This window comes from Histomonas meleagridis (genome assembly GCF_020186115.1).
Source record: "Histomonas meleagridis strain 2922-C6/04-10x chromosome Unknown contig_34, whole genome shotgun sequence".
Taxonomy (NCBI): Eukaryota; Parabasalia; order Tritrichomonadida; family Dientamoebidae; genus Histomonas; species Histomonas meleagridis.
Genome location: NW_027150875.1, coordinates 1 through 127,805, shown reverse-complemented (window position 1 = coordinate 127,805; position 127,805 = coordinate 1). Strand labels below are relative to the sequence as shown.

The window sequence follows — 127,805 nt, the reverse complement described above, 5'->3', positions numbered from 1 at the left end:
GATTGGAGAAAACACGCTCCAAGAAGCAATAAACTACTCAAAAGATAATTCAAACGAATATTCAGAAATTCTTCGGTTATCAATTCAAAAAAGCAACGATAAAAATATCAATAAGAATAAACCATTGTAATTTCTTCAAAACAGAAAATTCAATAGTTTATCAGGGAAATTGACTGGATCCAGTCAAAAAAAACGTTTTTTTGTATTGAAATTTTTTTCGAATTTTCCTTCTGATTTGATATCAAAAAATTTTAAATGCCAACATCTTTTCCTGAAATAGTTGTAACCTCTGATGCTTTGGTTCTTAATATTTTTCGATTTGAAATCTAAACATAAGCGATGTCTGAAAAGTGATGAAGTGCGAATTAAAATTTAAAGCAAACAAAAGATAAATCAAATCAATTTTAGGTATTCTTGCAACTAAAGGAAATACACAAATCAAAGAAAGTGATGTAAAGTTTATACTTGGTGATCTTAACCTTAAACCAGTTGAAACATTTCCAGTATGTTCGTTATTGTTTTTCAAGATGAAGGAGATTTAAGACTGCTGCCTTCTGTATACAGAAATAACATAATATATTAATTGGTGAATAGCGGCTGACGAATATCCAGCTCCTCGACAATGATAATGATTATGGATATAATAGGTATAATAACTGTGGAGATAATCATAGCAGAGATAGTTATGGATGAATACCAGTAAAGTAATTTTTTATTTTTTAAAATTCTATCCTAATCAAAGGAAGATTATTGTTTTTCTTATGATTGTAATTCTCATTTCCTACTTGATGATATACTAAATTTTATGTTTTATTATTAGTAATTAAATTATCTTAATAATTTTAAAAATTATCAAAAAGATTTATAAAGATTTTTGAATAAAGCTACATCACTTTTTTTGACTGTTTAAAGTACGTTAAAGACCGTTTAGATCCATTTTTTTCCAAAAAAATGAAGCGTACAAACGGAAGACCATTACCAGGAATGACCAAAATGGAACTACAATAGACCCTATCAGAGTATTTATCAGAAACAGATTCTCGAGCAATTTTACGAGAATTTTCCGAATAAGATTTCGATAATTCATTGGTTAACCAGGCAGTGAAAATCTATCGAAACTGGTTATTCCGACACAATGGACATTACAATCAGTTCATTAGCTAAATTATTAAATATTGACAGGGATAATTTAAATCGAAAGATAAATAAAAAAGTACAAAATATAAACCAGTTCACCCATCTTATTTAACACAAGACCAGAAAGAAGAACTAGTTTTATATTTACAATTCTCTCTCTCTCAGATGAGAAGTCCACAAACCCATGACATCTAAAGATATAGATGATTATATTTCAAATAATTTATACACCGATGTTAGTCCATCATGGCACAATCATTCCATAAAACGAAACAGTGATATGATTTGTATGACAACTACATACCCACAGGAGTAAGGACGAATGTATCTAATCAAACAAGATGGAGAAACTCACATCGATAATTTAAAAAAGTATGTTGAAGGGGTCCCAACTGAATTGATTTTTTATATCTATGAGGTGGGATTCCAAAAATTTGTCAGATAAAAAAAATAAAAAAGTAATTGCCCCTATTACTCCTAAGAATTCTCTGATCGAATATCCTGTTGAAAGGTCAGAAAAACGAATTAGTATTATATGTGCAATTTCTATGGCAGGTGACACATTGACACAAATGTTTATCACCCACAGAAAGACAATTTACAAAGAAATTCAGGGTATCGGTATAAGAGATGGTGATGATCTTATTCTTGAATATCAACCAAAATCTTATGTCAATGGAAGTTTATTTTCTAAATACATTGATCAAGCTATACTGAAGTACGTTAAAGAAATCAGAAAAAATGAATTACATGAAAATGAACCTGCAGTTATACTTTATGACAATTGCACATCACAACTTGATGACAAGTTGCTTCAAAAGCTCGCAGAAAATAATATTAAAAATTATTAGACTGATTACTATGCCTCCACATTCATCACACATCTTTCAACCGTTAGATTTTGTTACGTTCGGAGTCTTCAAAAAAGAGATGCTGAGAGTAACATCAAAATATAATAAAGGAACAATTATAGATCGAATTGCAAGGGCATTGAAGTCAATTGAAAAAGCAACGATTTCAGAAAACAATCGTTCAGCATTTGAAATTGCTGGTTTTAATATTGATTTCTCCACAGACCCAGAACGAGCAATAATCAACGAAGAATTTATGAGATAAAAAATGAGTATGGGTTCATTGATAATCCTGAATATGAAAGTTCAGGGGAATTTGGATTTGTCAATATAGACAAATTTAATTAATTCTTTATTTTAACTTTTTTAACTCGAATAATCAGATATTATTGACAATTTTCATAATTTATAAAGAAAATACATAATTATTTCATATAAAAATAGAAAATAAGAAAATAATTTAATTCACTTTTTGTAAATAGGTAGGTGTAGGTTTTTTCAAAAATCTTTGGTGTTCTACTACCTTATACTTATGTTTTAGAAATGATATTAGTGAATATTATTATGTTTATATGAATTCAAAAATATAAATGATATTTAAAACAAAAACAATATTAGCAAAGAAGAAATACTTAAAACAAAAGCAAGTGCTATAGTTTTTGAACTCGATATTGATGGAAATGAATTTGATGAAATATTTGAATTCGTGATTGAATTAGAATTTGTATAAGATACAGAAGATGTATTCGATTGAGTAAATGAGGGTGCTTTTGTGGGTATATATGATTGTGTTTATGTATTCGATTGTGTAAATGTATTCGATTGTGTAAATGTATTCAATTGTGTAAATGTATTAGATTGTGTAAAAGAGTTCGATTGTGTAAATGTATGTGTTGACCATGGGTTACAATTTTCGATTGTTGTTCCTTTTGTTACATTAAATTTACCAAATTTTGTTGAATTATAAGAACCTAATGTCATTACATATTTGATAGGAGAATCCATAAAAGCATCATCACTAACATTATGTTCTGAGTGACCATAATAATAAAGGCAATTTAGATTTGTGCATTCACTAAATGCTTTCTTAGCAATTGAAACCACACTTTCACTTAAAATAACTACAGATAATATATAGCAATAAATAAAAGCTTCTTCATCGATATATTTTACTGAATTTGGAATTTCGATCTTTTTAAGTTAATAACAATAGCTAAAGGTTTGACAATCAATTTTCGTTAATTTATTTCCAAAAATTACTTCTGTTAATTTCGTGCAAAAAGAAAAATGGCAAATTTCATTAAAGAAAGTGAATTTGGTAATTTGATTTTTTCAAGTGATTTACATGAAGCAAATGAAAATCGGTCAATTTCAATTAAATTTTCATTAAAAATAATCTCTGTTAAACTTTTGCATTTATAAAATGCTTGAGTGCAAATTGTAGTTATATTTTTCCCCAAAATAACGTGTGAAAGTTTATCACATGCATAAAATGCATATCCTCCAATAGTAGTTGTCGAATTTGATAAACTAATACTATTTAGTGACGAACATTGATAAAATGAGCGATTACTGATTGTAATCAGGTTTTCATTAAAAATAACATTTGATAATTTAGTACAATTAGAAAAAACATCTTATTCAATTATCCTAACATTTTCACCAAAAGTAACATTTAGTAAATTTTCGCAATTAGCAAATGCGGACTTACCAATTAAAGTTACTAAGTTTCCAATTTTAACAGACGCTAAATTAATCCAAATTGAAAATGTATACTCTGGTATTGTCGTAATTTCACCCTCTATAATCAAAAATATTGTTACATTTTCATATTCTTTTAAATTACCAAATTCTTCTGGTTTTTGTAATGTAAGTGTTTTTGTTTCATCATCAAATATTTCAAATGTAAAAAGAGAAAATATCAAAAAAATCATACTAATTCGTTGAATATAAAATAATAATGATTGTTACATGTGTATGAAAAAACAAGACACAAAACTAAGTTAAATGTTGCAAAACTTGTCTTGCACAAATGTTTGTGTGCTCCAAAAGAAATTGATCGTATCGGATTTTTATATTTTGTAAACCAATTTTTCAATGCAATATTCAATTTCCTCAAAACATGGATTCAAGAAAAACAATGACTTATATATTTAGTTCAATACAACGAAATGATCAAATCAATTTCGATTTCCGAATGGCTTAAAATATTTAATAAACAAAATGCACTACAAATCGATGAGTTTAATCCATACTTTCCCAAATTTATTAGACGGATGTATGAAATACTTCAGCTTCAACAAAAGAAAGAATTCAAGAATACGATCAAAGACAGAATTTCAGTCATTCGTTTTGGTTTAAACACAACAAAAAAAACAAAAAATTTGAGAGTGCTTATAGAAAAATTTAAAAGAAAAATAACACTTCACTTTCATCAGATGAAAATTATAAAGAAAACATCAAAAGAATTGTGAAAAAGGAATGTAAGCCCTGTTTGGGTGTTGCCTTAATCTCATTTTTGAGTATAAACAAAAGCCTATGTTTCTTGACTTATTTTTCCCACATCATTACAGGGGCGCCCCAAAATGAAAACTGTGTATGGCACAACGTTTCAGCTGAAACAACCGCATTTTTATTGAAATTTTCAATGGATGACGTTTTTTAATAGCTTTCAGTGTTTTCAGGTTTCTTATGCCATCAATCCAAGCGTCTATCTTTGAAACAATTGACACTCCTGTTCCTTTTAATGTCTCTGATGATGAGTCTAATAGAATTGAAGATAATTTTGTAACTGATCAATTAGGTAATTATCACTTAATACATAGAATCACAACGCAACCACCTGAGAAGGCTGCATGTATATTAGATAAATTCCTCCCAAATATATGGGGAAAAATTGATTCAGAAGGAAAAATTGAAATTAAAGATTACCTAATAAAGAGTATAACTACGAATAATTCAAAGACAATATTGAATATATACTATTTTAACTCATTATATTATATTGCTCTCTATGAAATGCCAGATTGGGTTGAATTTGATCAGATTATTCGTCCACCACATTTGAAACATCCAAACATTCCCATAGATGTATCATTTTCAATATTATCATGCTTTATTAATGTAATTGATAATTCGCCACGCATCACACATACACGTCGATTGGAGCTTAGAAATCATATTCGCAATGGAAATGTTATCCTAAAACAAATTCAGCATTTTCCTGAATTAACCATTTCAACTCTATTCAATAGTATTTCCTTCTATAAATGGTGTAATGAGAACATCATTTTTTATATTTTCTCTAAGTTATGGAAACAATTCATTAATTCGCCTCATTTTCTTCGTTTCGTTTATATAGTATTTTACAAACGATTAGATTCATTAAAATTCTTCAATAAATTTTTCCAAAAGAAATTATGCTTTGTCCTTGATGTTCCATTTATTTCTTCATCTGATATACAATTTTTCCTCGGTAAAATTACAAGTAAACATTTTATGATGATTTTCGAAAGATGGAGTGCAACTCCAAATAAAAGTATAATAAATTATTTGATAAATTATTTCATAAAATTTTTCCCATTATGTTCCGAATTTTGGAAATTTTGGAAGAAAATTGCAAATTTTTTAATAAAACATATTAAAACTTATCAATTTAAGGATTTCATGAATTGTTTTGGTGAAAGAATATATTATTCTTTCATCGAAAAAGTGAATTTGATGAATGCTAATGAATTTCCTATTGAAGAAGTTCGAATGATTTTATTAGAATGGAAAAAGCTTTATGAAATCTTAGAATTAAATGAAAAATTTAATTTGGATATATGTATAGAGAATATTCGTCAACCATTAGTTTTAATTAATTATGAAGTGTTTGTGAGAAAAGCAAGTGAAATAATTCCAGATCAAAATGTTCCAGAAGATCTTGTTAAACTATTTTTGGATTTAAACATGCCTGATATTTCGAACAAAAATTTTGATAGAATATTCAAGTTATTCATTGATAGGAAACAAATATTACCATGTTATTTCACTTTCTTAAGTCGATTACGTGATAATTTCCCACAATGTGAACAATATTGGGATCAAATATTTAATGATTTAATTGTTCCTGCAATACAAATGGATATTCCATTATTAATTAGTGAAGCAATTTTACTTTCTTCACATTTTAATAATGCATTGGGGCGTATTGATTATTTAATGAGTAAATGTATTTCATTTCTTAATAATTATGAAACAATTGAAAACATTAATATCATCAAAGCTATCGAAAGATTCATAATACAAACGAAGTGCAAAATTTTGAAGAAATATGACTTAGATCTTCTGTGTATATTAATTGATTTTATTAAAATGAGAAACAACATTCCGAAAGTTATTATGAAATATTATTGGAAATTACTTATCCACATATTTCAACATAACAAAATGATAGAATCGATTTCCATGTGGCTTCAAATATTTAATCCACAAAATGAACAACAAATCAATAGATTTAATACATATTTTCCCAAGTTCATTAAAAGGTTGTATGAAACACTTCAAAGTCAACAAAAGAAAGACTTCAAGAATGCAATTAAAGACATAATCGCAGTCATTTGTTTTGAATGTAAGCCAGAAGATAATCTCTTTGGATTTGACGATGCTGAATAATGGAATATTAGGGATTACTAAAATGAATAGATTTCAAATAAATAATATATTTAGATTATTTGTTAATAAGGGAATGTAAATCTAATTTTTTCAAAACAGGCTTAAAATCAATTTTTGGGTATGCCAATGCATATAAAAATCAAAAAGATATTGTACACACTAATTCTTTTCGATTTGCATCATATAATTTACTAAAAGAATAAGGTTTATTATATAATGGCAAAAAAAAAAAAATTATTTTTGTGAAGTTTTATAAACTTGATATTGACACTTTCATTGTAACTCTAACAAAAATCGATTCAATAATTAATGCCAATTTGACACCAGAGGTAACGTTCATTTATGACTTCATTATTTAATGAATAAAAAAAATAGGAAATTTGTACTCTGCATTGATTTTGGCACAACATTTATTAGGAGTACTGTATTTAAAAACGGTGATATTGATGTTCTAGCTAGTGGATGTATCAAGATTTAAAGAATCCCTTTTGTATACGTGCGTTATAGAATGCATATGGGAAATGAAACAAATCCATATGAGCTCTCCAAATCGGAATTTAATGTATCATTAGAAGGATCATTGGAAATTTCAAATTTAGATTTGAAATCGTTATACCAACACGAGAAAATCCTCCATCATTGTTACTTACTCAAATAAGCAAACAGCTTGAAGATATTTTATGTAAAATTTTTACTGTTTTTTGATTATTCTCTTATGCCTATATCTAATTTTATTTTTTTCAATCTAAAAAAGCTCTTCATAGAATTATTAAGCACTCCCGTATGTTTCAAGCTTATATATATACCTAACTATACGTTTCAATTACTCACTGAATTATTTTTGTCAAAGAAGCATATGATAATCTATTAGAATATTTTTACGACTTAACCTTAAGGTCATAGAATTTTTCAAAGATGCATCTTTTTGGAGAAATTTTCATTTTTTTACGATAGAATCTTTTTGAATAAATTCACAAATTTTTCTATGCATAATTGTCAATTTCATGCAATTGAACGTTAAGGCCTGTGATATATTATTCTCTGTAGAATTTTTGTAAATTTTTATGAGTTATCACATTATATTGGTATCTGCCAATTGGTAAGTTTAAATTTTTATTGAAATCAATATTTCTTTAAATAATAAAGAAAACCGGATTCGAAGTTTTCAATATGACCGTTTATAATTCATACACTTTTTAATTTGGGGGTACCGAATTAAATGAACGTTAATTTAGGCTCGTATGGACCTTCCTTACGAGTGGGAACTCAGGGAATGCAAAGAATATTCTGGACATATTTACTATTTTAATAAGGTCACAAGTGAGTCAACGTGGATTCGCCCAATGCCTTACCCTGGTATGACTTCAAAATGGCCTCCATTAGTTGCGATAAAAAAAATTTTAATTAAACACAAGTATTCTATTGACCCAACATTACCAAATGGGCAAAAAACAACAATTTCAAGTGAAGAAGCGAAACAAAAAATAGAAACAATATTCGAAAAAATTACAAGAGAGAATCAAAGTTTTGATGAACTTGCTATTGCAAACTCAGAAGATCTTGGTGGGAAACCTAATGAAACGCAATGGATTTCATTGGGATCAATTTCTCAAGAAATCGAAGATATATCATGGAACATATGCATTGGGGAACTTTCAATGCCATTTGAATCGCCTGAAGGGTGGAATATAATCCTTCGAGTTGGTTAATTGTTTTTGTTTTAAATAGTTTCAAATAAATTATAATTTTTTTTAATATTTATAAATAGGGTGATAAACTCTTGAAGCAATAACTAAATTTCGCATGTCCACTGAAAAGCGGTTCTATCATTTTCAATTGGAACACCTTTTTTACAAAGTTGGACAATTTGTAGGTTACCTTTGTAACAAGCACCAAAATGTCTGTTTTGATCTCTTTTTATAAACCCCAAAATGAACCTTAGCCAAAGAAAATAAATTCCAAATCTCAATTCAAGACCAGAAACCCGATGGTAAAATGAATGAAAATGAGTTAACACCAAATGATAAGCACAAGTTCTCTAACAATAATTTTTATTTAATAAAATTAATTTGAGATAGTACATGCAATTATATTATCCAATGTTAAATTAATTAGTGCTATAATTTCTTGGCTTGGATTTAACGTTACCATTTCATCTCTAATTTGGAACAAAGCATTATTTATTTGTTGAACAATTTCCGGGAAGACGTTAAAAATTCGTGTAATAGCCTCCAAAATCATTGAAATGTTGTTTTCATCCACGTTCACAAATTTTGTGATCCTACTCAATATTTCAATGCAGACCTGTCTACTTTTTCTGTTGTTACAATACATCGCTAAATACGACATAAACTCGAAAATAAACGTCTTCTTCTCTTTTGATATGCTTTCGCTTCCCATAAATTGTTTAATATTTGGCCAAAAGAAGTCGAAGAACCGAATATTCTTAGCGAAGAAATTCATTAAACTTCTATCAAACCCTTGAAACAAAATAGTTTCCACCAGAACAGGCGATATCGAAAGGAAATCATATAAAAATTGGCAAACTACGTTATGATCAATTTTATCATTTTTTAAAATATCGAAAACTTTATACAACAAAATTGTCGCAGAAGAATTTGGTTCAATATCATGTAAATTCTTTTTCTCATAAAAACAAGAAATATCAATTATACAATGAAAAATTATACTCAACAAAAATCTATTTTCTAAATATTCATTTGGGAAATCAAAAGCTTCATGAAGTTGATTAACTTCAATTGGACCTTTTAAAGCTTCGAAAGTATCCATTACGAATTGAAATGGTCTCACGAAATGAAACACTTTCCATTCATTATATCTTAATTCATTAATAGCCAAAGGGCTTTCTTTTAACTTTTGTAAATATAATTCATGTGATCCAATATTTAAGAAAAATGTTTTATCCATTGTCATAAACTGAGATTTAACCAAATGATTCGAAGCAAATTTAAAACACAAATTTGAAAAATACAAAAAAATCGATTTCGCTCCTTCGAAATTCAAAGAGGAATAATATATAAAACGTATTGGTACGTCATGAATATGTTTTGTTGATGCCATTCGATTAGCGTTAGTAATTTCTTCGACTTTTAATAGTAATATTGTATAAGCTATTGCAGGCGAAGGATTATTTAATATGGAAATTATATCATCGAAATTAACATTATAAAAACAAATATCTATAGCTCGATAGAACTCATTATAAGTTGTTTGTTTATCAGGAATTATAGTTTTGCCAAGTTTTCCTATGATCGAATTAATCGATTCTATTGTTGGAGGATCTAAATATGTTAATGAGTTAAATATTTGTGGAATATATTCAATGGATTTAAAAGCACCAATATCATCAATCATTGTACCAATTATATATAATGATGAATTACCATCGCCAAATGATGAAATATCAAATTGACTTATATCGAATTGCTTGAAAAAATAATTCGAAAATGTCGATTTAATTTCCCAATTTATATTATTGCCGAAATGTTTTTGGATCTTTTCTAATAAGATTTCGTTGCGATTTAATTTCTTGTCACAAATGGAACATAACATAAATGATGTGGACTCAGATGTCTTCTGAAAGCGTCGAATAAAATCATTAAAAACATTAGAATAGACATTGTCAACTAAAAATGATAAGCAAATTAATAAAATGTCGTCTTTACATTTGGTTAAAACACTTAAATCTTCTTCTGTGATACTACTTAAGATACCACAACACATAGAATATGCTAAATAATATTTGGGCGATAAATTACTTCGTTCTCGAATTAAGTAAAGCTCTTGTTTGATTTCTTCGATTCCCGAATTAGAATGAATTTTCCCTAAATGAGGAATAATTAAAAGAGGACACGTATCAGGAAATAGTTTAATGGATAAAAATGTATAAATTTGATGAAATGATTGGATATAATGAAGAAGGGTTGTTCGATGATTAGGTGAAAGCGAAACTAAGGAAGAAATTAAGGTCGGAGAGGTGTTAAATCGTAATCCCGCTCGGAAAATTGGACATATGAAATTCGGAAAACAAAATGATAAAGATAAAATTGACATGTCACCTACTTGAACAGATGCTGAAATAAAAGTTGCCATTGGGAATTGATCACTAAAGCGTGCATATAAAATTGGAATTGCATCTGAAAAATATTGGTCATATTGATGAAGTCGAAAAACAGATAAATCATGACCGTTTTCAAGACTATTCAGTAGAAAAAGAAGCCTTGTACTTGAGTCACGACATTCTTCGAATGTATTTGGTAAATAAGAATTATCAAGAATAGGTGACTCAAAAAGTTCTCTCATTTGAGTTAAGCGAAAAGAAGTGTACTGAAAAGAGTTGATTTGTGACCTATATAAGCGAAGTAATTGTGGATGGAAAAATAAAAATGGTAAAATTATCTTTAATTCCTCTTCCTTAAAATTTATCGTTTCACTACTCTCGGTATGAAAATGAACAAATAAATCGCTTAGATGCAATGCATCAGCAACTATTCCTGAAAGAGAAAGATTGGTGAAAAAAGGTTCATTCATACTTTTGTTTATCCGACCATAATATTTCATATCAATTTTTCATCAATTGAAAGAAATTAAAAACGTCATATTATTTTTAATTTTTTATAGGAGCGAAATGACATATTTTAACATTAAAAATTATACCGCTCTTTAAAAATTAATGTCTATAAGTATTAAACCCGAAAAACATCAATTTAGAAAGGGTGAAGAAATATATGTTATAGACGAGAATGAAACAGATCTTTGGAAAGCTCAAATCAGAAAAATTAGAGACACAACATATTATATTCATTTCGAAGATAACGATGAAGGAGATAAAAAATATAATAATACAAAAAGCTTTCTTGAAATAAATGAAAGAAACACTAAAATTTATGAGAAACAATTAGAAGAAAGAAAAGAATTATCTAAATATACTAAAAGTCAAAGATCACAAATTAGAAAATCAAAAAGACCAAAAAAGAAAAAGCATCCAATTATTGAAATAGATAAAGTTGTTAAGAATGCGTGGTTAAATGGAATACATGAAGTAAATGATTTTGCAAATATGATGGATGAAAAGAAAGAAATAGCAATATACGAGTTCACTAAATATTTAGAGTTAATGAAAGAACAACCGTTATTTCAAATTGGAGGAATATCAAATGAAGAAACTCAAAAATTTTGGAAGAAATCATATTTAATATGGAAAAAACATTTTCCATATGAATCAACAGTTGACGCGAATAAGTTTATCCACAAAGCAGTTGAAATTTTTAAGTTACCAAATCAAACAACTTCGAATGCAAATGAAACTTTAACTTTCTTTTTCGATCCACAAAAAAACAAACAAATCGATTACATACAATTCTGTGCATTTTTAGCATTGTTTGGACCTGCAAAAACAGCACTTCGTAAAGTTGGTCATTTCTTAAATTGCCCAGAAGAAGCAAAAAATAAACTTTTCTTCTCAGATGTTGCAGAACTTCAAGATTCAGTTATTAAATCACTTGAAATTAATTGTTTTTCATTCGGATCATATCAAAACGAAAAAAATGTATACAATAATGTAAATGAAGACACAAGCAAACCTTATTTAATAGATGATGAAGGAAATGAATATATGTCATGGCAAGAATTTTTTGATCAAAACATACCTCAAAAATAATTAAATAAATTTTAAATCTCGTTTATTTGATTTTGTGGGAAATTAAGATGCAAATATGGATTTGTTATCAATTGATGATTTTTGTAAATTCATTTTTCTGAATTGGACACTGGTATATCACTTTTTACCTTAAGGTATAAGTTACAAAAATCGTATATTTAATATATGATTATTGTTGGTTGGAAATGTATTTGTATTTTTTGAATAAATTTTTTTGAGTTAACTTAGAGATAATTAATCACCAAACATATAATCAACATCTTCATCACCTTCTAGTAAAATATAGACACCGTCATCATTAGAAATTTGTGAAGAAATTGTTTCCTTCATATTTAACATCACGCCATTGTGCTTAACGCCACGGCAATTTAATTTTTCGAATTGATTTCTTTTATACATAAATAAAACAACGTCTGCAAGCCAATCGATGGTTTGTGACCCATCAGCAATATTTACATCAAAAGAGCGATCTCTAATGAAAACACGAATAGTTTTATGCGGGTTATCCTGTTGATCGCTATTTTGAGTATCTTCGATGAACATTTTAAAGATTTTTGTTTTTGCTATGAAATGTCACATGAAAAAACGAGGGTTTTAATTAAATTTACAAAAAATAGTCTATTTCTTTTGTGGAAATGAGGACGTACTGTGAGGTCTCATATAAGCTTGAACATCAAAGCCTTTTGTTAGGTCATCGTGTGCTACTAACTTTGTTCTTGATTTCTCTGTAAACGAAAGAGGAATCGAAACGATGGCAGTATCTTTCTTCGGATCAACTTTAAAGCTTAAGTTCGACAAATCAATTGGTCCTAAATCTGGATCATAATTAATAAAGTGAAAGTTTGTTGTGTCTGGTTGTTGACACTCAGGCTGAATCACCCACTTTTCTCGATCAAGTACTAAATGTTTTTTCTTTCTGTATTGATTAATTTTTATAAGCTCGCTCTCTGTTCTGTCCATTTTTGTTTTTAACGTCCATTTTTTAAAAAGTGCATTCATTAATTAAGTTAGAACAATATCAAATAAAGTTTGTTATTTATTTTCTTCATGTTCAAGAATTAATTTAACAATTTTACTGTGACCCTTTTGTTCTGCATTTGAAATTGCTGTTTTGAATAATTTAATTGATTTCCAAACATTATTTTGAAATCCAAAATTATATAAATTAATGTTAAATCAAATATATGACCATCTTTTGCATTAATATCAATTCCTTTTTGCTCAAGAAGTAACTTTGCTAATTCAAGATGGCCTGTTCGAGCAACTGTTATAAGTGCAGTATTAAAAGTTTTTAATAATTTCCAAATCATATTTTCAATTATTAAATTGTTCAAAAAAATGTTAAATAAAATGTTCAAAAATTTTTTACATTGATATCAATTCCTTTATGTTTAAGGAGCATTTTAACTATTTTTATATGTCCATTTAAAGAAGCACTTATGAGTGCTGTATTAAATAATTTGAATAATTTCCAAATATTAATTTAAAATATTAAATTTTTGAAATAAATGTTAAACAAAATACACAAATCTTTTTGGCATTGATATCAACTTCTTTATGTTCAAGAAGGGCTTTAACAATTTCAAAATGTCCATTTAAAGATGCTTCGATGAGCGCCGTATTAAATATCTTGAATAATTACCAAATATTATTATGAGATATTATTTTATCAAAATATATTTCAAATGTATTAAACAATTATCTTTAGCATTGATATCAATCCCTTTTTTTTCAAGAAGTAACTTAACAATATCAGTGTACCCATTTAAAGATGCAATGATAAGTGGTGTCCATTATACTTTGAAGAGTTTCCAAAAAATATTGAGTAATATTAATTGAAATAATTATATACAAAAAGAAACAAAAAAATTCTTTTGGCATTAAAATCAATTCCTTCTTTTTTAAGAAGCATTTGAACAATTTCAGTATTACCATGTAAAGATTCAAATATAAGTGCTGTATTAAAAATTGTAAATAATTTCCCAATATTATTTTAAAATATTTTATCAATAATAGAAACTTTTTTAAAATAATATTAAATATCTTTTTCATTGAAATCAATTCTTTCTTGGTTAAGAAGTAATTTAACAATATCAGTGTAGTTACTTGATGATGCTAAAATAAGTGCTGAAAAAAATATATAAAATAATTTCCATATATTATTATTTATTATAAAATTATTTTAAAAGAATTTAAATAATACAAAATAATATCTTTAACATTGACATCAATTCGATTTTGCTCAAGAATTAATTCCACAATTTCAGTGTATCCTAAACGAGACGCATTTAAAAATGCATTTTGAAAAATTATTAATATATTTCGAATATTTTTTTAAATCATTAAATTGTTTTAACAAATTTTGAATATGACTAAAAAACATGAGTATAATCAATACATTTATTATTAATAAGGAAGTAAAAAATTTCTTTATTCCCAGAAAATGTTTTAATTTCTGTTAACTTTATGGTGTGTGGATTTTTTGCAAGGAAATATTGTAAGATAAATATATTTCCTGTCTCAATAGATTTAATGATAAGTGATTCATTAATTTTCATTCCTTCTTTTTCTAAATATGAAAGAATTTCATAGTTATGATATAAAACACATTTCTTTCCTAATTCTTCTAAACTATGAATTTTTTCCATGTTATTTTCATAAAGATACTTAAATATATCATTTCTATGAAATCTAATCGCTGCATCATATGAATAATAAAAAGATGAATGATTTTGTTCACATAAATGAATGATTTCTTCGTTTCCACTTGCAACAGCATATTCGCCTGTATATTTAATATTAGCACCATTCATTAATAAATATTTAAAACATTTAATTGATCCAAAAAAAGCTGCATAATCAATTAATGTAACATTTTTATGATTAATAAATGAACAGCTTTCATAAAGCGATTTTGGAATTGTTTGATTAAAATCGAAGTTTGTTTCTGATGATATTTCTTGAAGTTTTTCTATTTCATCCTTTCGAATTATTTTTGCAATTTTTAATGGATTTACTCCTTCCTCAATCAGTTTTTTATGAAGTTCCCAATCATTTTTTGAAAGTTCTTCATAATTATCATTAATTCCATTCATATTAAACAAAAAACGTATATATCTTTCATTTAACATAATATATGGCGCAAAATATGGATTCTTCTGGGTTTGAACAATCTGTGGATCAGTCATATTATTTTCAATCATTACATTGAGAAGATAATATGCTTCTTGGGTTTTTATATTAATTAAAAATTGTGGTAAAATTTTTATGATATTTGGATTGTTATATATTTCGATTTCCTTTGTTTTAAGCTTTTTCAAATACTCAAAGAATAATCTATTACAATGTTTTAATTCAAAACATAAATATAAAATACTACATATAATAAAATTATATGAAAATGGAAACTCTTTAGAATAATAAAATAAAGAAGATTCTACAGATTGATTAATATTTTCATCATTTACATTAGAAATTATTTGTTCAATCTCTTGAAGTGCCTGAAAATTTCCTTTATATTTTGTTGCTGCATAACTTTGATTGCTTCCCATGGGAAAAAACAGCAAAAATTTTCAAATGTCCATATATGCATTTAAAAAGTGAATGCGTTTTCACAACAAAATTTGTATGAAATTAACGTTCTTTCACATTTTCATGGAAATTACTGTAACAACAAACCCAAGCAATTCTAATGAAAACACAAAGCCAAAACTAAATGAATTCGAACTTATTGAATCAATTCAACGCATTATATTTGGGTTAAATAAAGATAACTTTTCGCAATCATTACAATCAATTATTGCCATGTTTGATTACAATTATCCATATTCTTTTAACCAAGTAATAACTCAATTTATCTATTTTTACAGCAGTGTTTCAATTAATGATTTTGATATATGGTTTGATTTTATGAAAGAAATTGATACATTTCAAGAAACTAAAAAGATCAAACCAAAAATTTCTGAAGTTTTTTATGAATTTTTTCGTAATGAAACCCAAGATTCAAATTATCTTTTTCTAAAAATGATTGAAAGAAATATTCTTGATCCAAAAATATTGGAAAACAGTTCAAATCCTTTTTTTGTACATTATATGACCAAAGAAGAAATTGAAAAGCAAAAGAACAAATGTGATTTTCAACAAATATTTAATAACTATGAAGCACTTTCGAAGAATGATTGGGAACTTCATAAACAATATATTAAAGAAGGGCATAACCCAAGTGAAATTGCTAAAATAATTCGTAATGATGAAATCGAAAAACTTCAAGAAATATCATCACAAGCAAATTTTGATTTTAATCAAAAGATTGAACCATCAATTTATGAAAGATGTTTTTTTGTTAATCTAGAAGATGTTTCATTAATTGATTATGCAGCATTTTTTTCTGCAGTTAAATGTTTTAAATATTTACTTATGAATAATGCAAAATTAGAAAACATAGGTAAATATTCGGTTGCAGGTGGAAACTTAGAAATAATTCATTTATGTGTACAAAATCATGCATCATTTGATTATGCATATGAAACAGCAGTGTTACTCCATCGAAATGAGATCTTTCATTATCTTCATGATAATAATATCGTGGAAATGGATCGATTAGAGGATTTGGCATTGATATGCATTTGTGTTTGGAATTTTGAAATTTTTGCGTTTTTATTAGATAACGGATTAAAAATTAATGAATATATTATTAATAAAGCAGCAGAACTTGGAAATCTTTATCTTGTTAAATATTTTCTTAAAGAAAATCCAATTCCGAAAAATATTTTATTATTTTCACTAAAGGTTCAAAATATTGAACTTGTTAAATATATTTTAGATCAAAAAGGAATTGATATTAATGCTAATGATATTTATTTATTTTACTTCAAGTTTATTTAAAAATTAAATTTTTATTTCAAAATAATATTTGGAAATTATTTAAATTATTTCAAACAGCACTTATGATAGCAGCTGAAAAAGGTTATACAGAAATAGTTAAATTGCTTCTTGAACAAGAAGGAATTGATATTAATGCTAAAAATATTTATTTGTTTTATTTAAATTTTATTTTAATATTTTAGAAATTCAAAACAATACTCGCAAATTATTTATGTTATTTAAAACAGCACTTACCTATGCATCAGAGAAAGGCCACACAGAAATAATTGATTTAATTAAAAAGAAACTTGATAAAAATTAACAAACGTTATTTGCGAGGAGATTTCATTAAAAAAAAGAGTTGCATCTCAATAAAAAATCGATTATTGAATTCAAAGAATCTTTTTTTCATTATGTTCAAACAACAACTTACCTACCATCGTATGTTTGGAATAAGAATATTACCAAATCAATACCATATAACTGAATAACATTTTTATGTTTACAAAAACAAGTGTGGTTAAATTTGACGATGAATTTCCATTCAAAAATACTAACAAAATATTTCACAAGGTTTGTTCTGATGATATCATTTACTCAGAAGAGATTCTTGCCTTTGAAGTGGTTCTTGAGTGCTGCAAATGGCCAGATACCAAGCTTACCGTCATTTGAACATGTTGTGAACTGATCTTTAACAACGCGGATTCCAAGAATTATGTTGTTATGAATTCCTTCGCTTTTAGTTACAGCCTTTCCACCGAAAGCAGCAGCCTTTGATGCAAATCCACTTGATGCAGCACCAGATGCCTTTTCACGGATTTCTGGGATATCAATTAATCCAAGATCGGTCCAATCATCTCCTTCCAAAACGAAAAGACGTGGAGCGCAATCGAAGCCACCGCCAACTAAAGCTGTGTTGCTGATGAAGCAAAGTGAAAGTAATGGAAGACCATTGATATTGTGTTGTCTAACAGGAGCATCTTTTTGGTCGATTTCGCTGGCTTTGACGAATCTAATGTATGAATCTTGTGAAGTAAAAGCAATCCATTCACCATCTGGAGATCTTGCTGTTGCGTTGCACCATCCTTGGCATGAGTAAGTTTGAAGTGCATACTCTAATTTCTTTCCGCCGCCGCTTGCCTTCTTAGCTTCTTTGTCATCAGTTGTGAAATATGTCATATGACGATCAGTGCAAGAGCAAATAACATGTTCACCATCTGGCATGAAGTCAACTGTGAGTGATGTTGGGTGCTTGTGATCATATGTTCTTGATTGCCACCAATTTTGTGCTGCATCGTATTGGCAAACACGTAATTTCTTGGATCCTGTGGCACAGACAAACTTTGTACCATCTGGTGACCATCTAACGAATGTTGCAGCTCTATCTAACTTCAAAAGAACCAATTGTTTCTTCCATTCTTTCTTATCATCGGAAAGCTTCCAAACATAAGCATTACGATCATGAGAGCATGTAACAATTGAGTCGTCAACTGGATTCCAGTCGCAGCTGCTGATTAGTTGAGTATGTTCTTTGAGAGTATAAACGAGTTCTGTTGTCTTTCCATTAACCTTATAAATTAAAAGGTCAGAAGTGTTTGGGCAAAGAGCAACCATTGTTCCATCCTTGTTCCAGGCATGGCATGAGATTGGTGCATCGCAGAAATCAAGGGAATAAGCCATTGCAAGTGAAGCAGACGGTTTGCCCACTTTTTCTTATAAATTTGATGTAAATGTCATGTGAAATGGACTTTTGGAGGATGGAAAAGCATTCAATTTTTAATAAGTTAATTTTTATAGCGCAAGAAGCATTTTCTGTCCAATTTAGAAAAATGATCACTCATAAGCTATAAGTATCTTTCGATGATATATTAATGGATTTGATATTTATTAATTAATTATTAAAGGTTATTTAATCTCAATTTCAACATCCACAATTAAAACAAAATGTTCTAAAATATGGAAAATGGTTTAATTTAATATGTACAATCCTACTTTTTTTAATTAATTAATCAATCTAATGCAATTTGTTTCTGCATTTGAAATTTTAAATTATTTAAGTCCAACTTAATATTTTTATCAAAAACATTTTTTGGTATTTAACTAATAAAAAGAACAAATAAAGAATTAAACAATTTAAAATAATGAATTTGATTATCAAGTAAAAGTTATTTTGTTTCTGTTTGTTGTGATGAAATATTATTTGGAGAATTTATATTTAATATAATTGTTGGTTTTTCCATTGCGGGATTTGATTTTAAATTATTTTGAAGTGCAAAAGGTTTAAATGAAATCATATTTAAATTTAAATTTTCATTTGTTTTATTATTATTATTATTTTTATTTTTGTAATTACGTTTTGTTTTATCTGGTAAAATAATTTCATTTCCATTAATATTAATCGAAATTCTTTTTGATATTGAAGAATTCCATCTGTTTTTAATTGCATTATCAGTTCGTCCAGGTAATAATTTGGCAATATTTGACCATTTACTTCCAAACTTTTTATATTGTTCAAAGATGAAATTATCTTCTTCTTGTGTCCAAGGACTTTTAATAACATTTGGATCTAAATGATTTAACCAACGTTCACGACATTGTTTCGAACTTCGATTTGGTAACAGTGATGTAATTTGAGGCCAACTTCGTGGCCCATTTTTTGTTTACATAATTTTTTATAATTTCATCTTCTTCTTTCGTAAAAGGTCCTTTAATAATCATCGGATTTAAACATTTTTCCCAACGTGCTGCGATTTGTGAAGGTGTTCGAGTTTTAAGATGTTGAGAAATTAAATTCCATTGTTTCCCATGAATTTGAATCAAATCTTTTAAAATTTTATCTTCTTTTTCATCCCAATTTCTTCGCATTTATATGTTATATTATAATATTTCTTTTTTCTTATTCTTTTTCAGTTAATTCGTTTTTCATTCAAAGTAACGGGTTTTTAGGAATAAAATTATCTGTTAATAAAAACAAAAAATTGGTTTTATTATGATTACATTTTTTTAAAAATTTAAGAAATATTTTATCATGAAATGATTGAGTTTGACAATTATTTTTGATTTTGAAAAATGAGTTATTTTATAAAATTAAATCAACATTTTACAAATTTTAAGAAAGATGAAATGAAGAAATGAAAGATTTTTCCAATGATTGAAGAAATCAATAAAAATAAGAAAATTTATAATTTCTTTGATTCATATGATTTTGATTTTTTGTTGTTGTTGTTGTTTTTCTCTTCTGTCATTTTGATGAAGCAGCGAAAAACGATGAAAACCACCGGAATGTCTTTAAAAATATTGAAGTTTTTAAGCAAAGTGAACGGTTAAAATGAATTGTGAAAATTGTTTACGTTCAAATTTGAGAGAATTATTTTGAGTAGGTTAGGTCGGACATTTTTGGTATTTCAAAAAAAAATTTATCAACAAATAAAAAGATGAAACCAGAAACCAAAAAAAGTATTATCTGGTGGGTGAAATTTCTTTTGCCTATTATCATTGCTTTCCCTTTCATATTTAATTTCATTGTGTTAGATAAAGCAAACTCAAATACTTTCAAGATGTTTGGGAATTACGATTATTACTGCTTTATATTGGATATTAGAACCTATTCCTATTGTAATTACAGCATTCTTCCCAATATTTTTTAATCCCAATGTTTGGGAACTTTCTTCAGCTTCAAATATTGCATCTTCAATGTTTTCTGATACTTCTTTAGTATTTTTTTTTTGTTTTATCTCCGCAATTGCGATGGCTAAATGGCATTTACATGCAAGGATATCAAGAAAAACAGTCTTAATTTTTTGGTTTAAAACCAAGAATTTTATTATTAGGTATTATGATAGTTACATCTTTTTTTATCTATGTGGATATCAAATACGGCGACAGCTTTAACTATGGTTCCAAATGCGTTAGCTATTGTTACTAAATTAGAAGAAATTACAGGAGATTCAAAATTAATTGAACCATTTTCGAAAACATTATTTTTAACGATTGCATTTTCTTCTTCTATTGGAGGGATGGCGACTTTAATTGGGACGCCACCAAATTTAATTTGTTCACAAACAGTTACGAATATATTTCCTGAATCACCTGGAATTGGATTTGCTCAATTTTTATTTTTAGCTTTACCAACATCAATCATCATATTAATTATAATTTATTTAATATTTGCTTTTATATTTATGAGGAAATTAAAAATTAATGAAAATGTAGATGAAAGTTGTTTTAAAGATAATTATCAAAAATTAGGGAAAATGAAACCTGCTGAAATTATTATTGGTTTATTATTTATATTATTAGCAATTTTATGGTTATTTCGATGTGATTTAAATTTCGGTTCTTTTACTATTAAAGGTTGGACGACTTTAATATTAGGTTCAAATGGTTCGCAAAATATTAATGATGGAACTATAGCTATTTGTATATCGATATTATTATTTATTATTAAAGTTCCACAAATTTCTCAAAAACAAGAAGAAAAACTTAAAGAATCTGAAGTTAATTTATCATTAGAACAAATAACACAAGAAAATAAAAAGATTAAACAAGAAATATTAGAAGAAAATGAATATAATTCAGAAGATCAAGAATTAATTGAAGAAATATCAGAATTTGATGATGATAATAATAATAATAATAATAATGATAATGAAGAAAATCAAAATGAAGATGAAATTATTAATAATGATAATAAAGAATGGATTCCAATTCTTGAATGGGAATATGTTCAACAAAAAATTCCTTGGACAATCATTTTTATGTTTTCTGGAGGTTTTGCTTTAAATCAAGGTTTTACTGATTCTTTACTTGGTGAATGGCTTGGAAATCAATTACGTTCTTTAACGGATTTATCTTTATTTGTTTTATTAATTTGTATTTGTTTCGTGGCTTCAATTTTATCGAATATCGCATCAAATACTGCATGTGCAAATATATTTTTACCAATTGTAGCTAATTTAGCTAAAAATGGTAAAAAATTTCATCCTTATCTTTTAATGATTCCAACAGCTTTCGCAACTTCGTGTTGTTTCATAATGCCTGTCGCAACTCCTCCAAATTTAATTTGTTACGGTTCCGGCAAATTAAAAATGAAAGACTTCTTAATATATGGTTCAATTATTAATATCATTAGTTTGTTCGTCGTTATTGGAGCTTCAATTATTTTAATCCCTCCTATTTTTAATGCTAATGAATTCCCTGATTGGGCAAACACAACAACAATCACAGAATAATATTCGTCTTATATTATAATATTAATAATAAAAATAATTTTTTGAGTTTCTTGTTATATCCATCACTTTGTTGAGTTCATATTTTAATTTGAATATTAAATAATTGGAATTTGGAAATGTTTTAATAAACCTTATGATTCTTGTGTGCTTTTGTTCATAAGAAAATTGGAAAATTTATCAAAAATATCTGAATATTTTTTTTTTTATTGTTTTCTAATATTTCAATTTCATTAAGAAAAATTATATAGGTATCAAATTCATTCATTCTGGTAATAACATTGATGATGACTTTTCTCAATTGATTTCTTTCTTTTCATTCACAAAGTTAACGGTGCACCCCGTTTCTATCGTTGTCACTTTTATAGCAGCTACTTGGAGGCCGTTTATGAAAGTGTTAAGTGAATAATTCATCGATCTGAAGATGAAAAACGACATTTACGTCGTGACATAAGAAGTGCTTTAACTAACGCATGAGGGCAAATTGTTAAAGATGGTTAAAGTTTCGTTTGAACAATATCTACAATAGTAAACTTGCCATCTTTCAATTCACAACTTAAAAAGACTCCAGCGCCCGAAGAAACAGCCCTACCTAACAACAAAGGTATCAAGGGCAAAAACAAAAAACAAGTTGTAAATCTGATTGAAAGTTCAGCCTATTCACTTGAACAAACACGCAAAGAAATAATTAGAGAGAAGTCCATTAATGTTTCATGACATGCTAAATTCTTTCATATGGGTTGAATATTGTCATTTTGTGAATTTGAATCACAAGCGCAATATTTAATTCCAAACATATCACCGCGAAATTCCGCTTTAGGATGAACTTTTACTTTTACTTATAGGTCCTAATTTAAGTCCTGTTGGTATCTTTGATCATTTCGTTGTTATTTACTCTCCAAATACTGAAGAGATTAAAACATACTTTAAGATATCGGAAACTGAGCAAATAACATTTCGATGCGGATATACAAAAATTAGAATTATATCAAATGGTGAAAAAAGTTATTGGAAGCAAGAACATTGCAACTGATTTCCAGTCAAGGAAAAACTCAGCTGTTATTTCAAATGGTAATTTGAATAAAAATTTCATGAAAGTAATCAATAAATCTAAAATTAGTTTTTCGAGTTGTTTATATTAAATAGCTGCAGATTTTGTTTTATTGGTCATGAAAGAATTGATTTTTTGAAAGCACTTTCCTTATGGTTGAACAGAGAGGAAGAGCTGGGAACATAATAGTTGTGCTACATAAAATGTATTATTTATTAAAAATTGGTACTATGCTTTTAATTTTGTTAAGTTCTGTGAGAGATAATATATAGAAAGAGATAATTATTAAACTGTAATAATTAGAATACTTCTGATTTGTATTATTAGAAAAGAGGAATGATTTTTAAGGAAATCATAAAATATTCAAAATATCTAATTTATGAACTATTATTAAATTATAATTATAAAATTTAACAAAAAAAATATTTATGTAAAAGAAATAGGGGAATATAAAAAATTAGGAAAGAAAAAAAGCAAGATAAGAAAGAAGAAAAAAAGAAAAAAGAAAAAAAAATTAATAAAATAAAAATAAAAATAAAAAAAAGAATCATTTTAGCATTTGAGGGAGTTCGCCGTTTGACATGATATAGGAAAAAAATGGCCAGCGCGAAGCGACCCTTAAGTCAAGCAATTAAACCGTTACTTTATGAAAGTGTTCATTTTTTAAATATTATGTTTAATCGTGGGATTTATCAAAAAATTAGTAGAACACTTACCATAGTCTAAATTAAATGACACCTCTTTCACGAAGTATTTGTTTTAATTCTCCGAAACCCAACCGTTTAGCAATTTCAATAGCTGTTTCAAATTATTAAAACATATTCCGAATTATTAAAACATATTCTAAATTATTCAAATGAATATATTTTGCATTAACATCAATTCCTTCTTTATCTAAAAGTAATTTTACTATTTCTATATTATTTTCTAACTGCTATATGAAGAGCTGTTTCAAATGATTAAAACATATTCCAAATTATTAAAACATATTCCGAATTATTAAAACATATTCTAAATTATTCAAATGAATATATTTTGCATTAACATCAATTCCTTCTTTATCTAAAAGTAATTTTACTATTTCTATATTATTATTTCTAACTGCTATATGAAGTGCTGTTTCCAATGATTAAAACATATTTCAAATTATTAAAACATATTCTAAATTATTCAAATGAATATATTTTGCATTAACATCAATTCCTTTCTCTAAAAGTAATTTTACTATTTCTATATTATTATTTCTAACTGCTATATGAAGAGCTGTTTCAAATTATTAAAACATATCCAAAATTATTAAAACATATTCCAAATTATTCAAATAAATAGTTTTTGCATTAACATCAATTCCTTCTTTATCTAAAAGTAATTTTACTATTTCTATATTTCCTGATTTAACTGAATATGGTAAAATTGTATTTGGAATTTGTTGACTTCGTATATCACTTTCTATTATGAATGTATTTCCTTTTGATGCTATTTCTTCTATAATTTCATTATTCATTTTCATTCCTTCTTTTTCTAAAAACATGAAGATTTCATAATTATTAAATTCTATACATTTTTTTCCAAGATATATTAAATTTTCTTCACTTAAATTACAATTATCTTGACTTTCGATATTGGAATTCGATTTTGGAAAGAAAACATTGAAAATAAATTTTTTCTGTCATTAGAAATTTTTCCAATTTTATTTTCATAAAGGTAACGAAAAATTTTATTTCGATGAAATCCTATCGCTGTTTCATATGCTTCTGTAAATGATGAATTGTTTTGTTCACATAAATGAATAATTTCTAAGTTTCCACCTGCAATTGCATATTTTAATGTGTTTTTAATATTAGAATTATTTAATAATATATATTTAAAACATTTAATGGAGCCAAAAAATGCACAATAATCAATTAATGAAACATTTTCAGTATTAACAAACGAACATCTTTCATAAAGTGATGGCTTAATTATTTGATTAAAGTCAAATTCATTATGTGATGATATTTCTTGAAGCTTTTCTAAATCATCATTTCGAAGTACTTTCGCAATTTCTAATGGATTAACTCCTTCTTTTACATATTGCATATGAAGTTTCCAGTCATCTTTTGATAATTCATCAAGTGCTGAAATAAATTCTTCAAGGAATTGTGGTTTTGGAAATTTGTTCTTCAAATCATTTATTTCTTCCTTTGTATTATATTGAGAAAAATATAATGTGTTCATGTTCTTTACTGAAGATGGTTCAATTATTTCTTCTTCGATCATCTTTTCAAGAAGGAAATATGATTCTTGTTTTTCTATTCCCATTAAAATATTTACAAAAGATTTGGACAAGATTAGCTTCAGTTTTACTTTTGTTTTTATCTTTTTCATCTTCTTTTTCTTTCAACGTTAATAAATATTTAATATATATATTTTCATTATTTGATTGTGAAACAAAAGCTGAATAGATAAGTCTGGAAACAAGATAGTTAAATGTATATGGCAGCCTATCTACAAATAAATTAATTGTTGCTTGAACTGATGTTTCGAAATTTTTTTCGTTGAGATTAAAGACAATTGATTCTAATGATTTCGAGAGTTCCATCAATAAAATAATTTCAAATTCTTTTTGGCAGCAGATAAAAAGTGACAAATTAATTCAAATCACCTGAATTTGGTTTACATCAGCGTCACTTTTATGATTAGTGTACGATAGATATATCCCTTCAGAAAATTTGTGATCACTTTTTCTATATATACACTTAAAAAAAATTTATAACGACCGTTATCCAGAATATAAAAAATGGTATAATCCTATTTCCAAGGCATAACGGTAATTTCCATTGAATTATTGTATAGTTTATGCTTTCAAATTTTTAATTTTTTTTTCGATTAGTGACTCTTTACGCCAAGTGAAATTAAATTAATAAAATTGAATAAAATAAGTGCCGTTTTGTGACATATAAAATTAAATCAAAAAATTGAATACGATAATTGTCGTTTTGCATTGATCAAAATTGAATACAAAAATTCAATTACATAAATCATTTTTGTATATTCAAAAAATTTTATTATAGTTATTCATCAATAAATGTATATATATTAATGTATATATTAATAAATTGAAAGATTAATTATATGTAATTAGGTATAAGATATAATATCATCATATTGGTTTTAGTGAACTTAAATAGCAAAATAAAAAAATCATATAATTATCACATAAGCAAATAAACTGATGTTCAAAAATGGAGACTACTTTTGTAATAAAGTCACTTTTTCTATGTAAATTCAAAAGGAAGTAACGGGCTCATATATTGGAATGATTTTGTAAACCATTCAAAAATAGTCTCCGTTTTTGAACAATGGTCATTCTTTTTCAGCAAATCGGGCTAAAATACAACATCAATCATACAAATATCTAAATCATAGGCCTCTGTTACAATGTCCATGTTGGTTGCCAATTTTTGAAGATCGGATCCATGATTAAATTTTCATCGATTGGAGGAAACTATATATGGGAATCAAGATGATCATTCGCTTCGACCTGTGCAGAAAAATGATACCTGTTTTTAGTTTCTGTTCCACTTCTATTGATCTCTGATCCAATTTTTTTCCATTGATTGTCAAATTCTCGGTGCCTTTTTTATATAGTTTCGTCTTGATCCTTCTTCCAAAATCTCATGTTAGCTGTGTCAACTTTATCTTTATCTCTGACAGCATTTCGATGGCTTGAAATATATTGACTGATACTTTCACCACCAACGTCAATTACCAATTTACATCGACGAATAAAATCATTTACAAGTCTGTTAATGATTTCCTTACCTATGTTTTTCCATATATCCTGCAGAATTGGAATTAAATTTTCTTAAGGATTTATGATTTCCCTTTATCTGATTTTTCGCTATTAACTAAAACATTTGCACCTGCATCAAGGATTTGAGGATTTCCCATTTTTTTAATGTCAATTGAATAAATCTATGAATATGTTAGATTTACCCTTTTTTACCCATAGTCTCCATTTTTGAACATCAGTTTATCAAAATCTACATTTCTGATTTTATTTCATTTTATTTTACGAAATAGTAGTGTGAACAATAACAAACTACTATTATATTGTGTGAAGAATATCAAATAATAAATAAATTATGGTGTAAATTATATTTTTCATCAGTGATTTAATAAATTAAATGAATTTTTTATAAGTTTCTGGTATGATTTATGTGAATATCAAGATTATTAATAATATATTATTACTATTATATATATTATTACTATTATATATATTATTACTATTCTACATATTATTACTATTATATATATTATTACTATTATATATATTATAAATACTACGTAGGAGTGTACGTACAATACATTAGAAATTCGTATAATGTTCTATTATATAAAAAAATCAAATTTCAATATCTACATGATAGATGATAAATCTTATTTCTATATTCCTTATTTAATTTGTATATTTATTCTTAGCACATTATATTAACCTTATATGCTATTCACGTTTTGAGTGGTGAAAAATATATATATATATATATATATATATATATATATATATATATATATATATATATATATATATATATATAATTACAACGTTATTATGTAATAATATTAAAAGATGTTTATTAATTTAAATGAAGAAGTAACCATCCACCCAAACATTAATAATGTATCTCATGGAAGCATTTGTCGAATACTTAGAAATGAACAACAGCATCGTGAGCATCCCTTCAGAAGAAACTTCAAATGATAACCATTTTGATTCTTCTTATGCTTTATTGAGCATTTCAGATGAAATAAATCACGAATTAGATGGTTTGGGACTTACAAATCCATCGCCCAAAAATGACGATTGCTATGAGACACCAACCAATTTCATTAACTTTTTAAATAACTCGAAAGGAAGAAACATCACTGAATTTAATGATTTAAAGACAACGATAAAAAATGAATCAATTTAAAATATTTGCCCATTTTCATGAAGCGATTCGAATCTATATATAAAAAATGTCAATGTATATTATTGGTAAGATATCATAATTAATTTGTTGAATTTTGTTCTATATTTATGATTAAACATACATAAAACATTGTTGTATTGATATAATTAATGTTGTAAAGTGTTTTATCCTTATTGTTAATCAGAGTTAATTATAAAAATGCACCCATAAGCGAAACATATCCTATCTCTAAATTCTGATAAGTAATAGCGCGATTACGAATCCATTGTAATTTAAGATTATCTGTATATGATATAAGATATTAAAATAATTGTTTTATGATATCAATTTTGGCGGGGATAATATTATTGGCAGGGTTTTCCAATTTTCGGCGGGGTTTTTCCCACGGATGCGACCGTTTATGACGACCGTTATGCCCTGAATATACAATTCCTCATAAAAAATGTATAAAAAGAAAAAGCAATAAATTGAATAGCATAACTTATCGGTATATATATGAGCAATATTCATTTATCATTTAGAGTACCAAATCTGAATGAAATAGCGAATACAAAATATTTTCTTAAATTACATTGATAAAGTGAAGTGTATTATTTCATACAACTAATTAGTTGTATGCAAACTAAAGAAGTAAATTTATCTTTATCCAGAATTACTTAATTGATCCTATATTTTGAAAAACACTCATAATATGTATTAATGAAACAAAATAGTGTCTTAAAAATATAATCCTTTGCGCTTAATTTGGACTTAAGTCTCAAGTTTTATAAAAAAAAACATATGTATTATAAATATAATCAAAATATATGCAAGAAAATCTTAGTGCATTGGTTCATCAAATATTTCATTTAGTATGAAAACAATATGCTTTTGCACGTACAAAAAATAGGCACACACATTATTGATCTTGGAATGACATACGAAAAGATTAAACTTGCCACATGTATGCAGTTGAAGAACCACGTAGTGTTCTCGTAATTTAAAGGTAAACCATATGGCCAACGCGTAGTTCATAAGTTTTTACGATTCCTTGTATGTCTTTGTATTCATAAATTAAATGACCAAAAAACTGTTTTCTCGAAAAATCTTTTATCGCCATTTTATGGTCTTGTTTCAAGAAACTCAGGCGAATTCAAATATTAAAAATATTTACAATATAAAATACTTCACTCTTATAAAAGTTTTTACATAAGTATTAGAGCATTTCAAGTGATTTAACAATTTCTGTATGATAATATTTAGAGTTCTGTTTCAAATATTTTAAATAAATTCTAAATATAGGATGTCCGGTAGAAATGTTAGCATCTTAATATATAGACAATTAATTTAATTAATATTATTATATTATAATAGAGCACTTTGCATACAATATAAATATATATATATATATATATATATATATATAATATTTATTTAATATTTCGAACGATTTGGGATATTTTGGATTTTTCGTCAAAAAAAATTGAGGAATTTATTTTCTGTCACATTTTGAACACACAAAAAATGATTGACCAAGATAGTGTCGCAAGATATCTCAGCCTAAAAGTATGGACAGCTGTTAAAATATATAATGATATGAAGGAGACTTCAGGTGCTTCCTGTAAACCATATCAAAGTATTACTAGAGCAATTAGATTAGGAACAATTGGAACAAATAGCAATGAGTCTAAAGAATTAATCAATTTCACTGAACCATCGAACACCGATGAAAAAATTTTGGATATGCTTGATGAATTCCCTTTTTTTTCAGTCAGGCAAATAGCCCATAAAACAAATATCCCAAGGTCAACTGTTTACGATCACCTAATCAAAATTGAATTCGTTTGCAGACACCTTCATTGGGTACCCCATTCTCTTACACCAGAGCAAAAAAAAGTGCGGGTCTATGTTGTCAATATATTTCAATCCAAATGGTTTTGCTCTCGTTAACTGTGTTCCTAAAGGTCAAAAGTTTAATGCACACTACTACGTGAATAATATTTTATCTAAACTTGTTCAAAGATTCAATGATGGTTCTGATAAAAATTTAATTTTGCACGTTGACAATGTAAAACCGCATACTGCTCGCATCACCACAAATTTTATTGACTCGAACCAGATGAAAAGAGCTACACATCCCCCATATTCACCTGACGTAGCACCATTAGATTTTTTGTCTTTTGAATAATGTCAAAGAAAAGCTCAAGGGTTATTCATTTGAAACCCCTGAAGAGTTAAGACATCAGGTTCATCGAATATTCAATGACATTTCGAATGATGAATTGAACCGTGCTTTTCTAAACTGGGAAAAGAGATTACAAAGAGTTATTGATACCAAAGGTGAATACATTCACTAAAGAAAAAAATAATATTTTTTGTTTTTATTTATTCTCTTTCTATGTTGAGATGCTAACACTTCTACCGGACACCCTATATTATTTTGAAATAAAATTTTATTAAAATAAAATTTAAATAAAATAAATATATATTTTTGCATTAATATCAATATCTTCTTGTTCAAGAAGTAATTTAACTATTTCTGTGTAACCATTTTCAGATGCTTTCATAAATGCTGTTTCAAATATTTTAAATAAATTCTAAATATTATTTTGAAATATAAAATTATTAAAATAAATTCTAAATAAAACAAATATATATTTTTGCATTAATATCAATATCTTCTTGTTCAAGAAGTAATTTAACTATTTCTGTGTAACCATTTTCAGATGCTTTCATAAATGCTGTTTCCAATAATTCAAATAATTTTCATGCATTATTTTGAAATATTAAATTATTAAAATAAATTTTATCTTTGGCATTAATATCGATTCCTTCTTGTTCAAGAAGTAATTCCACAATTGATATAACATTTTCTTTAATTGCTAACATAAGTGGTGTGTTAATGATTTAAAACAATATCCAAACATTTTTATAAAATATAAAATTGTTAAAATAAATAAAAAATATTCGAAATGAATATCTTTAGCATTTATATTAATTCCTTCTTGTTCAAGAAGTAATTTGACTGAGTCAATATCATTATTCCTGATTGCTAAATGAAGAACTTTTCCAAATGATTAAAAAATACTTCAAACTATTGAAAGAAATATAAAATTTCTTAAAGAAATATAAAAATATTAGGATAAACTTCAATATGTCAAAACAAACATCACATTATTAAAACAAATACGAAATTAACTAAAGAAACTATAAATTTTCAACATAAATTTCAAACTATTAAAACAAATATCATTTTATTAAAATGAATTTCAAATTGTTGAAACACATTTCAAATAGTTAAAACGCACAGAAAATTTTTTCATTAAATATATTTTGCATTAACATCAATTCCTTCTTGTTTCAAGAGTAATTTTACTATTTCTATATTATTATTTATAACTGAGTCAATATCTATATACTTGATTGCTAAATGAAGTGCTGTTCCAAATAATAAAAAAATATATCAAATTATTAAAATAAATTTCAAACAATTAAAGCAATTATAAAGTTATTAAAATAAATATGAAATTTTTGAAACAAATATAAAACCATTAAAATAAATATAAAATTATTAAAGTAAGTATTAAATTATTATAATAAATTTCAAACGAATAAAGCATATCCAAAATTGTATAAACTAATATCAAATCAATAAAAAGAAATACTAAAAATATTAAAATAGATCCAAAGTTATTAAAATAAATAGTAAGATTACTAAAACAAATATATCTTTCATTGATGTTGATTCCTTTTTGTTTCAATAGTATTTTTAACATTTCTATATTACGGTAGGAAATAGCCAAGTGAAATGCAGTACCAAATTATAAAAAGAAATATAAATTTTTTTAAAGTAATATATAATTATTTAAAGAAATTACATATTATTAAAACAAATATGAAATTATTAAAACAAAACATTAAAATAATAAAAATAAATATCAAATTATTAAAAAATTAACATCAAGTCATTAAAATAAATATTAAACTATTAAAAACAATACAAAATTATTAAAATAAATCTCAAATTATTAAAATAAATTATATATTAATAAAACAAACATCAAATTATTAAAATTAACATCAAGTAATTAAAATAAATATTAAACCATTAAAATCAATCCAAAATTATGAAAACAAATCTTGATTCATTTAAATAAACATATTTTTTGCTTAATATCAATTACTTTTTTGTTTTAATAGGAATCTAACATGATATATATTACCGTTTTTATTAATTTAACAATAATTTTCTTGCTATCAATATCTAATCCCGTTTTTTGTAAATATAAAAGTGTTTTATAATTAAAATATAGAGCACACATTCACCTAAATTTGATTTATTATCATCCAAGTTCTCTAATTTGTTTTCATAAATATATTTAAAGATATTATTTTGATGATACTTAATTGCTATTTTAATTGATCCTTGAAATGATGAATGATTTTTGTTCACATAAATGAATGATTTCTTCATTTCCACCTGCAACTGCATATTTACCTGAATTATCTATTTTTTGCATCATTCATAAGTAAATATTTAAAACATTTAACAGCAGAAAAAATGCTGCATAATCAATTAATGTAATATTATTTTGATTAATAAATGAACATTTTTCATAAAGTGATTTTGGAATTGTTTGATTAAAATCAAAATTTGTTTGTGATGATATTTCTTGAAGTTTTTCTATTTCATCATTTCGAATTATTTTCGCAATTTCATTCGGATTATGTCCTTCATTAATTAATTGCTTATGGAGAGCCCATTTATTATTTGAAAGTTCTTCATAATTATCCAAAAATGTTGATTCAAGCTGATCATAGTGATCTTTTCTTTTTTGTTCTTTTGTGTGTTTTATAGTACGTAAAAGCATGGAACCAATATAAACATCTTTAACATTGATTAAATTTTGTTCAATCATTTTCTCAATTAAATAATCAGTTTCCTGTGAAAATATCCTCCCAGTTATATATTCAGTAAAAATGGATATGATTTTGGGATAACTTTTATTTAATTTTTCTTCTTCTGTTTGAATTGATTTCAAATATTTTACATATATATCACATGTATTATTTGTTTTTTATGCAAAATACCTTGTAAACAAAATTACATATGATCACATTAAATGAATAAGGACAACTTGCATCAAATAACTCCATTGTTTGTTTAACTGAAAAATCAAGGTTTTCTTCATTTACATGTAAAATAATTTTTTTTGAGAGAAATAAAAAACTTACATAGGTCCTCAAAACACCTTATATCTGCGTTAATCGGGTTTATTGTTTTTTTAGAGTTTGAATCATGTTCCATTAATAAAAAATATGAACTGTTTATTTGAAACTTCTTCATTTAATTTTTAATGGATTAATGTGACACTTTGTGATTCAAATTAAAGATCTTAAACATTTGCGCTTACTTGGTGTATTAATGAGGTAAGCCAACTACCAAATGTCTAATTATCAATTATTCCCAAGACATGACAATAGTTTTGTTTTACTTTTTCATTATAAAGTTTAATTATTTTGGCATTTCCTTGTATAGATGCTACATAAAGTGCTGTTTGAAATAATTTAAATAAGTTTCAAATATTATTTTGAAATATAAAATTATTAAAATAAATATCAAATAAAATAAATATTTTTAGCATTAATATCAATTCCTTCATGATCAAGAAGTAATTTAACTATTTCTGCATTGCCGAAACAAGATGCATTAATAAGTGCTGTATTAAACAATAGAAATAATTCCCGAATATTGTTTAAAAATTTTAATGTATTAAAATAAAAATTAAAAGAAACATATAAATATCTTGAGCATTAACATCAATTCCTTCTTGTTTAAGAAGTAATTTAGCAATTTCTATTGATCCATTTAAAGATACTTTCATAAGCGGTGTTTGAAATTATTTAAATCATCCCCAAATATTATTTTTTAATATCAATTTATTATAATAGACATTAAACAAAAATAAATAAACATTCTTTTCATTGACATCAATTCCTTTTTTGTTCAAGAAGTATTTTAACTATTTCTATGTGATAATAACTCAATGCTTTCATAAGTGCTGTACAAAATTTTTTGAATAATTTCCAAATATTATTTTGAAATATGAAATTATTAAAATAAATATCAAGTAAAATAAAAAAATATCTTTAGCATTAATATCAATTCCTTTTTGTTCTAGTAATAATTTAACGATTTTTAAGTAATTATTTTGAGCTGCTAGCATAAGTGCTGTTTCAAATATTTAAAATGATTTCCAATTTTATGCTTAAAATTCTATATTAATGGCATTAACATCAAACAAAACAAATAAATATTTTTTGTATTTATTTCAATTCCTTCTTTTTTTTTTTTTTATTTAATAATTTCAGTGTTACCACATCTAAATGCATTCATAAGTGCTGTTTCAAATATATTTAATAATTTTTATATTTTATTTTGAAACATAAAATGATTAAAGAAAATTTTATATATAAACAATGAATATTTTGAGTATTTATTTCAATTTCTTCTTTTTCAAGAAGTAATTTAACTACATCTGTATGACCTTGTTTTGATGCAAGCATAAGTGGTGTTTTGGATATGTTAAATAATTTTCAAATTTTAATTTTATATTTCGATGAAACGTTTAAATAAATATTATATAAAACTAAAAAAATCCTTTAGTATTAATATCAATTTCATTTTGTTTAAGAAGTAATTTAACTATCTCAACATTACCCGTTTCAGATGCAAAAGAAAGAGCTGTTTTAAATATTCTAAATAAATTCCAAATATTTTAAAGTCATAATATATTAAAACGAATATTATATTAAACAAATTAACATATTTAGCATTTAGTATCTAATTCCTTTTTGTTCAAGAATAAATTTCACAAGTTCAATATTATTTGATACTGAACAATAGATCATTATATCTTTTGGAATTTGATTTTTTAGCAGAAAATATTGGAAAATATATAAGTTATCAAGTTTTGCTATTTTATATAATATGTCATCATTAATTTTTATGCATTCTTGCTCTAAAAATAAAAGAATTTCATAATTTCCGCTTTGAACACAATAATATCCCAATTTATCATTTAATTGTTCTAATTTATTTTCATAAATATAATGAAATATATCGTTTTTATGAAATTGGATTGCTGTTTGATATGCATCTTCAAATGATGAATGATTCTGTTCACTATAAATGAATGATTTCTAAATTCCCACCAGCAATTGCATATTTGCCTGTGTTATTTACTGTTTGCACCATTTAGCAACAAATGCTTAAAACATCTAACAGCAGAAAAAATGCTGCATAATCAACAAGTGAAACATTTTTTTGATTAATGTAAATGAACATCTTTCATAAAGTGATGGCTGAATTGCTATGATCAAAATTAAAATTATTTTGTGATGATATTTCTTGAAGTTTTTCGATTTCATCGTTTCGGATTATTTTTACAATTTCATTTGGATTAACTCCCTTTCTTTAAATTAATTTCTTGTGAAGTTCCCAATCATTCATTAAAAGTTTTTTGTAATTTATTAAAAAGCATCGCTAAATGGATCATAATAATATTTTTGAATATTTTCTTTTTCTGTTTTAAAGTGTGTAAAATATTTGGATTTAATATCGTTGGTAATGTTTGCACTTTACTAAATTATGTTCAATCATTTCTCAATTAAATAATTTGATTCTTGTGAATTAATTTTTTTATATTATCACAAAAAACATTAATAATTGGAGTGATGTTTTGATTAATTTCTTTTCTTTTGTTTGAATTGTTTCTAAGTAACTCAAATAAAGATCACTTATATTTCTTTGTGAATAAAATGCAAAGTAAACCAAATTACAAATCAATAAATTATATGAATATGGAAAATTCATGTCAAATAATTCCATTGTTAGTTCAACTACTGTAGCAAGATTTTCTTTACTTAAGTTAAATATTTTTCTTTCAAGTGAAACAAGTGTTTCCATAGAAATACTTTGGTTTTTCGAATTTTTATTTTCTATTTTGAAAGTTTTTGTTGTTTTTGTGCAATCTTGCATTATAAACCATTCCGATAATTCAATACCTTCCATTGGTACTTTTTGTATAAGCATTTTCATGTGTAAAAAAATTTCCGAATTTATTAATGATAATGGTTTTAATTACACCTCGGTGAAAAACATACATGTGAGTGAAAATAGGATTATTGCGATAATTACATAATTAAAGTTAAATCAAATGTATTAAATTCATATAATTAACATATGTATTATATATATATATATATATATAATTAAATAAGTTCTCTATGAATGATGTTACAGTAATTATTCTAAGATGTGAGTCTACAGGTTTTTCACTATTAATTTAATTAATATATTTTGTTATTCTATTTATTAATATCCATATTTAATTAAAATCCTTTGTACATTATCAAATTCTTTTCAGTTTTCAGACTACGTCAATTCACGAACAGAAATTAGGAATTTCTGAAAAGAACATAATAAAAATAATGGTTTTGTATGTAACACGGAGTACATTACGTTGAACCCATCTTCTCAATCTCATATATGAGGAAGACAAGAAATGGATCAATTAGGTAAAAAATATTGAGCTTGGACAAATAAAGAAGAAAAAAACTTAAATATTTAAGCAGCGGCTTTGGCGGTGATCTCAATAAATTAATGAAGCATTCTCATTATCGCTCTCCAGAGTCAATAAAAAAGAAAATAACAAGAATGAACGTTAAGGAAAATTCTTAACTTTACTTGGCTATTTTTTTGTGAGAATAATTGGTCGGAACCGCTCTGGCGAAACTTAATGGAAATACAAAAAGTTTCTTGAAAATTCTATGATGAAAATAAAAAAAAAATCATGATTCTATATGTAAATTTATAAATGCCACTAGAGGGGTCAATTTTGTTAGATTATTCACCTGCTAGTTCATAAAAACAGTTCAGACACAGGATAACCAATTTTGGAAAAATCACACAGCTTGATGGCACTTTTCATGAAAAAATTTAAATAGTTTATTATCTTCAATTGAAAGGTTTATTTACTTAATTAGTGAAAGATCCACTTTTTGAAGCCTTCATGAACGAAATTAGGAATTTCTGAAAAAAACATAATAAGTGACCGTTAATGAAAAACAAACCAGAAAGAGAGAAAACCAATAATAAAAGCATAATCAAAAATCTATTTTTACAAAGAATAGAGCAAATATTATTCAATTTAATTCCAAAAAATCTTGAAAAATCTATACATGAAATATTGGCTGAAATTGGTCCAAGTTTTCCTTATTCTTCTAATTTAATTGTTTGTCGTTTTATATATTCTTGTATTTTCTCAAAAATAAATGATTTTAAAATGTATTTTGATTTTTTTAAGAAAACAACAGAATTTGAAAAAGAAAATTATCAAAACATTCCAAACATTAATGATATTTTGAGTAAATATATTCCCTGTTTAACTTCTGATGAATCATATTATATACTTGAAAAATGTTAGAACAAGATTTAATTAAAAACAAAAGAAGAAATATATAACCTATAAGATGAGTTTTTAATCTTTCATGTAAAAATTATGAAGAATTATCAAAGAATGATTGGAAACTTCATGAGAAGTTAATCAAAGAAGGTGTTAACACAAATGAAATTGTGAAAATAATTCGAAATGATGAAATAGAAAAACTTCAAGAAATATCATCATAAAATGATTTTGACTTTAATCAAACAATTGAACCATCACTTTATGAAAGATTTTCTTTTGTTAATACTGAATATGTTTCACTAATTGATTATGCAGCATTTTTTTTTTTTTTTTCAATGTTATAAATATTTACTTATGAATAATGCAAACAATGAAAACACAGGTAAATATTGTATTTACAAGTGGAAATGAAGAAATAATTCATTTATATGAACAAAATCACTCAACATTTGAAGATCCATATGAAACAACAATTAAAATTCATCGAAATGATATCTTTAAATATGTTTATGAAAATAGATTATTTAAAATTAATTATCTAAGTGGATTAGGGAGTTAAATGTGTTAGTTATAGTAACTATGAAATATTTTCAATTTTAGAAGAAGAATGAATGAAAATAAATTCAGATATTATCAAAAATCATCAAAAATTTGGGACATTTTTAAGTTAAATCTTTTTATTGATTAAATTCTACATGATATTTTGGTTGATGTAATACATTCACAGAATATTGAAACTATTAAATTAATACTTGAACAAAAAAGTATTGATAATAATTGCAAAGATATTTATTTGTTTTAAATAAAATTTATGGTAATGAAATACTTAAAATTGTATTTTAAAGTTGAGGCAGTCGGTGGTATTTTTGAATAAAGTAATAAAAATTTTACATTCTATGTTTGCGCCACAAAATTTTTATCTGATATAATAAAGACAAAACCGCCGCCACAATCTATCGGCCGCAATATTTAATATACGTTAACATACATAAAAAATGATTCGTCCGCCGCAAACAAATGACAATATATACGGAAGTAATACCAATGAAAATTTAATGAAGCAAATTGATGATTTAACATATTTTACTTTTCAGATATGCCATTCTTTCGAAAAGATAAGATTACAATTACAAAGAACAGAAAAAGCAATTCACTCAGAAGGTATATACAATGGAAATGATCAGCAAACAGATATATATTCCTGGGTTTGTGGACGTATGGAAGAAAATGTTGATATTATTGAAAAACAATTTAATGAAATTGATAAATATGGAGGATGGCAATCAATTGTTGAAAAACTATCCAACTATGAGAAACTTATCGAATTTCAAAATAAAATGAAATCTGTATCAGATGTTATACAAGAATTTCTTGGTAATAATTGGACTATAGAAGAACTTAAAGAACGTATTTCTTTGGGTCTTTCATTCACAGATGAACAAAATGAAAAGAAAAAACTTCAATCTCAATTGAATGTTCTTTTTAAAAAATACACAAAAATCTCAGGAAAAAGCAAACAACAAAAACAATTGCTTATAGAAAAAGAAAACGAGATCAACATAATTAAATTTGAACTCCAAAAAAATCAAAACCTAATCATTCAATTAAATCAGCAGAATAAATCAAGGCAAAAAAGCATTTCTGAACTTGAAGAAATGATCAATGAGCTGAAATCTGACAAACAAAATTTGGAATCAGAGAAAAATTTATTCCAAAATGCAATGGAAAAAAATACCAATCAAATCGAAGCAGAAAAAATTCAATATGAAGGCTTAGTTAAGCATTTAAATGGTCAGATAAGCAAGCTCGAACAAGAGAATATTGAAGTCAAGCATTTTTTGGAAGGAGAAGAAACTAAAATCAAAAATATAGAAAATCAATACAATCAAATACTAATGGAAAATAAACAAATGAAAAAGGAACTAAATAACAAAATTCAACAAATTGAAAAATTAGAAACCGAAATTTCTGATTTAAGAAATCGAAATAAAGAAAATAATAAATTTATAACAGAAAATGATAAAGAAAAACATATTAAAGAGTTAGAGAAAGAAATTAATGAATTGATGAATCAAAACAACAAATTTGCATCAGAAAGTGATAGGCAAAGACGCATTGCAGAATTAGAAAGAGAAATTTCTGATTTAAGAAATCAAAATAATGAAAATAATAAAAATAATAAGCAAAAGCGTATTGCAGAATTAGAAAGAGAAGTTTCTGAGCTAAGAAATCAAAATGATGAAAATGATAATTTGGTAACAGATGGCAACCGACAAAAGCGTATTGAAGAATTAGAAAAAGAAATTAATGATTTAAGAAATCAAAACAATGAAAATGATAAAAATAATAAGCAAAAGCGCATTAAAGAGTTAGAAAGAGAAATTTATGAATTAGGAAAACAAAATGATGAAAATGATAACTTTGAAGTAAATAGTGCCAATGATTTAAGAAATCAAAATGATGAAAATGATAAGCAAAAGCGCATTAAAGAGTTAGAAAGAGAAATTAATGATTTAAGAAACCAAAATGAAAACAATCAAAATTCAAGTTTTGAAGAAAATAATAAACAAAGGAGAATTAAAGAGTTAGAGAAAGAAATTTACGATTTAAGAAATCAAAATGATCAAAATAATAAACAAAAGCGTATTACAGAATTAGAAAGAGAAATTAGTGATATGAAAAATCAAAATGATGAAAATGATAAACAAAAGCGTATAGCAGAATTAGAGGGCGAAATAGCAAACAAGCAACAAATAATCGACTCATTAGAAAAAGATATTAATTCCAATATTCAAAGGATAGTAGAACTAGAAGAGAAAATTAATGAACTACAAAACAATATGACAATTGCTGATAATGAAAATCTCGAACATATTAAAGAATTAGAAAATGAATTAAATGAAAAAGCACAAGAAATCAAAAAATTAAAAGATGAAATCAAAGGATTGAAAGAAGAAAATATTCGAAATGATGAATTGGAAACTGAAAATGCAAACAGAAGACATATAAAAGAATTAGAAAGAGAAATCAATGAACTAATAGAGAAACAAAAAGCTAAAAATGATGAAATCGAAGAAAATAACAAAGAAAAACGTATTGAAGCATTAGAGAAAGAATTAAATGCGAAGCAACAAAAAATTGAAGAATTAGAAAATGCAATTAACGAATTAAACGAAATTCAAAGTAAACTTAGTAAAGAATTAAAAACAGAAAATAATAATAAAGAACACATTAAAGAATTAGAAAACGAACTAGATTCAAAAATACAAAAAATTGAAGAATTAGAAAACGAAATTAACAAATTAAATGAAATACAAATTAAACTTAATAAAGAATTAGAAACAGAAAAGGAAAACCAAAAGAATCTTGAAGAATTAGAACAAGAAATTAATAAAATTAGAGAAAATAGAAATGCACGAAACGATGAAATAGAAAATGCTAATAAGAAACTCATTGAGGTATTAGAACTAGAACTAAATAATAAACAACAAAAAATTGAAGAGTTAGAAAATGAAATTGACGAATTAAACGAAATCCAAATTAAACTTAATAAAGAATTAGAAACAGAAAATAACAATAAAAAATATCTCGAAGGATTAAAACAAGAAATCAACAAAATCAGAGAAAATCAAAATACACAAAACGATGAAATAGAAAATGCTAATAAGAAACGCATTGAAGAATTAGAACAAGAATTAAATGCCAAGCAACAAAGAATCAAAGAATTAGAAAACGAAATCAAAGAAAATTTAGAAAAATTACAAATATCAGAAAATCAATGTAAAGAATTACAAAAAGAAATACAACAAATTGAAAATGATCACCAAAATAATGAAGAAAAAACTCAACAAATCCTAAATGATAACGATGATAAAACTCAACAAATTAATAATTTGCAAAAAAGTTTTGATGATAATGAAATAAAACTTAAAGAAATGGAAAAAGAACTTTTGATGAAAAGTAACGAAATTGATAAATTAAAAGAACTCATAGAAAAAAGTGAATCACATTCGAAATTTCTTGAAGAACAATTTAATTCACTTAAATCGCAAAACATTGGTTCTTCGCAATCAATTTTGCAACTACAAAAAGATGCATTTGATATGCAATTATTAAAGGAAAAAGCAGAAAATAAAATTCAAGAACTTGAAAAACAAAAAAATGAACAAAATGAAATAATTAAAAAACTTGAAAATGAAATCAATTCACTTAAAGAAAATAACCAAAATATTAAAGATGAATTGAACAAAGAAAAAGAACAAAAAATTAATGAAAAGTTTAAAGATGATCAAATTGATGGTTTACAAAATGATTTAAATGAGCAAACAAAGAAAATCAAAAAACTTAAAGAAAAACATCATCAAATAGAATTGAAATTACAAAATGGAAATCAATTACAAAAATTTGATGAAAGTATTTTAGAACATAAACAATTATTATATCTTTATGAATTTAGTGATATAGCACAGAAATATGCAAATTACGCACAGAAAAAGAGAAGAATGTTTTTGCTTTCAACATTTTTGTTACTTTGTATTGGTTATTCTGTTTTAGGAAAATAAAATAAAATAAATACGTTATTTTACACCACAAAATTTCTATTAAAAATAAAGTTTTTGTATTTGCATTTTTTGACAGGGTTACTGTAGAATTTCTACTTAAAGTTTTGTTATTAAAAAATTATTCACTCAACGAATTATTTCTTTATTTATTAATTTTAATTCTTTAAATTTTATTTTTTTAAAATTGATATTACATTCATTATTTCTTATGATTAAATGGGCATTGTACACTTAAAGAAACTTAATAATAGTGAAGAACATCCAAAAATAACATCAAAATTTTATAAAAATTCATTTTTTTTGGGAAACTTTAAATAAAAGTGTCAATCTGACGGGATGCGTTATCGAAGAGGTCACTTTTGATCTTGAACGCGGAAGATAATTTTTCGCCCACTTTGAGTGTTTCTAATCATTTCACCATAATTTTTTGTATATTAATAATCCATCTCATTTTTTTGATAAGTTTATCTACAAAATCTTCCATTATATCACTCGTTCATTGTAAAATTTATTTTTTTTATTGTGAAATATTTTCGTAGAAGAAAGAGCCGGTACGTAACTGACCAACGGTTTTCGCTTAGAAATCGTATTTTGGGCACTCAGAAAATTGTCAGGCTTGTACTGAAAAGAATTTTGATAAAAGATTAACAATTATTTACTACTGAAAAAGTCGGTGCAACGACTCGAACAAATTCTCGATGACTTTGCGGAAAAACAGAATCGCCCAACCTATTTTTCCCACCAACCAAACCACTCCACAACATCCTCTGGGCAATGCCGAACATCCTTTTCAATATTGGCAAACAAATCCGATCCCTTCACAATATTATCCATACCAAATGATTCCTCCATTTAAAGGACGTCCACAACTTCAACCAGTACCATTTCCTCAGAATATTCGTATACAACCTCAGCCGACACATCCAGCAAAAACAAGAAAAGCCCCAAAAAAATCAAACGAAAAATTTACTGGAAGTAATATTCCAACTCCTTTGACTCCAGCTCAAAGCAAGAATGCCATTAACAGAATTATTTCTTCATTATCAAATGACCGTTTATCAATTATCGAAAAGGTTTTTAATATCTCCGCTCCTTCTCGTGAAGCATCTGTGGATTGCTTCTTTTCGGTCATTCTTCCAGAAATCGAAAAAATGTCTAATAATAATATCTATCCTTCGTTAATATCGTTTTTCGAATTGCTTCAAAAGGGCACACAAGAACAATTATCTTTTTTCTTTGAGCCCAAAATTCCATTTATATTCAGACAGCTTCCAGAATCCAAACGTCATATTCAATTTCTTCGATATATCTCTAATGTATTCACGTATAACCTTCCATTGACGCCATGCGAGAGCGATCCGTATGTTATTGGTCAACTATTTACTGTTCCAAACTGTATTCTACCAAAAGCAAATGTTCAAATAGATGAAACAGAAATTACTCCCGTAACATTTGGCGAAGAAAAGTTATATTACTTCTTTGGCCGTCGTTCGAAAATACATAACCAATCGAAGATATTAGTTCAACTTGAATCTCCAAATACACTATGTTGGTTTTCGATAACTGTTGTCATACCAAAAAATAACATAATTCAAGAGTTGATGAAGAAACAAGCCATAGATTGTAGTTCTATCGAAGGGCCTTATTATGGATATCCGCTTGTTTGTGGATGCAAGAAACCAGTTCAGTCTTTCGATGTCGAAAAATTCATAGCGCAGGTAATAGAAACCGGAGTTTCTTCGTGTCCAAAGTGTAATCGTTCGATATTAATTAACGAGATAACATTTGACGTAACTCACATATCACAAAAGCAACAAAAAGCGCCTTTCCCAGTACCTTCGATTCCAGTCCCAATACATATTGGTGCAAAACGCCCACCGCCTAAAAGGCCTCCTCGGAGGAGAAACGTTTCTCTTGAAAAAGGTGAAGATCCTTCGCCTGCGCCTATGGCAGTGCCTCCACCTTCTTCTACAGCCACGCATTCGTCTTCATCTGCTTCAATGCGTTCGCCTGCGCCAATGGCAATGCCACTGTCTTCATCTGTTTCAATGCGTTCGTCTGCGCCAATGGCAATGCCTCCGTCTTCATCTATAGTTATGTCTTCTTCTTCATCTATGGCAACGCATTCACCTGCATCTGTTTCAATGCATTCGCCTGCGCCAATGGCAATGCCACCGTCTTCATCTATAGCTATGTCTTCGTCTTCATCTATGGCAATGCACTCGCCTGCGCCAATGGCAATGCCTCCACCTCCATCTTCATCTGTATCAATGCATTCGCCAGCATCTATGGTGATGCCTTCACCCGCAGCTATGGTGATGCATTCGCCCGCTATGGCAATGCCCTCGCCAGCAGCTATGCCCATTCCAATGCACCCACAGATGCAAATGCAAATGCAGATGCAGATCCAAAGGTTGCTGCCACAGGAGACAAAGCAACAAAGGAAAAGGAAAAAAGTGGCCGGTGAAGTCACAGGTGAAGTCGTCCGTAAAGGGCCGAAGAAGAAAAGAGAAAGAAAGAAGAAGAATGATGAAATCGAGAAAGAAGTCATAAAGATAAAAGAGAAGGATGGTAAAGATAAGGAATTGGAGAAGGATAATGCACAGAAAGAAATATTGCAACATCAACAAAAATCATCTGATGAAGAAACTGCAAGATATAATGAAGCTAAGTTTAAGGCTTTTGGATATGCATATTCACATTTGAATGATGATACAGATATAGATTGGAAAAAATTAAATGCTTCGCCAAGAATTTGGTCTTGTCAATTAACAGAAAACTCTAACACAACTTCGCCCGTATTCGGTGAGTTGGAAGATAATGATTTGTATGGAATATAATTGTTGTAATGAAATAAAAACATAAAAATACTGTGAAATTTTTGATGAAGTGTTGTAGTCGGCGGTTTAAGTCAATCTGCGGCAAAATTCAGTGAAAATTCAGAAATTTCTGATATCGTAAAAAGTGAAATTATGTTATGAATTTTTCAATGCTCTCCAATGAAATGATGAAATCGGAAACGATCACTTTCACTGTAAAAAAATCAAAAGTTGTTGTATTTCTGCGATAAAAATTCAATTATGTTTGCTTTGCACACTTCACAAAAGGTCTGTAATTTATGACAGAAAGCATTGTTATTAAAATCTATTTTTACTTAATTTTGAACCACATTAATTTCGCTCATTGATTTATAGGCTCGAATTTAAGATGATGTTGCAATTGCAAATCATTTTTAGTTTCAAATAAATAGCAAAAAAAAATTAATATTTGATACGACAGATTTAATGCACTTATATTCAGATATTAAAAGTTATAGAATTTTATTTGCAAAAAATTTGTTTAAACCAAATTCAAAAATTATTTAAAAAAATAATCAAATTAATCCAAAAAGCAATAAAATAGCTTCTATATTTGATATAAACATCTATATGTTTTCCTCATTCATTTTCCATATATTAATTTCTCAAAGAATAAAATTTCATATCAATCGAAATGCATCTTGTTGTGATCAAATTTTAATTAATTATTAATTCAACAATATCTAAATAACCATTTTCAGATGCTTTCATAAGTATGGATTAAATAGTTTGAATAATTTCCAAATATTGTCTTAAATTATCAAATCATTACTTAAATTTTATTGGTATTACTTCCGTATATATTGTCATTTGTTTGCGGCGGACGAATCATTTTTTATGTATGTTAACGTATATTAAATATTGCGGCCGATAGATTGTGGCGGCGGTTTTGTCTTTATTATATCAGATAAAAATTTTGTGGCGCAAACATAGAATGTAAAATTTTTATTACTTTATTCAAAAAAAAAAAAAAAAAAAAAAAATACCACCGACTGCCTCAACTTTAAAATACAATTTTAAGTATTTCATTACCATAAATTTTATTTAAAACAAATAAATATCTTTGCAATTATTATCAATACTTTTTTGTTCAAGTATTAATTTAATAGTTTCAATATTCTGTGAATGTATTACATCAACCAAAATATCATGTAGAATTTAATCAATAAAAAGATTTAACTTAAAAATGTCCCAAATTTTTGATGATTTTTTGATAATATCTGAATTTATTTTCATTCATTCTTCTTCTAAAATTGAAAATATTTCATAGTTACTATAACTAACACATTTAACTCCTAATCCACTTAGATAATTAATTTTAAATAATCTATTTTCATAAACATATTTAAAGATATCATTTCGATGAATTTTAATTGTTGTTTCATATGGATCTTCAAATGTTGAGTGATTTTGTTCATATAAATGAATTATTTCTTCATTTCCACTTGTAAATACAATATTTACCTGTGTTTTCATTGTTTGCATTATTCATAAGTAAATATTTATAACATTGAATAAAAGAAAAAAAATGCTGCATAATCAATTAGTGAAACATATTCAGTATTAACAAAAGAAAATCTTTCATAAAGTGATGGTTCAATTGTTTGATTAAAGTCAAAATCATTTTATGATGATATTTCTTGAAGTTTTTCTATTTCATCATTTCGAATTATTTTCACAATTTCATTTGTGTTAACACCTTCTTTGATTAACTTCTCATGAAGTTTCCAATCATTCTTTGATAATTCTTCATAATTTTCATAGAAAGATTAAAAAAACTCATCTTATAGGTTATATATTTCTTCTTTTGTTTTAATTAAATCTTGTTCTAACATTTTTTCAAGTATATAATATGATTCATCAGAAGTTAAACAGGGAATATATTTACTCAAAATATCATTAATGTTTGGAATGTTTTGATAATTTTCTTTTTCAAATTCTGTTGTTTTCTTAAAAAAATCAAAATACATTTTAAAATCATTTATTTTTGAGAAAATACAAGAATATATAAAACGACAAACAATTAAATTAGAAGAATAAGGAAAACTTGGACCAATTTCAGCCAATATTTCATGTATAGATTTTTCAAGATTTTTTGGAATTAAATTGAATAATATTTGCTCTATTCTTTGTAAAAATAGATTTTTGATTATGCTTTTATTATTGGTTTTCTCTCTTTCTGGTTTGTTTTTCATTAACGGTCACTTATTATGTTTTTTTCAGAAATTCCTAATTTCGTTCATGAAGGCTTCAAAAAGTGGATCTTTCATAATTAAGTAAATAAACCTTTCAATTGAAGATAATAAACTATTTAAATTTTTCATGAAAAGTGCCATCAAGCTGTGTGATTTTTCCAAAATTGGTTATCCTGTGTCTGAACTGTTTTTATGAACTAGCAGGTGAATAATCTAACAAAATTGACCCCTCTAGTGGCATTTATAAATTTACATATAGAATCATGATTTTTTTTTATTTTCATCATAGAATTTTCAAGAAACTTTTTGTATTTCCATTAAGTTTCGCCAGAGCGGTTCCGACCAATTATTCTCACAAAAAAATAGCCAAGTAAAGTTAAGAATTTTCCTTAACGTTCATTCTTGTTATTTTCTTTTTTATTGACTCTGGAGAGCGATAATGAGAATGCTTCATTAATTTATTGAGATCACCGCCAAAGCCGCTGCTTAAATATTTAAGTTTTTTTCTTCTTTATTTGTCCAAGCTCAATATTTTTTACCTAATTGATCCATTTCTTGTCTTCCTCATATATGAGATTGAGAAGATGGGTTCAACGTAATGTACTCCGTGTTACATACAAAACCATTATTTTTATTATGTTCTTTTCCAGAAATTCCTAATTTCGTTCGTGAATTGACGTAATGCAAACTGAAAGAATTTGATAATGTACAAAGGATTTTAATTAAATATGGATATTAATAAATAGAATAACAAAATATATTAATTAAATTAATAGTGAAAAACCTGTAGACTCACATCTTAGAATAATTACTGTAACATCATTCATAGAGAACTTATTTAATTATATATATATATATATATAATACATATGTTAATTATATGAATTTAATACATTTGATTTAACTTTAATTATGTAATTATCGCAATAATCCTATTTTCACTCACATGTATGTTTTTCACCGAGGTGTAATTAAAACCATTATCATTAATAAATTCGAAATTTTTTTTACACATGAAAATGCTTATACAAAAAGTACCAATGGAAGGTATTGAATTATCGGAATGGTTTATAATGCAAGATTGCACAAAAACAACAAAAACTTTCAAAATAGAAAATAAAAATTCGAAAAACCAAAGTATTTCTATGGAAACACTTGTTTCACTTGAAAAAAAAATATTTAACTTAAGTAAAGAAAATCTTGCTACAGTAGTTGAACTAACAATGGAATTATTTGACATGAATTTTCCATATTCATATAATTTATTGATTTGTAATTTGGTTTACTTTGCATTTTATTCACAAAGAAATATAAGTGATCTTTATTTGAGTTACTTAGAAACAATTCAAACAAAAGAAAAAGAAATTAATCAAAACATCACTCCAATTATTAATGTTTTTTGTGATAATATAAAAAAAATTAATTCACAAGAATCAAATTATTTAATTGAGAAAATGATTGAACATAATTTAGTAAGTGCAAACATTACCAACGATATTAAATCCAAATATTTTGCACACTTTAAAACAGAAAAAGAAAATATTCAAAAATATTATTATGATCCATTTAGCGATGCTTTTTTAATAAATTACAAAAAACTTTTAATGAATGATTGGGAACTTCATAAGAAATTAATTAAAGAAGGAGTTAATCCAAATGAAATTGTAAAAATAATCCGAAACGATGAAATCGAAAAACTTCAAGAAATATCATCACAAAATAATTTTAATTTTGATCAAGCAATTCAGCCATCACTTTATGAAAGATGTTCATTCATTAATCAAAAAAATGTTTCACTTGTTGATTATGCAGCATTTTTTTCTGCTGTTAGATGTTTTAAGCATTTGTTGCTAAATGGTGCAAACGTAAATAACACAGGCAAATATGCAATTGCTGGTGGGAATTTAGAAATCATTCATTTATGTGAACAGAATCATTCATCATTTGAAGATGCATATCAAACAGCAATCCAATTTCATAAAAACGATATATTTCATTATATTTATGAAAATAAATTAGAACAATTAAATGATAAATTGGGATATTATTGTGTTCAAAGCGGAAATTATGAAATTCTTTTATTTTTAGAGCAAGAATGCATAAAAATTAATGATGACATATTATATAAAATAGCAAAACTTGATAACTTATATATTTTCCAATATTTTCTGCTAAAAAATCAAATTCCAAAAGATATAATGATCTATTGTTCAGTATCAAATAATATTGAACTTGTGAAATTTATTCTTGAACAAAAAGGAATTGATATAAATGCTAAATATGTTAATTTGTTTAATATAATATTCGTTTTAATATATTATGACTTTAAAATATTTGGAATTTATTTAGAATATTTAAAACAGCTCTTTCTTTTGCATCTGAAACGGGTAATGTTGAGATAGTTAAATTACTTCTTAAACAAAATGAAATTGATATTAATACTAAAGGATTTTTTTAGTTTTATATAATATTTATTTAAACGTTTCATCGAAATATAAAATTAAAATTTGAAAATTATTTAACATATCCAAAACACCACTTATGCTTGCATCAAAACAAGGTCATACAGATGTAGTTAAATTACTTCTTGAAAAAGAAGAAATTGAAATAAATACTCAAAATATTCATTGTTTATATATAAAATTTTCTTTAATCATTTTATGTTTCAAAATAAAATATAAAAATTATTAAATATATTTGAAACAGCACTTATGAATGCATTTAGATGTGGTAACACTGAAATTATTAAATTACTTCTTGAAAAAGAAGGAATTGAAATAAATACAAAAAATATTTATTTGTTTTGTTTGATGTTAATGCCATTAATATAGAATTTTAAGCATAAAATTGGAAATCATTTTAAATATTTGAAACAGCACTTATGCTAGCAGCTCAAAATAATTACTTAAAAATCGTTAAATTATTACTAGAACAAAAAGGAATTGATATTAATGCTAAAGATATTTTTTTTATTTTACTTGATATTTATTTTAATAATTTCATATTTCAAAATAATATTTGGAAATTATTCAAAAAATTTTGTACAGCACTTATGAAAGCATTGAGTTATTATCACATAGAAATAGTTAAAATACTTCTTGAACAAAAAGGAATTGATGTCAATGAAAAGAATGTTTATTTATTTTGTTTAATGTCTATTATAATAAATTGATATTAAAAAATAATATTTGGGGATGATTTAAATAATTTCAAACACCGCTTATGAAAGTATCTTTAAATGGATCAATAGAAATTGCTAAATTACTTCTTAAACAAGAAGGAATTGATGTTAATGCTCAAGATATTTATATGTTTCTTTTAATTTTTATTTTAATACATTAAAATTTTTTTTTTTTTTTCTGGAATTATTTCTATTGTTTAATACAGCACTTATTAATGCATCTTGTTTCGGCAATGCAGAAATAGTTAAATTACTTCTTGATCATGAAGGAATTGATATTAATGCTAAAAAATATTTATTTTATTTGATATTTATTTTAATAATTTTATATTTCAAAATAATATTTGAAACTTATTTAAATTATTTCAAACAGCACTTTATGTAGCATCTATACAAGGAAATGCCAAAATAATTAAACTTTATAATGAAAAAGTAAAACAAAACTATTGTCATGTCTTGGGAAATAATTGAGAATTAGACATTTGGTAGTTGGCTTACCTCATTAATACACCAAGTAAGCGCAAATGTTTAAGATCTTTAATTTGAATCACAAAGTGTCACATTAATCCATTAAAAATTAAATGAAGAAGTTTCAAATAAACAGTTCATATTTTTTATTAATGGAACATGATTCAAACTCTAAAAAAACAATAAACCCGATTAACGCAGATATAAGGTGTTTTGAGGACCTATGTAAGTTTTTTATTTCTCTCAAAAAAATTATTTTACATGTAAATGAAGAAAACCTTGATTTTTCAGTTAAACAAACAATTGAATTATTTGATTCAAGTTGTCCTTATTCATTTAATTTGATCATATGTAATTTTGTTTACAAGGTATTTTGCATAAAAACAAATAATACATGTGATATATATGTAAAATATTTGAAATCAATTCAAACAGAAGAAGAAAAATTAAATAAAAGTTATCCCAAAATCATATCCATTTTTACTGAATATATAACTGGGAGGATATTTTCACAGGAAACTGATTATTTAATTGAGAAAATGATTGAACAAAATTTAATCAATGTTAAAGATGTTTATATTGGTTCCATGCTTTTTGCGCACTATAAAACACACAAAAAGAACAAAAAAAGAAAAGATCACTATGATCAGCTTGAATCAACATTTTTGGATAATTATGAAGAACTTTCAAATAATAAATGGGCTCTCCATAAGCAATTAATTAATGAAGGACATAATCCGAATGAAATTGCGAAAATAATTCGAAATGATGAAATAGAAAAACTTCAAGAAATATCATCACAAACAAATTTTGATTTTAATCAAACAATTCCAAAATCACTTTATGAAAAATGTTCATTTATTAATCAAAATAATATTACATTAATTGATTATGCAGCATTTTTTTCTGCTGTTAAATGTTTTAAATATTTACTTATGAATGATGCAAAAATAGATAATTCAGGTAAATATGCAGTTGCAGGTGGAAATGAAGAAATCATTCATTTATGTGAACAAAATCATTCATCATTTCAAGGATCAATTAAAATAGCAATTAAATATCATAAAAATAATATCTTTAAATATATTTATGAAAACAAATTAGAGAACTTGGATGATAATAAATCAAAAAAATTGGGTGAAATGTGTGTCTCATATTTTAATTATAAAACACTTTTATATTTACAAAAAAACGGATTAGATATTGATAGCAAGAAAATTATTGTTAAATTAATAAAAAACGGTAATATATATCATGTTAGATTCCTATTAAAACAAAAAGTAATTGATATTAAGCAAAAATATGTTTATTTAAATGAATCAAGATTTGTTTTCATAATTTTGGATTGATTTTAATGGTTTAATATTTATTTTAATTACTTGATGTTAATTTTAATAATTTGATGTTTGTTTTATTAATATATAATTTATTTTAATAATTTGAGATTTATTTTAATAATTTTGTATTGTTTTTAATAGTTTAATATTTATTTTAATGACTTGATGTTAATTTTAATAATTTGATATTTATTTTATTATTTTAATGTTTGTTTTAATAATTTCATATTTGTTTTAATAATATGTAATTTCTTTAAATAATTATATATTACTTTAAAAAAATTTATATTTCTTTTTATAATTTGGTACTGCATTTCACTTGGCTATTTCCTACCGTAATATAGAAATGTTAAAAATACTATTGAAACAAAAAGGAATCAACATCAATGAAAGATATATTTGTTTTAGTAATCTCATATTTATTTTAATAACTTTGGATCTATTTTAATATTTTAGTATTTCTTTTATTGATTTGATATTAGTTTATACAATTTTGGATATGCTTTATTCGTTTGAAATTTATTATAATAATTTAATACTTACTTTAATAATTTTATATTTATTTTAATGGTTTTATATTTGTTTCAAAAATTTCATATTTATTTTAATAACTTTATAATTGCTTTAATTGTTTGAAATTTATTTTAATAATTTGATATATTTTTTTTATTATTTGGAACAGCACTTCATTTAGCAATCAAGTATATAGATATTGACTCAGTTATAAATAATAATATAGAAATAGTAAAATTACTCTTGAAACAAGAAGGAATTGATGTTAATGCAAAATATATTTAATGAAAAAATTTTCTGTGCGTTTTAACTATTTGAAATGTGTTTCAACAATTTGAAATTCATTTTAATAAAAATGATATTTGTTTTAATAGTTTGAAATTTATGTTGAAAATTTATAGTTTCTTTAGTTAATTTCTGTATTTGTTTTAATAATGTGATGTTTGTTTTGACATATTGAAGTTTATCCTAATATTTTTTATATTTCTTTAAGAAATTTTATATTTCTTTCAATAGTTTGAAGTATTTTTTTAATCATTTGGAAAAGTTCTTCATTTAGCAATCAGGAATAATGATATTGACTCAGTCAAATTACTTCTTGAACAAGAAGGAATTAATATAAATGCTAAAGATATTCATTTCGAATATTTTTTATTTATTTTAACAATTTTATATTTTATAAAAATGTTTGGATATTGTTTTAAATCATTAACACACCACTTATGTTAGCAATTAAAGAAAATGTTATATCAATTGTGGAATTACTTCTTGAACAAGAAGGAATCGATATTAATGCCAAAGATAAAATTTATTTTAATAATTTAATATTTCAAAATAATGCATGAAAATTATTTGAATTATTGGAAACAGCATTTATGAAAGCATCTGAAAATGGTTACACAGAAATAGTTAAATTACTTCTTGAACAAGAAGATATTGATATTAATGCAAAAAATATATATTTGTTTTATTTAGAATTTATTTTAATAATTTTATATTTCAAAATAATATTTAGAATTTATTTAAAATATTTGAAACAGCATTTATGAAAGCATCTGAAAATGGTTACACAGAAATAGTTAAATTACTTCTTGAACAAGAAGATATTGATATTAATGCAAAAAATATATATTTATTTTATTTAAATTTTATTTTAATAAAATTTTATTTCAAAATAATATAGGGTGTCCGGTAGAAGTGTTAGCATCTCAACATAGAAAGAGAATAAATAAAAACAAAAAATATTATTTTTTTCTTTAGTGAATGTATTCACCTTTGGTATCAATAACTCTTTGTAATCTCTTTTCCCAGTTTAGAAAAGCACGGTTCAATTCATCATTCGAAATGTCATTGAATATTCGATGAACCTGATGTCTTAACTCTTCAGGGGTTTCAAATGAATAACCCTTGAGCTTTTCTTTGACATTATTCAAAAGACAAAAATCTAATGGTGCTACGTCAGGTGAATATGGGGGATGTGTAGCTCTTTTCATCTGGTTCGAGTCAATAAAATTTGTGGTGATGCGAGCAGTATGCGGTTTTACATTGTCAACGTGCAAAATTAAATTTTTATCAGAACCATCATTGAATCTTTGAACAAGTTTAGATAAAATATTATTCACGTAGTAGTGTGCATTAAACTTTTTGACCTTTAGGAACACAGTTAACGAGAGCAAAACCATTTGGATTGAAATATATTGACAACATAGATTTTTGAGAAGTAATTTTCTTTGATACAATTTCTCCTGGGTTATCCCCTATTTGTACCCATCCTCTCTGATAATCATAGTTTAAATAAAACCATGATTCATCTCCTGTAACAAAATGCCTCTAGCAATCTTTTTTTGCAGTTATAATGACTTTTAATAGTTTAGTACATAATCGAACCCGCACTTTTTTTTGCTCTGGTGTAAGAGAATGGGGTACCCAATGAAGGTGTCTGCAAACGAATTCAATTTTGATTAGGTGATCGTAAACAGTTGACCTTGGGATATTTGTTTTATGGGCTATTTGCCTGACTGAAAAAAAGGGAATTCATCAAGCATATCCAAAATTTTTTCATCGGTGTCCGATGGTCCAGTGAAATTGATTAATTCTTTAGACTCATTGCTATTTGTTCCAATTGTTCCTAATCTAATTGCTCTAGTAATACTTTGATATGGTTTACAGGAAGCACCTGAAGTCTCCTTCATATCATTATATATTTTAACAGCTGTCCATCCTTTTAGGCTGAGATATCTTGCGACACTATCTTGGTCAATCATTTTTTGTGTGTTCAAAATGTGACAGAAAATAAATTCCTCAATTTTTTTTGACGAAAAATCCAAAATATCCCAAATTGTCTGAAATATTAAATAAATATTATATATATATATATATATATATTTATATTGTATGCAAAGTGCTCTATTATAATATAATAATATTAATTAAATTAATTGTCTATATATTAAGATGCTAACATTTCTACCGGACATCCTATATTTAGAATTTATTTAAAATATTTGAAACAGAACTCTAAATATTATCATACAGAAATTGTTAAATCACTTGAAATGCTCTAATACTTATGTAAAAACTTTTATAAGAGTGAAGTATTTTATATTGTAAATATTTTTAATATTTGAATTCGCCTGAGTTTCTTGAAACAAGACCATAAAATGGCGATAAAAGATTTTTCGGAGAAAACAGTTTTTTGGTCATTTAATTTATGAATACAAAGACATACAAGGAATCGTAAAAACTTATGAACTACGCGTTGGCCATATGGTTTACCTTAAATTACGAGAACACCACGTGGTTCTTCAACTGCATACGTGCGGCAAGTTTAATCTTTTCGTATGTCATTCCAAGATCAATAATGTGTGTGCCTATTTTTGTACGTGCAAAAGCATATTGTTTCATACTAAATGAAATATTTGATGAACCAATGCACTAAGATTTTCTTGCATATATTCTGATTAGATTTATAATACATATGTTTTTTTTTATAAAACTTGAGACTTAAGTCCAAATTAAGCGCAAAGGATTATATTTTTAAGACACTATTTTGTTTCATTAATACATATTATGAGTGTTTTTCAAAATATAGGATCAATTAAGTAATTCTGGATAAAGATAAATTTACTTCTTTAGTTTGCATACAACTAATTAGTTGTATGAAATAATACACTTCACTTTATCAATGTAATTTAAGAAAATATTTTGTATTCGCTATTTCATTCAGATTTGGTACTCTAAATGATAAATGAATATTGCTCATATATACCGATAAGTTATGCTAATCAATTTATTGCTTTTTCTTTTTATACATTTTTTATGAGGAATTGTATATTCAGGGCATAACGGTCGTCATAAACGGTCGCATCCGTGGGAAAACCCCGCCGAAAATTGGAAAACCCGCCAATAATATTATCCCCGCCAAAATTGATATCATAAAACAATTATTTTAATATCTTATATCATATACAGATAATCTTAAATTACAATGGATTCGTAATCGCGCTATTACTTATCAGAATTTAGAGATAGGATATGTTTCGCTTATGGGTGCATTTTTATAATTAACTCTGATTAACAATAAGGATAAAACACTTTACAACATTAATTATATCAATACAACAATGTTTTATGTATGTTTAATCATAAATATAGAACAAAATTCAACAAATTAATTATGATATCTTACCAATAATATACATTGACATTTTTTATATATAGATTCGAATCGCTTCATGAAAATGGGCAAATATTTTAAATTGATTCATTTTTTATCGTTGTCTTTAAATCATTAAATTCAGTGATGTTTCTTCCTTTCGAGTTATTTAAAAAGTTAATGAAATTGGTTGGTGTCTCATAGCAATCGTCATTTTTGGGCGATGGATTTGTAAGTCCTAAACCATCTAATTCGTGATTTATTTCGTCTGAAATGCTCAATAAAGCATAAGAAGAATCAAAATGGTTATCATTTGAAGTTTCTTATGAAGGGATGCTCACTATTCTGTTGTTCATTTCTAAGTATTCGACAAATGCTTCCATGAGATACATTATTAATGTTTGGGTGGATGGTTACTTCTTCATTTAAATTAATAAACATCTTTTAATATTATTACATAATAACGTTGTAATTATATATATATATATATATATATATATATATATAAATATTTTTCACCACTCAAAACGTGAATAGCATATAAGGTTAATATAATGTGCTAAGAATAAATATACAAATTAAATAAGGAATATAGAAATAAGATTTATCATCTATCATGTAGATATTGAAATTTGATTTTTTATATAATAGAACATTATACGAATTTCTAATGTATTGTACGTACACTCCTACGTAGTATTTATAATATATATAATAGTAATAATATATATAATAGTAATAATATGTAGAATAGTAATAATATATATAATAGTAATAATATATATAATAGTAATAATATATTATTAATAATCTTGATATTCACATAAATCATACCAGAAACTTATAAAAAAATTCATTTAATTTATTAAATCACTGATGAAAAATATAATTTACACCATAATTTATTTATTATTTGATATTCTTCACACAATATAATAGTAGTTTGTTATTGTTCACACTACTATTTCGTAAAATAAAATGAAATAAAATCAGAAATGTAGATTTTGATAAACTGATGTTCAAAAATGGAGACTATGGGTAAAAAAGGGTAAATCTAACATATTCATAGATTTATTCAATTGACATTAAAAAAATGGGAAATCCTCAAATCCTTGATGCAGGTGCAAATGTTTTAGTTAATAGCGAAAATCAGATAAAGGAAATCATAAATCCTTAAGAAAATTTAATTCCAATTCTGCAGGATATATGGAAAAACATAGGTAAGGAAATCATTAACAGACTTGTAAATGATTTTATTCGTCGATGTAAATTGGTAATTGACGTTGGTGGTGAAAGTATCAGTCAATATATTTCAAGCCATCGAAATGCTGTCAGAGATAAAGATAAAGTTGACACAGCTAACATGAGATTTTGGAAGAAGGATCAAGACGAAACTATATAAAAAAGGCACCGAGAATTTGACAATCAATGGAAAAAAATTGGATCAGAGATCAATAGAAGTGGAACAGAAACTAAAAACAGGTATCATTTTTCTGCACAGGTCGAAGCGAATGATCATCTTGATTCCCATATATAGTTTCCTCCAATCGATGAAAATTTAATCATGGATCCGATCTTCAAAAATTGGCAACCAACATGGACATTGTAACAGAGGCCTATGATTTAGATATTTGTATGATTGATGTTGTATTTTAGCCCGATTTGCTGAAAAAGAATGACCATTGTTCAAAAACGGAGACTATTTTTGAATGGTTTACAAAATCATTCCAATATATGAGCCCGTTACTTCCTTTTGAATTTACATAGAAAAAGTGACTTTATTACAAAAGTAGTCTCCATTTTTGAACATCAGTTTATTTGCTTATGTGATAATTATATGATTTTTTTTATTTTGCTATTTAAGTTCACTAAAACCAATATGATGATATTATATCTTATACCTAATTACATATAATTAATCTTTCAATTTATTAATATATACATTAATATATATACATTTATTGATGAATAACTATAATAAAATTTTTGAATATACAAAATGATTTATGTAATTGAATTTTTGTATTCAATTTTGATCAATGCAAAACGACAATTATCGTATTCAATTTTTTGATTTAATTTTATATGTCACAAAACGGCACTTATTTTATTCAATTTTATTAATTTAATTTCACTTGGCGTAAAGAGTCACTAATCGAAAAAAAAATTAAAAATTTGAAAGCATAAACTATACAATAATTCAATGGAAATTACCGTTATGCCTTGGAAATAGGATTATACCATTTTTTATATTCTGGATAACGGTCGTTATAAATTTTTTTTTAAGTGTATATATGAAAAAGTGATCACAAATTTTCTGAAGGGATATATCTATCGTACACTAATCATAAAAGTGACGCTGATGTAAACCAAATTCAGGTGATTTGAATTAATTTGTCACTTTTTATCTGCTGCCAAAAAGAATTTGAAATTATTTTATTGATGGAACTCTCGAAATCATTAGAATCAATTGTCTTTAATCTCAACGAAAAAAATTTCGAAACATCAGTTCAAGCAACAATTTATTTATTTGTAGATAGGCTGCCATATACATTTAACTATCTTGTTTCCAGACTTATCTATTCAGCTTTTGTTTCACAATCAAATAATGAAAATATATATATTAAATATTTATTAACGTTGAAAGAAAAAGAAGATGAAAAACATTATATTTTTCTCAATATAATACAAAGGAAGAAATAAATGATTTGAAGAACAAATTTCCAAGACCACAATTCCTTGAAGAATTTATTTCAGCACTTGATGAATTATCAAAAGATGACTGGAAACTTCATATGCAATATGTAAAAGAAGGAGTTAATCCATTAGAAATTGCGAAAGTACTACGAAATGATGATTTAGAAAAGCTTCAAGAAATATCATCACATAATGAATTTGACTTTAATCAAATAATTAAGCCATCACTTTATGAAAGATGTTCGTTTGTTAATACTGAAAATGTTTCATTAATTGATTATTGTGCATTTTTTGGCTCCATTAAATGTTTTAAATATATATTATTAAATAATTCTAATATTAAAAACACATTAAAATATGCAATTGCAGGTGGAAACTTAGAAATTATTCATTTATGTGAACAAAACAATTCATCATTTACAGAAGCATATGAAACAGCGATAGGATTTCATCGAAATAAAATTTTTCGTTACCTTTATGAAAATAAAATTGGAAAAATTTCTAATGACAGAAAAAATTTATTTTCAATGTTTTCTTTTCCAAAATCGAATTCCAATATCGAAAGTCAAGATAATTGTAATTTAAGTGAAGAAAATTTAATATATCTTGGAAAAAAATGTATAGAATTTAATAATTATGAAATCTTCATGTTTTTAGAAAAAGAAGGAATGAAAATGAATAATGAAATTATAGAAGAAATAGCATCAAAAGGAAATACATTCATAATAGAAAGTGATATACGAAGTCAACAAATTCCAAATACAATTTTACCATATTCAGTTAAATCAGGAAATATAGAAATAGTAAAATTACTCTTAGATAAAGAAGGAATTGATGTTAATGCAAAAACTATTTATTTGAATAATTTGGAATATGTTTTAATAATTTTGGATATGTTTTAATAATTTGGAATATGTTTTAATAATTTATAATATGTTTTAATAATTTGAAACAGCACTTCATATAGCAGTAAGAAATAATAATATAGAAATAGTAAAATTACTTTTAGATAAAGAAGGAATTGATGTTAATGTAAAACTATTTATTTGAATAATTTGGAATATGTTTTAATAATTTGGAATATGTTTTAATAATTTGGAATATGTTTTAATAATTTATAATATGTTTTAATAATTTGAAACAGCACTTCATATAGCAGTAAGAAATAATAATATAGAAATAGTAAAATTACTCTTAGATAAAGGAATTGATGTTAATGCAAAACTATTTATTTGAATAATTTGGAATATGTTTTAATAATTTGAAATATGTTTTAATAATTTGGAATATGTTTTAATAATTCGGAATATGTTTTAATAATTTGGAATATGTTTTAATAATTCGGAATATGTTTTAATAATTTGAAACAGCTATTGAAATTGCTAAACGGTTGGGTTTCGGAGAAATAAAACAAATACTTCGTGAAAGAGGTGCCATTTAATTTAGACTATGGTAAGTGTTCTACTAATTTTTTGATAAATCCCACGATTAAACATAATATTTAAAAAATGAACACTTTCATAAAGTAACGGTTTAATTGCTTGACTTAAGGGTCGCTTCGCGCTGGCCATTTTTTTCCTATATCATGTCAAACGGCGAACTCCCTCAAATGCTAAAATGATTCTTTTTTTTATTTTTATTTTTATTTTATTAATTTTTTTCTTTCTTTTTTCTCTTTTTCTTCTTTCTTCTCTTGCTTTTTTTCTTTCCTAATTTTTTATATTCCCCTATTTCTTTTACATAAATATTTTTTTTGTTAAATTTTATAATTATAATTTAATAATAGTTCATAAATTAGATATTTTGAATATTTTATGATTTCCTTAAAAATCATTCCTCTTTTCTAATAATACAAATCAGAAGTATTCTAATTATTACAGTTTAATAATTATCTCTTTCTATATATTATCTCTCACAGAACTTAACAAAATTAAAAGCATAGTACCAATTTTAATAAATAATACATTTTATGTAGCACAACTATTATGTTCCCAGCTCTTCCTCTCTGTTCAACCATAAGGAAAGTGCTTTCAAAAAATCAATTCTTTCATGACCAATAAAACAAAATCTGCAGCTATTTAATATAAACAACTCGAAAAACTAATTTTAGATTTATTGATTACTTTCATGAAATTTTTATTCAAATTACCATTTGAAATAACAGCTGAGTTTTTCCTTGATTGGAAATCAGTTGCAACGCTCTTGCTTCCAATAACTTTTTTCACCATTTGATATAATTCTAATTTCTGTATATCCGCATCGAAATGTTATTTGCTCAGTTTCCGATATCTTAAAGTATGTTTTAATCTCTTCAGTATTTGGAGAGTAAATAACAACGAAATGATCAAAGATACCAACAGGACTTAAATTAGGACCTATAAGTAAAAGTAAATGTTCATCCCAAAGCGGAATTTCGCGGTGATATGTTTGGAATTAAATATTGCGCTTGTGATTCAAATTCACAAAATGACAATATTCAACCCATATGAAAGAATTTAGCATGTCATGAAACATTAATGGACTTCTCTCTAATTATTTCTTTGCGTGTTTGTTCAAGTGAATAGGCTGAACTTTCAATCAGATTTACAACTGGTTTTTTGATTTTGCCCTTGATACCTTTGTTGTTAGGTAGGGCTGTTTCTTCGGGCGCTGGAGTCTTTTTAAGTTGTGAATTGAAAGATGGCAAGTTTACTATTGTAGATATTGTTCAAACGAAACTTTAACCACCTTTAACAATTTGCCCTCATGCGTTAGTTAAAGCACTTCCTATGTCACGACGTAAATGTCGTTCTTCATCTTCAGATCGATGAATTATTCATTTAACACTTTCATAAACGGCCTCCAAGTAACCGCTATAAAAGTGACAACGATAGAAACGGGGTGCACCGTTAACTTTGTGAATGAAAAGAAAGAAATCAATTGAGAAAAGTCATCATCAATGTTATTACCAGAATGAATGAATTTGATACCTATATAATTTTTCTTAATGAAATTGAAATATTAGAAAACAATAAAAAAAAATATTCAGATATTTTTGATAAATTTTCCAATTTTCTTATGAACAAAAGCACACAAGAATCATAAGGTTTATTAAAACATTTCCAAATTCCAATTATTTAATATTCAAATTAAAATATGAACTCAACAAAGTGATGGATATAACAAGAAACTCAAAAAATTATTTTTATTATTAATATTATAATATAAGACGAATATTATTCTGTGATTGTTGTTGTGTTTGCCCAATCAGGGAATTCATTAGCATTAAAAATAGGAGGGATTAAAATAATTGAAGCTCCAATAACGACGAACAAACTAATGATATTAATAATTGAACCATATATTAAGAAGTCTTTCATTTTTAATTTGCCGGAACCGTAACAAATTAAATTTGGAGGAGTTGCGACAGGCATTATGAAACAACACGAAGTTGCGAAAGCTGTTGGAATCATTAAAAGATAAGGATGAAATTTTTTACCATTTTTTAGCTAAATTAGCTACAATTGGTAAAAATATATTTGCGCATGCAGTATTTGATGCGATATTCGATAAAATTGAAGCCACGAAACAAATACAAATTAATAAAACAAATAAAGATAAATCCGTTAAAGAACGTAATTGATTTCCAAGCCATTCACCAAGTAAAGAATCAGTAAAACCTTGATTTAAAGCAAAACCTCCAGAAAACATAAAAAATGATTGTCCAAGGAATTTTTTTGTTGAACATATTCCCATTCAAGAATTGGAATCCATTCTTTATTATCATTATTAATAATTTCATCTTCATTTTGATTTTCTTCATTATCATTATTATTATTATTATTATTATCATCATCAAATTCTGATATTTCTTCAATTAATTCTTGATCTTCTGAATTATATTCATTTTCTTCTAATATTTCTTGTTTAATCTTTTTATTTTCTTGTGTTATTTGTTCTAATGATAAATTAACTTCAGATTCTTTAAGTTTTTCTTCTTGTTTTTGAGAAATTTGTGGAACTTTAATAATAAATAATAATATCGATATACAAATAGCTATAGTTCCATCATTAATAATTTTCGAACCATTTGAACCTAATATTAAAGTCGTCCAACCTTTAATAGTAAAAGAACCGAAATTTAAATCACATCGAAATAACCATAAAATTGCTAATAATATAAATAATAAACCAATAATAATTTCAGCAGGTTTCATTTTCCCTAATTTTTGATAATTATCTTTAAAACAACTTTCATCTACATTTTCATTAATTTTTAATTTCCTCATAAATATAAAAGCAAATATTAAATAAATTATAATTAATATGATGATTGATGTTGGTAAAGCTAAAAATAAAAATTGAGCAAATCCAATTCCAGGTGATTCAGGAAATATATTCGTAACTGTTTGTGAACAAATTAAATTTGGTGGCGTCCCAATTAAAGTCGCCATCCCTCCAATAGAAGAAGAAAATGCAATCGTTAAAAATAATGTTTTCGAAAATGGTTCAATTAATTTTGAATCTCCTGTAATTTCTTCTAATTTAGTAACAATAGCTAACGCATTTGGAACCATAGTTAAAGCTGTCGCCGTATTTGATATCCACATAGATAAAAAAGATGTAACTATCATAATACCTAATAATAAAATTCTTGGTTTTAAACCAAAAATTAAAACTGTTTTTAATGATATCCTTGAATGTAAATTCCATTTAACCATCGCAATAGAAAAGATAAAACCTCCTAAAAATACTAAAGAAGTATCAGAAAACATTGAAGATGCAATATTTGAAGCTGAAGAAATTCCAAACATTGGGATTAAAAATATTGGGAAGAATGCTGTAATTACAATAGGAATAGGTTCTAATATCCAATATAAAGCAGTAATAATCGTAATTCCTAAACATCTTGAAGTATTTGAGTTTGCTTTATCTAACACAATGAAATTAAATATGAAAGGGAAAGCAATGATAATAGGCAAAAGAAATTTCACCCACCAGATAATACTTTTTTTGGTTTCTGGTTTCATCTTTTTATTTGTTGATAAATTTTTTTTTGAAATACCAAAAATGTCCGACCTAACCTACTCAAAATAATTCTCTCAAATTTGAACGTAAACAATTTTCACAATTCATTTTAACCGTTCACTTTGCTTAAAAACTTCAACCTTTTTAAAGACATTCCGGTGGTTTTCATCGTTTTAAGCTGCTTCATCAAAATGACAGAAGAGAAAAACAACAAAAAAAAAATTTTAAAATTAAATGAATCAAAGAAATTATGAATTTTCTTATTTTTATTGATTTCTTCAATCATTAGAAAAATCTTTCATTTCTTCATTTCATCTTTGCTAAAATTTGTAAAATGTTGATTTAATTTTATAAAATAACTCATTTTTCAAAATCAAAAATAATTGTCAAACTCAATCATTTCATGATAAAATATTTCTTAAATTTTTAAAAAAATGTAATCATAATAAAACCAATTTTTTGTTTTTATTAACAGATAATTTTATTCCTAAAAACCCGTTACTTTGAATGAAAAACGAATTAACTGAAAAAGAATAAGAAAAAAGAAATATTATAATATAACATATAAATGCGAAGAAATTGGGATGAAAAAGAAGATAAAATTTTAAAAGATTTGATTCAAATTCATGGGAAACAATGGAATTTAATTTCTCAACATCTTAAAACTCGAACACCTTCACAAATCGCAGCACGTTGGGAAAAATGTTTAAATCCGATGATTATTAAAGGACCTTTTACGAAAGAAGAAGATGAAATTATAAAAAATTATGTAAACAAAAATGGGCCACGAAGTTGGCCTCAAATTACATCACTGTTACCAAATCGAAGTTCGAAACAATGTCGTGAACGTTGGTTAAATCATTTAGATCCAAATGTTATTAAAAGTCCTTGGACACAAGAAGAAGATAATTTCATCTTTGAACAATATAAAAAGTTTGGAAGTAAATGGTCAAATATTGCCAAATTATTACCTGGACGAACTGATAATGCAATTAAAAACAGATGGAATTCTTCAATATCAAAAAGAATTTCGATTAATATTAATGGAAATGAAATTATTTTACCAGATAAAACAAAACGTAATTACAAAAATAAAAATAATAATAATAATAAAACAAATGAAAATTTAAATTTAAATATGATTTCATTTAAACCTTTTGCACTTCAAAATAATTTAAAATCAAATCCCGCAATGGAAAAACCAACAATTATATTAAATATAAATTCTCCAAATAATATTTCATCACAACAAACAGAAACAAAATAACTTTTACTTGATAATCAAATTCATTATTTTAAATTGTTTGATTCTCTATTTGTTCTTTTTATTAGTTCAATACCAAAAAATGTTTTTTATAAAATAAAATTATGACAAATTTAAATAATTTAAATTAATGAAAAAATTTCAAATACAGAAACAAATTGTACGAAAATGATTTTTATAAACATAAATGGAATGCTTCACTATCAAAACATATCAGAAGCAGAATGGAACTGTATTTGGATTGTTCCAAAATTATGTTTTACATTAAACATTTTCCGCATTAAATTCCATTTTATTTTCTACAAAATTTTAAATTTCTTATTTAAAACAATTTTTAATTAATATCACATAAAATTTAATATTTTATTGTTTCCAACATTACTTAAGCCGGTGTCATTTGCGCATTCTAATTATCCAATTGGTTCTTCGCCTCTTTCTCAAGTGCTGCGAAGTCTTTTTCACTCAAAATCAGCGATTGTACCGAATTCAAGAACTCGTGCCAATTCTTGAGCCTCTTCGACTGATCTGGGTGCTGCAGACATCTCAGTATTGTGTCATAGTTGCCAGCATTGATTATGTCTTGATGCGATATTAATATCTGTAATGCGAATGCGACGAGATACTTCGCACCAAACAGAAGATACCTTTCGAATATCCTCAGCTGGAACTCTGGATGCCATTTATACACTTGGAAGGCAGTCAAAAACCAGTCCGGTGTAAACATGCCAAACATAATTTGATTTCGATCAAGATTCTTAAGGATGTTTGGACAATGTTGCTTGGCTAAAATCATAAGAATCTGATTGCATATGTGAAGGCGTGGGAAACCACCAACCAAAAATTCGCGTTGATTAATTTTCTTTCCAAGCATAACACTTAAAAATGATTTATAGGCTGACTCTTCGTCCATGTAGGCAACAAACATTCCAGCTATGAAGCTCATGCCTTGGGTATAGCCTAGCTCTGGATCAATTTGACAATAGCTATATAATATTCGACGAAGTGAGTCAACAACTGTTGGCTGAGAGAAGAATATGAGTTGTTGGAAGGTACGAATAATATCTTTTTCAATGGTAACATATCCTTCATGAGAATCTTTTTGAAGAAGTTCATCAATTGTTTGTGGATACTTCTGTATAACTTCGTTATCTGAAACAATAAGGAACCATGCTCGTGAACGAATAGGATCTGGAATTCCTTTGCCAACTCGTTCTGCAATTTTACTGAATTGACTTGGCATCCAACTTCCCCAATTTGAAATCATTTTAGCCCATTTCATAGAGCGTTCTTGCTCTTTAGAATTTTCGATTTCAATGATTTTTGCTTCTGATTTAGAGATATTTCCTTCATCAGAACGGAGCCACCCGTAACGGTCAACTTTTCTTTTCGGTTCGGGTGTTTGCGGAGGTTTTGGAGGTTCCGGCGGCTGATTTTGCATAGGGGCGCCCTTTGGGGCGGGTTGAGACATTAACGTTTTAGGCGGTTTTGGTGGAGCAAGTACTTTACCGCTTGGGAGAGAACTTTGTCGTTTTGGAGGTACTTCCATAAGAGGTTCATCATCATCATTTTCTTTTGAAGGACGATGTGTTGGTTCTGGCGTTTCCTTATCTTCAAGTTCATCGTCGTCATCAAATAATTTTTGGTATGATTCGAATTTTTTAGGATCTGTATCAGGAAGAACTATTCCATGTTTAATTGTATATAATAGCTCATAAAAAGTAGGTCTTGACTTTGGATTCTTCTCAAGACATTTGGATATAATTGCTTTAAAGATCTCTGGAAATGATTTATCAAAAATAGGTATCTTAGATGAGAGGATACGACGGATGAATTGAGAATCTTTATCCGGAATGGATCCTGATAAAAGTGAATAAATAACAACACCATATGAGTACACGTCAACCTTTTCGCTAATACGTTCCTTGGCTAAAATTTCAGGTGCGTCAAACACCGATTGGTTGTTTTCGCTAAAGTGATGAGAGATTGATAAAACATCAACATATGGATGAAAATTTTCATCTAAAAGAATGCTGTGAGAATTTAGGTGCGCTAAAGTGATACCATTTTTATGAAGAAAATGCATGCATTTTGCTATTCCGTAAATAATAAACATTTTGGAGGTATCATCTAAGTTACTGCTTTGGCTATTTGATTGTAAAAGATCGTTTAATGATCCATTCGACATAAAAGGAGCAACTATGTAATTATCATGAACTGAATTGAAGTAAACAAAAGAATGTCCTAAATATATGAAAAGAGATGGATATTTTGTTAGAGTTGCGAAAGTAAGTTCTTTAAATATTTTTGTGAAGGATTCAGGAGAATATTTCAAGTTTGGATCCATCAATTTTATCCAAAGCTTTTTATTTGTCTCTTTATCAGTTGCTGTAAAACTATTAAAGAAATGTGTCTCGCCAACAAGTTCAACATCCTCGAAGTTGTCTATGAAATTGCTTATCATGATTAAGGAATTGAAATTTCTATGTTTCCCAATTTTGTGTTTAGTTTTGAGTCCTCTAACCCCAAAGAAGTTTCCCGATACGGTTTTTTTGCGCCGACCGATAAACGATTTTATTTTGAAAAAAGTGTTATCCGATCATAATGCATAGAATTTTTCAATCCTGTCAGTTTTCCCCACAGTTTCCAGAAAAACAAGAATTTTTGAAAACCATGGATATATCCAGAACAATCAGAAGAAAAGAAACATTCAAGCAAATAAAAAAGCTTTTGTTTAATCAACATTTCGATTGTTCTCCATCTGAGATATAAATTGTTGGTGCTCAATGGGAAGATTTTGAATCGAACCATTGACTTTGTATCCACCTTCGGCATCCCATTGAACACCAGAACATTTTTCTGTACATTCTGGAAGTGATACAACTAAATTTTGAGTTTGCTTTTTACTAAAAAGACGCTTAAAAAAATCTTTTTTAGGTGCAACTTTTCTAATTTGCTTTTCCATTTCGATTCCTTCATTTTCAATCAAAAATAAAACACCAATATTGCATCGCTCTGATGGGAAACAGTATAAATGTGAATCAAGCTTTTTGAATTTTTTGGAGAAATGTTGATATAATTCATGAGAGAAACAAACATCGAAATTATCTTTATCAAAAACAGAAAGATATATAAAACCTGAAGAGTTAACATATAATGTGAGATATCCTTCGCATATTTCAGTCCAAGATCGAGGATCAGGGAAAGCAGTTAGAATTTTAGCTCGTGAAATATAAGTTAAATTCGAAGACTTTAGTTTTTTAGAGATAATTTGTCTACAATCAGGAGTAACTGAGCTAACTTGAAAAGTCATAAAAAATTGTTTTCGTTTTCATTATTTTTACGAGAGTATTAATTAGGTTTTTAAGGAACGTTTTATAAATTGGCTCAAAACTGTCTCTAAGCAAAAACAATTTTTCCGCAACTATAAAGAATAAAAATACCAGTAGCTAATGTTGAAAAGTAACGAGCTTTGAACCTTGTCGAATTCGATATATTATATTTTTTTTGAGAAAATGATATTTCATGAAAACAATTAATAGTATCTATTTATTAAGAAACAATATTGATTTTTTCTGTATTTTCGAAAGAAGAAATTTCAGCAAGGTGAAAATTCTATTTAAAAATATGTCTTTTTCCAATTTCTACTGAATAACTTCATTTAACTGAATTTGTGACTTTGTTTTGGGAAATTATTAAAGAAATTCTATTGAAGGAGAAGTATCAGCATTAATAATAGAAGTGAAATTGGAAACACGGTAAAAGCTACATCAAAACAATGGTTGCTTTTTGTATTTTCAGTATTATTTTTTGGATTAGTATTATTATGTTTTGGGAAATGATGTATTTCTTGACTTGACCCAAATGTATGTCCATATACAGGAGTGAGCGTTTCTTCATTGTTTTTTGATTTACATATTGGACAAGTATCTTGATTTTTTAAATGATCTGTAATACATGAATAACAAAAAATGTGCCCACATTGGGTAACTACAGGCGACTTTAATGAACTGTTGCATATTTGGCAATGCCATTTTTTATCTTTCAGTCTGTGTTGTGCTTCGATCATCCGATAAAGCAAAGATCGTTAAGCACTTTTTGTCTCCACCTAAATGGTTTACATGGAACGATAATGATAACGATAAGTGCCGATAGAAGCTTTTTTGAATGATGGTAAATATTATCAAATTTTGTTGTAAGTCGAAATGTTGCTGAAATTAACGGTCAATAAACGGCCACCAATTTTCAAAACTTTATTAATTCAAAAAGTCGACTACGTCAAAATATTTTGAGGTGGCTGTGATCATTTAACGTCCTCTATCGTTCGTTTGAACATGTTCAAAAAGCTCTATCGTAAAAGTGATATCAATGTAAAAGAATTGAATAGTTTACATCGGATATAAAGTATTGAAAAAGATCAAAAATATTTTGACTTATCGACTTTATAAATAAATTTTAATCGTTGAATATTTTCTTAGTTATATGTAAACTATGCAAAAAGTGGTGATATATCGACCGTTAATTTCAAATTTTCACCTTTTACATAAAAACCGAATATTCGTCATTTGAAAGTGTATCAAATTTCTATACTTTATTTTTTGCCATTATAGTAATCATTCAAGTTAAATGGTTCTTGTTAAGGGGACAAAAAGGCGAAATTTCGTTTTAACAGAGGTATTAAAGTTAAATGACTCAACTTCTTTTCCCCCAGACTTGGCAAATTTCATCATGGTTGTTGAAAGTTTTATAACATTTGAACAATAATTATTTTTTTTTTAAAACATAAAAATGTGGTATTTATTCATGACTATTTCGAGATCAAATCAAGATAAAAATATGTAAATGAAAATTCAATCGATTTCTAAAAATACACGAAGTTATTTAGATTTATGATATAAATAAAAACAACAAAATAATGATGCCCTGGGCAAAAAAAATATCCAGAATCATTTGAGATTTCTGTAAACAAAATATGTGATGTGTCAAAAAACGTTAATGTTGCAAGCATCGGTCAGGCTGACGAACATTTCCTCAATTGAAAGCTTTAATATCATATTAAGATATAACATTAGATATGCAATATTTAAAAACATTGTTTTATTATGTTTCAATATATTAAGATATTTTTATTTTTTTTTTTTTTTATTTAAATTCAATAGTTTATGTATTTTTTGAGTTAAAAATGATCGACTGTTTTCAAATACATCTGTTAATATCAATCAGGAAATATGTTTTAATTCCTATTTTGTTTCTAAATAAAATCCATTTATTGTGTTTATTTTGATAAATGTAGACTCTGTTAACAAATTTGGGATTAAGAATTTAAATTCGTTTCAAAAATAATAAAGACGTTAAATCACTTCACACTGTCTACCATAATTATGTAATGGAAAAAGAAAAAAACATCGATAAACTTTATCTTCCATTTTTCGAAGAAATTCCAAATGAAGAAAAAGTTAATGTATTAAGGCAAGTTCTACCAAATGATTTCCAAGTCAAATATGTTGAACAACATATCCAAGTTTTTTATCAAGATAAAGTTTTTATTTTTGTTCCTGGTTGTAAGGGGGTTGAGTTAGGCTGGTCGTTAGATGACAAAATACCAGAAGTAATATTAAATCAACAAAAAGAATTAATCAAATTAGATCAAGAAGAATTTGATAGAATTGAAGAAGAAGAAATTCCTGAATTTTCAGAAAGTAAATTTGCAGAAGAAGTTGATCAAAGAACATCACCTCGAAGAAGAGTTGATATTGGACCAATGTTAGTTGAACCAAAACTTAGGCCAACCTTTCGAAAAGCACGTGAACATGAAACTCAACAATATGGACCTGACCCGCTTTTAAAACTTCCAGGTTTAAATGTAATTTATTATTCACCTAAAACATTGAAAGAAGAACTCAAATTTCCATTTCGTCTAATGACTGAAGATGAATGGGAATATTTTTATACAGGAAATCATCGAGAATTTTCACCTAATGTTCCATCATGGATTGAAATTGCAAACGATCCATATAAATTTGAATTAGTTGATAGCCCTTGTCGTGTTAAAGGAGGTGACGGCGGATGTTGCGTTTGTGGTGGAGAGGGTATTGCATATCAAAAACTTGTTTTATCTCCTTTTTATAGAAATGAATTAAATTATTTTAAAGACTTCGACGGATCTCCGAGTTCTTATAATAACTATAGACTAATGATTAGAGTTTCTGATATTATTTAATAAAAAATTCTCAAAGTTTTGTTTGTTTTCAGTAAAAAAAATCAAATTTTGCGGTGAAAATTTTGAATTTTGTTTGAAGAAAATGGAAGTTATATTTGTTAACAAATATATTAAGGTGTTTCTATCTTCTTCATAAATTGAAAAAATGTTAATTATTATTCAAACAAAATGTATTTGTTAAATCTATTATCGTTTATTCCATACACGCATTGTTGTGGAATCTGTCTACAGAGTTATTGAGGCAATTCATAATATGGATGTTATTTTTCGAGCAAAATAGAACAAAACGGGCAGAGTGCCCCTAACGATAGGAGTTGAATAAGTGTCACTTTTAGAGCAGGATCTCTATCGTTCAAATGCTGACATTCAACTTGTATTTTCTGTCGGCAGAGATATGCCCAAGATCAAAACCCCTAAATTTTATTTATTATAATTACAGGAATTTTTTTTGGTCAATTTCAATTGTCGATAATCAGAAAAACTGTTTTTATGAGTTGCCTCAACCAGTTTTCAAAACTTGCTTTGGTTAACGGTCTGTTAACGTACAAGGCGCCAAAAATTTTAATGAGAACAAATTCAACGATTTCGCAATTTCTTACATCTGAAGAGCCGACTTTCACGATGTCCGACACAGAGATGTCCAAGCTTCAAGATGAAATCCTGAAAGAATCAAAAAATATTGAGAATTTCATCCGAAATACAAATAATTCCGAAGATTCAGCCTCTTTAACAGTTTTAAAATCACTTTTCGAACTTTTCAAATCAGAGCTTTCAATAAACTTAACTTTGAGGCAATCATTACTCCAAGCCAAAAAGAAATCAGATCAAATCAATGATTTTTTTCAAAAAATCCAACTAATTGGTTACACTAATGTTAATACCTTAAACGCTGCTTATGCGTTAATCAAAAAACAGGAAGAAAATTATCAAGAAATTAATAACCAATTTCAATCTCAACAAAGAAAATTAAAAAAAGCGAACGCTCAACTTAAATCTTTATGTCAAGAAAACCAGAAATTGTGTGATCAAATAGAAATGAAACAAACACATTTCACAGACCAAGAAACAAAAATTCAAGAAATTTCACATCAAAATCACATTTATAAGAAACAAATCAAAGTTTATGAAGAAAAAATTAAAGAAATAACTGAACAAAACAACAGTTACAAACAAGTGCTTAAAGAAAAGGAACAAAAATTACAAAAAATGAACGAAGAATCAGAACAAACAGAAACATTACGAAATCGATTAATTAGACAAATTTCTAAACTTCAAAAAGAATCAGAAGAATTTAAATCAACAAAACAAAATGAAATTAATAACGTCAAGAAATCTATTTCGCAATATCAACAAGAAATAGAAACACTTAAAACTGAAAAAATGAATACCAAAAAATTATATGAATCTGAAATGCAAGAAAAAAATGAAATGAACAAAATAATTGCATTAAAAGAAAATGAAATCAATGAAAGTAAAAAAGAAATAGAACAATTAAAAATGAAAATTACCATACAAGAAGAAAAAGAAACAAAATTAAACAAAACATTAATTTCTTATAAAAAGAAAACCAAGAAAATCTTTAAGCAAATGATTGAGTTGCAAAAGCAAATTGATGAAATATCATCTAATCATCAAAAAGAAATTATCCAAATCAAAAGAGAGAATAAAGAAAAACAAAATAAGTTATGTGAAAGAATCGAAAGTTCTTATAGATTACAAATGAATGAAAAAGATAATAATGAAAAACAACATTTGGAAAGAATTCGCGAACTTCAATTCGAAAACGAAAATTTAAAGGACTTAAACAGAAAGTTATCATATAACTTGGAGAAAGAAGAAGAAGAAAATGCAAGATTAGAAAGTGAGCTTCAGATGAGTAGATATAAAGTTCCATACAAGACAAAAAGTAAAAAGAAGTTTAGCAAAGATGAAATAGAAAGTGAATCAGATTAATTTATATATATGTGTTTTGTAAATATATTTTAATATTTTTGTTTTCTTTTCTTTCGATAATTTGTGTATACTTATATAAACTACGCAGAAATTAATCAACATATATTATTTAAAAAAAAATGAAAAGATTTTTTGAATTAAGATTATATTAGATAATATTTTCTAAAACAAATAATTTTTTTCTATAAACAGGAAATAAACAAAGGAAAATCAATGTTAAGCATTTTCATTATGAAATGGTATGTGGTTATATTTAATGTTTGGATGAGAAAGATCATCTTTTTATAATTAATAATTTAATATTCGATTTAGGGAAATCACTACTGCACAAACTTGGTTTTCTATCATTAAATCCGTACAATAACTCAAGCAAAAATTATTGAAGATCATATATTCATCATACTACATACATAATTTATCATGAAAAATTTAAATCGCAAACAAAATATATTTTTATTTATGAATTTCGAGGTGATGTTGCAAATGTTGAAGCCAATTTTTCACTCTTTAAAATCGGTCTTGTATTCAAGTTATTTGATTTCAAAGTGAAATTTCCCAATTTCGCTTTTGGTGACAATTCTCTAATTTGAGCTTTTGTTTGTTTTTTCAACAAAGTGTTATTTGTTTCATTTAAATTTTTTTCATCACTTAAATTTTTATTAATATTTTTATTATTATCAATTAAAGCATTAATTTCTTTTTGTATTTTTGTAATTTTATTTTGCATTTGCATTATCATTCTATCGACAGTTGTTGATTCCATTTTCGCATCTACTTTTTTATTCATTTCATTTATATCATTTAAAACGTTTTCTATGAATTGATTTATTTTATTTTCTTGTAAGTTCAAATTCACTCGTAATTCTTCTAACGCGAATCTATTTATAGTATTATTCTTATTATCATTATTAACACCCAAATCTTCTTTGGGTAAACTTTTAATTGCTTGTGTAACAAGTGACGACTGAATAAAATTCGGCATTTTACGTTCATAATTCGAATATGTTTGAGGCTTTGTAATTCTTAATCGTTGATCACTTATATTATTTAAAGAATTTTTTATTAAATTAATTAACTTTTCTAAATCATCAATTTTAGTTTTGTTTTGTATTTCTTCAATTATATTATTTGATTCGATTAAAACTTCATCTAATGTATTCATCTCAGGTAATGGTCGATTACAAATCATAGTAAAACTTTTGGATATATTATCTAACGCATGTGATGAAGATGATGCAAAATGTGAATGTGCATTTGATATCATTAAAAATATTTTCCCAATAGTTTCAATACGTAATAAAATGTTTTGTGAAAATTCTTGAAATACTTTAAAAACACTTATAAAATGTACGCGACAATCACTGATATCTAATGCATTATCATATATACAATGATTAAATTGCTCAAGTGTTTGTTGCATTTGTGTTGTCGAATTTGTAATGTTTTCACATTCATTCCGTATTTGTGATATCTGCTCATTAAGACCATCAACTCGTCGAGTGTTTCGATTAACACTTCGAACTAACGCAGTAATGTCAATATGTCCACTTTCTAGATTAAGTTCTTCTAAATCAGGTAATAATGATACATCTGAACGAATTTCTTCAAGTGTCTTGTAATATGATGACATTTCTTGATTAAATTCATTTCGTAATGAAATCGTATTCAAAAGTTGCGTGTTTTTAAGATCGGTTAACGCTGCATTGGAAGTAGAAACGTCTTCAGTGAGTGTGGAAAGGCGTTCTTCTATGTTTTGAAGTTTCGTTGTAATGGATTCAATGTTATTTACTCCAATTTGTGTAAGAAAATCATTGAAAAAATGTACATCTTTCTCAATCTGTTGAACATTGGCAGTGAGGCTATTAAGTTTTTCTTCAAAGATTTTGGTAGACTCGGCTTGATGTTGAAGTTGAACATGGATTTCGGAATTTATGTTTTGTACAAAATTTTGGAACATCTGATCTGTCTTTTGAATGCTGGCATCATATTTTGATTTCATTTGAGCAGATTCATTGACAATATTATTAATTGTATTTTGAATTTGACTCATTTCTTTGTTAAGTTTTTCGCTTACAGAATTTTGTGCCATATTCTTTTCGTGAATTGCTTTTTCAAAATCTTCTTTTAATGTAAATCGATTTATTTCTGTTCTTAAAAAATGAATGTCATCTTGCTGTTGCTTAACTATTTCGCAAATTCCAATGAGAACTGTTTTTAAATCATCTGACGCCAATGTAATCTCAAATAAGTTATCTGGAACGAAGAACATTTCCAGAATAACGTACTTTAATATCTAACACACATTCTCAATTTTAAGAGGGTGTACGTTTATCACCTAAAACAAAATTTGGTATTCTTCCAAAGAACAACTTGTTTATTTAACTAAGTTTAAAGTTGAAATGATCCAAAAAAATTATTTTACTCTGCATTAAACTTGGCAACAGCTTTACCACCTTCTGATACAGCATGTTTGGCAAGATCTCCTGGAAGAACAAGACGAACAGCTGTTTGTATTTCACGAGATCCGAGTGTGTTTCGATCATTCATATCAACGAGACGAGCACCTTCACGTGCAATACGTTCGAATATATCAGTCACAAAGTTATTCATGACTAGCATAGCCTTATTAGAAATACCAATATCTGGATGAACTTGTTTAAGAACCTTGAAAATATAAGATGAGAAAGATTCGTTCCTCTTCTTATGTCGTTGCTTCTTTTCCTTTTCAGTTTCAGCTGGGGCTTCTCCCTCAACAGCTGGCTTCTTTTCTGTTGGTGTCTTAGATGCTGGTTTCTTGGTTGACATACTAAAAAATGATAATGTTTTTTTGGCGCGCTTTCTTTCGCCAAACTTTTTCAATGCTGCCATTTTAGTCCAGCGATATTTCAATATGACTGTAGGGCGCGTCAAACAAAAATTTTTATCGATGAATCAAAAATACTCAAATCATACTCAAAAAAATAGTTCACTCTTTGTATGCCAGCTAAGAAAGGTTTAAGAAGACAGCCACAAAGACATCTGTTGACGGAGAACGCGCTCATCCAAGGACAAGATCAAGTCGTGCAGGACATCAATTCCCAGTTGGTCGTCTTCATCGTTTACTTCGTGACGGCCGTTATGCAGAGCGTATTGGTTCAGGTGCGCCAGTTTTCATGGCAGCAGTTCTTGAATATCTTACAGTCGAAGTTTTGGAACTTGCGGGAAATGCAGCACGTGACAACAAGAAGTCGAGGATTTCACCACGCCATATAATGCTTGCAATTCGTAAAGATGAAGAATTGAATCAACTTCTTTCACATATTACAATTGTATCGTCAGGTGTTGTCCCACATATTCACAAAGCTCTTCTTGGACAATCGAAGAAGAAAGAAGAAGTTCCTTATATTCCATTTCTATTTTATGCAAATAAAATGAAATTCAGGATTTTTTTTTAATTTACAAATATTTTCACAATTTCCAATTTTTTTTAAATAAAATTCACACTTTCTTCCATATATTTGTGCACACATCAATTCTTACCAAAAAGGAAATTGGTCATATGGAAGATGCATTCATAAACTATTCAAAAAGATGACAAACATTGTCAATTTGTATTGTTAACTTTTGATGTTCAGACACATTAAGAAGATCGCATCAACAACATCCGATCGTGTCAAAGCGGTCGAATTCCATCCACGAGAACCCCTTCTTGCAGAAGCTCTCTACAATGGCACGGTCCAAATCTTCAATACAAATAATATGACAATCTTAAAGACAATCCTCGTGGACCGTCAAAATAAACCACTCAGGTGCATCCGATTTATCCCAAGTCTTCAATGGATTATCACCGGCGGCGATGGTTTAACAATTTCTTGTTTCGATTATAACACATGTTCATTAACAGCTCAATACGAAAACGCACATAAAGACCTCATACGTCAAATAGCTGTACACCCAACACAATTATTAGTGTTAAGTTGTTCAGACGATTATACAATTAATTCTTACACAATTAACAAAAATTCTCTTGTGCTTGAGCGAGTTTTTGAAGGTCATAGTCACTTTGTCATGGACGTCAAATTCAATCCTAAAGATCCATCAACATTTGCGACAGTATCACTCGATTGTACAATTAAGATTTGGGGATTAACATCATCAACTGCTCGTTTAACACTCAAAGGCCATAAGTCCGGTGTTAACTGTATCGAGTTCTTCCCAGGAAGTGACAAACCATATATTGCTACAGGTGCCGATGATTTCGAAATTAGAATTTGGGATTATCAAACAAAAAGTTGCGTGGCCACACTTCCAGGACATGGAGGAAATATTACAGCACTTAAATTCCATCCAACGTATCCATTACTCTTTTCTACTTCTGAAGATGAAATGTTACTTGTATGGAACACTTTGACAATGTCCAACGAAACTGTTTTAAACTATCAAAAGAAACGCGGATGGTGCATTGATGCTACTAAGGAACAAGTAGCTATTGGCTTTGATGAAGGATTAGTTGTATTAAAAGTTGGACGAGATTCATCGACAATTATTACAATAGATAATAATGGACGAGTTTTCTGGGCACGAAATAATGAAATCCAATCAGCTAATCTTAACCAAGCTTCATTTGGTGATAATGATGGTGAATCAGTTGATTTAACAATTAAAGATGTCGCAAATTCAGAATTCTTCCCTTCATCAATTGCTTATAATAGTACTGGTCGATATGTAGCAATATATGGTGATGGTGAATATGCTGTCTATTCAGCATTAGCATGGAGAGTTAAATCATATGGTAATTCAAAGGAATTCGTTTGGGGTATTGGCGACACTTTTGCCATCAAAAAGAACCAGCAAACGGTCGCCGTCACCACCACTTTTTCAAATACCATAGAAATCCAACCGCCGCTTGACATCGACAGAATATTTGGCGGAAGTTATTTAGGTATTTCAGGTGAGGATGAAATCATCTTTTATACTTGGGATAACCACGTTATCGGCCTCATTATTGTTAACTCACCGATTACAGGAGTTTATTGGTCAAATGTCAATTCATTAGTAGCGATTTCAACTACTGAATCATTATTTATCTTACAACTTAATGAAGAATATGAAGATTTGGAGGATTATAATGAAGAAACAGGATCCGAATCAGCGTTTACACTTATAACACAATTTGACAAAGTTATAAGTCGTGGCTCATGGTATAACGAAGTGTTTTTCTTTAATGACAAAAACACAATTTATATGTGTATTGGTAATTATATTGAAGTTATATCACGTGTTGATAAGGCATTAACATTAGTTGGTTATGTATCACGTATTGAACGACTTTTCTTATGTGATTCAGATTATAATTTCTTTTCATATTCTGTACCAAGTGTCGTTTTAGATTTTATTATTAGTATTACATTTGATGAGAATAATATCACTGATTCAAACATAAGTAATATACCTAAGGAATGGCATTCAAGAATTTCTTCATTTCTTGAAAGTATTGAACATTATGAAGAAGCATTAAAACTATGTGATAATGATGACAAACGTTTTGAACTTGCGATTAAATTAAATGATATTAATTTAGGAATACAAATTGCAAAGAAATCGAATTCTTTATATCAATGGAAATTATTAACAAACGTCGCAATGAAAAATGGAGATATTAATGTTTTGGAAGAATCTTTAAAGAAGTCTGGTGATGAAAATGCATTGTTATTAATTAAAAGTGCAAAAGGAAATAAGAATGAAATGAGAAAATTCGCTGAAGATGTCGAAGATTCACGAAATGTTAAATTCGCTGCTTATTTCGCATGCGCTGATTATGATAAATGTATTGACTTGTTGATCGAAGATAAAAAATTCCCTGAGGCAGCTTTGATGGCTAGAAGTTATGTTCCAAAGAGAATGGAAGAATGCGCTTTGTTATGGAAGGACTTTTTGGCTGAAAAAGGTGAGAAAAGAATTGCTGATTCAATTGCTTTGCCAAGTGAAAATCCAAATATGTTCGGAATTAATGAGGATGAAGTTAAGAAAGAAGAAGAAAATGGTAATGATGATGTCGATGATTTACTTCAAGAAGCAAATGATAATAAGAACAGTGCTGCAAAAGAACAATCTGATACGGATCTACAAGAGCTTTTGGATGTCTTGGATGATGATGACGAAGATTTATTTAAGTAAATATTTAAGAATATCAATCAAATATTTAATTTATTCGTTTGATGCGAAAACCGCTAAATCAAAATCGCTTGTTGCAGCATCAAGCGATTTGATTGAAAAGTGCAACAACTGAAAAGTGAACATTTGGAACTTTCTATAGAAAGACGCTAAATTATGGCGCTTAAGCACAGAGATATAAATATAGCAAACGAGCTCATGAAATCAGCTTTAACTGTTTGTGAAAATAGTGTTGGAAATAACTATTTGTGCAATTTTTTGTGTATAAATCAAGGTTTGAATAAATGTTACAACAACTTGTAATGATTCTGTAAATGTATTTGATTTTAGTCAATGTATGTGTGGGTCAGACATATAAAGAACATTCTTCAACTAATGCACTTTCCGATACATTAATCTAATCAAATGTTGTATATTGATATAAATCTGATTTTATATTGCTTACTTACATTAACAAAGGCATTATAACTTATGTCAGTTGATGATTCAATAACCTGTAAAATAAATACATGTTAAATTATTACAACAAGAAAATGTATTATTTCCAATTGTTGTTACATCTTTAATGAAATCTGTTGCTAAGCTTGAACATGAATAAAATCCATAACTTGTAATTGTAGTAACTGAATTTGTTATTTCAAACCTATCATTAGAAATTCAATCAGATAACATTTAATTATTGTATAATCTTTATTACAAAGAATTCCTAAGTTATCATTAGTATAATATTCATTTTCTTCTGATACAAAAGATTTGAGCCATTTAATGTTAACGATTTTGGAATTATAATATTTATTAATGATGAACATAACTGAAATACAGAATTTCCAATTGTTGTTACATTTTCTCATGAGAACTCTCGCTAATTTAGAACATTAGAAAAATGCATTATTTTCAATAGTTTTAACTTAATCACCTATTTCATTGGTTTTAATTATTTGCATGAATCAAAACATTTTATGATATTTCCTCAGCACCACCCTCAATAATAACATATTCGGATTCATTTATAATTGTTTCTTTCTTCAAATTCATTTGAATAAGTTATGGTAAGAGTTTTAGTTGTTGATTCAAGTGTTTCAATTGTTTGTGTAAAAAATAAAATAATTAAAATTAGAATTATTTTTGTTTAAATTTTCTTTGTTACATTTATAAATCTTTTGATTAATTGATTTTACAAAATAAATCGAGAAAAATATTAAAACTTTTGAATGAATTTTGGGAAGATATAAAAAAATTTAATAATATTCAAGTTAAATAAAACCGGTTGTTTGTTAAATATTGTTTTAATGAAGGGCTTACACCAAGGTTCATCATAGAAATCATTGATTGAAAACATAATAGATTTTGATCAATTTTGACATGAACACACAAAAGTTGAATGACTATTCGACTTGTTACAAAAAGTTGGTGTCTTTTGTCGTTTTATCGAAAAACTCATTCAAATGTCAAATTCTCACTTGTGAACAAGCAAATGAAATGTTCTCATATCACCTAATACCTCATGCTTTAGGTGCATGTCTTGACACCTAAAAAAATTTCGATGAAAACTCACTTGTCACATCGAAAAACAGTTGTTACACACACTTCTAATGAAAAATTAGAGGTTTTTCGATACAGTCAAACCAGATTTATATTGGAAACGCACACCTTAAAACAATGAAATATGATGGACATTTTCAATTAGTGGTATTATTAATTCATGTTGGCACTTTCATCCTCCTCGTAAATTTCACCAAACATGTTTTTATTCGAAATAAATATTATTTAAATTCTCTTACTGAAAATAAAACAATGAACATGCATGTGCATAACAAAAACATTCATTATATGCCAATTGATCAGATAAAACACATAAAGAGGCAAATATTTTCACAAAAAATTCAAACAGCAAACAATATAAATCATTTCTCACAATGGGTTTCATTCAACAATTTTCTTGATAACAATGCAATATGCTTTAAGCACATCATTTCTCCAAAATTAGTAATTTCATATTTTTATTCTATAATGACTGTAATCTTTCATTTTTGCCATAATGTGTATCATTTTAATGATAGTTTTCAATGCTATTTATCAATGAATTGCAACGACAATATTCTTAAAAATCTACCAAATACATTTGATGCATTAATTACTTCGGTATATGCAAACATAACTTTGTTTGTATTTATATTTTTCGTTTTTATTTTCTTTTCCAAAATTTATTTTAATCAGAAAAGCATTCATCAAAAAATCAAAGTTATTCCAATTTTATTGATTATATTTTTTGTTTACACAAAGCAATCATATGATGAAGAGACAAAAACACTCACAATATCTGATTCCAATGATTATTCAAAAGATTATATGAATGATACAGAACGTGTTATAATTATTGATGTTGGCGAGATTGAAAGTAATGCATTCAGAGAATGGCCTTTGTTAACAACAGTAATAATTGGAGAAACAGTTGAAAATATCGGTAGTAGAGCATTTGCATCATGTCCAAAATTAGAAATTGTACAATTTCCAGATAAATTAATGGGTGGAATTGGAGGTGGAGCATTTGCAGAATGTATTTCATTAAATAATATTACAATCTGTTGTAATAGCATTGGTGGTAATGCATTTTATAAATGTACAGGACTTGAAACGATAACATTATATGAAGACGTCCGAAGTATTGGCTCAGATGCATTCAGAGGATGTACAAACCTTGTGAATATTTATATACCAAGTTCTGTTACTTCAATTGGGAATGCATTTTTAGAATGTACGAAACTTCAATTTATTAATGTTTCAGAAGAAAATATTGGATATTCGAATTATGAAAATGATGGTGTTTTATATAATAAAGAAATTATATATATTATTAGTTATCCGAATATGAAAAGTAAAACATTTACAATTCCTAATTCAGTCATTTCAATTATGAATTATTCTTTTGCAAGTTGTAATAATTTAGAAAGAATTTTTATTGATGAAAATGTTCAATATATTAATTCATGTGCATTTACTAATTGTACATCACTTCAATGTATTTATTTTAATGGAGAAATTTCACCAGAAATACAAAATGATGCATTTGTTAATATAAATGCGACATTAGTTATGACAATCGAAACATATCAAAATGAAACATTTGGAAATATGGAAATTACTAAGGGAACAACACTTGACGAATGTCTCCCGCCAACACTCACATTCACATTGACACAAAGTGATACATTCGCTGCATCAGTTATTTATTCATCGGATGTGACTTTAACTTTAACGCATTCGTTCACTTTAACTCAGTCATTATCTATTACACTTTCGATTACATTTTATAGTAAATACATAAATACAATTTCATTGTTAACATTTGAATCCACTTATAGTTATATATCGACAAATGTCATTTACTACGATTACACTGTTATATATTATTCGTCTTATTACAGTTATTATTCTGACTTTTATACATTAGTTGTCACTGATGTTACACCAAAAGATAATTCGATATCAAATGAATTGTTAATTGGTATTATATGCGGCGCTATTGTGATAGTTTTGATAATTGTCGGAATCGTAATATTTATGTTTAAGAGAAATAAGAAACAAACAACGAAAACAAAATCGTTGTCAAATGTAAATAATAATACGTCATCGAATACGGGAGGAAATCACGAAGAAGTGGACAATGAATTTAATAGTTTGATAAAGGAAGATGAGGACCAATGGATTTGAGTAGAGTAAATTTGATGAAATGTGGTAATAAAATGTTTTTCTGTTTTTGTTAATCATTACTCATTGTGAAAAGAAATTTGTTTTACATAAAAAGTATCGGAAGCAGCGCTCATTAAACAAATGTAAACGTGAGGTATCAAACTGCAAAAACACTCAATTTAATAATATTGAAATATTATCTCATACTCAATTTATCCAATCAATTTTATAGTAAACAAGTTTAACAATTTGTAAATATAATTTTTATATGCAAAATATTTTTCTGAGAACAACTATGGTTAATAATAACTTTACAATTTTAATAAGGAGTTCAAATACATATTATCAATGCAGAATGAGTTATTGGCACTTTTTGTATTTTTTCTATTTTTGAGATATTTAAAATATTTTATAAGGTGAACAATTTGAGAACATTCTTCAGCTGATGAACAATTTGATACATAAAGCGAACCAAATGTTGTATCTTGATATAAATCTGATGTCATAACACATTACATATTTACATCATCAAATGGTGATTCATAACCTGTAAAATGATAACTGTTTATAATTATAATTGGATCGAAATTTCGTTAGTTTTCTTAAATTAAGTTTGCTTGCATATATCAAAGCAATTTAATTTTTTAACATATTTTACTTCTCCTAAATCATTGTATATCACATTTCTGATGAATAATTCATCCTGATTAAGGCTTATGATACCTTGTGTCATATCACTTTCAACTTTATAAAATTCTAAGATACTCGATTTACTTTAATGTCATTTTATATTGATATAAGGCTTATATCTTCTGAATAATGAATACAACCTCTGTGAAATGTTATTAAAATTTGAATGTATTTGTTTCAAAAAATAAAGTAATATATTTGTTGTTGCTTTGTCGGGAATGCAAAAGCATGAAACACTGATAAAACTTGAATTAATTTTATTGAAAACTTGGAATAGTTTAAGAATACCACGAATAATAAGCGTTTGTTATAATGTTCAAAAAACTCATTAAAATGAATGAGAAAAAAATCAATTTTTTTTTGTTCATTATTCGAGAAAATATATTTGTTTTTTCTTTTTGAATAAATCGATTTGTTTGAACAAACAATTCGCTTCTAAGTTACTACTGGATACAAGAAAGGAGCTATCATCGAAAAACACTAAGTAATTTTTTTAAAAAATGTTCATTGTTTATGAAGATAATTTCTGTGAATATTTTTGAATGTATTAGATTTTAATTTGACTATAAAAGGCAGTTAGATTTAAAAACAATTGAAATGGCAACATTCCATATAGAAAAGTTGAAAATTTTATTTGAAAGCTCAGTATTGAATTATTGTTGTATTGAGTGATTTTGATCGTTTCGTGTAAAATTGATATGATTACAAGAATATTTTGTATCAAGTTAAAAGCAAAAATGAGAAGAGAACATTATCATCTCACTTATCATTGTTTATGACTCGTATCGATTAAGTTTTTGATGACTATTTCAATTTCAGATGGAAAACAATAGGTTTCATACATTTTTGATGAAAATTTGAAGGTTTTTTGTTTGAGTTAAAATCAAGAATATATCTTCCAATTCCAATCATCAAATTGATGAAAAAATATGAAATATATCTATTAATGACTTTTAGCATTCGTTTTATTGACTATATTTCCAATATATTTCATGATGAAAATATTCTTCATAAAAATATAAAATACATAAATATCAAAGACAAAAATAAAACAACAAATCAACAGATCTATAACGAATATCCTCATTATCTGTTCAATAATAACAAAAATCATTCAAATAACAAAATTTTATTTTTCTCATATGAAAAGATTCATAAAATAAGTTATAAATATTATCATTTATTAAGTCACTTATTTACAAATTTATTTTCTATCTTTCAAAAATGTTTCGAATTAACTTCTTCTTCTAAATTTAAAAATCACTTTATTTATTCTTTGAAGAAAATTCTATTTTATTTTGATATTTATATAATAAATAAAGTCAAAATATTTTACATTTTATTGAGGAAATTCTTTTATTACAACATATTAATATCAACAATTAACAATCTATATATTATTTCATTTTTAATTATATTTAATATTCCTTTTCTCATTATTAAATATTTTTATAAAAGTTATTTAATTCATAATAAAAATAAACAAAACTTCAAAATATTTTTGATTTTATTGATTATATTTTTTGTTAACACAAAGCAATCATATGATGAAGAGACAAAAACACTCACAATATCTGATTCCAATGATTATTCAAAAGATTATATGAATGATACAGAACGTGTTATAATTATTGATGTTGGCGAGATTGAAAGTAATGCATTCAGAGAATGGCCTTTGTTAACAACAGTAATAATTGGAGAAACAGTTGAAAATATCGGTAGTAGAGCATTTGCATCATGTCCAAAATTAGAAATTGTACAATTTCCAGATAAATTAATGGGTGGAATTGGAGGTGGAGCATTTGCAGAATGTATTTCATTAAATAATATTACAATCTGTTGTAATAGCATTGGTGGTAATGCATTTTATAAATGTACAGGACTTGAAACGATAACATTATATGAAGGCGTCCGAAGTATTGGCTCAGATGCATTCAGAGGATGTACAAACCTTGTGAATATTTATATACCAAGTTCTGTTACTTCAATTGGGAATGCATTTTTTAGAATGTACGAAACTTCAATTTATTAATGTTTCAGAAGAAAATATTGGATATTCGAATTATGAAAATGATGGTGTTTTATATAATAAAGAAATTATATATATTATTAGTTATCCGAATATGAAAAGTAAAACATTTACAATTCCTAATTCAGTCATTTCAATTATGAATTATTCTTTTGCAAGTTGTAATAATTTAGAAAGAATTTTTATTGATGAAAATGTTCAATATATTAATTCATGTGCATTTACTAATTGTACATCACTTCAATGTATTTATTTTAATGGAGAAATTTCACCAGAAATACAAAATGATGCATTTGTTAATATCAATGCGACATTAGTTATGACAATCGAAACATATCAAAATGAAACATTTGGAAATATGGAAATTACTAAGGGAACAACACTTGACGAATGTCTCCCGCCAACACTCACATTCACTGACTCAAATACATATACAAAATTAAATACATTTACAATTAGTAATACATTTACCAAATCAAATACATTTACAAAATCAAAAAATAATTTTGATTCAAATACTTATGTTGATATATTTTCGATGAATTTTACTTTCGTTAACACTTATACTTTAACATATTCTTTATCTTTTATAAAAACTTTATCAATTTATTATTATACTTTCTTAAAATCTTATTCAGTTACTTTCATTGAATCTGAAACTAAATATATTTATAGCGATTTTATATATTATAATTATACAATTATATATTATCCAGAATATTTTACTTATTATTCAAATTTCTTTTATATTTCTTATATTGAAGATGTAATAATAAACAATGATAATAATGCATTAATTATCATTATAATTGTTATTGTAATTGTAATAATTATTGTATTTGTAATGATAATCATAATATTTATGATTAAATATCAAAAATAAGAAGCGAAAACAAAATGAAGAAGAAATGAATATTTCAGATGAAAATAATAATAAAATTAATGAAATAGATAATACATTTTCAGTTGGGATTAATAATTCAAATATTGAAGAAGATCCATTTGCAGACGATTTCAAAGAAGAAAAGTTTATAAATCAGATATAAATAAACATATTTTAAGTACAAAATATTTTAATTTGTTTATTAATTTAATAAATACAAACATTTTTGTTATTTAGAAAATTTTATGTTTTTTATTATATGATTATTATAGTAAATCCAATTTATCCAAATCATAAACACTAAATGTAAATGATAAATAAAATAAAGAAAAAAAATTGGAAATTTAGAGATACTATGGTAAAAAAGCATTATTTTTTTAAAAAATCAAAAGAAAGATATTTCAATTTCAAATAAGTGTTCGTCTTGAGTAGTTCTGCTTTTATCTGTGATAACTTAAGTTTGGACAAAAAGTAAATTATTATGAAAATAACAAATATATCGTTAATTCATCGTATATAATGAACGCATTTTTTAACATATTTATGAAGTATAAAATCATTATGTAAAAGTTTACCATAATTTTCTTGTTGTTTTCCTAAAATGATGAGCGTTCATCATTCAAACAATGTATAAAATAAAAGTTTTTTTTGAGTATAGACCATGGTCAGCTGGATGTATGAAAGCTTACAATTTTAATTCAGCATATTATCAATGCATAATGAGCTATTGGATGTTGCTTTATAATTTTTTTTAGTTTTTGAAATATTTAAAATATTTTAACATATATTAAAGATTTGCATATACTTTGCTTCAAACAATCATAATAATTCTAAACTTTTAAAAACTTTACTATAGTTATGCAATAAAAACATTAAATTTTCATCTAAAATTGTTTTCATCATAATAATCTTTTTCAAATGGATCTTCTTCAATAGTAGAGAATTTTATAACGTTTTCTGTGTTAATATTGTTATTGCTTGCATTTTTATTTGAATTTTCTTGATTACTTATAATAATATATCGTTTAGCGTGATCATGACGAATTAAAATGATTATAAGAAGCGAAATAATTAACAGAATTATAACACAAACAATTACAATATCAATAACAAAAATTTCTTGTTTTCCTTATTTTTCAATCCTTTATCTTCATAGATAGAACTTTTTAGATAAGATTTAAAATAAAGTAATAATAAAATGAAGAAATTTGAATGAAAAAAATCATCCTTAAGATTTCAAGAACTACCATTTATAAAATATAATATACATCAAAAATAATTAATATTGGACTTGAAAAATATATATTTTGAAGAAATTGATCTCGAAATTTCCATTTTGATCTTTATATTCTTTTTCTCAATTTAAAAGCAGATTTTTACTTAGGTGATGATACGGAATTAATAAAAATCAAAAAATTCATCAGAATATGTTTATTTTCTCAGTTTGGGTACCTTTGTCTAAAAGACCATATCTAAAAATAACAGAAAAAAAATGAGAATATCTTCCTTCTCTGAATATAAAATTGAGCAACATGCACGAAAAAATATATTAAAATGATCAATTAATACATGTAAGTTGCAAAAATGTATCCTTTCACCAAATGATAACCGTGGCTTCATCATTTTGCAAAATTCCTGATAGTGTGAACATATCATTGAAAACTTTATTTTAGTGCATTTTGGCGTGACCAAATTAGAACATTAGGAAAATATTGCGATAATTTCATCAAAGAAGAAAAGTTTATAAGTCAGATATAAATAAACATATTTTAAGAACAAAATAATTTTTTTATTTATTTATTAATTTAATAAGGACAAACATTTTTGTTATTTGGTGAATCTTATGTTTCCTTAATATTTCTGTTGAAGATAAATAAGAAACAAACAACGAAAACAAAATCGTGCTCAAATGTAAATAATACATCATCAAATAAGGGAGGAAACCACGAAGACAGCGAATTTAATAAAATGATATTGGAAGATGAGGACCAATGGATTTAACACTTTAATAAGAGAACGAAATGTGGTCATAAAATATTTTCCTGTTTTTGTTAAATATTTAACAATTGGTGATTCATAACCTGTAAAATAAACAAATGTCATATTATTACAACCAGAAAATGGTAAAGTTTCAATCGTTTTTGCATTTTCTACAATGATAATTGTTGTTAAATTAGAACAATAAAAGTTCTAATGTTATATCACTCACAATAAAATGCATAATCTCCAATTGCTATTACATTTTCACCAATGAGAACAGTTGTCAATTTAGAACAATAATAAAATGCATAAATTACAATTGTAGTAACTGAATATGGATTTGTAAATGTATCTGATAATACAATATTGTTTAATATATAATTGTTACATAATCTTTAATGAATTTTCAAAAGACAACAACAAAAATAAGAAAGACATTGATTTATTCATAATATTCTGAATGTTTGTATTCTATTTTTTTTTTATATGCATCCTTTTTAGTTTTAGAATTCAAAATAACTTATGGAAATTTATTTTAGGAATGATGTTTACTTGACTTTTTCGCATGCACCTCCAGCAGCTTTGATCTTTCTTTCGGCAGATTGTGAGAAATCTTTAGCACGAACAATTAATGGAATTTGTGGGAGTTCACCACGACCAACAACCTTGAAATAGCCATTGGCAACGCAATCAATGACTGGAACTGCATCGCCTTGCTTTTTAGAAGCAGCTTGATTGCGAACTTCTTCTGGAACTAATGTCCAAAGTTTGTCAATATTGATGATTGGTTCCCATTCACGGCATTTGAAAACATGAAGACGGCGCATACCAACTTTACCGAAGTATCCTGGGTGATAGCGGTCGAACCATGTTCTTTGATGGTGTTGACCACCTGCATTACCACAACCACCTGGTGACTTCCTGTGCTTTCCAACACGTCCGTAACCCATTGATTCCTGACCACGAAGCTTCCTTGACTTCTTAAAGCGAGTTGGCATTCTGCAAAAGGGATGGCCAAACCCCCAAACCGCCTGATGAAATGTGATGTAAAATATTGAGTGCTCAAATCCTGAAATATTTTTTCGATAATAATTTTAGATTAAAGATGCATAAGAACTTTTGAGATAGAATCAAAAAAAAGTGAGGAAAAAAATGAAGAAAATTGAAAAAAAATTATCCTTCAGACCCCATGAATTGCCATTTATAAAATAGAATATACATCAAAAATAAATAAGATTAGTATTCAAAAATATATATTTTGGGAAAAATGATATCGAAATTTCCATTTTGATCTGAATATTTTTTTCTCAATTTGGAAGCATATTTTTATTCATATGTTTATAGATATTTATTAAACATTAAAAAATTCACTAGGATATGTTTGTTTTACCAGTTTGAGGAAATCTCCTGTATATTTGCAGTGACAAATTGTAATAATATTCTTTTTTTCATTAATAAGCTGGACATGGATATACCAGCAATGAAGGGGTGGAAAAATAGGGAACGAAGCGCTTACACGAAAATAGCGCTCAATTTGGAGTTAATGGAATGGGAATACAATTTTACGAGATGGAATGCAATTTGAAGAACAGACAGAGTCATATGAATGTGAACCGAATTCAGGCGAGAGCGTTGTACATGTACATGTAGGGGAAGAATTTCGGAATCATGCCATCTCAAACGGTTGGGACAATTTGTGAATCTCTGTTTGGAAATTGACAAAACTTAACTTCGGATTCATTTCATCTCACAAAATAATTTTTGCCAACCGTATATTTTGACTGCAAACGTCTGATTTTGAGAAAAAATTTTTCCTGTAAAAATTGGGTCATTTGCATGAAGATGGATCCAATATTTATCAATTTCACAGTAAAAAGTCCACCAAGAATTCCATTTATGCCACTTGTAACATCTATTGTTCGTCCTGGGAAACTTCTTTTTAATTACTTTACGATTACACACAATATTGATATTAATAATTTTTTTTCTAAAAATCTTATCAGGTTGGATAAAATTCGTATGTACATAACATCTAAAAAGAAGCTTCCAAGAGAAAGTTGGCCATTGTTTGCATATTATATAAAATTATTAAAAATCACCACAAACGAAATAGACATTACTGCAGATGGTGCGAATATAGCTTTTACATGGTCTAGTGCCAAGAAGTCGAATGTTTCATATAATATGATTGATTTTGATATATTTTGCATGGGATATAACATTATTATTAATTTGCTAAATGAAGTCTCTTCAATGAAACTTAACTCTCTCGATGACATTGGTGCATTTATTTCAAACATTACTTGTGCACGTAGTATATGTGATAAATTATTCGAATTTTATCATGTCGAGTTTTCAAATTTTGTTCCGAAAAGTAAAGTTAAGGCTTTGTCCAATTACATTGACACGTTTTATATTCATGCAGTCATTGCAACTGCTACAATCAAAAAGCCAGAAAAAACATTCTTGATTGCAAAAATAGCCAAACTTCTTTCTTCATGCTATGGCAAATGCATACCAATCCAAACTGAATGTGTCAAGTATTTCGAATTTATAGCTAATGTTGAAATGTCATTATACAAATTTTCCATTCAAGAATATATTCCTGGCATATCTTATGGATATACTGCGATGGATATATTTCAAACAGTAAGTGATAAAGCAAGTATAATTGATATTTATGATTCGTTATCTCCATTTATAAAGAAAATGAAATATTTCGAAAAAGTTAATGAATGTATTGTAGCTCCAACAAAACTGGATGCAATTCCACAATGCAAAAAAATTGTTTACCCTGCAAAATTTGATTTTGATATCAAAATAAATACAATTGAAACCAAAGAACAGCGAAATGGTTTCAAGTGGAAGTACTTCATTGTGTGGGTTCCTTTAATACTATTATTTGCGCTTTTTTCTTATAAGTAAAAATTTTTCGTCGTTTTTTTCTATATTTGATCACAAGCATTAAAACGAACATTAGAGTGCTTTTGAGGTATTCACAAATAATATGAAAATATATAAGTATGGTAATTTTGCAAGACACATTTCCAAGTGTAAAGCTAAAATGACATTTTATTGGCAAGTTCTCAAAGTTTTGTTTTTAATCATGTGTATTATTTAAGATATGCCATCTGAATTTCTTTCTTTTCTCTCTCTTCTGGTGTCTTATCGGAACGGATCATTTGGAACCAAAAAATACAATATTTACAAAATATTCATTTGGAAATCAAATGGGGATAATATAGAAGGAATTGTTCAATCTACATTAGAATTATTAGATTCCTTTTATCCATTTTCTTTTAATCTTCTAATATGTAATTTCGTTTATGAATCATTTTTATTGCAAATGAAAGAAGCAAATATTTATTTTTTATATTTAAAAGCATTAGAAGGTAAAGAAGAAAATATTAAAACAAGAAATATTTTATCATGGTATCTATCAACAATAGAATCACAAGAATCCAAAAAATGAATTCAAGAAGAAAAAATTTGTATTTTATACATTGTTTACCTGATTTCCTTTTGAACCAAAACGAACTTTCAAAGAATGATTGGGAATTACATTAGAGGTCAATTGAAGAAGGAGTTAATCCAAATGAAATCTCAAAAATAATTCGAAATGATGAAATATAAAAACTTCAAGAAATATCATCACAAAATGATTTTGATTTTAATCAGACAATTGAACCATCACTTTATGAAAGATGTTCATTTATTAATGAAAAAAATGTTACATTAATTGATTTTGCAGCATTTTTTTCATCTATTAAATGTTTTAAATATTTACTTATGAATGGCTCAAATGTAGAAAACACATGTAAATATGCAGTTGCAGGTGGAAATGAAGAACTGTTTCATATTTGCGAGAAAAATAATATAAAATTTAACAGAAATATCAATTGAATATCTTTAAATTTTTATGATAATAAAGTGTTCGCAGAAAGGTTTCCCAACGATAGAATCGAATGAAGGGAAAATCATCGAATTCATATTCAAAAACTCCGGTGGTCGCACTTTTTACACTCCGTTAATTTCGTATCTTCTGACAGCGATTTTGAACACAAACAATACATTGTTCTACTACACTGAAAGGGAATTAGGATCAGATGGACGTGAGCAGTTACAATTTTATTTCGTTTTCATTTGATTTAAAGAGAGCAGCGCTAGTAAATCCATCATGTGTGAGGAATTGAAGAAGAAGAAGAGCGCAAGCGTCGATAGGAACAAAAGGAATGAAGGACTGAGTCCTCTCGCTAATGGCTAAATGAAAATCTTTAAATAGATGAAACTTTTACTTAAACTCAGGTTATTCCGAGAATAAATTTTGTCATTTGATTCTGTTTAATTTGGAGCTGATGTTAAAATCAATAGAGTTAAGTTATAACCAAAATTTGTATAATACTGGAAGTGCACCAAAAATCCATAGACAAACGATAGAAATTTCAGAATGACGATAGTTTTATGTTTTCATTAGCAAATATTAAGTTTTTGATTTTTTTTCTTCTCCCTGAGCTTTTGAGATAAATAATAATGCGATATAAGTGAGAATAAACGAGACCTTATGAAGAGGAGAGATTAACAAAATGATTTTTATGATTTTTTTTAAAAAAGATCTAATCACAAAATCAAATCCAATAGAGAAAAAAAGAGTTTCATGATGAGCTGAGAGGTGCGGATCCAGAAATACTAAGCTTAATATGATAAAAAAGGATAATGTTCAACTTAATTAAGTTGATTATTTTTTTTTTGCAAAAAGATTTGTGTTTCTGAAATCGGTAGAACAAAGCTATCACTGAGTTTTTGTCCAGATTCGAAAACATTTGATGTGATTGCGATAATTTTTTATCTAACTTGATTCCAGATAAAATGCAACACAGAAAAACTAAAAATAAAGTGCTTTTAAGAGAAATATATATATATATATATGTATGTTTTAAGCTTGGAAGGATTGAGTGAAAATAGTTATTATAATGCAACCAACTAGGACCAGAAATCAGAATTAAAGTGTTAATTTGAAAAAACTTTTCTTGAACGCTAAATTTTGTAATGTGTTTTCTCATTATATCATCTCAATTTTTTGTGTTTTTTACAACGGCTTCACATGTTTGGCCAAACTCGAACTTTTGAAGCTATCTGTTATGATAAACCATTCAATTCAAAATCTATTCGAAAAAGTGACAGATTTTGGAGATGAGCTTCCTGTTATCGTAAATTCGAATAACCACCTTTTGATAGCGAATTCTGAGCTCATGATAAGTTGTACGATTATGAATTCAAAAAGTAGTGGTTCGATACAATGAGAAACATCTCGGACAAATATGATTTTCTTCATATTCATTACATTACTCATAATAATTAGTGAGCAATTTTTATTACGCATCATAGTTAAATATTAAATTTTAATAATAATTAGAAATCATGAAATATTATGCGAAAATTTGTGTTTTTGATGAAAAAATAATTGTGCAAATGTTACGAAAATTTGAAATATTTGAAATTTGAATCAATTCAATTATGAAAAATTCATTGCCATAAATTTATAGATTTTTTTTAATACTTTCGATTGAGATATTCAATGGTTTATCCATATGGATTTTTGGATCAAATTATTAAACCAAAAATTGAGAAGCTTCTCAGAAAGCTTTCTAACAAAAATTGAATTGAATGCAATAATTTATTTATTCAAAAGGTCAATAATTACAAAATACCAAACAATTTATTAATTCTTTGCGGGTTGGCACTGCCAAAGAAGAGGTAGGTTTTCTGTTGATGGACCAGTTGCCGTAATCTCTGTGATTTTTGTTGTCTGTGAATTTTCTTCTTCCGGTTCTTCGAAATTATTGTATGCTTTTATCAATTTTCTGTTGCTATGGTAATTTCCTTCAATTCTCTGATAAAGTATGTCTTTGATTTTAAGTATTTCGTCAATTGGTTTATTTTTTCTGAACTTTTGAAAATACGTTGCTTCTTTATTTTGGATGTTTTTGAAATTGGAGTTATATAAATATATGCGATCTCCGTTTTTGATCCCATAAAATTGGAGGGAAAAAGCTTGTGACAAAATTTGTCCATTAAAGATCCATTTATGTGAATGATCAATTGAAAGTAGAGTATCAAGATCCGCTACACTATCAGTTTCACGAAGTTCTATTACCTTTTCATTATGTGATGAGATGTCTGCAATTGTAATGTGTATCATGGACATAGCAAAAAAATGATGGCGAATTTATACATCACCAAAATTTAAAAGTTAATTTTCAAAGGTGTTTGACAGGTTGTGACACAATTATTTCTGATGATGTTAAAATAAACTATGCAAAACTTCAATTTCCCACTATAAATTGAATGGCTGTTCTTTTTGTGTGGTTTCACAGACATTTCTATACTTTTAACCGGTGTTGTTTCGGACACCGTTGTGTTTTCTGATGTGAAAGATAACTTTCATTGTTTAACCGTTTATACCTTTCAAAAACGATCAGCCGCAGGAAGCGAGCTTTCATGGCCAACGATAATTGGACAAACTTTATCGGAAAAATAGAATTTCTTGAGATATAATTAATTGTGCTTCATGCATTAATGTTTCTTTGCTCAAACTTATGTAAAATTTTACTTAAACATTAAAAAAAAATGTTCTGAATACACATTCTGAATAATTACCATCCTATAACTCGTTTTAATGTGGTTTTTCTGCTTGTAAAATAAAGTTTTGATTTTCTAATATGGAAATGATTAATGAGAAATATTACCGAAATTGGAAATTAAAAAAAATTGTTTTAATTATTTAAGATTATTGCAATCTTTCATTACCCTTATTGAATTTATTTAAGCAAGAAATTCGTATCATTAATTATCTTTACATTTTATGAAGAAACTCAGCGTACTGTTAACAAACGTCCTCAGTTTGACGGTTATTGAACGATAAATAATTTGAGAAAAAACAAAAACAAAAATCAATTGAGTTTTCCTCAAATGTTCGTGTGGTCGGCCGGTTTTGTCATGTATCGATTGAAAAACTTCATCTAACATTGAAAACAGTTCAAATGTTTTTGTGAATGAAAATAACCATTTAACTAAAACGAAAATTTTCGTAATAGATATATCTATTTGATAAAAAATGTTCATCTTCACATTTATGGTTTCTTGAATGAAGATTGACAGAATGTTATCACATGATCCATTTGTAAAATATTTCATATAAACATATTAAATGTAATTATTAATGATGAATAAAATTGATATTAATACTTGGAAATAGAATATAATATGCTCTGCAAATATTTTGAAAAAGTTTTTCAATGTAATAACAAATTTGAGTTTATTAAAATTTAATAAACTCATCATAGGTTCACCAAAAGTTCAAAGGAAAAACAATCAAATCTTTTAAGTTGAGTTAGAAAGTGTCAATATAAAATAACTTGTGTTACTTGATTCTGAAACTCAAGTGCATTACTTGATTATGAAATGACTAACGATTCAAATAAAAAATTGTATATAGTAAAGTGATAAACATAATGCAGAATAAGCTCATTGATTGAAATCAATAAAAAAAATTTTTTGATTCAATTTCCAAATCATAATGAGTATGATGCCTTTTAGTTTACAAAAAAAAAAAGGTGTCGATTTTTAATGTTTGCTTATTGATACATTAAGTTGCACAATTTTTAATGTTAACGTTCCCAAGGGACTAATTTCGTTTTGGCTGATTTCGAAGAAGTAGCGAGACGCCATCAAGAAGAAAAAGATGCCCTTGAAAAGCAGATAGCACAAATGCTCGAAGGTGCAAAAACAAAAAATGAACGAAAAAGGCTAAATCAACAAGCAGAAAAAATGAGACGTGAATTGTTTGAAAAGCAACAAGAAGAGGCTGATGATCCGATATATGCCATTGCAGAACAAATTACACAATCTAACAACGAGCAAGCAAAGCCAGCCCCTCCACCCCCTAAACCCAAACCAGCAGCAAAGCCCAACAAAGATAAGAAACGCCAAAAGCGACTCCAAAAAGCCCAACAGCGATTAGCTCTTCAAAGCGAAATAGCCAATGCCGTCAACTCCACCAAAACGCAAAGTCAAGCAGAATATGAACAAGCCGAATTACAACTTTCCAAACTCCATCTTAAAATGCATCCCGTTATTGGAGATGGCAATTGTTTATACCGTTCAGTTGCTTATTGTCTTTCCCAATGTGGTCTCCATGAATATTCTGATTCTTTATCATTCAAAATTCTCCGAAAAAAGGCCGCTGACGAACTCCGTGCGCATCCCAATGAGTATCAGTCCTTTGCTGGCTGCGAAACGTCCGAAGAATTTGAAGTTTATTGCAATAAAGTCGAAAACACAGCCGAATGGGGTGGCGAACTCGAAGTCACTGCGCTCTCCAATGCACTCGATTACGCAATTGTGGTGCATATGGTAGGGAAGGAACCGATAAAGCACGGAAACCAAGCGAACGCTATACAGCTCATGTTTCTAGCGCATTTTACTTCATCGGGCGGACACTATAATGCAGTGGTGAATGAATAAATAAAAGTAAAATATATCTTATAATAAATAAAAGAAAATTATATATGAAGCGCTTTATAAAATGAGAAAGTTGTTGAAATCTTTTAAGATATTTTTTTCTTGTGAAATTGTTTAATTTAAATAATGAAGAACCAAAAACATATTGAGTTGTTTCTTGAATGAGGATTTTTGGTTTGAATTACTTCATTCTTCTTATAAGAAGTTAATAATCTTGATTAAGTTCTGCATTAAATTATATATTAATTGTTTCATAAATTTTTAAAAATCTTAAAATCCCTAAAAATCAATGGAAATATATAAAGGCACCATGAAAAACTGTCTACTTTCGTACAACCAAGAAGAATTGCTCTAAAAAAACGTGTAATGATCCTTCTAGAAGGTATTTTCTGCCTAATATGCAGAAGATTTTAACTTTTACAATTGCATCAAATTAGAAGTTGTCAAAAAAGATAAATTTTTTAAAAAGGCATTGTGATTGACATACATTGATATTATATCATATTTATTCTTTAAACTTGGTATGTATTTATATGCTTTTTTCTAGGATGAATAGAGCTTCTCTGAATGACTTTCTTATCGAGGTAAACAGTTTTTCACTATATATATAATGAAGGCACTAACAATATTTCCAAAATTATACAGTTTTTCACTGCGTCTATAATAATTTCATACCAATTTTATTTTATTGCAATAAATATTTATATTCGAACTCTATTTCTCGTTTATTCAATTATTTTATAAAATAAATCCATTGAGAATCCATCAGGAAAGTTCTTTCCTTTCGATCGATGATGCGGCCCATCCAATTCGTTCTTATCCAAGTGCACAACGTCTAATTCATCTTCTTTTCTTAGCTTATGTAACCCGCACAGTAAAAAGTCAGTATGCAATTGACATCTTACACATGCGTCTTCAGATTTTTCATCGAAAAGTTCAATAACGAATTCCCCTTTGATGGTAATTTCTTCATTACTAAGGTCTAAAGAATTACCATCGAAAAGTTTTGTGTATATACTTTTATCAATATATGGAATACCTTCGATTAGTGAGAAATTTATCTCGCGGCCAATTCCAGGTGAAAATATAATTTTCATTGGTCGGATTAAATGATGGGTTGGAGACCCATTAATGCATTGGTGTTCATAATAATGTAAAAATCGAATTTGTGATGGAATCGTAATGCACATATTCTTTGGTGATCGAGACGAATCAACTTTTCGTATGGATTCTTGGGCTGTAAGTGAACCCGTATGGATTTGATAAGCGCAATAAACAGTTCCAGATCTACCACGACCTGCTTTACAGTGTATAAAAATTGTGCATTGTGGATCTGATTTTAAAACATTGGCAATTGCTTGACTTACAGTTTCAAAATATGATATGCGTGGTGAACAATGATCGGGAAATGGAAGAAATGTAACTTTATTGTGGAATATTGATTTATCATAATTGTCTTCATGAACATTAATTATATGATAATGTGTACCATGTTTCTCTTCAATAAAGTCATGTATAATCCAAATGTCATTTCGCTTGATTATATCTTTAGCAGAAGGTTGGCACATCAATGCAAAATTAGGTTGTATATAACTTAAATTTAGGAGAATTCCATTCCAGTTTGTAAATTTTACAAGAGAATCGGATTCTAGCTTTTTTTTATTAAACTCATCTAAATTTTTTATCCCATACTTCTCTGCAAACATTGGAGAGAAATGCTATATGAAATTTCTAAAAAAGTGGCGGAATGGAACAGATCCCGATTTAAAAAGTGGATAAATCTCTCAAAAAGTGGCATCGAGAAACCGATAATGAATTATGAAATTTACACTAGTCACTTTTGACGATACTTTAGCACAGATGATCCAAATGAGATAATGTTCAATATGTGAATTTACAAAATTTGTTTTAGTTGTTTTGGCTTTTACTCATGTTGTTTGCATATTTTGCTGCACCTGTAACAAATACCGACTCAGGATTAACATTGCAAAAAATCTTTTCGCCAAAGAAACCTTGTAATATTTCTTTTACAATTGGAATATTCGATGAACCTCCTGCAAGTATTACATCGTCAATATCTGCTTTTATCATATCGGCTTTCTTGAGAACATCTTTGATTGGTCTTAATATATTTAGGAAAATTTTAGAATTAATATTTTCGAATTTTATCCGATCAATCCTCTGTAAAAAATTGGTGTCGTTATATAATGCTGGAATAGATATCATCGCTTTTTTAAGTTTTGACAGAATAACTTTTAGTTTAGATGATTGTCTCTCTAGTATACACATTGAACGCCTGTTATTACGAATGTCCAATCCGAATCTATCCTGGATACAATCTAATAAGTATTCCACGATGTTATCAGTTAAGGATTGACAACCAATACTAACATCTTCAACAGCAGCGCAAATTTTGATTTTATTTTGTTTAACTTTAAGAATTGAAACTTTGAGTGTATTACCAAAATCAAATAATAGAACATTTTTTTTGTTTTCTAAAGTATCTATGGGATAATATGCAATTGCAGCTGCTATTGGTTCATCTATAATACTTACAAAATCAAGACCAGCTATTTTTGCTGCTTCTTTAATGGATTCACGTTGAATAGAATTAAAAGAAAAAGGAACAGTTATGACAGCACCCATTACAGTATCCGCTAAATATTCTTCAACAAGCACTTTTAAATACTTTATAAGGAATGACGAAATATCAATTGGAGAGTAAAACTTTTTTTTATGATCAAGCTCGATTTCAATCAAAGGAGTATTTTCGGCACTACGAATAACTTTAAATGGCCATTTGTTAATATGATCTTGAATTACAGGATCATCAAACTTACGCCCAATCATAATTTGAAAATCGTATACAGTTGACTCTGGGTTGAGTAGTAAGAAATCTTCAGCGCATACACCAATAAGTATTTCATTTTCATTTGAAAATGAGACCATAGCTGAAATAGTTGGACTACCTGAATAGTCATTAATGACCTCTATCTCACCATTTCGCGTAATTCCGACGCAGCAATATTTTGATCCTAAGTCAATAGCTATTACTTTCTTTTTACTCCTTTTCATTTTGTAAAAAATGCCAAAAATTTCAATTCAAAATTATTTTCACTATAAACTCGTTTATTTAACACTTAAAATCTGTATTTGAATTAATTTCCAACATATCTTGAAATGATTTATACAAATTTTCTACCGAAGCAATTGATTTCTTTAAGATTTCTTGTATTTCATATTTATATTCCACAGGTTTATTTGATCTAATTTGTGGGAAAAACAACAAAAAACTTTTAGACATTTGTTTTTTGTTTAAGAATTCCTCAATAAATCTCATGTACGACTCATTAAAACTTATGTGTTGCAGTACAGAAATTGGTATTTTCATATTATATGGGTTATATAATATTAAGTTTAATACGAAATAAATAATTAAAGAACTTTCCGATTCGATATTTGATGTTTTTAATATTAATTTCATTACTTTTAATGAGATATCATAAAACTCATTAACAACATCAGTTGATATACCAAACGAAAACATTTTCGTATGTTTAAATGCATCCATTAATTCTTGGAAAGTTATTAAATGTACATTTTCGACAAGATTTTCAGGAATATCATTCACACAAACGAAAATATTATCGAACAAAATCTGGAAGAATTTATAAGTATTAATTTCATCGGAAATAGTTTCATATACAGAGTTAAAGAATTTTCGAATAAATTTCGAAGGATTAACTCCGAATTTATATGAAGCGAATTTAAAAAACCACAAAAACTTATTAAACCAATTTAAATTTGAAGAAAAAATATAAACTAAAAAATCATATATTATAACATTATTTGGATACTTAAATATTAAGAAGATACACCAAGGCAAACAAAATCGATTATTAATTAAAATATTCGACTTTGATTTAAGGTCATATAAAAATTCGATTAAAAATTCGTCGTCAAAGAATTGTGTACATAAAAGTAATATTGTTAAATGGAATATATAATTATCAGCTAATGAAATGAATTTACTTTTTACATGTTTAAATATGATACAAGTAAAATCATTTTTACAAAAGTCGAAATTTTTTGGTTCATTTGTTTTCACAAAGAATATATAAAATAATTCATTTAAATGTTTCCCAAGTAATTCGATAATAATATCAGCTTCTGGTTGACAAAACAAAGTAAAACCTAACTCGATAATTAATTCATCATTATTTACTTTAATGAAATTAATTAAATCATTAATTAAATTCTCATTTGATGTTTGAGTAAATGAAATTCTAAATAATGTCCATAAAATATTTCGATTACTTTTAATTTCATTTGGTATTAATCCTAATATTTCTTTAGTTAATGATTCTGTTACATATTGAATACCTGAAGTAATAATATTATATCCATAATTATTAATTAAACATTGATATAATTCATAATTTACTTTACGCCAAAAACTTAATTTTAATATGAAATCAATTAAGAAAACTGATTTATATTGTTCGCCTTGTAATATATTAAATAATTCTAACATTGGTTCAATAATACTTTTATCATAAGCTTTAGGATCAATATTTCTCATCGTATTAACATAAAAATTCATCGAATTTGTCGTGAAAATCTTCTTCTCGAATTTCGGTTGAATTTTTATAATCTTCTTAAATAAATCAAATACAAATATAAATGAATTTGGGTTTTTGACATGTTCTATTAATTTAAGTAAACCACTTTGTTCGACTAAAGTTTGGAATACATTAATAGCACTTGAACAGATATAACCTTTTACATGTATTACATTATTATTAGTTGATTGCGTAGCCATATTAGTTAAATATTGATCATTATGTTCTAAAGGAATCATCTTAAATTCAAGTTGTGCTTCATCACCAAAATTCATTGATAATGTTAATCGTGCTTCGATACAAGATATAGCTAATAAATCTTGTCCTAATATATTATGTCTAAAGATATATATAGAACAAATCATTCCATTTAAGTTACTACCAAATATAGTATTGATCGGTTGATCTTTAGGAAACTCTAATGATATATTAGCTTCTAAATATTTAACACCACCAATAGCTAATATTAATCTTTTATTAGCTACTGATAATGCTAAATAATACCATTTTTGTGGTAATATTTTTTCTTTAGATTCAGTAATTATTTGATTATTTATAATGATTTGTAATATCCCATTATTAACCTTTAAAATAAATCGATGATTATTATCAGAATAAAATTCAAATAAACATTGTTGTGAATGTACAAATGAATCAATACAAAATGATATTGTTATTGTATAACGATTATTTAATAATGTAGTGGAAATACCAGTGACTGTAATACCTGAATTTTCTTTACTTAAAAAGATAAAAGCTTTAGGGAATTCATATGATTCTCGTGTTACAACATTAGTTAATATCATTTGTACTTGTTCATTCGATTGACTTTCTAATAACTCATCAAATATAAATGAAGGAAAATTCCATTGTAACATTGGACTTAAGATACTAATAAATGATGATGTAATTGATGATAAATTATTTCCGATAATATATTGATAAGCAAAATGATAAAATTGTGAATGATATATACTCAATTGATTCTCAAATAATTCTTTTATACTATTTGTTAAATATTTATATAAGATTTTATGGAATTTATCTTTCCGTGTAATATAATGTGCAGCACAAATTCCTTCACAATTAGTGATTAAATGATGAGCACTCGGTAAATCATCATAATTAATTAATATCTCTCGATTAAATATTAAATATGTAATTGAACGTATTAAATCAGGTGTAATTTTAATGTTCTCATAACTTTCGAAATTAGTTTGATAAAAGTTTATGGAAATTAATTTCTTTTGGATCTCTGGAAATGTCGATATTGTACCTATCATATGAATTACACTAAAAACTATATCTTCTTTTTGTGGATCTTTTAATATTTCGAGTAATTTATCAATATGATTTGAATTTAATAAAAGATTATTAATATCAACATTTTTGTTATCAATAATTTCATCAAATATTAATTGTAATTGTTTAGTAACTTTTATCCATTTAGGATTTCCACTTTTAAAATTTGATAATGTTTTAATTAATAATGATATTAATAAATGTGAAGTTTTTAATGAACGTATATAACTTATTGTATTTAATAATAAATTTAATGTATGTGCATTCATTTCAGAATCAAATAACTTATGAAATAAATCATCAACAAATATTAAATCACCATAAAATTGATCAATTATTTCTGTGTCTTCTAATAATTGAGAAATGAAATAATAAAATCGTTTTTGTGCTGTAGAATTCCCATATATTAAATTACTATAATAAGTGAATTTCTTTATAAATGAATTCATTGGAAAACATTCGATGAATTTTTTGCGATTTTCTTTTAATAACATAATTAAAACAGAAATAATTTCATCACAAATTATTACATCATTAAAAATCGATGCCAATTTCTCAAACAAATTTTTTACATTAAAATTATTTAACTTAAATAATTTCATTATTAAAAAATATAATTCAGCTCGTGCTAAATATTGTAATTCAAGTTCTTCACCATTTTCATCAATTATTAAAATTGTTGGATGGAAAAAAGGAGTGAAATCCAATGAATCAGTAATTGTTACATCTGCAATAGAAAAAGCTAATCCTGTTATATAAATAATTTGTATAATTTCTTCTTTAGTTTTATTTTCATCATTTAATAAACTTAATGCATAATTTAACATTAGTACATTAAACTCTTCTTTGTTTATAACATTTAATAAATTACAAAATAAACCAATACTTGAAGAAACATATTGATTAATTTGTGTGTTAGAAGTTAAATCAATTAATGATGGATTTTCATCATATAAAAATGGATCTCTTTCAATGAAATTATAATCAAATTCATTATCCTCTTCAAGTGAAATAAATCGACTTTTTATATTATCAATTTCATGTTTATATGTTTGAGATGTGAAAAATTTCTTTATACACCATAATGGATATAAAAAAACTGAAGTACAAATTTGATTCATAATAAAAATCGAATAAAAGTTCTTGTTTTTATCCCATATAATTAAGCGCTCAAATGATAATAATATATTCGAACATAATAAATTTAATATTTTGATGTCACATGGAATTTGTTCAATGCTTAATAAAATTGTTAAACAATTATGTAAGAAATGTGACACCATATCATTCTGAAAGATTTGTAATAAGCCATACCCTGAGATTAAAATTTCTTCTAAAACTGATATAATATAATTATATTCATTTTGATTTAACGTTGTAATGTGTTTTGTTAAATAATCAAAGTAACAAACGGTCATCCGAAATAATGACTTACGAATTGTTGGATCTTCATGGATACAAAACTTGGTACAGATTAAGACACCAATTGGAATGTTAAAATTTTGAAGTTTTGGATGGTCAAAAATTGTTGTGTCAAATTTAGAATATGGAATACGACTAATAAAATCATTAAATAGAATAGAAAGATCTGGGTTTAGAATCTCTAAAGAAAGCTTTAAGATGTTTAAGTTTAGGTTTACATCTAATTTATGCGTTTCATCGAGATTATCAATGTTATTAATGAAAAGTCGAAATTTAACAGTATATTGCATAAAAATTCGAACAAAATATGGAACTATGAACTTAGAAACTTTAACTTGCTTATGGAAAAAATTTTTGTTTTCGATTAAGAATTTGATGAAATCAAGTTGTGCACTTCCAAATTCAGTGTTTAATTTAAACGCATCTATTAAAAATTCTTCATTGCTTGTTTCATTTCTAGGTATTTTAGTTTTAGCAATTACAGTTCTTTCAGCATAAAGTTTTTGACAAATTTGAACAAATTGAGGATCCATACCTGATGAATTTATCCAAGAATCACTTTCTCTTCCAGTAAAATATTTTATATAAAGCTTAGGAATTGGATTCTCATTTTTTTCTCTTCGCTTCATTAGAATTGGGGTACCCCTTTAACCTATAAAATAAAAAGAAAAATCATCGTAGTTAGAAATGTGATATGAAAAAGAAAAAAAATAAACTACAGAAAAAATAAAAAAATTGAAAATGGTCTTTTGCTTATTTACTGGCCTTGTTCATCACCCCATAAAGCAACATTGTCTTTAAGGAGTTGGAGAATAAGTGTGGCTTCTGAATATTCATCTTCGTCAAGTTCATCAAGAAGATCAACTGCTTCTTTGAAAGCATTGTCTGCAAGATCAATAGCTTCTTGCTTCTTGCCGATGATTTCATATAAGAAAACCGAGTAGTTGAGAGCCAACCCAAGATAAGCTGGATTAGCTTTCATTAATTGTTCCTTTGCAATATCAAGAGCCTTTTCATAGCACTCCTTTGCCTTTTTGGAATTTTCTTCGCAACCTCCTTCTTTGAATTCAACAGAATAACGGTAATAATCGCCCTTCAATTTTTCATAAAATACTTTTTCAACTGCTGATTGGGAATCTTTCAAGAGTTTGCTATCGGTGAACTCGATTAATTCATTGCAGTATTGATCAAGTTCTTTTATAAGTGATTCTTTAAGTTCTGTTAGTTTTTGAACTCTTTCTGGAATCTTTTTAACACTGTCATCTTCAAGAAATGCTCCAATAGTACGGAGGGTACTTCTGCATGATCCAGTGAGAGCCTTATAAGCGACAGAAAGAAGATTTCTTTCATCTGCATTTAAATCACATCCCATGTCAACAATTTCTTTGATATACTTGATAACATCCTGATAGCGTTCTGCTTGGTCAGCAACACGGGCCATGAAGAATTTCAGCTCTCTCTGGGATGACATTGAGGAAAGTGTGGTTGTAATTTGCTGTCAATTTTGATAAAAATTATTGCGGTTTTTGGAAGGTTTTTGTGTGATTGAAATAACGTCTTTGGGTTTTATCATCACTTGTCTTATGTTCCTACATTAAACTCTTTAAAATACAAGAGATTTAGCATATCTATAAGAAGGAAAAGAATAACTTGATGTTTGGTTGAGAAAAAAAATTTAATTTGCATTTATTAGAATTCACAAAAAAAAGCAAAATAGACCCTAAAAAAAAAAAAAAAAAAAGAAAGTCAGCAATGTGATTTACTTGCCGAATACAAGTTCAAGTTCACGAGCAGCAGATGCTGGTGAATCAGAACCATGACAAAGGTTTTCTGTGGTGCTACGAGCATAAAGGGCACGAAGTGAGTTTGGTGCTTGTTCGACAGCAACTTCTTTCTTTGTAGGGCCGATGATTTCACGCCATTTGGCAATTGCATTTGGACCAACAAGTTCCATAGCAACGATTGTTCCGGATGTCATGTAGCCTGCAAGGTCTTTATAGAAAGGTTTGCCGACATGTTCAGCATAGAATTTAGCAGCGAATTCATCATCGAATTTCATTGTCTTCATTTGGGCAATCTTAAGACCTTCCTCGGTAATGCGTGTGATAACCTTACCCCAGTATTCTTCATATCCTGGCTTGATCATAGCATAGGTGTGTTGCTCTTCTGCCATTTTCAGAGTGTCACTTTTATGATTATGTGACGGTTATCTCATCAACATCATTCAATTTCCAACCTTCCGTTGCGGTCATTTCACCTTTGACTGAAGGCAATTGCTATAACAACTTGTAAAAATTTATTTACAAAAATTCATTTAATATATCCATTATAATAAAATTTTATTATCATCTATTTTTTGGTTAAGTTGGAGTAGTGTATAATCAAACAAAATTTATGTATTAGCATATTAAACGTCAATGACTTTATAATTTTTTTCTCTTTAAACAAGCAATAGCCATAAATTTAATAAATTTTAAATTAAAGATAAATAAACATCTTTGTGTAATTTATTTATATTCGCTTTCTAATTATAACTTTTTGATATGATTTTTCATAATACTCCAAGTTTTATGAAGGAAATTATAATTATAAAAAAAAAAAAGCAATGATGATTATTATTGATGTGTAGGATTATTCAAAAAAGTTAGTATGCTTAAATTCTATTAAAGAGAAATTTCCTCTGGAAGCTGCTTTATCCTTTCTGAAACATGCAGGTATATATAAAGCATCTCTTCTAAAATGATTATATATTTGGTACATAAAATGTGATGATTTTTGATGGCCTTTAGCCTTTTTCATTTGTGGATCACTTTCATGATTTAATCCATCATTTCCAAACATTTTAAATTTTAAAGATTTAGAAATCAGCTTTGTTCCACATAAAACATGAGAAGACATTGATAAATACATATCTTCACCATGAGCAAATGTAATAGCTTGAACTCTAGCAGAAATTTTAGCATTTATAGGTCTATACATCATAGGTGATGCAACATGATCAGGTTTTCCACAAAAAGGAATGAAAATAGAAGTATTCCATTTAATTCTTGTATCTTCATAAGAATGTAACCCAATAATAACATCATCTTTATCTAAAAAATTTGAAAGAATTTTTTGTGTTTGAATACCAATTGGATATTGATCATCATCATAACGCATAATAAAATCAGCTGGCAACATACCTGAAATATAAACAGGAAACATAAATAAAGGCTTCCAATTATAACACCATATATGATATATTGGTACACGGTAATTTATGTTTATCTTTAGTTGTTCTAAATTAAGATTAAATCGATTTTCACATTGAACTATTACATAATAATTTGTTTTATATAATTCTTTTTCATATATTTTAATATACTCATAAATATTTTGTCTTAAAAAAAGAGGCAATATGGTTGCAAGTGTATAATTTTTTTCTTTTTTTATATGAGCACAATGTTGATGTATAAGATTTTCTATTTTATGAATATAATTATAATTTTGTAATGGTTTCATTCCTTCAAAAATATTATAAAGTATATGAATTTGGTTGTTAGGCATTAATGAAAACAAAAGTAATGGCGGTGTTGAAGAATAAGTGGAATTAGTATAATAAAGAATTTCTCGAACTAGTGAAGCTTTAATTATAGCAACACCAATACCAACTGTTTTATTTTGAAATATGGTAGAACCACCAAAAAGAATATCAGAATCATTTACACAAAGATTATTGATTGATGATTCAATCCAAGCATTATTTGGCATGTAGTTAACATTTGAACTATTGATATATAAAATATAATCAGGCATTTTTAAAGAATATACGGCATTTTGAAGAGCAAGATAACCTGTGTCTGGATACGTAGTAAAAGTTATATTGTATGTATGATTAATTAAAAGTAACGATTTATTTCTTATAATTGCAAAGGATGATAAAGTTTGAATATATTTTAAATCATCATATAGATTTAAAGATATTTCATCATTGAGATCAATCCCTACCGAAATTGTGATTCTAGAATAAAGATTACCAGAAAATAGCATGGGTTTATATTCAATTGTAAACATATAATAAAACAAAAGTATTATAAATAAAACAGTAAAAACATTACTAAGATGATAAAAAATACCGAGTTTAGTTGGTATTTTTGTAATAGGATCTTGTGTTTTCTGCAATATTTGTAAAAGGTGAGGTAATTAAAACTGTAGCACTGAGTCAAAAAGCCATAGGATTTGAAAGCAAAACCACTTTTTTATATCAAAAAGTTTAGTGTAACAAGGTTTTAGCAAAGTTCGGATCAGAATTTTTGGTTGCCTCGAAGAATAATGAACAGATTGAATACTTATCGTATTTTTATAACGACGGTTTGATTTTTGTGTTGAAATTGATCGTCTTGGATTGAGATTTGTATTCAAAAAACGCTGCGATGTGGACTCTATTTTATAAAATTCCTTCCATGTGAAAAAAATAGAGTAGTTCGGCAGAAGGCCTTCAGCCTATTTTGCTGAACCCATCAAAATTGTACATAAGGTACTCACCATCCTATAAAAAATTCCGATGATTACTCACCGCAATTTTTTTCTGAAATAAAAAACCATGTCTTATGATTTGATAATATTTAATAAGAAATGTCAACAGGGATATGAATACGAATTATGAGAGAATAATTATTCATATTAGTCAAGATGAAATCGATAATGATAAAGCTTTCAGATGAAATACTTTTCATCATCATATAATAAAAAACGGTATAAATACATTCCCCTTAAAAACTCTCTGATAATTAAAATATTTTGAAACATATTCGCTGGTGAATTAACCCTGTTTTGATAACATAAAAATTTATGCTTAATTGTTCTCAAAAAGAAATACTATTTCACAAATGTAATGCTTTATGAAACTTATAGGCAATTGAATCAAGTTTTGGAAACTTGCTTATCCGCTTGGTCATCATCTGAGTACATATCATCTTCATCATCATCAGTTGATTCTTCTCCAATAATAAGAACCCTTAATGTTGGATGTGATTTCTTTCCAGCCAAATGTTGCAGCCAAGCCGGTCGATTTTGTGACAATTCGAATGTTGCTTTGAAATTGTTTACAAACTCTTCTTCGCAACTTTCTGGAGAATCTACAAATTGATTAAATTCATTGAGTGTTGCATTGATGCTCCACATTTGAAGTTTACGGAGACACATTATAACAAGTCCTGTATTATGAGCACCATTTGTTGAATGTATATATAAAGGAAAATTCTGTTTATCACACATAATGTTAATTATTTCAGTAATTGTTGTTGAGGTCATAACAATTTGATCTGTAAATTTAGGAACAATGTAAGTATGATTTGTAATATTTTCATCTTCACAGAATTTTTTGAGATCTGGATCTATAGGATTTGGAATAAGAGAAACAATTGTCTTTAAATGTAATGTCCTTAAGAAATCGAAATTGAGGGCAACAGGGTATGATCCTCTAAATAAGTCTTTTTCAACATATGCAAAACGAAAAGGGGGAATTAATCTTGGTTTCATTCCAATGTTACCTGAAAACACTCAGAAGCTGTCATTTTTTTTGTGAGGTTTTAATTATGCCAAACGGAAATTTTCTTATTTCAAGAATCGAATTATTTTCATTATCAAAACTCAGGTCTCATGATGCGTTAATCAATCGTAAAGAGTATTATATGTTTAGAGTATTAAATTTTTTTTAAAAAATAAATTATCTTTAGAACATATTGACAATAAAATCATTTTTGATACATAATTTTAATTTCATCCAATATTTCGTATTAATTTTTTAATTTATCAAGAAATGAATCAATTTAATTTTTATTCAACCCTCAAACCGTTGAAATAGTGTACAACAACCGTTGGTTATCCTTCACAAATTTCACAGAAACCATTTTCTTGTTTTGCTTTTTGAATGCGGGGGTGCACCAAAATGACAATCGAAAAATGTGAAATTTGTCCGCTCATTCAAAAAATGGATTTCATTTCACTTTCATCTAATGGCTGAAGACGAAGTTCAAACATTAGTTATCGATAATGGTTCTGGTATGTGCAAGGCTGGTTTCGCTGGTGATGAAGCACCACGCTCAGTTTTCCCATCAATTGTTGGTCGTCCAAAGTATGTCCAAACAATCGCCGGTGGTCAAAACAAGGATACATATGTTGGTGATGAAGCATGCGCTAAGGCAGGTATCCTCATCCTCAAGTACCCAATTGAACACGGTATCGTTACCAACTGGGACGATATGGAAAAGATCTGGCACCACACTTTCTACAACGAATTACGTGTTGACCCAGCTGAACACCCAGTTCTTCTTACAGAAGCCCCAATGAACCCAAAGGCCAACCGTGAAAAGATGATCCAACTCCAATTCGAAACATTCAACGTTCCAGCATTCTATGTTGGTATCCAAGCCGTTCTTTCCCTTTACTCCTCAGGTCGTACAACCGGTATCGTTTTCGATGCAGGTGATGGTGTTTCCCACACAGTTCCAATCTACGAAGGCTACTCCCTTCCACACGCCATCATGCGTATCAACCTCGCCGGTCGTGATCTCACAGCCTACCTCCAAAAGATCCTTAACGAACGTGGTTACACCTTCACAACATCCGCCGAAAAGGAAATTGTTCGTGATATCAAGGAGAAGCACGCATATGTCGCTCTTGATTTCGATGAAGAAATGAACAAGGCCGCCACAACATCCGAATGCGACATCTCATACACACTTCCAGATGGTAACGTCATCACCATCGCCAACGAGCGCTTCAGGTGCCCAGAACTTCTTTTCAAGCCACACTTCAACGGCTTCGAATTCGAAGGTATTGACCAAACCCTCTTCAACTCCATCATGGCATGCGATATCGATGTCCGTAAGGATCTCTACGCTAACATTGTTCTCTCTGGTGGTACCACAATGTTCGAAGGTCTCCCAGAACGTATGGAGAAGGAAATGGTCCGCCTCGCACCACCAACAATGAAGATCAAAGTCGTCGCCCCACCAGAACGTAAGTACGCAGTTTGGATCGGTGGCTCTATCCTTGCTTCCCTCGCCACATTCCCACAAATGGTTATCACACGTGACGAATACAACGAAGCTGGTCCAGGAATTGTCCACCGCAAGTGCTTCTAAACATGCATTGATATGCTTTACTTGAATTTTTATGAGTTCTCCAATTATTGGACAGATTTAAAGTTTTAATGAATTTGTTTGTTTTCTTCTTTTATCTGATTTAGACACAGTTTTGAGATTGCGTAAAATAAAATTTCTAAAGTTTTTGCTTTGGCACATGGACATTTTTGATGAGATCGGAATGAGAATGATGTGAAATGTCTCAACAAGAAGAGAAACATTCTGCTGCATCGAAAAGCTTTGGTTGATAATTGTGTTCAATTTGATCGTTATCGACCACAGCAAAGATTTTAATGTTCTCAAGTAATGTAGCCTTCCCAAAATCATCTTTCCTAAAGATTCAGGAATCAATATCTGTAATAGCACAAGCACTAAAAAAGTATCAAGGATATATTGGCGTTTGTTTTAATGGAGGAAAAGATTCAGTTGTTCTTTTGGATTTAATTTCAAGATACAAAATGGCTAATAACATTAACGATCATATTACATATTTTCATTTTCAAAATAACCATGAATTCCCAGAAATGCTAGATTATTTCAAAGAAGCTGAAAGTTATTGGAAAATAAAAATGTCACACGTTCACTGTAATAGCATCATTGAAGGTCTTTCGAAAGCTATAGAAACACATAGTACAAAAGCTTTGTTTATTGGTGTTCGTGGAAATGATCCCGAAGGAAAGTCTATCAACTTCTTTCAACACACATCTGAAGGTTGGCCTAGTGCTATACGTATACACCCTCTTCTAAAATGGAGTTATAATGAAATATGGAACTACATTGAAACATTAAATTTACCTGTTTGCAAACTTTACGAGCGAGGATACACATCAATTGGCTCAACACTGGATACAAGTCCGAATCCGATGCTAAAAGACGGAAAAGGATCATATCTACATGCAAAGTTCTTATCTGATGAAATGTATGAAAGAGCCGGAAGAATCAAAGGAACACGTGCAAAGCCACCAGCAGTTAATGATTTAAAGCGATGAATGTGTACTTTGCAAAAATATTTTATTATTTTTAAATCATAGAAATATAATTTTATGTATCAACTAAACCTATTTAATATAACTTATTATAAAAGTATAAAAAAATTCAAATATGATATACAATATTTGTTTTAAAAATAATATCAGAAAATTGCAAGTGCATTAAGATAAATAAATTTAAAAATCAACATAATTAAAATTTTAATCATAATTTTTAATATATCAAAAAATTCATTGGAATAAAAATGCGTTATTAACAAAAAAAATTATTGTTAAAATTCATAAATAAAATGATTTTAAAAAATGATAATTAAAATAATTATTATATAATAATTATTTAAATATCTACAGGCTTCCTCCCTAACTCAGTTGGTTAGAGTGTCAGACTGTTAATCTGGAAGTCGTGTGTTCGAGCCACACGGGAGGAGAATGAATTTTTTTACACAGTCATTTTTACACGCTGAAAATCGAAAATATGATTCAAGACCATCTACACAACAAGATAATATACTTTTTTGATCAAAACATAGCAAATTCTTCGAAATGCATACCTAATTATTTACCACAATTCATTAAGTCTACCCCTTTGCCACACTATACTCAGCCATTACTCATTAATCATATGCTTGATGTCTCAGGATTACCCTCAGGAGTCGAGATAGAAGAACAAAGATTTTACCCTTTTCGGTCCATCGACCATGGCCGTCCTTTTCAATACGAAATCCTACTTTTAAAAAATCTACATTATCGTCCTGACAAATGGTACCCATTTAATGTTGGCAACAAACCATTACCTTCATCAATTATAATTAGTGCTGACCCGAATATTAGTGTCTATTTACCTGTTTATATTTCAAATCTAGATTGCTTAATTATTCAGAGAGGTCATTGTATTATTGATCAAGATAAATGTCTTAGATTAGATGTTAGTTTAGAACCATTCAAACTTACACAATATGAAATTGATAATAATGTTATAAATCTTAATCTTTTCTTTAACCAAAATTTATTATATTATAAGAATTTTCAACCAGTTAACATTTTTAATCATAAAACGAAATATTATAGAAGCATTGCTAAATTTTATATTACTTATTCAAATATTATTATTAATTTAAGTGAAGATTATGATTTTATTTCTAAAATCATTAATGTTTCAAGACTTTTGATTGATTATTTACATGGTTTGAAATATAACTCAAGATATTTATTTGATACACATGATTCGATTAAATATACAATTAGTTCAAACATGAATATTGAATCTTTCCGAGAAATATTTGCTAATACACCCAATTTATTTGAGAATATTGATGAGGAAATTAAAGATATTTTTAATAACGAACATGTGAACCTTAAACAAAAGAATCTTGCTGTAATCAAGATGATTAATGAAAGACAAACTGAAAAGACGTATTCATCGTTTTTATATGAAAGAGATGTTCTTGGGTCTTTTACATCTAATGAATCAATATCTTTCTTAATTTCTTTATATCTACAATGCTACTTGACAGTAAGGTCGCAGTTCAATAGTTCTTTAGATATTAAGGACAATGATGAGCATAAAGATCTGGAGTCTAATAAAGCAGAGATTAAAGAAAATCAAAAAATGAAAGTTAATGAAAATTCTGATGAGAATCATATGATAAATAATATTAATGACAATAATAATTATAACGACAATGAAATTACAAATATTAAAAATTTGACTGATATGTTAAAATGTTTCAATATTATAATTAATTATCAAAACTTCAAATCTCATAATATATTATTCACTTTTAACTTACTTAATTCATTAACTTATCATTATCAACACCCGGAAAGTTATTGTTTCTTATTTACTGATGACGGCGTGGCTAGAGTTAAATTAAAAGAGAAGTTAATATTAGTTAAGGATCTGGATGCCTTTATTAATATATTCGATCTTGATCCAGATCCTTTAACTAATAATTTTATTGATTATTCGATTCAAGCTTTTAATCATATGTTGAATTCGAAGTATTTAATAATAATTAATTCAAAATATATGAAATTGTTTAACATTAAAAGGAATATTTGGTTATCATTAATTCTACATATTACTTATAGAAGGAACAAAAAACCCCTTAAGCCTTCAGGTAATTGTAGATTTAGTAAATCATTATTCTATTTGATATTAGACAATTTCATCGCTTTACCTCAATTATTATTATATACTTTATTAAATAATTCACTTCTCGACATATCAATTCTTCAGACAATTCGAATTGGAAATATAATTATATTAGGAATTAACTTTATAACATCAATTATCCCTTATTTCTTATCTATACTATTTTACTCACTTATAAAATTGTTCAATTTATTAGTTTTTTTAATAAGCATTTATTTTATTCAATCTTCAAAGCTGTTTACCATTCTTAAACATAGTAACATTTTTGGTTTCATCAAATATGATCAGAAGGAACAAAAAACCCTATCAGCCTTCGCGTATTTGTAAATCAAACAACTTCTTTGTTTTAGATCTCATTAATTTGAAGATTTTAACAATTCTTAATCTTAATCTCAATCTCAATCTTAATAGTTTATTATTATTGCTTATTGAAATTTATATATTTTTAGATAAGAACATATTGTATATTTATTTGATGTATTCAAATGTAAGTGTAACAAGGAATAAATTATCAACAGAAAGTATTAATAAATATTTAAAACGAAGAAATATTTTGATTGTACTCGGAACGATCAGAAGGAACAAAAACCCTTATCAGCCTTCGCGTCTCCGCTCGTCAAACATTTTCTTTAATTTAAATATTTTATTAATTTCAGTATTGAGAAATTTGGAAACAAAGAAGATTGAAGATGAATTTGGTTCCGTTGGCTACACAGGTCTCGTTTTGCGACATAAGTTAATCCCTTTATTTTGTTCAGTCCTTAATTGGTACAATATGTTCAATATGTTCAGTGGGTTCACTAGGTTCAGTAAGTTCATGATGCCAGTTTCCAATTGGATTGTTGGCCCCTTCCGTTGGCAACAAATCCTCAAGGTTCACACATTTTGATTTTAATTCCTTTTGATCTTTAAAACACCTAATTATAATGATATTTAATGAATAAACCACACGGGAGGAGAATGAATTTTTTTACACAGTCATTTTTACACGCTGAAAATCGAAAATATGATTCAAGACCATCTACACAACAAGATAATATACTTTTTGATCAAAACATAGCAAATTCTTCGAAATGCATACCTAATTATTTACCACAATTCATTAAGTCTACCCCTTTGCCACACTATACTCAGCCATTACTCATTAATCATATGCTTAATGTCTCAGGATTACCCTCAGGAGTCGAGATAGAAGAACAAAGATTTTACCCTTTTTCGGTCCATCGACCATGGCCGTCCTTTTCAATACGAAATCCTACTTTTTAAAAAAAGTCTACATTATCGTCCTGACAAATGGTACCCATTTAATGTTGGTAACAAACCATTACCTTCATCAATTATAATTAGTGCTGACCCGAATATTAGTGTCCATTTACCTGTTTATATTTCAAATCTAGATTGCTTAATTATTCAGAGAGGTCATTGTATTATTGATCAAGATAAATGTCTTAGATTAGATGTTAGTTTAGAACCATTTGAAACTTACACAATATGAAATTGATAATAATGTTATAAATCTTAATCTTTTCTTTAACCAAAATTTATTATATTATAAGAATTTTCAACCAGTTAACATTTTTAATCATAAAACGAAATATTATAGAAGCATTGCTAAATTTTATATTACTTATTCAAATATTATTATTAATTTAAGTGAAGATTATGATTTTATTTCTAAAATCATTAATGTTTCAAGACTTTTGATTGATTATTTACATGGTTTGAAATATAACTCAAGATATTTATTTGATACACATGATTCGATTAAATATACAATTAGTTCAAACATGAATATTGAATCTTTCCGAGAAATATTTGCTAATACACCCAAATTTATTTGAGAATATTGATGTGCAAATCAAAGATATTATTAATAACGAACATGTGAACCTTAAACAAAAGAATCTTGCTGGAATCAAGATGATTAATGAAAGACAAACTGAAAAAGACTTATTCATCGTTTTTTATATGAAAGAGATGTTCTTGGATCTTTTACATCTAATGAATCAATATCTTTCTTAATTTCTTTATATCTACAATGCTACTTGACAGTAAGGTCGCAGTTCAATAGTTCTTTAGATATTAAGGACAATGATGAGCATAAAGATCTGGAGTCTAATAAAGCAGAGTTTAAAGAAAATCAAAAAATGAAAGTTAATGAAAATTCTGATGAGAATCATATGATAAATAATATTAATGACAATAATAATTATAACGACAATGAAATTACAAATATTAAAAAATTTGACTGATATGTTAAAATGTTTCAATATTATAATTAATTATCAAAACTTCAAATCTCATAATATATTATTCACTTTTAACTTACTTAATTCATTAACTTATCATTATCAACACCCGGAAAGTTATTGTTTCTTATTTACTGATGACGGCGTGGCTAGAGTTAAATTAAAAAAGAAGTTAATATTAGTTAAGGATCTGGATGCCTTTATTAATATATTCGATCTTGATCCAGATCCTTTAACTAATAATTTTATTGATTATTCGATTCAAGCTTTTAATCATATGTTGAATTCGAAGTATTTAATAATAATTAATTCAAAATATATGAAATTGTTTAACATTAAAAGGAATATTTGGTTATCATTAATTCTACATATTACTTATAGAAGGAACAAAAAACCCCTTAAGCCTTCAGGTAATTGTAGATTTAGTAAATCATTATTCTATTTGATACTTATTTTATTCAATCTTCAAAGCTGTTTACCATTCTTAAACATAGTAACATTTTGGTTTCATCAAATATGATCAGAAGGAACAAAAAACCCTATCAGCCTTCGCGTATTTGTAAATCAAACAACTTCTTTGTTTTAGATCTCATTAATTTGAAGATTTTAACAATTCTTAATCTTAATCTCAATCTCAATCTTAATAGTTTATTATTATTGCTTATTGAAATTTATATATTTTTTAGATAAGAACATATTGTATATTTATTTGATGTATTCAAATGTAAGTGTAACAAGGAATAAATTATCAACAGAAAGTATTAATAAATATTTAAAACGAAGAAATATTTTGATTGTACTCGGAACGATCAGAAGGAACAAAAACCCTTATCAGCCTTCGCGTCTCCGCTCGTCAAACATTTTCTTTAATTTAAATATTTTATTAATTTCAGTATTGAGAAATTTGGAAACGAAGAAGATTGAAGATGATTTTGGTTCCGTTGGCTACACAGGTCTCGTTTTGCGACATAAGTTAATCCCTTTATTTTGTTCAGTCCTTAATTGGTACAATATGTTCAATATGTTCAGTGGGTTCACTAGGTTCAGTAAGTTCATGATGCCAGTTTCCAATTGGATTGTTGGCCCCTTCCGTTGGCAACAAATCCTCAAGGTTCACACATTTTGATTTTAATTCCTTTTGATCTTTAAAACACCTAATTATGATGATATTTAATGAATAAACCACACGGGAGGAGATTTTTTTGATTTTTCATGAATATTGATTTTTTGCGTCCGAGAACCCGATTTTCGGAAATAACTCCCCCAGGGCACTCGATTGATACCAGTTTTGTTCGGTCGGAAAAATTATCAGATAAATATATTGCGGAAAAATCCGACACTACTCATGAAATAACGGCACAAGACCACAGGATAGAACCGATTATTGAAGAGGAAGCCCCAGACCTCGAACAAAAAGAAAATGATGAAGATTTTTGTTCTTGAGATTAATCAAGAACTTCCATTTCAACAAGAAATTTTATTAATACGAGGTCGTCATTACCATCCCAACACCAACAAGCCCAGAAGGAACACCATTACCTCCACCACCAAATTGGGTGATTATTTCATCAGATATTAATATTCTCAGATTTTTTACCTATACAATGTAATGACTCGAAATGGGGCTATTCTAGCACGAGGACAAGCTATTATTCAACATGATATATTAGGGATTAATACCCACAATCCTCCCATTCCTACAACGATAGAGGAATGTGACAAAGGTCTACTCGATTTACGTCCCTATTATAGGACCAAACAGACTTAGAGAATCCCCCGTTTAGATTATTTTGGAATGATGAACAGATTTCTCACATTAGGAATGAAGCTCAGATCATTGTGTATAATATTCTTAATCAACAACAGATAAATATTAATTCTTCTAATAATACTTGGAATTTATTACAAATTAATTGCAATTATGATTTTTCGAAAAACTTTATAAACTCATATTCACCAGTTCAAAACAATACCAAAATTGGTTTTATTGCATTTGGTCAAGATAACAGATCAATTAATCAAAATAATGCAACTTTTAATTTTACTAATTCACCATTTGTTGAAGAAACAGAAGATATTCAAGCTCAGGCTATTACTCTTATGATTTGGATTCAGAAGAACCTTCATTTGAACCCGAACTCGAATTTCCAACAATAAATTCTGATTCTCAAGATTTTCAAGTTACTCCATCCTTTAATCCCGGAAATATCACAACTGAATCAGATTCATTAGAAGTTATACCTAAGAGAAACATTTTAACTGCTAGTCCTAGAATTGATAAATTACATATCAGCAAAGTTAATAACATTATAACAGAAGATGCTCAAATAGATAACTTAATAAATAAACCAATTATTAATACTATTACTTCCAACCCGATTAATGAAGAACATAAAGTAATACCTATTAACAAAACTATAATTTCTGAACCAATTAATGAAGAACACAAAAGTTGAACCATTAAATAAAACTATAATTTCTAATCCAATAAATGAAGAACATAAAGTTGAACCAATTAATATAACTAAAACTTCTAAACCTTTGGTAGAAAGTCATATTAATGAACCAGTATATACAACTAAAACTTCAAATCCTATATCTGAAAGTCATGTTGTTATACCAGAGTATCAAAACGTTACTTCAACCCCAACTGTTCTTTCTCACGATATCAAAGTTATTGAAGGTTGTAAAACTTCAGTAGCTAATGTTGAAAGTTTAAAAGTTACTGTTAATGAAGTGGATTTAACTTATGATGCTGAAATTCCTCAAATGAAAATCAATATTATCAAAGAAACTAAAACAATAGATGTTATAGTCCCAATTTTGGAATTTAATTATATCAGTGTTCCAAAATTTTTTAAAAAGTTTCTAATTTATCTACTTTTTCTTCAGATGATTCAAATTACAATGCTTCAGATACTTATTCAGATGATAATGTTAATCATATTACTTCTACTGATACTTCAAATAATGATCCATCAAATAATCCTTCTTTTCCTGATCCTTCTGATTCAGAGGGTTCAGATGATTCAGATTCCGGAATTGATGATATTAGTGATTTATTACCAGATGATATTATTTATAATAAATTAATTAGTGACTTAAAACTTTGTAGATTACCTGATGATATTAAAGATTTTATTAATAAATGGAAGAATTTAAATAACTTAAATTGTTGGAAACATGAAGATATTAATTTAGCTAAACAACCATTAATTCATATTATGATTAGAGAAAATAAATGGTGTGCACCAGGTCAATTCCCTTGTCAATGTGAATGTTATAAATTAACTAAATCAGGTAATGATTTGATTAGTCATATGACTAAAGTTCATAATCATAAACCTGATCAAAATCATTTATATGGTTGCATTAAATATTTAATCAATAATGATTTATATTGGAAATTAATTTATGAAGAAGATAAACCTGAGTGTTATCGAAATAATGTTTACGTTTGTCCAATACCTAATTGTAAATATTTTTCAAATACAAATAAATCCCTTTTCTCTCATATTACTTATTCTCATAAAGATTTTGAGAAAATGAAGAATTCTATTGGTTGGTTTTGGTCTACAATGTTACAATATGTTAATACTTACGACAAAAATTCCTTCATGTTTAGATATAATTAAACTTAAAGAAGGTTTTGTTTGTAAATATTGTGAAACATATTGGACTTCTGATTCTAAAGGTTTACATAATCATTGTAAAAAGAATCATGCATTAAATACTATTGAAGGTACAAATTTACCTTATTATAGAATTAAATGTTGTCCTTTAATGTATTTAAATTTTAATGAAACAGAATTAGAAGTAATTAAAAAAAGATATCAAAGATTATGAAGATAAAGTGTTTATGAGTAGAACAATCACAGAAAGAGAAAGATTAGCGGTCAGAGAAATTCCTTTCATTTTAAATAATGAACAAACAAATGCTATGGAACAAAGACAAAGAAGAGAAGAAAATGACCGTATTAATTTAAATAGAGATTTACAATTACAAGCAATTCAAAATTCCCGAACATTAAATTTAACTCCTCCAGATCAAATACATCCCCCAGTAAATTTAAATTTAATTAATAATGAATTTGATTTAAATAAAATTAAAAAATTTAAATAGAGACCAATTATTAAGTTTAGCTAGGAAATGGACTTCTGAGAATCAAGAAGAAGAATCTCAATTTATATCATTACCTAAAACTTGGGGTAAAAATAAATTTAAAATTAGAGCTAAATTACCAGATTTATTAAAATATAAAATCGAACCTTTAATAGAAATTTGTAAACCTCAAGATTATAATAATTGTAATGATGATGATTTTTATATTTGGGAAGGTTGCCTTTCTAAAATTAATATGTTAATTCGTGATGAATTAAGAGATATTTTAAAAATTCCGTTGAATAAAATGTTAAACAGAAGGAACACAGTAGTCACTAGCACAGAAGATAGAATAGATCTTCGTAACAAAGAAATGGAGACACATAATTTATGTAAAATTACGTTTTGGTTAAACAAATTTAAAGATTTATATCATAAGCCTCAATCTCAATTTATTCTTAATACAATGTCTAAACTTCAAGAAAAGATTATTAAAAACCATCAATTTCCTCCCGGATGAAATAAAAATCTATTCTTGAAATTAATGAGCCTCAAGATATTATAAATCTAATACAATCAGCGGAAGACTATTATGAAAAATAAAATCAAATTCATTGATGCTAAAATTAAAGAAAATCAAGTTAGTAATAATAATAAAAAAAAATCAAAACTATAAAGGTTTAGTACAAAAATCTTTACATGGAAGATCCTAGTAGATGTTTACGTTGGTTTATCACTAATAATACGACTCCTGAATGTAACTTAAATCCTGAAGATTTTATGATGGAATATGGTAATAATTGGAGTCAAGAAAAATTTATTAATGACTCCCAGGAATTTGATTTTAAAGATATTATTAACCCTAATAGTAATGAATTATTATTAAATTATATTTTTGATGATGATAATATTAAACATGCAATTTTTCTAGATCTAATGCGGCTGCTTATGGTCCCGATGGTATTTCTAATTATATTTGGAAATTAGGAGATACTACTACTATTAAATTAATTAAAATTACTACTAAAATTACTATGTTAACTAAAAAATGTCCTGAATTATTTAAATTAAGTAAAACAATTATGTTATACAAAAAAGGTGATGCTCAAAATCCTCATTCTTGGAGACCTATTTCTATTACTCCTACTTTTTATCGTATTTGGATGGTATTAATTACCAGAGCATTACAAAATGTTAATAATAATAATCGCTTTATAGCTAGATCTCAAAAAGGTTTTATGCAAACTCCTAATGGTACTACAGAACATGCAATAATGATTAATGAATTTATTCAACATGTTTCTAGGAAGAAAGGAGCAATTTATATTACCTCTATAGATTTCTCTGATGCCTTCGGTTCCATACCTCACTCTCAATTATTTAAAACTTTAAATAATTATGGTTTTGATAAACAATTTATAGATCTAATTAAAGCAACTTATAATAATTCTAAAACTAAAATTCAAATTCCTGTTAAAGGGACTTCTGATTTTATACCCATAAATTGTGGAGTAAAAACAAGGTTGTCCTTTTTCACCTTTAGCTTTTTAATTTATGTATTGATCCTTTAATTAGGACATTAGAAAATAATAAAATTGATGGATTTCATATTAATGGTAAATCAATTTGTGCACAAGCCTATGCAGATGATTTAGTATTAATATCGGATACAGAAAAAGGTATGGAAAATTTAATTAAAACAGTCGAAAGATTTTGTACTTATACTGATATGAAAATAAATACTTCTAAGTGTAGAACTTTTTAATTATATTAATAATAATAATAAAGAGAAATGGCTATTACTAACTTAAAAAATAATAATGAATTAATCCCAATGTTAAATTTAAGAGGAGGTATTACATATTTAGGAATTACTTCTGCTTTAATGAAATCAACTAAAGCTAAAGCTGCTAGATATAAAAATAATTAAAGCAATAGAAGATATAGGTAATATTTGTTCATCACCCTTAAAATGGAATCAAATGATTGATGCAATCAAAAGATTTATTATTCCTGCATTAGATTATATATTTTTAAATGAAGCAGTAAATAAATCAGAAATATTAAAAATTAGATAAAAGAATTAGATCAGCTTTAAATTCAAATCTTAAAACTTCTTCATTACCTAAAGATTTCTTTTATACTGCATGGAAAGATGGTGGTGCAGGAATTAATAATTTATATGAAAGACATGATGATTTAATTATTTCTTGTTTTTTAAAACTTTGGTTCTCGAAAGATACAACTCTAAAAGATATTTTCCGCTCACTTTGTTGGGAGGAAAAATCATATAGATTTAAAGATATCGAAGAGAATAACTCACATGATAAAAAATATTTTCGATGATCTCATGAATAATAATATAAAGAAGAATACCGGAACATCAAACCTTTTTAGCCGGGTTCTTCCAGTACTTAAAAGAAATCATTATAAATTATGTCTTCATAATTGTTTAGAGGATGATGAAGAAAAATGCCTTATTCTTAAATGATAATGTTAAAGACAGTATTAACTCAAAGGAAATTACTCTTGAAAGTACACCAATCAATCTTAAATTAGTTTTTCTTCAATCTGATTTCTTAAAAACTATCAACGATTATCACAAAAAAAAACATTATCATGATTTAATAAGTCTTCCACTTAGAGGTCACACATTTAAAACACTGAAAAATAATAAATTGTCTAATTATTTCTTGAATCAATTTACCTCAAAAGCTGAAGATAATTTAATCAAATTTGCAGCTCAAGCTAGAACTAACAGTTTCTTTACGAAGCAAAACGCTCGTTTAGCTAACAGAAATATTATATCAAATTGTCCATTATGCGGTGCTGAAGATTCTCTTAGACATAAATTAAATGATTGTAAAAAATTATTACATATTTTTAAGATTAGACATGATAAAGTTATTAGAGAAATAGTCGACATGTTAAAGACTAAACCAGGTTTGAGACCTACTATTTACATTGATAATTCAATTAAAAAAAAAATAACATCCCAATTCAAAGTGAATTCAGTAATTTACGACATGATATTTGGTTCATTAAAAATAATCAATATTATATTATAGAAGGTACTATTTCTTATTGTTACTTTAACGAAAAGAGGGTGAATTCTCTGGATATTAGATATTCAGGAAAAAGTTGATAAATATAAAGATTTATGTAATGATATGAGAAATCAAACAAATAAAGAAGGGAACTTTTGCGGAATAGTAAGTTCTTCTCTGGGTGCTTGGTGTAAGAAATCTTTAGAACATTTAGAAACTTTAGCAGGGGTCTAAAAGTCTCTTTAAAGATTTGCTAAAAGAATAACTTTATCCACACTTAGAGAATCTCAAAAACTTATTACTAATGATTATAATAAGTTAACACAAAAATAATAGAGATAATAATGCTAACGAGAATAATGATATACAAGAAGTAGTAAGAGTGCCTGATAATAACACCACACATTCAGATGAAGAAACTGATTCATCTGTTTTATCTGATCATGTAGAGACTGGCTCTAATGATCCTATCTTTTCAGTTCCTTCATCTGATGTCGAACACATGAGTTCCGAAGAATCGAATGATTCAAGTCAGGGTACACTATAGTAGTAACTGGCTTAACTTGGTTTTTGTTAACACATAATTTTAAAATGATTAATGAATAAACCACACGGGAGGAGATTTTTTTTTTTTTTTTTGAATATTGATTTTTTGCGTCCGAGAACCCGATTTTCGGAAATAACTCCCCCAGGGCACTCTAATGATACCCTTTTTGGCGAATCGAAATTTCGATCAATAAATTATATCGACGATTCGGAAATGCGTAAACGACTTGAACGATCTCCTATTATACAGAAGCACCTACGACGATGTCCTTCACCTGCTGAAACCCCTCAGATTTGCGAGAAAAAGATAACGAAATTGATTTTAATTTTAGTGAACCACTTCAACAAGAATTCCTTCTTGTTAGTGGTATTCATTATAATCCAAACCCAAACCCCGATTTATATGGAGAAGAAGGAGTCCCACCTCAATGGGTAATTATTTCATCAGATCCACATATTTCTGTTTTTACTACCAATATTTATCAACGTTGAAAGATGGTTATTTTTATGCCGAAATCAATGCATTATTCAAGAAGGAAACCTGCTAATCAACCTTAATTTTCCACCAAGACTCACATCGTCCGACGAAATTGAGAGCGGTGTGTTTGATTTCAGAACAATAGTCGGACCAACCAGACCTAGAAAATAACCAATTCGGTTAAATAGTGATAATCCAAAAAGTTCAAAATATATTTAATGTTGCAAATAAGTATCTTATCCAGAAAGCTATTAATTTAAATGTTGAAATAGTTAATAACAACACACAAAAATATATGGGCGACATGTCATTTCTATAACATTGGTCAGATCGATTTAAGATCAATTAATCAAATTAACCACAACATGGTACATAATGAGTTAAACGGCACAGATATGACGAGGAATCAATTTAATCAACTTAATCAAGTTAATTATAGTGAATCTTCAATCAATTCAGTTAAACCAATCGAGAAATCAATTACTACAAATCCAATTATTGAATCGTTATATGTGAATCAAATACAAAATGAAAAAACAGTAGATACTCAGGTTGATTCTTTAGAAGTTAATCCGATAATTAATGAAAGAACAATCTCAACTAATATTGATTCTTTAACAGCAGAACCAAAATTTAATGAGAAAAATAATTACAACTAACATTGATTCTGTACATGCAATTCCCAAATTTAATGACATACAAGTAAATACAGGAATAGATTCAGTAAAAGCAAACCCTGTGTATAATAATGTTGAAGTTAATCCTAATATTGATTCTTTAAATGTTAAACCTGTTATGAACAATAAAATTATTAATTCGAATGTTGATTCATTACAAATTATTCCGAATTTAAATAATAAAACTATTAACCCAGATGTAGAATCTTTACATATTATACCAGAAGCTATTAAGAAAACCACAAAACCTATTGTTGAATCTCTTTTTGTAGAAAGTTTATTTAGGAATAAAACAGAAACAGCGTTAATTGAACAACTTAAAATAGATGTAAACAAAACGTTGAAGACTCAAATTGTTAATATTGAAGAAAATGAGATTTGTTTTTAACCCAATTAAAAGAACGATAAATATTGATATTCCTGAATTTGAAATTATGTATAAACATACTCCTAAAGTCTTAAACTTAAGTAACTATTTCACAATTTCTACTTCAGATAAATCAGATATGGAAGATAATCTTAGTGAAGAAGAATCAAGTTCAGACACTAATATTCCACTTCATAGAAATATTAATACTTTAACTAATAATGATGAAGAAGAAGATGAACATGAATTAGTTCAAGAAACTGTAGACATGAATGATGAATTAATTGAAGATATTAAAAAATGTGTCAGTAAAGAAGATATTTATAATTTAATTAATAAATGGAGACCAACAAAAGAACTTAATAATTGGAAATATGATAACTTACCATTAGCTAAACAACCATTAATCCATATAATGATTAGAGAAGGGAAATGGTGTGTACCAGGCCAATTCCCATGTCAATGTCAATGTGAGAATGAATTTAAAACAGGAAAAGCTTAAATAAGCATATGATCAAAATACTTGCTTTAAAACCTAATAAAAATCATTTATATGATTGTATTAAAAAACTTAATAGAGAAAGACTTAATTTGGTTAATATTAAATAATTCGAATAATTTAGAGAAAGACATTTATAGGAACAATGTTATAGTTTGTCCTTTCCCTAATTGTGATTATTTCACTAATGCACATAAATCGTTAATTTCTCATATTTCACATAAACATCAAGAATTTGATGAAAATATAAATACTATAGGTTGGTTTTGGTCTACTATTATAGCTTATACTAAGCTTAATAATAAAATTCCTAGTTGCTTAGATATATTATCACCTAGAGAAGGTTATATGTGTAATCATTGTAAAGTCTGTTGGAGTTCAGATGCAAAAGGAATTTTAAATCATGCGAAAAAACAACATGAATTAATTAATATTGAAGGTATTCATACAGTTTATGATAGAATTAAATGTTTACCTACAATGTATATGGACTTGCAG

At 27.0% G+C, this 127,805-nt stretch overlaps 15 protein-coding genes across 15 annotated transcripts; 7 read left to right on the top strand and 8 right to left on the bottom strand.

Moving 5' to 3' along the window:
* Nucleotides 1-17,784: 17,784 nt before the first annotated feature.
* Nucleotides 17,785-18,867, bottom strand: GO595_005416 (actin-related protein 2/3 complex, subunit 1; the record flags this gene model as incomplete). Its single annotated transcript, XM_067918657.1, has 1 exon — nt 17,785-18,867. The coding sequence occupies one exon, from the start codon at nt 18,865-18,867 to the stop codon at nt 17,785-17,787; it is 1,083 nt and encodes a 360-aa protein (XP_067774366.1).
* Nucleotides 18,868-43,274: 24,407 nt separating this feature from the next.
* GO595_005415 (uncharacterized protein) lies at nt 43,275-45,275 on the top strand (the record flags this gene model as incomplete). The annotated part of the gene is made up of 1 exon (XM_067918656.1): nt 43,275-45,275. The coding sequence occupies one exon, from the start codon at nt 43,275-43,277 to the stop codon at nt 45,273-45,275; it is 2,001 nt and encodes a 666-aa protein (XP_067774365.1).
* Nucleotides 45,276-66,016: 20,741 nt separating this feature from the next.
* GO595_005414 (TBC domain containing protein) lies at nt 66,017-67,795 on the bottom strand (the record flags this gene model as incomplete). Its single annotated transcript, XM_067918655.1, has 1 exon — nt 66,017-67,795. One exon carries the CDS (start codon nt 67,793-67,795, stop codon nt 66,017-66,019), a length of 1,779 nt encoding a protein of 592 aa, XP_067774364.1.
* Nucleotides 67,796-70,993: 3,198 nt separating this feature from the next.
* GO595_005413 (SUMF1/EgtB/PvdOfamily nonheme iron enzyme) lies at nt 70,994-71,827 on the top strand (the record flags this gene model as incomplete). The annotated part of the gene is made up of 1 exon (XM_067918653.1): nt 70,994-71,827. One exon carries the CDS (start codon nt 70,994-70,996, stop codon nt 71,825-71,827), a length of 834 nt encoding a protein of 277 aa, XP_067774363.1.
* A 4,371-nt stretch (nt 71,828-76,198) lies between these two features.
* On the bottom strand, nt 76,199-76,585 carry GO595_005412 (Histone H2B; the record flags this gene model as incomplete). The annotated part of the gene is made up of 1 exon (XM_067918652.1): nt 76,199-76,585. One exon carries the CDS (start codon nt 76,583-76,585, stop codon nt 76,199-76,201), a length of 387 nt encoding a protein of 128 aa, XP_067774362.1.
* A 347-nt stretch (nt 76,586-76,932) lies between these two features.
* On the top strand, nt 76,933-77,214 carry GO595_005411 (Histone H2A; the record flags this gene model as incomplete). Its single annotated transcript, XM_067918651.1, has 1 exon — nt 76,933-77,214. The coding sequence occupies one exon, from the start codon at nt 76,933-76,935 to the stop codon at nt 77,212-77,214; it is 282 nt and encodes a 93-aa protein (XP_067774361.1).
* Nucleotides 77,215-77,386: 172 nt separating this feature from the next.
* GO595_005410 (coatomer subunit beta') lies at nt 77,387-79,936 on the top strand (the record flags this gene model as incomplete). The annotated part of the gene is made up of 1 exon (XM_067918650.1): nt 77,387-79,936. The coding sequence occupies one exon, from the start codon at nt 77,387-77,389 to the stop codon at nt 79,934-79,936; it is 2,550 nt and encodes an 849-aa protein (XP_067774360.1).
* Nucleotides 79,937-89,753: 9,817 nt separating this feature from the next.
* On the bottom strand, nt 89,754-90,203 carry GO595_005409 (60S ribosomal protein L27a; the record flags this gene model as incomplete). Its single annotated transcript, XM_067918649.1, has 1 exon — nt 89,754-90,203. The coding sequence occupies one exon, from the start codon at nt 90,201-90,203 to the stop codon at nt 89,754-89,756; it is 450 nt and encodes a 149-aa protein (XP_067774359.1).
* Nucleotides 90,204-96,972: 6,769 nt separating this feature from the next.
* GO595_005408 (OTU domain-containing protein 6B) lies at nt 96,973-97,728 on the top strand (the record flags this gene model as incomplete). The annotated part of the gene is made up of 1 exon (XM_067918648.1): nt 96,973-97,728. One exon carries the CDS (start codon nt 96,973-96,975, stop codon nt 97,726-97,728), a length of 756 nt encoding a protein of 251 aa, XP_067774358.1.
* A 1,905-nt stretch (nt 97,729-99,633) lies between these two features.
* GO595_005407 (heat shock protein 68-like) lies at nt 99,634-100,800 on the bottom strand (the record flags this gene model as incomplete). The annotated part of the gene is made up of 1 exon (XM_067918647.1): nt 99,634-100,800. One exon carries the CDS (start codon nt 100,798-100,800, stop codon nt 99,634-99,636), a length of 1,167 nt encoding a protein of 388 aa, XP_067774357.1.
* A 5,028-nt stretch (nt 100,801-105,828) lies between these two features.
* GO595_005406 (14-3-3 protein) lies at nt 105,829-106,542 on the bottom strand (the record flags this gene model as incomplete). The annotated part of the gene is made up of 1 exon (XM_067918646.1): nt 105,829-106,542. The coding sequence occupies one exon, from the start codon at nt 106,540-106,542 to the stop codon at nt 105,829-105,831; it is 714 nt and encodes a 237-aa protein (XP_067774356.1).
* Nucleotides 106,543-106,830: 288 nt separating this feature from the next.
* Nucleotides 106,831-107,244, bottom strand: GO595_005405 (Nucleoside diphosphate kinase family protein; the record flags this gene model as incomplete). Its single annotated transcript, XM_067918645.1, has 1 exon — nt 106,831-107,244. One exon carries the CDS (start codon nt 107,242-107,244, stop codon nt 106,831-106,833), a length of 414 nt encoding a protein of 137 aa, XP_067774355.1.
* A 2,729-nt stretch (nt 107,245-109,973) lies between these two features.
* On the bottom strand, nt 109,974-110,591 carry GO595_005404 (Tyrosine phosphatase family protein; the record flags this gene model as incomplete). Its single annotated transcript, XM_067918644.1, has 1 exon — nt 109,974-110,591. The coding sequence occupies one exon, from the start codon at nt 110,589-110,591 to the stop codon at nt 109,974-109,976; it is 618 nt and encodes a 205-aa protein (XP_067774354.1).
* Nucleotides 110,592-111,067: 476 nt separating this feature from the next.
* GO595_005403 (actin) lies at nt 111,068-112,198 on the top strand (the record flags this gene model as incomplete). The annotated part of the gene is made up of 1 exon (XM_067918642.1): nt 111,068-112,198. One exon carries the CDS (start codon nt 111,068-111,070, stop codon nt 112,196-112,198), a length of 1,131 nt encoding a protein of 376 aa, XP_067774353.1.
* A 569-nt stretch (nt 112,199-112,767) lies between these two features.
* GO595_005402 (adenine nucleotide alpha hydrolases-like protein) lies at nt 112,768-113,187 on the top strand (the record flags this gene model as incomplete). Its single annotated transcript, XM_067918641.1, has 1 exon — nt 112,768-113,187. The coding sequence occupies one exon, from the start codon at nt 112,768-112,770 to the stop codon at nt 113,185-113,187; it is 420 nt and encodes a 139-aa protein (XP_067774352.1).
* Nucleotides 113,188-127,805: the final 14,618 nt, after the last annotated feature.